The following is a 144,179-nucleotide window of genomic DNA, read 5'->3' on the forward strand; positions in this document are numbered from 1 at the left end:
TCCACTGACGGACACTTGGGCTGTTTCCAGATCTTGGCTATTATAAACAATGCCACCATAAACATGGGGGTGCATTTCTTCTTTTGAGTCAGTGATATGGTGTGTTCTTAGGATATATCCTAAAAGTGGGATGGCTGGGTCAAAAGGCAGTTCCATTTTTAATTTTTTGAAGAATCTCCATACTGTTTTCCACAGTGGCTGCACAAGTCTGCATTTCCACCAGCAGTGCAGGAGGGTTCCCTTTTCTCTACATCTTCGCCAGCACTATTATGTGTTGTTTTGTTGATGAGCTCCATTCTGACTGGTGTGAAGTGATATCTCATTGTGGTTTTAATTTGCATTTCTCTAATATTAGTGGTCTAGAACATTTTTTCATCTACCTATTGGCCATCTGTATGTCCTCTTTGGAGAAGTGTCTATTCATTTTTTTTTTTTTTTTTTCCCATTTTTTGATTGGTTTATCTTCCTGGTATTGAGTTTTACAAGTTCTTTTTAAATTTGGTTGTAGAATATGTTCTCCCATTGTGTAGTTTGTCTTTTTATTCTGTTCTTATTGTCTTTAGCTGTGCAAAACCTTTTTAGTTTGATATAGTCCCATTTGTTCATCCTGTCCTTTATTTCACTTGCCTGTGGAGATAAATCAGCAAATACATTGCTGCGATATACATAGAAAACCCTAACGTCTCAGTCAAAAAACTATTGGACCTGATAAATGAATTCAGCAAGGTGGCAGGATATAAAATTAATATTCAGAAATCAGAGGCATTTTTATACACTAACAATGAACTGTAAGAAAAAGAAATTAAGAAAACAATCCCCTTTACTATTGCAACACAAAAGTAAAGTACCTAGGAGTAAATTTAACCAAGGAGGTTAAAGACTTGTACTCAGAAAATTATAAAACATTGATAAAAGAAATCAAGGAAGATACAAACAAGTGGAAGCGTATACCGTGCTCATGGATAGGAAGAATAAGCATCATTAAAATGTCTATAATACCTAAAGCAATTTATAAATTCAGTGTAATTCCTATTAAAATACCAATGACATACTTCAAAGATATAGAACAAATATTCCAAAAATTTATAAGGAACCAAAAAAGAACACGAATAGCCTCAGCAATCTTGAAAAGGAAGAATAAAGTGGGAGGTATCACACTTCCTGATATCAAGTTATACTACAAGGTCATTGTACTCAAAACAGCTTGGTACTGGCATAAGAACAAGCACACAGATCGATGGAACAGAACAGAGAACCCAGAAATAAACCCACACCTTTATGGACAACTGATATTTGACAAAGGAGATAAGAGCATACAATGGAGTAAAGACAGTCTCTTTTACAAATGGTGTTGGGGAAATTGGTCAGCTACCTACAAAAAAATGAAACTAGACCACCAACTTACCCCATTCACAAAATAAACTCAAAATGGATAAAAGACTTAAACGTAAGTCGTGAAACCATAAGCATCTTAGAAGTAAACATAGAAGCTCTGTGATTGCTGTGTTGACTGTCTGAAAGGGGAATAATGGAAGCAGATCAGTACTTGTAGACTTTTGTAAAAGTCCAGGAGAGATGGAAGTGGCTTGTACCAGATGGGTAGCAGTAGACAAATTCTAGTATAATTTAAAGATAGAGCAAACTGCATTTGCTGACAAATGCGAGGTGTGAGAAAGAAAAAAAGAGATAAGGATTGTGAGTTGTCCCTAACTTAGATGGGAAGACTCTAGGAAGAATGACTTTTTTAAAGGGATAAGATCAGGATGTGTTAAAATTGAGATGTCCTTGAAGTGAAGATGTCACAAAGGTCCAATGTACAGGTCTGGCATTTAGGATAGAGGTCTGAGCTGGAGAAGTTGAGAGGTCAGGATATGGCAGTATTTAAAACTAGACTGGATGAAGCCACACAGAGAGTGAGCGTAGATAGGAAGGAAGAGCTCAAGGATTGGGTCGTCGGCACACTGACTTTAGGATGTCGGGGACATGGCCCAGCAAAGGAGACTGAGGAGTGGACAGTGAAGCAGGAGGCAGAATAAGAGTGCACGATACTGTGGAAGCCAAGTGGAGATGTTTTAAGCAGGGTGATGGGGAGGGGGTGATCAAATTATAAAGTGTTGCTTACGGGTCTAGGTAAAGTATGAAAAAAACTGATCTCTGTACTTAACTTTACAAGATCTGTGGAGAACTTAAGGAAGGCAGTTCCAGGGAAGTGGTAGGAGCAAGAGCGTGACTGGAGTGGGGTCGAGGGAGAATTCGGAGAGGGGTTGGTGACAGCCAGTTGGGGCTTCTCCTTTCTAAAGATGGAAATAAAAGCAAGTTTTATGCTGATAAGATCTTCGCTTTCCAGCAGGGACATTGCCTTTTCTTACCCACACTCTGTCCATTGGACTTCAAATTTGAATATTTGCTGTTTCTTGGAACCCTAACTTTGAGGAGTGTTAATAGGAAATCTGAACTCATGTGGAACTTAGGATTGTGAAAATAAACTTATTGCCTATGTGGAATTCTCTTCTCCCAAACTGTTGGTTCCCACTACTGCCACATTTTAGAAATGGCTGAGTCCTTCGGCTCAATGGAATAACATTTCTCTAATTTAATTATGATTTGGATGGCTCTGGATACTTATAATTTGGTGCTCTGCCCTATCCCCATAGATTGCTACCTTCCTCGGTTTCTGTATGACGATGGGTGGTTCCTCGCCGATTTTTTGGAACTCCCACTTCAAGGAAATGACAATCAACGACCAAGGAAGTCTGAAAAACTTAAATGTGAAGCCTGTGGTAGTCACTAGGTTGTTCGCAAATGTTTCTCCCATTCTAGGCAGATGATAGGAGTGTCACTCTCAGATACAGCCATGTGATTTGCCCTAGCCAATGAAATGTAAGCTAAATGATGTGTCATTTCCCAGCAGAAGCTTGTAGGACCAGTGAGCAGTCTGCCGCATTTTCTTGGCTGTCGGAAATTAGGAAGCGTGTGTTGAAGCCTCTACAAGCCAGGGCCCAAGTCAGCAATGAGCAGGGCCCCTTTGTGAACCCTGGATAGACATCTAGTTTGAAAAATGAACTTTCATTTTATAAGGTTTACTTGGAATAGCAAAACCCATGCTATCCTGACAATGCCTAAGGACAAAAATAAAACAAACAGTGGCTGTCCAGCTCCTTTATAATAGATAGATTACATTTCAGGACACAAAGGTTTTTACTTTCCCATACCAGGGGCAAAGAAAATTCAATAAATGACACAGGTAATAAAACTACCTCATTGTCAGTTCTCCATTAAATAAAAAACGATTGAACCTTTAAAATGTTAACATTAAAAACACCAAAAAAAATTTTTTTTCTCTCAACCACGCAAGGAACTTTCTTCTTTAGGAGGCTTATCTAGACTACTAAAAACAGTTTAGTGTGTTTCACACTTCGTTCTCTGGGCCATCTGCATTAGATCCTCCAGGGCTGCTCATTCTAAATGCAGATTCCCTGGTCTTGGCCTCATAGCAGAAAGCTGTGGTACCTAACTCCCAGGAAGCTCTGCATGCACCCACACTGGAATCCACCCGGCAAGCACCCTATAGGGCAGTGCTCTGCCCATCTGGCCCTTGCTCTGTTGCTTGGCAACCAAGCTATTTTAGCACTTGAGGCAGAGGCCACGGAGGCATCCTCAGTGTCCTCCCCCTCCCCCTCCCACCAACTCGTGAACCAATCGAGTCATGGCTGTGGGAGGGGGAGAGAGAAAGAAGGGGAAGGGAGGGGTTGGGAAGCATGAATTCATAGTTGCATCACTTAAGTTGTTCATTAATTGTCTCTCATATGTTCCTTGATGGGTGAGGGGAGGCAGTGACACTGCTCAAGCCAGTGACCTTGGGGCTCAAGCCAGCAATTACGGGTCATGTCAATAATCTGACACTCAGGCTGGTGACTCTGGGTTTTGAACCTGAGTCCTCAGTGTCCAGGTCAATGGTCTATCCATTGCACTACCACCTGCTTAGGCTTGGAATTTCTTGATAAGAGTGTATTTTATTCATAATAAGCCCATGCTTATGCTAATAAAGAGGGTGGGGCTCCTAGCTAGCCTGAGGATGCCGCTGGTCAACAGAAAGGCCAAGTGATTAGACCTGACCAACCTCCAGAAAGGGGGTCTGAGAGTGTTGGAGATTGAGACCTATGAACTATTGAACAGTGAGATTCAGAGAGCTTCTGGGTCAGTGAATACATCAAAATGTTGGGAGGATGGCCTGCCCCTGAGTGCCTCCCCACCCTCCCATGCCCTATTCATCTCCTCCATTTGGTTGTTCTCTAGTTATACCTTTATAATAAATAGGCAAACGGCAGTAAAGTGTTCTTTAGTTCTGTGAGCCATTCTAGCAAATTATCAACAGTGAAGGGAGTGGTGGGAACTCCCTAATTTGATAACCAAGTGTGGGTAACCTGGAACTCAATACTTGTATCTGGCATCTGAAGTGAGAGTGGTCTTATGGGACCTCCTTAAACCTGTGGGGTCTGACAGCAACCCCGGGTACTTAGTGTCAGAATTGAAGTGAATTGTAGTTGGGTGTCCAACAGATCAGAATTGGTTGTTACTGCTGGAAAACACAGCATACTGTCTTACAGAATTTACACGTGCTTCAATATTAAGGATATTAGAGTAGGAGACAAATCACAACTCTGCATAAAAGAATTTTATTTAGTGGTCAGATCCCAATGAATAATGCCAGTCATTGCTTGATTCTGCTAACATGTGCTATCATAAGATATGCTCTTAAGAAAGTGTACAGTGCATCACCAAAAGCTGTTTAATTTGGATCATATAGAGTAACAGAGAACTTCATAAATCTTTGTTCTCTGATCGAAATTTTAAAATATAAAAATGAAAAAACCCCAAAAACAGTATTCCAAGATAATAAATGTCACCTTGGACTATTTACAGTAAGATACCTTTTTAACAGAATAGTCTCTGCTTGATTATTTTCTTCACAAATTGACTTCTAACTATTCTCACTTCCCCACGGGACCTTCATTCATGATTTCTTCCATTCATGTCTTAAAACAGTCATCTTCCATTCTCTGTCTCTCTCTCTCTCTCTCTCTCTTTTTTTTGAGTCTTTCTCTGATGCTCCTTTTCCTACTCTCCAATGACCAATAATTCTACTCAACAGACATTTGTTGAGCACCTATTATGTGCCAGGCACAGCGTAGGAGGTGGAGATAACTACAGAGATTTCCCCCTTAAGAAGCTGACTTTGGGTTGAATAAAAGAGCAGTGTTTTCCACATTGTATACTATGAATCCCAGTTTCCTACAAAATAGATTTGGGGATTTCTTGAAACAAACTGCACTCATGGAGGGTCTGTCAGCGTGGCCTACGTACGCCAGCACGTTGGATTTAGGATTCGGCTCCTCTATGAAGCACAACCTCAAAAGCCCAGGCCTATAGCTTGAGTTCTATACTCTTAGCCAGTGGGACTGTAGGCAGGAGGGGACAGCTGTGTCATTTTGGTTTGGGGGGATGGTAATCTTTTAATTGGCTTCTACAAATTCCAAATATGAAAAGCCCTTAAGCCATCGCCTCCCCCCCCCAATATTAAATTTGAGCTATCAATACATAGTAAGAAACTCTCCCCTGACTTGAACTTGCAGCAAGATCTTGCTTGAAATCTCCTATCTTTAATAAATGTCCCGCAGGGGCTCTTTTTATTACCTCCACACGTTTCTTTGTGCTTTTCTGTGAACATTTTCTTAACTTCAAACATAAAAGCAAATTAAGCCTGCAGGTCACCTTTTTTTTTTATCATAGTTGAACCCAAAACAAGCTGATCTCTTGTATTTGGCCTCCATCTTTGTCCTTGAAGCCTCCAGAGACCCTTGCTACTTTTAAAAAAGAAGGCAAGCCATGAAATATAAAACAAAAACTATATATTGCCTACTAAAAAGCAACAATGAAACCACACCCTCACTGCCCCCATCTTGTTCCATGCCTAGCAGATCACAAATATTCACATTTGGAAGTATTTCTGTCACAGTAAAGTCCAAATCCTGGTGGTGGGCTTCACTTTCCCAGTCTGTAGCGTATTCCACTGAATCCTTACAGCCAACCACTGAGCAGTGTAGTGATAGGAGTATTGTGCAAAAGTTCTCTCCTTGATCCCGTGCCTTTCCACGGGTCACATCTACACAGTTTCCATCCAATTAGATGATAGGCTATACATTCAAGAGTATCAGTGCTAGATTCAGAACTTCCTTGTGAGCTGGTTCCAAGCCCTTTGGATCTGAAGGCAACTTCGGGAGTTGGCATTATTCCCATGTCACACTTGGCCTGCTCTACCGTATGGCAGGGTCATCGCAATGTCTGGAATATGTGAAGAGAATGAGAAGAGCAGGGAGTGTTGGGGGAGAGGGAAAAGAGAGGTGATCATGCACAAGCTTCTTGCTTTGTCGTGCATATATTTTCAGTGTAACAGCGTGTATTTTGACACATAGGGCTTGTGCTTTTTTGTTAAATAACTCGCCCTGGAAAGCTCATTTGGCAAATGTGGCCGTGAACATGTGTGTAGACTGTGTCATGAGGTTATGTGTCAAGTCCAGTGGGTGTGTCCTTCTGGCCCCTCCCCCACTGCCACACCCATGTCACCAGCAAGGAAAATCTGATAGGTTACACCTGGTCAGTTTGATATTCAGAAGCTTCAGACAGGCTCTCTGAGAAGCTGAGGAAATTCTCCTGGTACTCAGAACAAACAATCTCGTAACGGTAATGCCGGAACTCCACAGCAAAGGTGCCAAAGTAAGACAGGAAGCACATGACCAGGCCCCACTGGACCCTGGCTGCATACATGTGGATGCCTTGGGCCATGAGGATGAAGTCTGGAGAGGAGCAGTCAAGGAAAGTACCCCTGTCAGCCTCATGAAAACTGGGCAGAGACAGGTAACAGGAAAAGTCTGGCCCTGTTCCTCGCTAGCAAAAGTTAGCTTGATGGAGCTTGCTAAACTTGAACAGCTACATGAATATACTTGATAACATCATCGAGCTCTTACTTTGTGCCAGACATGCTTCCAGGTGCTTTCATGGAAAATATAACTTAATCCTCATGACAGTCCTATGATCATCATCAGTTCATTTTAAAATAGGGGAACAGGCCAAATGGGTAAGTAACTTGCCTGAGGTCACACAGGAGCTACCTGGTGGACCTGGGATTCAAGCGCTCCGACTCCCAGGCCTTGCACTCAACCACTAGACCCTATGGGTGCCTAATAAACTGTGAGATGAGCAAGAGTCACAATTCCAAAGTAAGGAGTTGGCCAGAAAAATAAGGTTGTCTTTTTAAAAATCACTGCCAATGACTGTGGATTCAGTCATCATTCTATCTGCAGAAACAATTTTGAACATAAGCAAACCACCTCCATATAAGCTGCCTTTGTCTCTGCAGTGCTACTAATAATGTCTAAGTGGGCCCTCTTTCTTTTCTGTCTAGTTTTCACTACCGTGGTTCAGACAATAAGATAGGTTAGTTTCATTCCTGGTGTTACATTTAAACTTGTGCCTCAGTGAAAGTATGAAATTAAAAAAAAAAAAAAAAAAAACTCCTTAGCCAGAATATGTATGGAGTGTGTATGTTGAGAAAGGTTCATAGCATGCTTTAGTGAAAGGACAAGAGGTCAAGGATATATTTATTTAGGAAAATCTGAAATGCCCCCTTAAAATTAGTTCTATCTTCAGAACTGAGCCCTAATATTTTGGGAAATTTTCAGAGAGTATGTGAAACTACTTCAGCCAGACTTTGCTCTCCAGATTAGACTTATCCATTCATCTGGGAACCAAGGAGTGGTTCCAAGTATTCAGAAATAATATGGATCACAATTGCTTGGAATAAGCTCAAAACTCAGAATAATTTGAAGTCTGCACATACTCTTCTAACTGAGGGTTCAAAATATTGCCAAAGTAATATTATTACTTATGGTAATGGGGAAGGGATGAATCTTCAAACCTCATACTGGCAGAGTTCTGACCTTTTCACTCAAAATATTTTATCAGGTTACTAGCAATAGTTTTTTGGCTCAATGTTCAAGTCCTTAAATGTTCTCTAATACAACTACAGAACTTTATAAAAAACAAACAAAAAAATGATTTAATGGCAGTTTGTGCAGGAAGAAGAACTATGAGACTGCAAATATTCCATTCACTAGAAAACATCACTAAATGCTTAATCTTTTTGTATTTTAAAGCCATGTTCTCTAATGTAAGATCATGTACTGATGAAGAGTGCAAGAACTGAGCTGACTATAAATCAAGATCTCTACATACTGTGTGTGTGATCCTTGGTAAATTAACCTCTGTGCTTCACTAGTCTTGCCTGTAAAATGAAGATGAAGGGAGTTGATATGTCTAAAGAGCTTAGGATAACACGTAGCACATTATAAGTGCCCAATAAATACTGGCTATTACATGATTGAAGATGTCTAGTGTTACCTATGCAGTCTATCATCTAGGAACCTGATGCTTCTTCTCTGGTTTCCTTAGGGAGACTTATGGAGGTGAACATTTATGATCACTCCGCCCCATGGGATGAGTGAGCAATCTGGTGGGATTGGAACTGTCCAGCTTTCATTGACCACGCCACCAGTAGGCGAAGTTACTGTGCTCTATCCTAGGAGCCTCTCTCTCTGGGATCTGTTTGGGGTTAAGCTGAGTGAAGCCCTGATCTCTTCCTTTCCCTGATTTCTCTTGTTACTGGGTGGATAAGTTGAATTCCATGGTGTGAGATAGGAGGCCTCTGGGCATTTTCCTTTCCAAATTTACCAGGAATAAAGACTGATTTCTTTATCACCATCTGGCTCCTTGTGTCTATTCTCCATTGGTTTAAACTCTGAGGGAGGAGGTGAAATAAATAGCATTTCAAAACCTTAAAAAACTTTTAAGGAAAACTATACATGCTGTGGTAATCTAATTCTTGAATTTGTTTTCCAGAAAAGATGTTCCTAAAAGACATAAATGTATTTGTCCCTTGAAATTCATTAATTAGAATTAATAAGTAATAGGGCCATTAATAAAATCACAAATGAAAAATTAAAAAAAAATTTTAAGATGGAGGGGGAAAAATCACAATTCTGTTTTGGTTTTGCATTCTATATTTTTCATAAAGGAAAACTTTTACTTCATTAGTGATTGGGAGAATGCATGACACCATTTCTACAGATTGAAACCATCTTGAGAAGGCACACTTTTATTTTTAGATCTCCTCTTTGGCATGAAAAATAGTCTGAGAGTTTTTGTTTTATACGTATTTACTTTTGCATTTTATCGAAGATTCTGAAATGATCTATCTATATCTGAACCAATCCAGAATGGCAATTTTCTCATCTTCTACAATTAGACAAGTTCTTGGTGTTTTAATCTCATTGGCAAAAAACCTTTTCACATTCAAAGGATACAGAGGACCACACAGAGAGTGATCAATGCTGAGAGAACAACTCGTGGAATCCCAACTTTCCGTCCTTCATTCTTGATGTTGACTTTGAGTGTCAGTGCAGCCTGGATCCAACACGTCAATGTGCCAAATCCAAAGGTCATGAACGTTCCAACATTATGGATTTCTTCATCATTTGTGAGCTAAGAGATGAACATATAAGGGCACATGGAGGGACATTTAGAAAACACATAGAAGCCTATGGAATATGTGAGGGAGAAAAAAAAATAGGTAAAGTGATACCCCAATAATGAAATGATAAATTTTAACAAGATTAGGGAGTCCTTTGTCTCCACTGGCCCCTTGGATCAATTCTCAGTTGGTTTGAACTCTGAAGGGAGGAAGGGAAATAAATAATACCCCCAAGCCTCAAAACTTTTGTTTAGAAAAACTACAAGGCAATGGTAATCTATTTCTTGAATTTATTTTCCAGAAAAGATTTGTAAAAAAGTAAAAGAAAAAAGCATAAAAGTTACAAAGAGAGAGAGAGAAATGTCAAAGTTTCTACAAACATACACTTCAAAATTTGTTTTCTAAACTAAGAAATGAGCCTGACCTGTGGTGGCGCAGTGGATAAAGCGTCAACCTCGAACGCTGAGGAGACGGTTTGAAACCCTGGGCTTGCCTGGTCAAGGCACATATGGGGGTTGATGTTTCCTGCTCTTCCCCCCTTCTCTCTTCTCTCTCTCTCTCTCTCTCTCTCCTCTTTAAAATGAATAAATAAAATTAAATAAGAAATGAGACTTGGGATCTGGCTGTGTATTTACTGATTGAGGAGGACCAGTTCTAAATAGGTCAAAGTTCATTGGCATAGACAACTAATACTTGGACTGTTCATTACTCCTACAAAACTGGCCTGTCCATACCGTGTGACCAAGTCGTTGTTAATGGGATTTTGTTTTGTTCTCCTGTTATGATAAAACCACCACCAAGGGGCTTTTGCCAGAGCTGTAGACCCATTAAAGGACAACAGTGTTTGAAGATTCCTGGTCAGAGCCTTTTCACAGTTAATGGGTTAAAGGAGAGCCATTTGGGTTATTTCAATTGGGTGTTAGAGATGTAAATTCCTCAAATCATTACCCACTGGTTTAAAAAAGTTGTCACTTAAAGCACCGTTAGGAATTACATATATATTTTAAATACATATTCAAGAAAATAAAATCTATTTTGAAGACATAGCTTCTCAAACATAGTGGAATATTCTTTTGAATTGCCAGTGCTTTCAATGTTTTCTTTTTATTTATTTATTTATTTATTTATTTATTTATTTTACAGACAGAGAGAAAGGGATAGATGGGGACAGACAGACAGGAACGGAGAGAAATGAGAAGCATCAATCATCAGTTTTTCGTTGCAACATCTAAATTGTTCATTGATTGCTTTCTCATATGTGCCTTGACCGTGGGCCTTCAGCAGACCGAGCAACCCCTTGCTTGAGCCAGAGATCTCGAGTCCAAGCTGGTGAGCTTTTTTGCTCAAACCAGATGAGCCTGTGCTCAAACCAGCAACCTCGGGGTCTCGAACCTGGGTCCTCGGCATCCCAGTCCGATGCTCTATCCACTGCGCCACCACCTGGTCAGGCCAGATGTTTTATTCTTGACATTGCTATGAGTAATGCTCGTATCAAATCAATGTTACTTACTTTTTACGATCTTCTCCCCTCTTTGGAAAAGCTGCCTTTTTCTCTCATAGTTCAAAAGACATTTTGAAACATTTTCAATAAAGATTTCTCAAGACAAATTTTACTTCTAGGAAATTGGTGTCCTAAACTCTCTTTGTTTAATTATTTTTAACCTAATTTTTAAAATAGATAATATAGCCCTGGCAGGTTGGCTCAGCGGTAGAGCGTCGGCCTGGCGTGCAGGAGTCCCGGGTTCAATTCCCGGCCAGGGCACACAGGAGAAGCGCCCATCTGCTTCTCCACCCCTCCCCCTCTCCTTCCTCTCTGTCTCTCTTCCCCTCCCGCAGCCGAGGCTCCATTGGAGCAAAGATGGCCGGGGCGCCGAGGATGGCTCTGTGGCCTCTGCCTCAGGTGCTAGAATGGCTCTGGATGCGACAGAGCGACGCCCCAGATGGGCAGAGCATCGCCCCCTGCTGGGCATGCCGGGTGGATCCCGGTCGGGCGCATGCGGGAGTCTGACTGACTGCCTCCCCGTTTCCAGCTTTGGAAAAATGAAAAAAAAAAAAAAAGATAATATAGTTATATGGTTCAAACTTTAAAAATTATAAAAAGTATAGATTGAAAAGTCTGTCTCCCATCCCATATACTGGCCACCTGATTTCTCCATAGGCATCTCATTTGTTATTTGTTTCCTGTGTATTCTCTGCAGATCTTCCGGAAAGGGTTTTTTACAAGAAGTATCATCGTTCATGGCTTTGACTTCATGTAGTTCACAAAACAACCTAATCTCTGGGTTTCTTCTAGGACTTTAGTAAAGACAAACCATCTACTCATTAATCTCCATCCCAGTCCTGGTTGAGAGAAATGATGGTCACTGAGCACCTTACAACACGCCAGCGCCTTCAACACAGACAGGGAAGTGAGGGGAAGACTCCCACCAAAACTCAGTAAAAATGCTCTGGGCCCTAACATTTTGGAATTCAACAGGATAAACTCTCAGAATTTTTCCTGATAAGTCATTGTCATAGTCAACATGTTCTATGAATGCAGCTTTCTCGTCTTAACTTGATATGGGATGAGACTTAAAATAGAGGAATTGGTTGGACCGCCTATCTGTCAAATAACCCTGATTTAATGAATTCTCAGGACTGTGGGTTAAGAAAAGAGACACTCTGAGAATCTACTACCATATTTTCTTGAATGCCTATACTATTTGGACTTCACGCAACAGAAGGGAGAGAGGTGCTCAGGATCAGGTGTTTGATGACAAGAGGGAAGTTTCTGGCAGCCGTATACATCAGGCTGGAGGATGCTGGGGAGGGATGGAGGCAGGGAACCAGACAACCTACTGCTGCAGGGGTCTCCTGGTCTGGTGTACAGATGTCATTCAGATCAACAGCTGAGTGATGGTACTGGCAAGGGAAATTATTTGTAAATGCTGTGACCTTGAGTTTCTAAGTTTCTGGGAAGAAGACTGGGTGTATCTTTGCACAAGTCATAGGTATTCTAGAGAGATGCTGGCTTTTCAAACTTGAGCTTGCTAATCTGAAATGCAAGCTTTCATCCAAAAAGGATGTTCAGTGTTTAGTAATAGAAAGGCAATGATCCTATTAGTTTTCTAGAAAGGTACATTAGGACACAATTTGTTATGAAAAAAAAGCATTAAGCACTTTGAGACCCTTTGTAGAAAATACACAGTTATTTTCATAACTACTTTTCCCAGCAACCGTGCTGCTGCATTTCCAATGCATACTGTAGCGTGTGCAATGCAAACAGGCCGACCAGGCTGAGAGACCATAGGGCTGACTGCTGAAGAACCTGTACATATTAGAAGCCACCGTTAGCAATGTTTTTAAAGATCTGCGCAGAATTATATCAGCCATATAGTGACTGTCCCTCAGTGGCTATGATAATCCATTAGATGAAGTGTGAGACAAAGGTGAAAAAGGCCAAATGAAGTACCTGAAAATTACCAAGTAAGGTCATTCCAAAGGAAGCCAGACACAGCGCCACCAATCCACTGATATTCAGCCACGGATTTAACACCTTTGGTTTCAGTTGTATGAAGCGCAGAACAGCTACCACAAGAACTGGGGATAAGATAAAGCGTTAAAATGGGAACACTGAAATCATACACTCAGACTATGAAGCAGAGTTCTAAAACTACAATGTGCAAAATTAAACTTTTCACCATAGGACATTTAAAAATCTCTGAAATGACAATTTTTAAAAGAAACTTTTTATGTGATGTTTATTATTTAGAGGTTTTATGGTACCTAACCTGTGGGAAGCAGAGGAGTTGGAGCAGCAGTGTTATATGTTTCTTGGGTGATGCTAGGATGATGGAACTGTTAATAGTGTTCTCAGAGTTTTCAAAAACGAGGTCAGCACAGAACAGCCTGGCTTAGGAGAACACTGCGGAAGCTGGACACACGACAAACAAGATGGGGAAAGACAGCCCATGGCACAGACAGTCACCACTCAGTCATCCAGTAGTTTAGAACAGTGTTACAACAGACTGGGCAGGAAAACACGGGGAAGAAGACAAGTTTCCACATCCAGACAAACCTGTGGGTCCCTGGGCCAGAAATCACGCCTGGGGAAGGGAAGGAAGACAAAGGCAGTGTACACATCCCTTTATTGCTGGTTTACTCCTATTTCCCTGTGGTTCTACCTGGAGATGTTCATTGTCAAAGGAGAGCAGCTGTAGTAACCAAATTATTAAATAGGGATTTTCACATAACAGATTTTAGGGTCTGGTATGTACTAAAAATCACATTAATTATATTAGGAAAGTTCAGTTCTTCCAAATGATGTTAATTTTTTTATTTTTTTTTTTTGTATTTTTCTGAAGTTGGAAATGGGGAGGCAGTCAGACTCCTGAATGCGCCCGACCGGGATCCACCTGGCATGTCCACCAGGGGGCGATGCTCTGCCCATCTGGGGCATTGCTCTGTTGCAACTAGAGCCATTCTAGCGCCTGAGGCGGAGGCCATGGAGCCATCCTCAGCACCTGGGCCATCTTTTGCTCCAATGGAGCCTTGGCTGTGGGAGGGGAAGAGAGAGACAGAGAGGAAGGAGAGGGGGAGGGGTGGAGAAGCAGATGAGCGCTTCTCCTGTGTGCCCTGGCCGGGAATTGAACCTGGGACTCCTGCATGCCAGGCCGACGCTCTACCACTGAGCCAACTGGCCAGGGCCTTTATTTTATTTTTTATTTTTTAGGTGAGAGGTGGGGAGACAGTGACGCAGACTTTTGCATGTGCCTGACCAGGGTCCACCTGGCAGTTCCATCTGGGGCTAATGCTCCAGTACCAAGCTATTTTTAGCATCTGAGGCTGATGCGCTGGGACCAACCAAACTATCCTAAGCGCCCAGGGCCACGCCCAAACCAATGCATTGGCTGAGGGAGGGGAATAGGAAGAGAAAGAGGTGGAGAAGTAAATGGTCACTTTTCCTGTATGCCCTGACATGGGATCACACGTGGGATGTTTATATACCAGGCCGATGCTCTAGCCACTGAGCTGCCAGCCAGGGCCTGATGTTAATTACTTTAAAAGATTAGCCTTGCTAGTGGTGGAACAGTGGTTAGAGCATTGACCTGGGACGCTGAGGTCCCTGGTTTGAAGCCTCAAGGTCGCCAGCTTGAGTGCAGGTTCCTCCTGCCTGAGAACAGGCTCACCAGCTTGTGCATGGGGTCGCTGACTTGAGCGTGGGATCATCGACATGATCCTGTCGCTGGCTTGAACCCCAGGTCACTGGCTTGAGCAAGGGGTCACTGGCTCAGCTGGAGCACCCCCCCATCAAGGCACGTATAGGAAGCAATCAATTAACAACTAAAGTGACACAACTATGAGTTGATTTTTCTCTCTCTCCCTTCCTGTCCCTCTCTTGCAACAAACAAACAAACAAACAAAAACCCAACCTTTTATTAACTGCTTAGTTCAGGGAAAGTTATACAAAAAGCTGAGAGAGGTTAGTTTACAAGTGATAAAAAGACACTTGCAATTAATGTAAATTATATCCAAATGAAGGAAATGCACTTACTATTTCCCAAAACAATTTATTTTGACATTAAACTTTAGCAGGGAAGACATTTAGAAATTCAAGAACTACCTTATTTATATAGCAATTAAGTAGGTAATTATGTGCTAAAGATTTTATCTTGATCACAGGCCACTATTAGTAGCCATTAATAAAAAAAAAAAACCCTAAATTTGCATTTCCAAGTATGCTGAATGTCAGTTTCAAGCTACAAAGTTAAGCTCAGTGAGTTGATATTCACTTTCAAGTACCTCTGATCAGAGTGGTATACATCTGGTTAATACATATTTGGATTTTGGAAACAAAATAGAAACAAACCATAACTTATGCAATCTCAAATTTCTGTTCTGATTTAGCTTTTGGTATATTTATATGTCAGCTAATGCCCACTATTGATCAGAAAATTAGTAAATTATACTTGAATTGACAACAGTTTTCCAACCCACTTGTTTGAGGAACCTAGTTAGGAGTTATAATATATTAGCAATCTATCAATAATGACAATAACCATCTTAGAGGATGAAAAAGCAGCACAACTATTAGTTTTTCAAATGGGACTGGAGGAGGAAATGGGGACAGAAGAAATTCAACAGAAACACTCTGACACCAACCAAGTGATCCTGAGATACAGAAGCCATTAGGTTAAATCCAGAAACCCAAACAAACACAGGGCACCACGGGAGACACATGCTGACTGACTGTGCACATTATTCAGGGCGTATTGACAAAGACCAAGATGGTGCATTTCATTTCTTCTAAAAATGACTAGTGAATTACACTCTGGGGATTCTCTGATTGTCACATAGTTTGGAAGGAGAGGATGGCGCTGGAACTTTGGCCTAAGGGCTAAGCCACTGCTGGAGCAGTCACTGAACTGGCTCTGGACGTCGACCTGCCCACTCAGTTCCACGATGTTCAGAAGAAGAGAGGTGAATGCGGTCCTCTGCATTACCCACTTCTCTCCAATGAAAACCCGATGTGTATCAGTCTCTTGGTCCCAGCATTGCTAGCCTTCCCATTTGTAATGGGGATGATGAAAATCATTTTATCATGAACAGATGATGAAAGCAAGCAGGAAACAAACCTACTTGAAGACAGGAATTTAACCCAACACTCAAACTTCCATGTTGCATCTCAACCCACAGTTTGCCCTTTCAACCTATTCATTCATTAATCCACTCAGACTAGGCATATATATATATATATATATATATATATATATATATATACATACATATATATATATACATACATATATATATTCTAGTTGAATTTTTAGGGTGGTGGAAATAATAAGGATTCTGGCCTTTTAACAGTTTGTTAAGAATTAGGTGTAATTGGAAGGTGATTCAGACTGTTACAAAGTCCATTTTCAATCAAGCAGTGCTTTAATTATAGCTTCTTGAAAAAGACTTCTGGGCACTGGGGCAGTTTCACAGTCATCTTTAAATATGCTAACTGATTTTTAGTTTCATTAAAAATTTTAGATATTTTTATCAACAGTTTTAGACAAGATTTAAAAAAAACCCGCCATCCTGTTGTTTTTGCTGTTCAGACTAGTCCTTTGCTCTACAGGTGTCCCTATTTAATTTATCTATTTAGAAGAACACAAATATGTTTTACATTGCTTATTTTCTTTATTAAATTGTTTTTACTTTGAGGCTGATGGGGTTTTTTAAGTTCAGCTCAAGATAGCAGCTCTTCATTACAGTTCTAAACTGGTGCCTGGCCAAATTCTTTTTTGTTTTGTTTAGTTTTATTGTTTATGCATCAATAATTCCTACTTATGACTGCAGCAGAAGACGACAATCAATATGTTTTGGCTGAAGGAGGGAGCGTGGCTGCTTTTAGGTGACTGAAATCATTCAGCAATTTGCTTTATTCTTGCAACCTCTCCAGAAAAATAATATTCCCTTTAAGAAATTTGTCTTAGGTCTCCTCCACCTCAACTGACTGGGACAAAGAGCATAACTAATTCTGTAAAGAAAATAATTGAGCATTTGATCTTCGATTAGGCCATCAAAAAGATAAAAGACCTTTGGTAACTAATTTTAATCAAGGCTACACCAATTCCTTTGTAGACTGTAAATTATAATCTATACAGCGGCCAAAAAGCAGTGACTTATCGGCTGTGCAGGTTATTTCTAAAAGTCATTTATGTTGTCTGAAGTAACAGTCTCAGGTCAAACAGGGCAAATCTGGGGAGATGGGGACGTCCACAGTTCAGAGCGAGAATCATTAGTGAACTGACTTCTCACCCCCACAGTTGATAAATAAATCATTGTTGGTTCACTCCCACTGAATCCTAATCTGAATCAGTTTTGTGTCTACCAGATGGCACTCAAAATGATGAAAGATAATGAAGAATAAACACTGACTGCTGCAATACTTTAGAGCGGGAAAGCTAGTAAAAACTTAATGTCTTCTTGGTGGAACAGGGAAGGCCTGGCTGATGACGAGTGTCATCTGGAAGAGGGGGACTTGTTTTCATTACTTTGCTTTTGGAAATGCTTTTACAATTAGTTAATCATAAGCTTTATAACCAGATAACTATGTGAGCTGTGCAAATTGGTATTTTTTAAGTTATACAGTAAGGACTACTGGGAAATATCAATTTTTCTTTTTTTGTGTGTGGCAGAGTCAGGGAGAGGGACAGATAGGGACAGACAGACAGGAAGGGAGATGAGAAACATGAATTCTTCATTGCGGTTCCTTAGTTGTTCGTTGATTGATTTCTCATATGTGCCTCGATGGGGGGGGGGGGCTACAGCAGACCGAGTGACCCCTTGCTCGAGCCAGCGACCTTGGGCTCAAGCTGGTGAGCCTTGCTCAAAGCAGATGAGCCTGCATTCAAGCTGGAGACCTCGGGGTCTCGAACCTGGGTCCTCCACATCCCAGTCCAACACTCTATCCACTGTGCCACTGCCTGGTCAGGCTCAATTTTTCTTAAGAATGTGAAGGCAACAATATGTGGCTTCCAACATGGTCACTGGTTTCTTTAGAGCCCAATGGAGGACACAGTTTGTAGCAGTTTTTTTTATAAGGGCACTCTCTTCTGTATCAAGATTAGGTGAGGTAGCATTTGTAAAGCTCTTAGCATTATGCCTGGAATATAAATGACTCTCATTAATTATTGCTATTAATGCGCCCTGTGAGGATCATACGAGTAGGTACCAATCTGCAAGTGTATGTGGTGTGATAGCCAAGGGGTTGGGAAAGGTCTCCTGTGACTGAAGATTCAATCTCGGGGCTTTGTGCTCTGTTAAATGCAAATCTCTCCTTATCAGTCCTGTATGCCTTGGTATGACTAAGTTTATTAGATCTTCTCAGAAGAGTTGTGTCAAGAGTAGAAAAAAAAAAGGCAAGTATAAAGCCCCTGGCAGCTCTGAGGCGGCAGGCACTGAAGATAAAACCTGAGTGACAAGGATGGGCCCTGGTGGCCACGGGGGCACCAGCTGCTGAAAACACCGCCTCTTTCAGAGCTTGGGAATATCTGGGACATGAAAATACTGCCTGCTAAGGGCACGACGAGAAGAGCATCATTACAGATTCAGCAATGCCAGGGGCAGGATGTGTCCACCCTTGTCTGCCGCACTCGCGTGCAGTCCCTGCCTCCCAAACGTCCTCTGCGCAGGTGAGTGCAGGGTGCTCGGGAAGCCTGGGTAGTGAAGGTTAGCTCCAGGGACCAACCTTAGTAACCGCAGAGAAGCCCCCCAGAGTGCTCCTCTTTAAACCTTACAGGTTAGCGAGGCCTTGCGGGCCTTACAGGGAATGTTCACCATGCTTCCCACTTTTTGAACCCTCAGAACTAAGATTCTGCCTGTGTTGCATGTTGGACCAGCCATCTCCCTTGATTTTCCAATAATATCTACAGGTCATCCCTTTTCCTACAGCAAACATTAAAAAAGAACATGTTAAGAGTGAGTATAGGCCCTGGCCAGTTAGCTCAGAGGTAGAGCATTGGCCAGGCATGTGGATGTCCTAGGTTCAATTTCTGGTCAGGACACACAGTAAAGTGTCCATTTGCTTCTCCATCCCTCCCTCTCTTGCTTCTCTCGCTCTCTCTTCCCCTCCTGCAACCATGGCTTTACTGGAGCAAGTTGGCCCTAGGCACAGAGGATGGCTCCATGGCCTCCACCTCAGGTGTTAAGAAAAACTCGGTTGCTGAGCATCAGAGCAACACCCCAGATGGGTAGAGCATCGCCCCCTAGTGGGCAAGCCGAGTGAATCCTGATCAGGCGCATGTAGGAGTCTGTCTCTCTGACTCCCGTTCTCTCACTGACATTAAAAAGAGAGAGAGAGAGTAGAAATTTTGGTGGGGGGAGGGAATTATACACAATAGGGCACCTCTTGGGAAGACATGTTAAAAGGGCCAATACACCCTCCGGAATAAGATCATCTTTATTTCTTACTTGCAGTAAAAAGTCTCACCTTCCACAAGAACCATTTCCAGAAAACCAGTGTTGAAATATTTAGTTGTCATTGGCCCATCCCCCGCAGCATGCTACGATGATGCAGCTGGCTGACCCTTTGACAGACAGGGGAAGGCCTGGCCTTGAGCAGAAGGTATGTGAGGCTGGCTGGAAAAGGAAAGAGGGCGTGGCTGGTTCCCACACTCTCTGGGGGACCACCCGGCCATAGAAGCACTCACAGGACAAAGGGGACAGGATACTGACTGAGGGCTTGGGCCCTGAAAAAAAATTGGGGCATTGGGGCCAGACATGAGGATATAAGTTTTTTTTCTTCTTTTTTAACCTATGTCTCCACTTGGCAGCTTGATATGTGTACAGAATAGGCACCGGAAGGTGAACAGCACCTTCATATTTAAAAAACGGTATCTACACACGTGAATATTTATCACAGAGCCTAGCCATTTTTTTTTATCTTTGCCAGTGAAGAAATAAATAAGGCATTCTTTTTAAAGCAAACATATGGGCTGGCTTTAGCTCAGCAGTTCCTCTGAGTCAAGTTCACTTGCTAGAGCAAGCATATTATACAATATTATGTTCTCATGCGGCACTTTATGGTATGTGAAATACATTATTCCATGTAGCAAAAGAAATCAAGAATGCACTGAAATGATAAAGATGGTAAAGGGAAGAGAAAATGTAAGGTAAGCAGGGTGACTATAAAAGGATTTAAGAGGAAAAAGGCCCTCAAAACAAAAAATTAGCTTCACCATGATATCCCAAATTATCAACTAAGCCCACCATGCTTTGATATGGGTTTGGGAAAAGTGAAAATAAATAGAAATGTGCCAAAGCACGTAAAGCACTCTTTATTATCTTCTTACCTAAGAATGCTGCCATGTTCATAACTTGACTAAACACACAGCTTGCAGGAGGTTCAGTACCTGCAATACTTGAAAAATATAAAATGTTTCATTATTACTACATTAAAATCTATAACCCTCAGCAAAGGGCTGAATGTTTGTGTCTCCTCAAAATTCATATGTTGAAAATTCTAACCCCCAATATGACAGTATTAGGACATAGGACCTTTGGAGGTAATTAGATCATAAAGGTGGAGCCCTCATGAATGGGATTAGTGCCTTAATAAAGGGGACCTTGTCCTCTTTCCACCATGTAGTGATACAGTGAGAAGATGGCAGTCTGTAACCCAGAAGAGGGCTGTGATCAGAACCTTGACCGTGCTGGCACCCTCACTGTGGGCTTCTAGCTTCCAGACTGTGTGAAGTAAATTTCTGTTGTTTATAAGCCACCCAGTCTATGCTACTTCGTTATAGTAGCCTGACTGAAGGACCCCTTCCCAACTTTTTCTAAAATCCAGTAGATCAGAAGAGAATGATCACATGAACAACAGTGTGGTGACCGCCAAGGGGAGGTGGGTGGGGAAGGTGGAGGAGGACACAGTGGGAGGATAAATGGTGATGGAGGAGAGGACTTGGGTGGTGAGCACACAATGCAGTGTACAGATGATGTGCTGTAGAATCTGGCACCTGAAACCTGTATAGTTTTGTTAACCAGTGTCACCCCAATAAATTCAATAAAAATAAAATAAAATATTTTAAGGGAACATTACAAAAAAGAAAAGAATAATCAAATTACCTTATATATGGTGCACGCTTCACACCAGGTATCCTGGATAACAGAAAACACAGGTGCTGAGGTTAAAGCACAGTCACTTTTGCAGTTTAACCTCACCAGTGGCAAAGTTTTTGTTCGGTCTATTAATGAAAAACGAATTACCCAGAGGTCAACTTTACCTTTCATCTGAATTTAATGGGAAAATTTTGTCATCTTCCACAGCTATAAAGTATCTATGAAAAAAGAACAATAAAAGTTTATAAAACAAAGAATTTTTTTTAAAAAAGAACCATTTGTTTCTCAGTTTTATTAAACTAACCACATTAAGTCATATTCATTTTATTTCCTAAGAAAATATTCTTTTTCAACAGTAGATCATCTAACTCTTTGAAGCTCAACTGTCATTATTAATAGTATTTCTTTAATTTTCAAAATATCCCCAAATTAATGGAAATCATTATAATCTGAAAACTGGAAAACAAAGAAATAAGACCTTACTTACAACTTTAGGCAAACTAAAATTCAAATTTTCTAACTTCTTGGTCCACCTTTCTTAATGAACTGCAAGGAACGAAAATAATTTTCTACCAGTGAACAGTATTTGAAATAAGCAAGAATGGGGATGTTTTGTGATAAGCCAAGATTTCTAATGTAATCATGCCCATTTTATAAAGATACCAGACACAGTCACAGGAAAAAGAAAAACCCGTGGACTACGAACTATATTGTAGTGGAATCCTAAAGATGTTACAAGTGTCAAATCAACACATCTTGCAAATAATGAATCCATATCACCAGTTTAAAGAATGTTCATTATTGGAAGAACACAGGAACACAAAATAAGTCTAGTATTCTTCACTACCCGCTTTGCACAATTTATTACTCGCTCCTGTTATTTACTTTGGGTAATGAAGAAGGGAAGAGAAATGGTGACTTTAGTAAGGCTACATTCATAAACGTTGAAGTATTTATAAGTACATTCATATAGCCATGCCATATACTACCAAAACCACATTTTTATCTACGCTGCACCTCAGTCCTTAAATAAATAAGAGATACTCACACTATCCACAATCCAGCTGAAGTAAACAAAGTAAATACAAGAGGTAAAAACATCCATACGCTGCATTTCTTCCCATCCATGCCTGCACCACTGAAATCAAATGAACAGGTATTAATAACTAAGGCAAACATTTAATCTTCTTCTTTCAAGAGAAACAGGAAGTTGTCTTTAACTGTAAAAGAGTGCATTTTAAGAAACCATGGTTCAAATCAGTATCATTATGGCCACCTACCCATGCAGTAAATCCTTGAGCATATAACATAATGACTGGTAACTAGCATTAGCTCAGATATTCCAGTCTTAGTTGAGAACTGATGGAAATTTTCTCATAATGACATTTATCCTTATACAAGCATTGATGTATTTAAGATAGTACAAAAGGGTTTGCGTTAGGACATGAAGAAGGTTTTGGGTGAGGACTAGGCACCAATGGCAAATTTTAACCTACTGTTAGTGCTGTTAACATTTATGGATTTATGGATCCAACATGTCCATATGTCTCCAGCTTAGCTAACAGGAATGTCAGAAACAAATGGTTACTAAATAAATTAGCACTGCAGGAGGAAATAACAAATGCTTTATAAATCTGAATTTTTCTCACGATATGTTATTGAGCAACTATTTCAGAAGACTCTGAAATGAATGCTCTAAAAACCATGTTGTATATAAGTTTAAATTAGCTCCTACAAAACAATGGAAAAAAACAAACCAGATGCCAGGCATTTTTGATGTTATATTTTAAAACAAAAGTATATAGAAATGTACAACCTTCACTCTATTTCCCCAGTAGTAACATCTATATAACTATAGTACAGTCGATATCAACAACCAAGATCCTGACATTTGACATTGATTCAATCATTTGGATTCATTTAGATTTCACCAGTTTTACATGTACTCCTTTCTGTATGTGTGTGTTTAATCTTTTTTTAAATCTTTTTATTTATTTATTTATTTTTTTTTTTTTCTGAAGTAAGAAACAGGGAGGCAGAGACACAGACTCCCTCATGTGCCCAACAGGGATCCACCTGTCAAGTCCACGAGGGGGCGATGCTGTGCCCATCTGGGCCGTTGCTCCATTACGCTGGAGCCATTCTAGCACCTGAGGCAGAGGCCATGGAGCCATCCTTGGTGCCCGGGCCAACTTTGCTCCAATGGAGTCTTGGCTGTGGGAGGGAAGAGAGAGATAGGGAGAAAAGAGAGGGGGCAGGGTAGAGAAGCAGATGGGCGCCTCTCCTGTGTGTCTTGGCCAGGAGACAAACCTGGGACTTCCACACGCCAGGCCGACACTCTACCACTGAGCCAACCGGCCAGGGCCTTGTGTGTGTTTAGTTTTATACAATTTTACCATATGTGTAGATTTGTGTGATCACCAGCACAGTCAAGCCACAGACCATACAGACATTCCTGAAAGGGGAGCCAAACTTCTCTCATTGCCGTTTCATAACCACGCTACTTCCTTCCCCCAAACTCTCCTTTCTAATCTCTGACAACCGCTAATCCTTTCACCACTTCTATAATTTTATCATCTCAAAAATGTTACACAAATGAAATCGGAGCATGTAACGTTTGGGATTGACTTTTTTTTCACTGAGACTTCATCTATGAATTCCCTAGAGAATCATCTGAATTTGTGCTCATCAATAATTTGGTACCTTTTATTCTTCGGTAGTATTCCATGGTATGGATGTACCCAGTCTGATCCACTTTGAGTCCATTTTAATATACGGTACAGGGTAATTTTGCTTGCATGTTAATATCCAGAACCATTTGTTTAAAAGACTACCTTTCCCCCCTTTGAATGGTTTTGGTACTTAACAGGGTCTTTTGCAGAGCAAAAGTTTTAAACATTTTTAAAAATTGATTTTAGACAGAGAGGAAGGAATTGAGGGAGAGAAGAAGGAGGGCAGAGAGAGGGAAAGAGGGAGAGAGAGAGGAATTGACCTGTTCCTGTATATGCCCTGTCCAGGAAACAGCAGCCTCTGCTCTTCGGGACGATACTTCAATCAACTGAGCTATCAAGCCAGGACTAAGCGTTTGGTGTTTTTTTTTAACATGTAAGATTTTTAAATTTTTGATAAGATCCAATTTATCATGTTTTTCTTTTATGGACTGAGTTTTTTTATGTCAAGCCCAAGGACTTTTTGCCTAGCCTTTAATCTTGAAGAGTTTCTCCTATATTTTTTCTGACTTTACATTTAAACTCATGATCTAGTTATGTCTTTTTTTTTATTTTATTTTTTATTTTTTTATTTTTGGCAGAGACAGAGAGAGGGACAGACAGGGACAGACAGACAGGAAGGGAGAGAGATGAGAAACATCAATTCTTCGTTGCGGTTTCCCAGCCGCTCATTGACTGATTTCTCATATGTGCCTTGACCACTGACTGATTTCTCATATGTGCCTTGACCACGTGGGCTACAGCAGACCGAGCGACCCCTTGCTCGAGCCAGCGACCTTGGGCTCAAGCTGGTGAGCCTTGCTCAAACCAGATGAGCCCGTGTTCAAGCTGGCGACCTCGGGGTCTCGAACCTGGGTCCTCCACATCCCAGTCTGACGCTCTATCCACTGCGCCACCGCCTGGCCAGGCTAGTTATGTCTTTTTAAACTATGGGTCTGTATTATCTTATTGAACTGCGTTAGACCCTAAACAATTTGTAAATCATTTTGACAAGGATCAGGAAATGTGTGACACTCCAAGTCAGTCTTCTGAGGTAGTAAAGGAATATTGTTATAGTGAAGAATATATACTTTATCCATAATATATCCTAGCGTGTCAGGTTCTTTTGTCATCTGACCATTATGAGTCTAAAAGAACAATGAGGTGTGCGTGTGTGTAGACGGGAGAGCTCCCTTACCTACTTCACTTCCCCACCCCTCTCTGAATTATCATGAGGACCGGAAGAACGAAGTGTCTGGCTTGTTAACCTACCAATATCCCATCTGACATATCTTGGTCTTTTTGTATACTTTTTTCTCCCACCCTGATGGGACTATGTTAACCAAAGAAGGGGACTCTATTACATGTACTTTTCTTGTCTAAACTAATCTATTCATTCTTCTTTCACCCACACTATCTTTTAATGTGACAAAGAACCTGCAGCAGAGAAATGACACCCATGTGCTTCCTACTTTCTGTCCTAGAAGAGGACTCCTAGAGGCGCCAGGAGCTGACCATTTGATTAGGTTCATAAGCCTCTCTGAGTTTTCTGGCTTGAGAAGCTACTTGCTTGGAAATACCTCTGCAAAGAATAAATTAATAGAACTACTGAATTAACTCTCTTCACTGCCTCAGTGTTACCTGAGAATTAAAAATTAAAACCAAGAGATGGTTCTCTCTCTTCCATCCTTCCAGACACCATTAAAATAAACTGGTCCACTGGTTCCAGTCACATTAGAAAGTGTCACCCAAACTTGACTTACATTTCCTAACAAGGACAAGTTCTACACTTTCCCTGAGCTACATCAGTACGGTGCCTACCAGCTAGCAGAGTACATTTTTCCTTGCCTTTTTAAAGAAAGACGGGGAGAAGGAAGGAATACTCCATACTTCTAAGGTAGTTCTATCTTTGCATTCTAAGCTATACTTCCTTTTTATTCTGTGTAATATTTACTCCATTGACGTTAACCTTCAATAATATCTCACAGTGAAATACTTAGGGTAATTGTTCCCACGTCCCAAATAGTAAATTATATCTGGAACAATGTCACCCAATGAGTTTCTGACAAAAGAAGGAAAAGAGCCAGAATTGCATAAACCTTCTCGATAGGATTCTGGCATTTAGATGTGGTTTGGAAGACTCTCCTCCAAATGGTATCATTTATCCAAATGACTTGCAAAACTGTTATCCAGATGGTCAAATCCGCCCACAGAGCCAATACTGCTAACTCTTTGTACAATCCTATCGCATGTTCTTTTCTTCTAATAAATATCACACTTTGAGTGATTTTCACTCTTTCGCCCAACTTTGTAGGAGTGTGACTGCATAGTGTGAACTCAACATGGAGTCAGAGCCTGAAAACCCCCGTGTGTTCGCTGCTCCCTTTGTGACCTGCATCCCTGAGGCTCTCGTTCTTTTTCAGAGAGAAAATGGACCATATCAAGGGTTTGTGGTGGCCCCCACTGTTGGCATTTTGTTCCTCTGGAAGTCTTCTAGCTGCAAATTCCCAAGAGAATACCTAGTCACTTAAAAACTTACAATCTCATGAACGCAAACGAAGTATTACTATGATATAAACTCACATTAGCTCAGCACCTACGACTCCAATTACTTTAACTGATTGGAAAAAGGGCCTGTGATCAAGTTAAGGTCATACAATTAGTCATAATTTTATCATCAAGTTCCAAACAGTTCTTCCAGGACAGGCTACTGAAGTCTAAGACTATAGCATATCATTACCAATGATAATCCTTACAGACAAACTCTCAATTCTTACTAGGCAATGGTTAAACCTCCTCCAACTTACAAATGGAAAAGTAAGCCCCATTGATCATCTTCTTTTACATCTTTTATAACTTTATTAGTGAGGAACCACTTATAATAATGACTGTGAAACATCATGCAAGTTAAGATAATATTTTGTAGGGCTGGAAAGAATTTGCTCGTTAGGAATTAGAAGGAGTTTGTACTCATGGTGAGAGAAAGCAATAGTTCATGGACTCCGGAGCCAGATTACCAGGGATCGGAACACCAGCTTTGCCACTTACTAGGTATGTGTCCTGGGTTAAGTTCCTGAGCTTCAGTTTCTTCACCAGTAAAGTGGGAATAATAATGGTACCTACCTCACAGGATTTTTATAAGAGTTAAAAATATATACATCTAAAGCACTGGTAGTGTTTAACATTTGATGGCTTTTCAATAAATGCTAACTATATTCCACTGCAAGTGATGTTTGGGGTCTTGAGATACCTTTTGTTCATTTTGTAATTTATCAGGAAATGAGCTCCCAGCACAGCCGCCCTTCACGCTGCTGTCAGGGCCAGCTGGAATGGAGCGGGAAGATGGACGAGCCGCTCACTAATGACTGACTGTGACAGTGTCTGCGAACCAACTGCAGCCAGCCTTTTTCTTTTTTTTAACCTCTGGGAATCTTAAGTTATTTTCCATGTGTGTCATGGGCAAATATGAAGGGCTTGTATTATTTTGTAATTCATTTACAATTATAAGTGGTAATGACAAGGACTATTTGTTTTGTTCCTAAAATGTTTACAGACTCTCAGATATAAATCAGCATGGAGAGAGCTGCACAAAACCACTCATTATGTTGCTAGTTAGCATTTTGCTTTCACTGAACCCCAAGCATGGGAGAGCATGATAGTTTGAGTGACCCGGTGTTACACTTAGACTATCTGACTTCCTCTAACCAGACAGATATACATAATACTATTTAATCTCAGAGGTCAATTTTGCCCCAGAATAATTATTGTGAGCACTGGCAAGAACCAATATATTAATTAATAAAAATTTTCTGTACAACATTACCATTTTAAAAAGAATTTGAAGATTTTTAGAAAATATTTTTTATTTAGACAATTAAATTTGACAGGGTGACAATGGTCAAATATGAAGATTTTTAAGAGCCGATGGCGACTGGGTTTTCCCCAAAGTCTTTTTGTTTTTTTTAAGATTTTTATTCAGCCTTACAGTGGTGGCGCAGTAGATAAAGTGGTGACCTGGAATGCTGAGATCACTGGTCAAGGTACATACGGGAAGCAACTATTACAACTTAATGCTTCCCGCTTTCCCCCCTTCTTTCTCTCTCTCTCTCTCTCTTTCCTCTAGCTAAGAATCAATAAATAATAATAATAAAAAGATTTTTATTTATTCATTTTAGAGAGGGGGAAGAGAGAGAGAGAGACAGAAGAACAGAAGGGGGAGGAGCAGGAAGCATCAACTCCCATATGTGCCTTGACCAGGCAAGCCCAGGGTTTTGAACCGGCGACCTCAGCGTTCCAGGTCGACGCTTTATCCACTGCGCCACCACAGGTCAGGCTCCCCAGTGTTTTCTTGATTTCTAAACTCAATCACCTTCAACTGACAGATGATTTATAGGGATACTTTCAGCTAATGGCCTAAAGGATTCTTTTTCTTTTTAAAAAAAATTATTTTAGCCTGACCAGGTGGTGGTGCAGTGGATAGAGCGTCGGACTGGGATGCAGAGGACCCAGGTTGGAGACCCCGAGGTCGCCAACTTGAGCGCGGGCTCATCTGGTTTGAGCAAAAGCTCACCAACTTGAGCCCAAGGTCACTGGCTCCAGCAAGGGGTTACTCGGTCTGCTGAAGGCCCGCGGTCAAGGCACATATGAGAAAGCAATCAATGAACAACTAAGGTATTACAGTGCACAATGTAAAGCTAATGATTGATGCTTCTCATCTCTCTCCGTTCCTGTCTGTCCCTGTCTATCCCTCTCTCTGACTCACTGTCTCTGTAAAAAATAAATAAATAAAAAATAAAAAATTTAAGATTAAAAAAAAAAAAATTATTTTAGGCCCTGGCGGTTTGGCTCAGCGGTAGAGCGTCGGCCTGGCGTGCGGGGGACCCGGGTTCGATTCCCGGCCAGGACACATAGGAGAAGCGCCCATTTGCTTCTCCACCCCCCCTTCCTTCCTTTCTGTCTCTCTCTTCCCCTCCCGCAGCCAAGGCTCCATTGGAGCAAAGATGGCCTGGGCGCTGGGGATGGCTCCTTGACCTCTGCCCCAGGCGCTAGAGTGGCTCTGGTCGCGGCAGAGCGTTGCCCCCTGGTGGGCAGAGCGTCGCCCCCTGGTGGGCAGAGCTTCGCCCCTGGTGGGCCTGCCGGATGGATCCCGGTCGGGCGCATGCGGGAGTCTGTCTGACTGTCTCTCCCTGTTTCCAGCTTCAGAAAAATACAAAAATAAATAAAAAATAAAAAAATTATTTTATCTTTTTAAACTTGATTGATTTAGAGAGAAAGAGGAAGAGAGAGAGAGAGAAACATCGATTTGTTGTTCCACTTATTTATGTACTCACTGGTTGATTCTTGTATGTGCCCAAACCAACGATCAAACCTGCAACCGTGGTGTATCAGGACAACGCTCTAACCAACTGAACTACCCAGCCAGGGCCCAAAGGATTCTTTTTCTCAGAAATAGATGAAATATACTGTCCTCACCCATTCACGGATTATCCCAAGAAAAAGTCCCTTCTATCAGTACTTCAATTTGATAATATCTTCTTAGAGTTGTTATGCCAAGATCCTCCTCAGAGTCTATTTATATCTCAAGAATAATAAAAAATATTCCCTATATTTGTGGCAGATATAATTGCCAATCCAACAGTCATTTTTCCTCTTCTTCTTAGCTAACAGAATATAGTTTCATTCAGAACAGCAATGTATTTAGCACAAGGATATATGGCACGGTTGTTTTAAACCAATCATGGCTCTTTCATTTTCCTTTGTTGAGTATCTTTCCAGACTCGTTTGCGCCTGGCCAGTGAGATGCATGGGGAAGTCTACTGGGTCACAAGAGAAGGGTTTACATCCCTGATAATGGAAAACCTCATGTCTTCCCACTCTCCTCCTTTTCCACTTGGGATGCTGTTCTGAAAATACGATACCTAGTATTTTTTATGGCAGCCATTGTATAACCATGGGACAGCAAATGCCAAGATTCAAAACCAACATACTGAGGATGGCATAGCTGGAGGAGGAAAGAACTGACTCCTTGATAACACTGAGAAACTATACTAACCTCCCAATATCACGAGCCCCAAACTTCTTGTAATGTGAGTCAATTAAGTCTTTATTGCTTTATTACTGTAGGTGAGTATAGCATCAAACTCCATTTTATATTCTTCTATTACAGCTGAGCAAGTGGCTACGCAACTCCACCATAATTAGCAGCCTCCCTTTCAGGTAAATGAGGCACCGTAAGTTTTCTCCAATAAAATGTGAGTGGAGGCTCATATGGTAATACTACTGTATATTATATAGGGCAAGGTCTCTATTTTCTAGAGATGCATACTGAAGCATTTAGGGATCAACTGTCACAATGTCTAAAATTTACTTTTAAAAACTTCATCAGTGGGGTGGAGAGTGGTGATGATTGCACAACATTGTGAATACAATTAATGCTAGTGAACTGTACATTTAAAATGGTTAAAATGGCAATTTTTATGTTATACGTATTTTACCATAATAAAAAAAGTAATTAAAAAATCAACATGTCATCAAAAAAGAAGTATTGCATCACATCCATTAGGATGTCTGTTATCAAAAACAAAAATAATGAAACCCACACCTGACCAAGCAGTGGTGCAGTGGATAGAGCGCTGGCCTGGGACGGTAAAGACTCAGGTTCAAAACCTTGAGGTCACCGACTTAAGCATGAGCTCATCTGGCTTAAGCGCAGGCTCACCAGCTTGAGTGCGGGGTTGCCAGCTTGAGCTCAAGGTTGCCAGCTTGAGTGTGGGGTCACAGACATGTCCCCGTGGTCGCTAACTTGAGCCGCCCAGAGGTCTCTGGTTTGAGCAAGGGGTCACTGGCTTGGCTGGAGCCCCCCAGTCAAGGCACATATGAGAAAGCAATCAACAAACAACCAAAGTGCCACAACTATGAGTTGAAGCTTCTCATCTTCCTTCTTGTCTTTTTGTCCCTATTTCTTTCTCTCTCTCTAAAAAAAAGATATTAAAAAAAACCCACAATAAAACCCAGAAAATAACAAGTTGGCAAGGATGTAGAGAAATTGGAACTCTTGTACTCTGTGGCTGAGAATGTAAAATGGTGCAGTTGCTGTGGAAAACAGTATGGTGTTTCCAAAAAAAATAAATTAAACACAGAATTACCATATGGTCCAGTAATTCAATTTTGGATATATACCCATAAAGATTAACAGCAGAGACTCATAGAGATAGTTGTACATCCATGTTCATAACAGCATTTTTTTTCTTTTTTTTTTTGTGGCAGAGACAGAGACAGTCAAAGAGAGGAACAGATAGGGACAGACAGACAGGAAGGGAGAAAGATGAGAAACAGCAATTCTTCATTGCAGCTCCTTAGTTGTTCATTGATTGATTTTTCATATGTGCCTTGACCGGGGGGCTACAGCAGACTGAGTGACCCCTAGCTTGAGCCAGCGACCTTGGGCTCAAGCTGCTGAGCCCTGCTCTAACCAGATGAGCCCGCATTCAAGCTGGCGACCTTGGGGTCTCGAACCTGGGTCCAGCGCATCCCAGTCTGACGCTCTATCCACTGCGCCACCGCCTGGTCAGACCATAACAGCATTTTTCACAATAGCCAAAAGGTGGAAGCAACCCCAAGTGTCCACTGATGGATGAAAGGATAAAGAAAATGTGGGATCTACATACAAAAAATATTGTTCAGCCTTAAAAAGGAAGGACATTCTGACACATGACACAACATAATTATTTTTGAGATGTTATGATAGATGAAGTAAGCCAGTCACCAAGAACAAATACTATAGGGTTCCACTTACATGAGGAACTTAGAGTAGTCAAATTCATAGAGACAGGAGCTGAGGGGTGGGTGAATGTGGAGTTCTATTTAACGGATACAGAGTTCCAGTTTTGCAAAATGAAGAGTTCTGGATATGTCTGGTGCTGGTGGTTGCAGATTATGTGAATGTACTTAATGCCGCTGAATTACTCACTTAAAATAATTAAACGGGTAAAAGTTATGTTATATTTTACCACAATTTAAAAAATAATAAACACAAGGAAAATGTCTTATAAAAATCTGATTTGTGCCCAGAAAGTCTCTTCATTATTTTAGAAAAACAAACAGAAACCAAAACAGTCACCTGATATGTCTGACTTAGAAGACCACATTCAAACTGAGCATATAACTATATAAATGATTTAAGAGAGACTGCATATTAGTGTGAATTAGCTGTTCTTTGCTGTTTTTACTACGTTGTTGTAAGAAAGAGACTAGCTCAGGTCAGAATAGACTGATTTGCAAAGAGAGATGCAAAAGAAGAGAGAGGGTTTAGAAATTTGGGGGCCTCGAAGGGTTGGAAAAGCCAGGGCTTCTACACCTCAAACAGCATGGGATTAGAGATGAGAAAAAGCACGTGGCCTTTCTTCCAAAGTCGGTGCTCTCCGAGGCCTCCACACAGCAGCCATTACACTGAGAAAGAGAAGCATGGAGTGCACGAGAGCAAAGAAACACAGCAGGCTCGAGACTCACATCTTGGAAAGAATTTTGGGAGAGACTATTGGCATGCGAGCTGTTCAGATGGTAACAGATCAGAAGCCAGCTGAGTTTCTGAGGGAATTGTATTAGCAAAGCCAAGCCAACAGAACCTCATGACTGCTGCAGTCTCAGATTTTCAAACCTGCACTAGTAGGCAGTGGGCTGCAAAAGCTGCCCAACCACTGAGGAGGGCACCCACCCCAGATGAGGCTAAAGAGGACACAATAGGAAAAACCAGCAACCCCCAAGGGCAAGTCCAAGGACCACACAGGCACTGGCAAGGGGGGTCCTTCTAAAGAGCAGACCCAGGGTCTAATCGGGGCACCCCCTCCTCTGCCAGGGCAGCTGGCCTTCCCATTCCCCTAGGACCCTAGCACTGCTATAGGCCCGGAGCTGCTGTGTGCATTTCTTTCTCTTTTCTGAATGGGAGTTTTAAACGCGGTTTTTTAGTTCCTGTTCCACCACTGTATATTGAGTGTGCGTGTGAGCACAGAAGGAGAGATAAATTGTTTTTTGGTTCACAGACTACCAGACCATTAGGAACCACATCCAAGCCGGATAGAGAGCGCTGTGCATTACCCAGAGACCACAGACTTGCAGGTGGTGCATTTACAGGATGGGCTTTTGTCTGTCTCCCTTGGGATGAAGTGAGTGTGCTCTGTGTGTTGAAAATAGGGAATTCACTGACTTTTTGTAGCCAGAAGGACCAACTGTGGCAAGACTGTTATCAGTTTATGAAGACCTGCTCTCCCCTTCTTCCATCGTGGTAGACATACAGCTCGGCCTTTGGCTGCCCAGCCTCTTCCGCCCTACGAAGTAGCCGTCAGTTCCTGCCAATGAAGTGTGAGCAGAAGAGATGTGTGCCGCCTCCTGGTCTGGCACACACACCTCTCAAGCACTCACTTCCTATGGGCTGAGACAGCAGTGACTAGAAGGAAGGAGCTACGCTGAGCATGGCTGGCTGCCATGAGCCCCTCCTCCCACACTAAGACTGGACACCCACCCTGGGCTGTTACATGAGGGAAAAAATAAACTTCATCTGTGAGCCCATTACTGTTGGGTTTCTTGATGCAGCAGCTGAACCTTCTATTCTTACTAATAGATTCAGATACTTTAAGCTGCAGCCCAAACATCTGATACATCACATTACTTCCTATAAAAATGACAAATGACCAAGAGGTATACAGATTCCTTTAAAAAAAATTTTTTTCAATTATAGTTTACGGTCAGTATTATTTTATAATAGTTTCAGGTGTACAGCGTAGTGGTTAGACTTTATATAATTTTTGAAGTGATTCCCCCCAGTAAATCTAGTACCCACACCTGGCACCATACACAGTTATTACAGTATTATTGGCTATATTTCCTATGCTGTCCTTTACATCCCTGTGACTACTTTGTAAATACCAACTGTTCTTAATCCTGTCATCTTTTTCACCCAGCCCCCCAAACCCCTTGTCATCTGGCAATCATCACTCTGTTCTCAGTATCAATAGGCAATAATTTACAGAATCTTGGCCTGGTGAATCAGACAATACCCAGGATTGACAGTGAGAAGGTGGCTTCTCCAAGTGCGCGGAAGAAGTAAGTCCAGGAAGTGGTTTCCTCACTTAGCAGTGACCAATCTTTTACATATAATTTTCACAAAGGTCTTATAAATATGTATACATAACTTTCCCCTAAAGAGCTAGCTGTATTTTATAGATATGAAACCAAATGAATACTCACAGAAAAAACAAAAAACAAACAAACACTCAACAGCATCCTAGGTGGTATAAAAATGTCGGGCAGCACGACCGATTTTATTTATAGATGACAGCGATGTGATTATTCTCAACAGGCCTGATTCAGCAGTTCTAAAGAATTTTTTCTAGACCTTTTGCTTTATGCAATTATTTCATGTGCTTTTCTATCCTAAGGCAAAGAACAAACACACAAAGAAACCGGTAAAGCAGCCTGACCACAAGCTAATTGAAAATGAAATCCTTGTGCCTGGAAGTCCCTTGTCCGCAGCTTGGAAATCAAATCACAGCAACCTTCCCTGGCCCAGAGTCCCGACTCTACGTGCCAAAACAAACAATGACTCACAGTGATGCTGGCGGTCTCTTGCTAGACTCTGCCACCAACACCTCAGGCCTCATTCCATGAAGGTAAACAACCCAACATGAAACCAACTAGAGCCAACTAGAAATCCCCAAGGCCAGATCAAACCAGTAAGTTCTGAGGAGGAAGTTCAGGAAGAATTGTATGTGGCTAATGGTAGGGCACTCAGGCTGAGGAACGCTGGGCTAATGACATAACCATCAAACACCAAGCCCTCACCTGGGATCTCCTCATCCAACACACTGGCAGCTGCTCAGTGGGCGCGTTAGACCCGAGGGGATGGCCACAATGGTCATTTCTTCACTCTCCATCATTGCAGAAACACAGACAGAGCTGGAATCATGAGCACATGTCCTGGATCCACAGTCTCTGGTTTCAGATCCAGGCTCTGCCACTTAGTTGCTGGATGACACTGTGCAAATTGCTTAACGTCACCAAGCCTCAATTTCCCCATCTACCACAGGGGGGTCATAATAGTACCTACTTCACAGGGCTTCCGTGAGGATCACAAAAGACCCTTTGAGAAACATATGGCAAGTGCTCAATAAGTGGAAGCCTATTATTATAAATGACTGTCTTTTTACTTTAAGTTTCAGATATTTATTCATCAGTATAAACCCCAGCACAATACACCAACATGATTTCATGCATTGGGAGGGGAAATATTTCCTGGTTAAGTGGAAAATTGTGCAGACGGCTTCTGGAAGTCTTTCATTCTAAGCAGCTTTATAATGAAATACAGTATTTCAATTTGCAGTCTGTACCTTCTTCCTCCAGTTTGTTGTAATCTACATGCATTGAGTAGAAACTATATTGATCATTGGGACTAGTTTGTTCCAGGGTTCTGGATTATTCTTTCTGTCCCAGCAGACATCAGGATTGAACAATGCCAGGCGCCAGATCCACAGCACTGCCCCCGTACCTCTGGTTCCAATAAATACAAAGAGGGGGGTCGAGAGTGGGTGCTGATTGGATTGATGAGTTAAATGATAGATGACAAAGATAAAGAGATGCTCTAGGTTTCTTTGGGGCACATAAAAAGTCTGGCATCCTACTCCATGAAACCAGAATATGGACTGTCCTGAGAGGCATCACATAGACAGCTGTAAGATCCTGAACATTCTACATAGTTTTAAAGAATAATAAGAAAGAATGGCTTGGGTCAAAATTACCTACTTTATTAAAAACACAGCTAAAACATAACCATAATTCAAAAGTAGGTTGCAGAAGCTAAAGTTATCTCAGAAGCACCATTTTATTCTTTGATGTGTGTGTGTGTGTGTGTGTGTGTTTTGTTTTGTTTTCTTTTTGCAAAAAGAAAATCTGGGTTTGCTTTCTCCAAAGACATTCCCTGTACATTTAGGTAGACACTGTACATTTCTAAAAAGAGAGAAATGTGTTTTGGGAGCTCTACACTTCATCCTTTAGCTATGAATGAATAGCCCATTTCTTTTAAATTGCACACAAGTTACTTGTAGCTTTCTCTTGGAATTTCTTCAGAAAAATATCCAAGTAATTGTCTTTGTTATTATATCTTTCCTTATTTACATGCCCTCTAAAAAAACTGTACTTCCATTCCCTCAGCAAGTATTTATCAAGTGCCTCCCTTGGTCAGGTACTGTACTGGGTACTGGGGAAGGCACCGTTACTAAGAAGGCAAGGATTCTGCCCTCAGGTGTCTAGAGGAGGAGACGGACACAATGAAATAATTACAAATGCCAGTGTAGTGACTTTCACAATACAAACAAGCTCTATCCAGCAGGCCAAAGGAAGGCATGCGTAATCCCACCCAAGGAATCTGGGAAGAGCTTACTGGAGGAGGTGACATTTAACACGGTCTCGAAGGAATTCACCAGGCAGACAAAGTAAAAGGGCATTCTGGGCAGAGGGACAGTTTGAACAAAGCCATGGAAACATGATTCAATGACGAACCTACGTCCCAGTGAAGAGCATTTCAGTATGGCGGTGGTTTTGGAAGGAGTGGGAAGCTATATGGTGTCCCTAGAGATAGATACTGCTATGTAGCAGTTGGGACATCATAGAGAAGATGAACTCAAGGGATATTATGAGGGTGGAAGGTGAAAGCAGAAAGAATTCTTGATACACGTCATTCTTTTTTTTTTTTTTTGTATTTTTTTTCCGAAGTGAGAAGCAGAAGGCAGTCAGACTCCCACATGCACCCGACCGGGATCCACCCAGCATGCCCACTACGGAGCAATGCTCTGCCCATTGGGGGCATTGCTCCATTACGCTGGAACCATTCTAGCACCTGAGGCGGAGGCCATGGAGCCATCCTCAGCACTCGGGCCAACTTTGCTCCAGTGGAGCCTTGGCTGCGGGAGGGGAAGAGAGAGATAGTAAGGAAAGAGAGGGGGAAGGATGGAGAAGCAGATGGGCGCTTCTCCTGTGTGCCCTGACTGGGAATCGAAAACGGGACTTCCACACGCCAGGCTGACGCTCTAGCGCTGAGTCAACCGGCCAGGGCCACATTTCACTCTTGAAACAGCTAATGTGAGGCTTGCAGTATGTACCTTTCAACAAATAGAAACCCTTCAATGTTTTCCAATGAGTAAATTATTGTATTTGAAGTAATGTCAGTTTGGGCTTGGTAAAGGAGAAAAAAAATCATTGCATTGGTAAGATACATAGATTTTGTTTTAAAAGAAGGTTATGCCAATGAAAGTACATTCTGGAGATCCAATCAATACTGAAATTGAGTAATAAAACCAGAAGGGACTGTATTATTTCTAAGTTCTAGTTCAGTGATTTTTCTCCGGTTAAAGTGGCGATAACCCAGAAAACCTAATTACAGACAGAGAAAATGAGATTGGAGATTTAGAGATAAAGATTCATGAAAACTCAAAGATAATCAGGATAAAGAAAATGATTAGAATGGCTCTTTAATGAAAGGATAACAATATTCTTTGTTTTTTCATTGTTTAACAAAAATAAAGAGATATCTAGTTCTTTCTCTCAGGCAATAAATGTTTTACAACTTTGGATTATAGTTATAAAATGACACCCGTACTGTGCGTCAACATCAGTCTGTTTTTTTCATGGCCCCATAAAACAAGTCCCTAAACTCTGTTACAGGAAAGCCACATATTCACTTTAACCTCAGCCCATTCCTTCCTGCTGGGACCTGAGAGCGGGCCAGGCGATCACCTTGCAAATGGGCAAGGAGGCTGGGTCTTCAGCTGCTGCACCCTGGGCTTTAAAACCATCTTTGCTCGCCCTGGCCGGTTGGCTCAGCGGTAGAGCGTCGGCCTGGTGTGCGGGGGACCCGGGTTCGATTCCTGGCCAGGGCACATAGGAGAAGCGCCCATTTGCTTCTCCACCCCCCCCTCCTTCCTCTCTGTCTCCCTCTTCCCCTCCCGCAGCCAAGGCTCCATCGGAGCAAAGATGGCCCAGGCGCTAGGGATGGCTCCTTGGCCTCTGCCCCAGGCGCTGGAGTGGCTCTGGTCGTGGCAGAGCGACGCCCCGGAGGGACAGAGCATCGCCCCCTGGTGGGCGTGCCGGGTGGATCCCGGTCGGGCGCATGCGGGAGTCTGTCTGACTGTCTCTCCCCGTTTCCAGCTTCAGAAAAATACAAAAAAACAACAACAAAAAAAAAACCCATCTTTGCTCAAGGTCTGTGGGGCAGGTAGTGGGAAAAAGCCGCAGAGCCCATATTTTAGATGAATGAAAGACAACTTTTACAGGAAAGTGCAGGAATGCATTTGGGGTTGGGGTTGAGAAGACAAAGGCAACTACGTTTTAATCCAAAGAAAGCATCAAAATAAGTAGAGCGAAGTTCTTCTGACAATCGATGCTGGATGCTATATGATGAATTATCTGGAGTGAGCAAAGGTATTATTGAGCCTTTGGAATTAACCTTCCTGGAAAGTATTTCCTAGAGAAATAATGGCAATAACAGAAAGAACAATAATGATAATGAGATATTGGCCGCAGTTAATATATTATGTACCCAATATTCTGCCAAGTCTTTTACATGAATTCTCTTATTAAGTCCTTACAACAACTCTATCAGATAAAGACTACTATTATTACCAATTTATAAATGAGAATACAAAGGCTTACAGATTTAATACTTTGCTCAAGGTCACATAGCTAGCAAGTGGTTGAGTCTAAGCTCTTGCCCACTACACTTTTCTAAACTCTATTCTTCTTTATTACACACTTACAAAAACACCCTCAATTAGTTATAATGCATGGACGATGCTCTAGTTAATTAAATGTAGATAGCTTTACTTTAAATTATGAATAATCTTTCTAAAATCTACCTTACCTCAGTAAAGACAATATATTCAGCATAATTATGCCTTTCACTGGTGACTGAGGGTCTTCTGTTGAGAATTGTGATTTTTTCTCCCCTGGGATATCCTAGTCTCCCCTGTGTAACTCTTATCCATCTTTCTCAAATCAATTCCATTGCCAGCCAACCCAGGAGAGGTGTTCCTTTATGTTTTGTGGCTCCCACACATGCTTGCTACGTGCTGGCTCCCACCTTGGTGTGGGGCAGCCACGGGCCTGAGCTACTCCCCCTTTCCCGGGTCCTCCTTCCGGTGCCCTGACTGCTGGGTCAGGGGTGTGTTTAGCTCCATGATGGAGGCACCTGCTTGACTGGTGGTGCACTACGTCATCCAGGTTGGAGACAGGAAAACTGACTCAGTTCTAGTCTGTCCCCATGGGTTCCAGTTGATGCTTGTGAGTTCCACTCTGTGCTTGTGGATCCAGTTTTCCTCTGCTCACCGCTCTCACCCCCTTTTCCTCTGCCTTTCTTCCCAAATGTCTGCCCACTGGAGTTTAAGCACCAGCATAAAAGTGAAAGCAATAGCTTTGCACAGAGAGTTTAACTAGTTCTATAACCACGTAAGTTCAAATCCTTGTAGTCAATCGTATATATGTATTTATACACCTATACATCTCCACTTATGGTTCCTTTTCTGTCTTTGAACCCTGAGTGATACATATGAAGAGGATGAAAGCTTGAATCCAGTGAAAACACGGCTTGAGGATGGTGAGATCTCATTTTGATGACTTATTCATACCCAGAAGCCAAGTTCAAGGAAGAAAAAGAAAGGGTAAGTAGGTAGTGAAAAGGGGTCATGGGAGCAGAAAAATAAAAGTAATTTGTGATAATGTAACATATGTCTACTTCATGCCAGGCACTGGTAATATCAAGATCAATAATAACTCTAGACCTTTATAATCTATGGGGGAAGAAGGACTCTTAAAGAGCCAACTATAATAGAATAAGTGCTATATAATTGGCATGAATAAAGCAGAAGAGGAAGTCATTAATTTTGTCTGAGGGTTTGGGGAGGGCTCTACAGATGAGATAATATTGTCCCTGGTTCATGGAGGAAATTGACTCGTGCAGGCATTCTCAAACTTCAGCAGACTTAGAATCACCTGGAGGGATTATTAAAACACAGATTGCTGGGCCCACCCCTGAGTTTCTGACTCAGTAGATCTGAGAATGTGTATTCCTAACATGTTCCAAGGCGATGCTGATGTTACTGGTTTGGGCACCACACTCTGAGAACCACAGCTTTAGTGAAGAAAAGTGGGGATAAGAGTGGTGAGTGCCCTAGACACAGCTGGGGAAAAGCGAGAGGCACACAAATTCATTTACAATTGTTTTTTTCCATTCCCACAGCCCTCCCTGTTATTCTCCTCTCTCTCTTACTATTTCTGCTTCCTTTGCCCTCTTTGTCCATCATCTTGAATGAATCAAAGTCTGTCGTGATTTGGGAGGACACAATTTAGGACTGGAGTTCAGGAAAACCATGAGGCTAGACATATTGATTTGTGAGTCTAAGCAAACTGGTGATAGAGGGAGCCATGGGAGTGCAGGGGAGACATCACTTAAGAAGAACCACAAAGAGAGGAGAGGAGTGAACAGGAGGGAAGGGGAACAGAGCAGAGCAGAAGAGAGCTCAGCAGGAAGAGGATGAGGAATACCAGAAGCGGGAAGACGAAGGAAATGATGCAAAGGACAGTGAGTGGGAATAACCAGCCAGGCAGGAGAAGAACAAGAGAGTCTTGTTGTGGAAGCCAGGGAAGGTTTTTGAGAAAAAGAGAGTGTTCAACCATCTCTAAGGCTGCAGGGAGGTCATGCTGAGGGCTGAAGAGAGGCTGGGGTTTTTCCCAATTAACAGATCAGTGGTCGCCTTTAGCAGAACCGTTTTAGTGGAATTGTGGAGGGAGAGTTCTCACTGCCGTGATGTAGAATGAAAGGATGATGTAGAATGAGGAAGTAGCTAAAATGAATATGGACCACTTTCAAGAAGGTCAACTCTGAAAGAAAAATATGCAATCATAAGTAAAGGAAGATCTAGATAAAGGTCAAGAGAGAAGTTCATTTTTCACAAAAATGGAAATTCGAGCATATGTCATAGCCAAAGAGAAAGAGGGGAGAGCTGGAAAACACAGATAGAGGGAGGGCGTCCAAATGGTGCCAGATCCTGCAAGAGGAAGGGAAATGGCTCTAGAGTGCAGGGAGGATTATTCGTCATAGGAGGGAAGAGGCAAAGTCAGGAGAGTGAAAATCTCCATCAGTTCCTGCCTGATAATCCCTATTTCTCCTGTGAAAGCAAGCAAGGGCAGAGAGAGTGACAGAGAGATAGAGACAGAGACACAGATAGAGACATAGATGGAGATAGAGATCATATATCCTATATAATCTCATGTTTAGGAAGCAAGGGAGGGAAGGGAGCTGAAAAAGTGGTCATGTAGGCCAAGTAATGGAGGAAAGAATATTGTCACAAAAGCCAAGAAAAGAAAAAGCTTCAAGATGAAAGAGATGGTCAACATCAAATGTTCTGAGAGCTCAGCAAAGACCAGCAGGATGAGATCATTGGATCTGGCATTTCAGAGGTCATTACCAACACTGGTGATGAACGCTGGTTTTCAGTCCTGGGCCAGAAGCCAGAGTCAACTGGGTTGAGAAAGGAATGGGAGGTACTCTTTTAAGAGGTTTAGCTGTAAACAGACAGGAAGCAGTAGTTCCAAGAAGTGTCAGAATGAAAAAAAAAGACCTTTTGGTTGGAAATGATAGCAAAATTGAGCATAATAATTTATACCAGCTGATGATAAGAAGCCAGTGGAGAATCTTCAAAAGAGTATGAAGAAAACAATAACATGTTTGCTTATCAAGTCAGCAAAATTTTTACTAAAAATGACAATACTCTGCAGGTAATATTGCACATCAGTGTAATCTTTTTGGATTTTTCAGATAGGTAGGAAGGTGCAACCTAGGCTATAAATTGGCCTTCTTAAAAAATTTCATTACAATAAAGACAGGAAGGAAGGAATTTTTAAAAAGAACTTTCTTCATGAATTTAGGGGAAAAAACAAACATAAGAAAACTAAGACAGAAGAAATAATAAAGTTAAAAATGAATTTTTTTATTTTATTTATTTATTTTTGTATTTTTCTGAAGTGAGAAGCGGGGAGGCAGAGAGACATCACATACGGCTGACCGGGATCCACCCGGCATGCCCACTAGGAGGTGATGCTCTGCCCATCTGAGGCGTTGCTCCACTGTAACCGGAGTCATTCTAGCACCTGAGGCAGAGGCCATGGAGCCATCCTCAGTGCCCAGGCCAACTTTGCTCCAATGGAGCCTTGACTGCGAGAGGGAGAGAGATAGAGAGAAAGGAGAGGGAGAAGGGTGAAGAAGCAGATGGGTGTTTCTCCTGTGTGCCCCTGACTGGGAATTGAACCCAGGACATCCACACACCGGGCCGATGCTCTACCACTGAGCCCACTGGCCAGGGCATGAAAAGTAACAATGAATTTTTAAAAAGAGCAAATTAACATAAAGAAATTTAAAATCTGGTTTCCAAACCACTTCCACTGCAAAAAATTTGACAAATCAAACATCTAAAAAATAAAAATATGCAAATATGCTGTTACAAAATATCCATATGTAATTACACTGATTGGTGTATATATGTGTGTGTGTGTGTGTGTGTGTGTGTGTGTGTGTGTGTGTGTGTATAGAGAAAGAAACACATAAAATAATATAGATGGCTATATGTGTGTGCACACATATAACTAAAACTGATAGTAGTTACTTGTTGGGAGAAGTTAGAATTAGATGAAGAAAAGTAAGATATATATTTATATATATATTTCACTAAATAACTTATAATTTTTGATATTTTAATCATATGAATTCAAAAGAAAGTTCCAGAAAATAAAAAAGGTTTTTTAAAAATTATAACAGAATATTATAATTGAATAATACATTTGAAAAGCAACATAATTAAAATGGCCATATTACCCAAAACAATACACAGATTTAATGCAATCCCCATCAAAATCCCACTGTCATTTTTTAAAGAACTAGAACCAAAAACATCAGATTTGTATAGAACCACAAAAGACCCCCAAATAGCCAAAGCAATGCTGAGAAAAAAGAATGAAGCTAGAGCTATCACACTACCTGACTTCAAATTGTACTACAGAGCTGCAATAATCAAAACAGCATGGTATTGACAGAAAAACAGACATACAGACAAATGGAACAGAATTGAGAGCCCAGAAATAAAACCATATGTATATGGGCAAATAATTTTTGACAAAGGAGCCAAAAATACACAACAGAGAAAGGAAAGCCTTTTCTATAAATGGTGCTGGGAAAGTTGGAAAACCACATGCAAAAGAATGAAACTAGATTACAGTTTGTCCCATTGTATAAAAATTAATTCAAAATGGATCAAAGACCTAAATATAAGATCTGAAACAAATTATGTAGGAGAAAACATAGGTACTAAGCGTATGAACCATTGTCTTAGAGAACATTTTATAAATTTGACCCCAAAGGCAGGGAAAGTAAAGGCAAAAATAAATGAATGGGACTATATCAAACTGAAAAGCTTATGCACAGCAAAAGAAACGAACAATAAAACAAAAAGACAATCACCCAAAAGGAAGATGATACAGTATATGCAAACAATAGCTCTAACAAGGTATTAATATCCAAAATATATAAAGAATCCATATGACTCAACACCAAACAAACAATCTAATTAACAAATGGGCAGAGGGCATGATCAGGTGGTAGAGCTGTGGAGAGAGCGTTGGACTGGGACGCAGAGGACCCAGGTTCAAAACCCCGGGGTCACAGGCTTGAGTGCGGGTTCATCCAGCTTGAGTGCGAGGTTGCTGGCTTGAGCGTGGAATCATAGACATGACCCCGTGGTCACTGGTTTGAAACCAAAGGTCGCTGGCTTGAAGCTCAAGGTCACTGGCTTGAGCCCAATGTCACTGGCTTGAGCAAAGTGTCACTTGCTCTGCTGTAGCTCCCCCCTCCCGTCAATGTACATAAGAGAAAGCAATCAATGAACAACTAAGGAGACTAAGGAGCTGCAATGAAGAATTAATGCTTCTAGTGCATAACCAGGCGGTGGCGCAGTGGATAGAGCGTCGGACTGGGATGCAGAGGACCCAGGTTCCAGACCCCGAGGTCGCCAGCTTGAGTGCAGGCTCATCTGGTTTGAGCAAAAAGCCCACCAGCTTGAACCCAAGGTCGCTGCTGCCAGCAAGGAGTTACTCAGTCTGCTGAAGGCCCGCGGTCAAGGCACATATGAGAAAGCAATCAATGAACAACTAAGGTGTCGCAACATGCAATGAAAAAAAAACTAATGATTGATGCTTCTCATCTCTCTCCGTTCCTGTCTGTGCCTGACTATCCCTCTCTCTGACTCACTCTCTCTGTAAAAAATAAATAAATAAAAAAATTAAAAAAAAAAAAAAAGAATTAATGCTTCTCAACTCTCTCCTTTCCTGTCTGTCCCTATCTGTCCCTCTCTTTGTCTGTCTCACACACACACACACACACACACACACACACACACACACACACAAATGGAAAGAAGACCTGAACAGAAACCTCTCCCAAGAAGACATAAAAATGGCCAACAGCTATATAAAAAGATGTTCAACTTCCCTAGCTATTAGGGAAATGCAAGTCAAAACTACAATGAGATACCACCTCACACCTGTTAGAATGGCTGTTATCAACATGACAGGTAATAACAAGTGTTGGAGAGGCTGTGGAGAAAAAGGAACCCTCATTTACTGCTGGTGGGAATGTAAACTGGCATAGCCACTATAGAAAACAGTATGGGTGGTTCTTCAAAAAAATTATAGAGTTATCATATGACCCAGCAATCCCTCTTCTGACTATCTACTCAAAAAATTTGAAAACATTTATTGCAAGGATATATGCACCTTTATGTTCATTGAAGCATTACAGCTAGTGCTCGACTTACAACCACGATTGGTTCTGACAGACCAGTCGTAACACAATTTGGTCGTAAGTTGAGTAGGCTATATGTATAGTACTGTGAAATGATGTTATAAAAATCTTTAAGTCAAAGACAAGACAATTTCCTCTTGGTAGACATCTTGGGAGGGGTTTGATGAAAAATATCCAAGATACAAAACATAAATTGCTGTACTGAGTCTGGGATAACAGTTGAAATGTTGCACACAGAGATGGTAGTCCTGCCCGAAGCTGGTCCGCACTGTCATATGCCCAGCTGGGCAACACTTGCACTGCCAGATTCGGAGCAGTCGTGGCTAGCGATTGTGGTCGTAAAGTCAAATGGTCGTAAGTTGCATAGGTCGTAAGTCGATCAATACCTGTACTTACAGTGGCCAAGACATAGAAACAACCAAAGCGTCCCTCAATAGAGGATTAGATAAAGAAGATGTAGTACATACATACTATGGAATACTACTCAGCTCAGCCATAAGAAAAGATGAAATACTGCCATTTTCGACAACATAGATGGACCTTGAGAATACTATGCTAAGCAAAATAAATCAGACAGGAAAAGCTAAGAACCATACGATTTCAAAACTAATATGCAGTCCTGACCAGTGGTGGTGCAGGTTCAAGCTTGAGCTTGGGGTCACTGGCTTGAGCAAGGGGTCACTGGCTCGGCTGGAGCCCAGGATCAAGGTACATATGGGATGCAATCAATGAACAACTAAAGTGCTGCTACTACAAGTTGATGCTTCTTTTCTCTCTCCATTCCTGTCTCTGTCTGTTTGTCTCTCTCTTGCTAAAAAAAACAAAGCAAACAAACAGAACACTCATATGCAGGATATAAAACTAAAACTCACAGACACAGACAATAATAGGGTGGTTACCAGAGGGAAGGAGACAAGGGGTAGAAAAGGATAAGAGGGGCCAAATATACGGTGACAGAAGACAGCTTGACTGTGGGTGGTGGGCACACAATGCAATATGCAGATCATGCATCATAGAAATGTGCTCTTGAAACCTATATGATCTCATTAACCAATGGCACTCCAATAAATTTAATAAAAGAAAAAGAAAATCTCAAAGAAATAGAGTGTATTCTGGAAAAATGTGAACATCCAAAACTGACTGTAAATGCAGGCATCCAAAAGGATCAGACTCAGGAAGACATTGAAAATTACTTGGCACTGAACAGAAATTCAAATGTTCATCACATGAATGAATGATTGCGTTAGCTTTCCTAATGTGTGATTTTGTAGAAAAAGGTTCTGCTCAATGGAAAACTATGTGTCATCTAAAGCAGTGGTCTCCAACCCCCGGGCCGCAGACCGGTACCGGTCCGTGGGCCATTTGGTACCAGGCTGCAGAGAAAGAATAAATAACTTACATTATTTCCATTTTATTTACATTTAAGTCTGAACGATGTTTTCTTTTTAAAAAATGACCAGATTCCCTCTGTTACATTCGTCTAAGACTCACTCTTGACGCTTGTCTTGGTCACGTGATACATTTATCCGTCCCACCCTAAAGGCCAGTCCGTGAAAATATTTTCTGACATTAAACCAGTCCGTGGCCCAAAAAAGGTTGGGAACCACTGGTCTAGAGAACAGCCTTCCAGGTTACCTGATTCTAGGGGAGCTACTGTATTTCATAACCGTAAGTTATAGGTAACTGAGAGCAATGCAAAATAACTCTTCTCCATAGACATGTAAATTTGGTGGAAGTTCAATTGATTTCCCCCTTCTTCCCTGAGAAAAAAACACCTTGCTTCAATTTGCCCATTTATTATTCATTTCAGTACTGCCTAACCATAATTCAATATTATTGATCTATGAATTTGTCCATTTAAAAATTTTTTCTCTTTGAATTGGTTATAACACCTGCCTGGTGCCTTCTCACTGATTAATGACTACAATAAAGTCTATAATACATGTTCATTTTTATATCTGTATGAGTCATAAATTTATTTTCTGAATATTATCCTTTAACAATTGCAAACTTTTAAGGAAAAACTAATTTTAAAGATAGCTATATTATACCAGAACATGGGGAAATATAGGAGTGCCCAAATTTTTTTGAAAATGAAATATTGATGCTACCAAAAACTCATAAGCATGTTTCCAAAAAAGAAACTCTAGACTAATTGTATTTCTGAATAAAAATAAAAGAGGTAAACTCTTGCAGTTTTGGATTGATGAAGTTTTATAATTCCTTACCAAAATATTATAAATTCTTGGTTTTAAATTTTTTGTATATCCACAGTCTGTGCCTTTAAACAAAACAAATAGATAAATAAAAAGACAACAATGATTGCTGTCCTTAATCTTCAGGGTAGACATTGAGTGGCTCAGAATGACCTCTCGCAGCTCCACCTTTTCAATACATGGATCGATCATCAGGCAGCCTCCCAACACATTGCAGTGAGTACTCTGATCATAAATGACCACAGTAGGTAGCCAAATTTGTAAATTAAACAAGGGAGGTTTCAAGTCCAAAGCACATTCAGTCTCTCAATGAATTATAAAAACAAAGAAATGTTTTCTGATAAATTAAAGAATGTGAATCCGGAAAAAGTTACCTATCAGCATGAAAGTTTTGTTTTTTTATTGATTTTACAGAGAAAGAGAGAGAGAAACATTGATTTGTTGTTCCATTTATATATGCATTCATTGGCTGATTCTTGTACGTGCCCTGATTGGGGATCAAACCTGCAACCTCGGTGTATTGGAATGACATTCTAACTGACTGAGCTACCCAGCCAGGGCAAGCACAGGTTTGTTTGTTGTTTGTTTGTTTTTGTATTTTTCCGAAGCAAGAAGCCGGGAGGGGGTGGAGGGCGGCAGACAGACTCCCACATGCGCCCGACCAGGATCCACCCAGCATGCCCACCAGGGGGCAATGCTCTGCTGCAACTGGAGCCATTCTAGCACCTGGGGCAGAGGCCATGGAGCCATCTTCAGCAACCGGGCCAACTTTGCTTCAATGGAGCCTTGGCTCCAAGAGGGGAAGAGGGAGAGAGAGAGAAAGGAGAGGGGAAACATGGAGAAGGAGATGGGCGCTTCTCCTATGTGCCCTGGCCGGGAATCAAACCCAGGACTTCCACATGCTGGACCAACACTCTACTGCTGAGCCAACCGTCCAGGACAGCACAGGCTTTTTGTTTTGTTTTTTTAATAAACATGGGCATTTTTATTTTTTATTTATTTATTTTTTTACAGAGACAGAGAGAGTCAGAGAGAGGGATAGATAGGGACAGACAGACAGGAATGGTGAGAGATGAGAAGCATCAATCATTAGTTTTTTGTTGTGACACCTAAGTTGTTTATTGATTGCTTTCTCATATGTGCCTTGACCGAGGAGCTTCAGCAGACCAAGTAACCCTTGCTCAAGCCAGTGACCTTGAGTCCAAGATGGTGAGCTTTGCTCAAACCAGATGAGCCCGCGCTCAAGCTGGCGACCTCGGGGTCTTGAATCTGGGCCCTCCGCATCCCAGTCCGATGCTCTATCCACTGCGCCACTGCCTGGTCAGGCAGGGCAGCACAGGTTTTAATATCAACAGATCCAGTTTGTTTCGGAAAATGTTAGAACCACCTAACTTTCCTGTTACTGAATTTAGTTACATATTCAAAACTGAAGTTGGTGACTTACCCAATCTCTTTTAAAAATCTTGGTTTTGACACCTGTTACTTTTGCCAGGTAAGCAACTTTTTAGAACTAAACCTCTCACAGTTGGAGACAGATTACTATTATAGGGAATAAAATTCACAGCACAACAAAAGAATAATCCATGACTAAGTACATATGAGTTATTTCAGAAGGGCGAGGATGCGTTAAAAATTTTATTAATAGGTTTTATTTTTGAATAGGAAAGTATCACTTCTTCTGTAGACAGTGAAAAGGCATTGAATATGATTGGAAGGAGATAAGGATATGCCACCCCAAAATATGCCTCTTTGACATAAGAATTATAAAAGTATAAAAATTATGTTAAGAAAAGAGTTCTCAGTCATGGCCAGTTGGTTCAGTGGATAGAATGTTGGCCCAGCGTTCGGATGTCCTTGGTTTGATCCCTGGGTTCCATCCCCGGTCAGGGCACACATTAGAACTGACCATCTACTTCTCTTCCCCTCCCTCTCTCCCTTCTCTCTTCCTCTCTTGCAGCCAGTGGCTCGATTGCTTTAAGTGTTGGCCTCAGGTGCTGAGGATGTCTTGGCTGATTTGAGCATTGGCCCCAGATGGGGTTGCCAGGTGGATCCTGGTTGGGGCACATGTGGGAGTCTGTCTTTCCCCCTCTCACTTAAAAAAAATAATAATAATAGAAGAAAAAAATAAGAGTTCTCTATTCCTAGTGTTAATATGATTTGAAGGAAATAAGGATATGCCACCCCAAAATATGCCTCTTTGACATAAGAATTATTTGGAGGTGAAGGCATTGGAGTTCCTGAAATCCCTTATGTGTCTAAAAGAAAAGCCTCCCAAAAGAACGCAATTGTCATAATTTCCTCCCCAGGAGCAACTCTAATTAAATTCTCAGAGAATTCAGCGTCACACCGCAACAGCCGTCACACACTAGCATACCCCCCTCTATTTTCCCAAGGGCCCGTTAATCTTTCCAAAAAGTCTTTTGCTTCTCTATTAGGGCCCCTTCTCCCCTTCCCCTAGGAAGTTGGGTACACAGACCCCAAATTCTTTCTTTTTAAAATCAAGATATAACTAACATACCACATTGTATCAGTCCCAAATTCTAACCACCATTTTGAGTTTCTCATCTTTGGATGCTCCCAAGTGCAAGTGGGATACACATGCCAATAAACTTGTCTTCTCTGGTTCATCTGTCTTGTGTCAGTCCAATTTACAGGGCCCGGTGGAGAATGTAGGAGGGGAGAGGGAAGGGAATTTTCCTCCCTACACAGCCCATATCCATTCCTATTTAAATTAAAAAAAAACAACAAGGCTCTAGCTGGTTGGCTCAGTGGTAGAGCGTCGGCCTGGCGTGTAGAAGTCCCGGGTTCGATTCCCGGCCAGGGCACACAGGAGAAGCGCCCATCTGCTTCTCCACCCCTCCCCCTTTCCTTCCTCTCTGTCTCTCTCTTCCCCTCCCGCAGCCAAGGCTCCATTGGAGCAAAGATGGCCCGGGCGCTGGGGATGGCTCCTTGGCCTCTGCCCCAGGCGCTAGAGTGGCTCTGGTGCAACAGAGCATCGCCCCCTGGTGGGCAGAGCGTCGCCCCCTGGTGGGCGTGCCTGACTGTCTGGAGTCTGTCTGACTGTCTCTCCCCGTTTCCAGCTTCAGAAAAATACAAAAAAAAAAACAAAAACAAAAAACAAAACACCTTTTTTTAAGCAGCTTTAACACTAGGAATAGAGAACTCTTTTATTTTTTCTTCTATTATTTTGTTTTTTTTAAGTGAGGGGGAAAGATAGACTCCCGCATGTGCCCCAACCAGGATCCACCTGGCAACCCCATCTGGGGCCAACGCTTGAATCAATCGAGCCATCCTCAGCACCTGAGGCCAACACTTAAACCAATCAAGCCACTGGCTGCAAGAGAGGAAGAGAGAAGGGAGAGAGGGAGGGGAAGAGAAGTAGATGGTCAGTTCTAATGTGTGCCCTGACCGGGGATGGAACCCAGGGATCAAACCAAGGACATCCGAACGCAGGGCCAACATTCTATCCACTGAACCAACTGGCCACAACTGGGAACTCTTTTCTTAACATAATTTTTAAAATCTCTATTTAAAATACAACAACTGGAACCATTCTTAACCATGAAGGCTTAATAAAGGCATTCACTTTAAAATCAGGAACAAATGAAGGGTGGACCCTATGACTTTATTTAGCAATGTCCTGGAAGTTTTGGACAATGTAGTGACACATAAACTAGATATAAACGTATAAAAGGGGTAATGTAAAGGAGGAGGCAAAAATCAAGTGCTCCCATTGCTGGGCTGGTTTGATCAGTCTCTCTCCCATCTCACCCTTGCAAAAGGTTTATTTAAATGAAAAACTAATAGGTTTAACAAGGGAACTCAGCCAAGTGGCTGGATACAAAACAAACATCTAAAAATTAACAGCTTTCTTGTGTACTAGCAAAAACAATTAGGATATAATAGGGGGGAAATGCATTCACAATGTGCAAGATGTAACATCTGGAAGGAAGAAGACCTAAATAAATGGAAAGACAATAACAAGATGTCAACTCTGTGAAAATTACTCACAGCATGAATCTCTAAATGGGGTCTAGAGATTACTGCCTTAAAATCCCTTGGATGCTTATTAAAATGCACATTCCTGGGCTGGGCCTGAATTTAACAGTATCACAAGAGGGATAGGGTAGGTTTTAAGAAAACTGTCTTCTTACCACACTCCCCACGTGATTTTTAACAGATACGCATTAAAGTTTGCAACCACAGCTTTATGTAGGGTTCATAAAACTTCAGTAAGGTTCCAAGTCCATCTGGAATGAGAGCCAAGAAGGGGGCTACCCTAACATATGTTAAAAAATATAATAAACTTAAAGTATATGCATAAGATATACATAAACTTTCATGATAAAAATCATGTGGTCTTTTACCAAAACCAACAAATTAATCAACTGAACAGAACAGTCCCAAGAAAACTCCCACATTAAGTTACAGAAGTAAAACTGTTTTTGTGTGTCCATTATTGCATCACCAGAAAACTGCTGCATCTTTCTTCCCCTGACTGGGAGGGACGGTTCGGAAAGATCGGATGCTGTATGCTATTGAAGCAGTTTGGCTGGGGAGGCCACAGGTCACAGGGACCTGTGCTGTAAGGAGTCATTCTGTTGCCTATTTTTTCTCTTTTTTAGATGATCAGTCCAGTGAGAACGTGGACTGACACCACAGAGAGGCATATGAACGTGAGAGACTGATCTCAATCCCAGGTCCTAGAAGAAAGAGGCACGGCACACCTCTCGGGAGTCACAGGGGAGCAGGCCCAGGGGGTGGGCTCGACCAAGCGGGTGGGGGACACAGAGCGAGGAGAGAGAGAAAAGCCACATGCAAGTGCCTTTATTAGGGGACAGGGAGAGTACAAACAAAAGGTGCAAGGGGATTTCAGGGTGCTCACAGCCCGTCTGCGGGGATCCTGAGGCAGCAGAAAAACATGTTTTTAAAAAATGAATAACACAATCAACCCGGTGATGCCTCAACATCAGTAACAATACTAATTGGGACCTTGCCACTTGGGTTCTGGAGACGTGAAAGGTGAGCGGGACAGCTTGACTTAGTCACTGGAAAGCAAATGTTGAGAAAGGTGACCGCTAGGAAGAGTCCTAGTAGGACTATGACGAGAATATGAACAACCAGGCATTGTACTTTGTGGGCAATAGCCAAGAGAACAAGCCAGGCACCTCTGATGTTAAGGGAACCTGTGGGTTATGTTATGAGAGATCTTTACCTCTTGGCCCATTCCTCAGAGTCTGGCCTGTACCTGTGCAGAATTGAAAATGTCATACAGCAGGAGGGACCCTGTATGGACAAACCCCTCCCTCTCTGGCTTGTAAGTTGTCAAAAGCCAGTCTGTTGTCCATTTTGGGCTAAAGACTCATGGGCTGACTGCATACGGGACAGTGTTTTGTGCAGCTTCTGAATAATCTTTAAGGGCCAGAAAAAAGTGCTGGTTGGCAGTTATGATTTAATTTTGTTGGAAAAAGGACACCATACTGGTGCCAATGCTGGCTGCTGCAGCACTTATGGCAAGTTCTATTACGATAGCATTAAACACTGCCTGTTTTGCTGGCATCCTTGGGTTGGTGGAAACAGGGAAGTACCCAGCAGATAAAGTACAGTACTACAGGAATCCCCAGTATAACCACTGCACACTGGGTTATGGTTTCATTAGGGAAAACCTGTCAGGGAGTCAACAAGAACTACAGTGTGTCCGTAAAGTCATGGCGCACTTTTGACCGGTCACAGGAAAGCAACAAAAGACGATAGAAATGTGAAATCTGCACCAAATAAAAGGAAAACTCTCCCAGTTTCATACCTATTCAGTGCAGTTCGATGTGGGCTCATGCACAGATTTTTTAGGCTCCTTAGGTAGCTATCCCGTATAGCCTCTAGCAGGGGTCCCCAAACTTTTTACACAGGGGGCCAGTTCACTGTCCCTCAGGCCGTTGGAGGGCTGCCACATACAATGCTCCTCTCACTGACCACCAATGAAAGAGGTGCCCCTCTGGAAGTGCGGCAGGGGGCTAGATAAATGGCCTCAGGGGGCCGCATGCGGCCCGCTGGGGCCGTAGTTTGGGGATACCTGCTACAGACTCGTCACTGACTGATGGCCTACCAGAACAGGGTTTCTCCACCAAACTGCCGGTTTCCTTCAACTGCTTATCCCACCGAGTAATGTTATTCCTATGTGGTGGCGCTTCATTATGAACGCACCAATATTCACGTTGCACTTTGGTCACGGATTCGAATTTAGCGAGCCACAGAACACACTGAACTTTCCTCTGTACCGTCCACATCTCGACTGGCATGGCCGTGGGCTGCTCCGCTGTATACACGGTGTTACATCATCATCTGTGCATGCGCACATGCTGCCACACCATCCTACAGAAACTGGGAGGGTTTTCCTTTTATTTGGTGCAGATTTCACATTTCTATCATCTTTTGTTGCTTTCCTGTGACCGGTCAAAAGTGCACCATGACTTTACGGACACACTGTATATAAGGTGATGTGCCTATGAGTCTGGGTCACAACAGCTCCAGAAGGTGCCTTTGAGCATAATGAATTTGTGAGAAAGTGGCGTTGCATTTAGCCAAGGGCAAAGAGTGGTAATAGTGGTCATGGTAAAAGACACAAAGCAAGAGACAGTGGTGGAAAACTGGGGTGGGGAGGTGTTAAGAAAAGACACCAGGGAGTGGGTGGGTCTCTCTTCAGGGAGTCAAGGGGTTGACTGATAGAAGTCAGACACCCCCAGGGGAAAGCAATAATCTCCATTAATTTTGGTAACTTCTACCAGATTTACCTTTGGGCATGAAAGTGCAGGGTATACCTTTTAGCAGAGAACGAGGAGTAAACTGGAATTATGGGCTAAGCAGATAGCAAACTCAGATATAAAAGTGAAAATGTGCCTGACCAGTGGGTGCGCAGTGGAAAGAGCACGGACTGGGATGCTGAAGTCCTGGGATCAAAACCTCGCAGTCGCCAGCTTGAGTACAGGCTCATCTGCTTTGAGTGCAGGCTCACCAGTTCAAACACGGGGCCGCCAGTTTGAGCGTGGGATCATCAACAGGATCCCATGGTGCAGACTTGAGCCCAAAGGTAGCTGGTTGAGCAAGGGGTCACTGGCTTGGCTGGAGCCCCGCCCCCACCCAGTTTAAGGCACTAATGAGAACCAATCAATAAACAACTAAAGTGCCACAACTATGAGTTGATACTTCTCATCTCTCTCCCTTCCTCTCTCTCCCTAAAAAAGAAAAAGAAAGAAAGAAAGAAAGAAAGAGAGAGAGAGAGAAAGAAAGAGAAATAAAGAAAGGAAAGAAGTGAAAATGTCCTGTGTCCACTTTGTGCCACAGGAGAGGTGGTCCCTGGGTGTCCCTGGGGTGGAGATTGTAGTGTAAGGGGTGGTCATTTCCAATGGCGAGGTCTTGGGTTGAATGATGTCATCTGAGACAATGTCATCTCCAACCATGAGATTCTGAGTCAGGGCAATGTTGTCTGGAATGTGGGGTTGGTGTATCCTTTCCAAGAGGGTACTCCGTTGCTGTGAGTTTCCAGATTGTACACCAATGAAAGCACCCAGACCAGTAGTACTAAGAACAACAGTCAACAGAATGGTGTGCACTTTTGTTTTAAATGGGAAGTTGAGGTTCAAATGGGTCGCATATCAGTTGAGCAGTTGCCTGGCCTATGGAACAACCCAAGTTTAAATGAGTCTTCGGAGAGTATGTGCTCTTTTTTTTTCCTTTTTTTTATTTTATTAACTGATAGGTGGAGAGGCAGAGAGACAGACTCTGCATGCATCCTGACCGGGATCCACCAGGCAATCTTACTAGGGTACAATACTCTGCCCATCTAGGGGCCATTGCTTCATTGCTCAGCAACCAAGCCATTTTTTTAGCTCCTTAGGTGGAGGCCATGGAGCCATCCTTAGCACCCGAGGCCAACGTGCTAGAGCCAATCGAGCCATGGCTACAGGAGGAGAAGAGAGGGGAAGAGAGAGAAAGAGAAAGAGAGAGAGAAGAAGAGGAGGAAGGGTGGAGAAGCAGATAGTCGCTTCTCCTGTGTGCCCTGACTGGGAATCGAACCTGGGACTTCCACACGCCGGGCCAACGCTCTACCACTGAGCCAACTGGCCAGGGCCAGTATGTCCTCTTGGTCTGGCCTCCGGCTCTATGGCATGGGGGCAAGATTGAAAAGTTATAAAAGTAAATTAAGACCTGGGGCAAGCAGAGAACTTTATAGAGTTTGTTGTACTAGAATTTGAAAAAGAGCTGCTTGAGAAGAACATATACATCTCAATCAAATGAGTTATGTGGGACTTATCAGGGACATGAAAGTGAAAATGTGTGTCTTGGTTACCACCCATAATGTCTGTAACTCTGAAGGGAATAAGGAGTGTCCTTGCAAAATCTTGTATTGTAGCCTTAGTATATATATGCAGAGGCACGTGTGATTTTTATGTGGATGTTTGGTATCTGTGAGGCAAGAGATTTCTAAAATATTTTACCCTGAAGGGATCATTTTTAGGAAACATCCCAACCATTTATAATAAATGTGCAGATGGGGCCATTGTTGACCAGGGTACCCAGGCACTAAATGACTGCCTGAAGTTTGGCCAAGTATGTCGTTTCTTGGGTCCCGTCTTTTACCAGAGACATTTTAACCAGGCTAAGGGATGAAAAGCAGCAACGCTTCGTGGAGCTCCATCACATATGATGGTTGGTAATGCCACTCCCATTGTTGTTCAATAAACCCCAGGGAGGCAGGTGTCTGAGGGACTGGTGATTTCCTTGGTTCCTTGCCAGATGCAGGGACAAGGAAAGCTACCCCCTCCTACAGATGGAGTATGCCAGAAGGCCAAGGTTTGGCCCCAGCCTGCCTTCAGGAGGCCTTGGTAGCTGTGTTGAGCTGTGTTGAGGTTGTGGGGGATTGTTTTCACGATTCAAAGAATAAGGGGCAGTGGATATGAAGGGCCACAGGCTCAGGGTCTATGAGAGCCTCTTTTTCCAGGACAGACAGCCCCGTAGGTAGTTAGTCACTGTTACTTTAGTGGTGAGACCAACAGGCACAGGGTCTCCTATCAGAAGCCCTGGGTTTCAGAAGCCATCAGAAGTGGTTCTGAGACTCCAGGAGAAGAGGTGGCCAAAAGCTCACAGTGAAGGAATTTTTGAAGGTATTAATAGGAGTGCTGGTTCATTTTAATTTGTAAGTAAAATCATAAATGAGAACTATATTGCCAGCAGAACTCAAAAAGGACTAAATGATGTTGGAGTTATGTGTCATTAACAAATGTGTCATATGAATCACCAATGTAATGTCATATGTGTGCTCCTGGAGAGAGATGGATGTAGTCAAGGCCATGTCTGCAAAGAATGTGTGATAACAAAGCTGCTAAGGTATCCCGTGGGTGGCCTGGGAAGGTATATTGCGTCCCTTCAAAGGTGGAGGTAAACTGCAGCTGATTGTTGAAATAAGCACTGGATTGAAACAGGGAGACAAACCAATAAGAGCCAAGTATTTACTCATTGTTCTTTAAATAGAATCGTAATTTCAATAATATTGGTATTGAGTATGGTGGCCTTGACGTATGGGGCCATATAGCATTAAGGTTGTAGTAATCCATCTGAGGTGCCATTTATTTATTTGCTTTTCAGATTTAAGAACAGGCAAAACTAGACTGTCAAACGGAGAAGCAGTGGGGATAATCACTCTTTTACTTATTAGGTTTTATATAATAAGTTTTAATCTTTGAAAGTTCTATTTTAATCTTTTTGGGTCATATGAACTATGTTAACTGGGGTCCATGAGGTTCCATTTATCAAGCCAAAAATTTACATTCGCTTAAATTTATGACCCATTATTTTAGAGCATCTGTGGCAAGCACAGAATATTACAAAGCAGTGAGTACTATGACTATGGGAAATTTAGGCAAATCAAAGTGAGGCATTTCTATTTTTTTCTCTAGATAATATTTAATTACCTTTCTAAGATTATAGAGAGCACAATGTTTAAATTTAGTGGGATGCCCACTACAGCTCTAATCTGAGCCCCAGGAAGTTTTATATAAATATATGAAGAACGTTAACTTTTTTTCATATTGCTTGTAAATATTTTCACAATTTGTCACTTACCTTTTAATTTTATTGAAGTTTAGCGAGGTCAAAGCTATAAGTAGTTACTTTTGTTATTTCTTCCTTTGTTTCTAAACTTCAGGAAATGCTTCCCTATCCAGACATTAGCTAAATATTTACTTAAATTTCCTAGGCATGTCATAGTTTCAACTTTTACATTTTACTCTTTGTTAACCTGGAATTTATGTGTATGATTTAAGATAAGGATCTAAATAGATGGTTTTTTCCTCCATTTTAAATTTGATATTCCAGCACATTTATTAAATAATTTCTGTATTCCTCACAGATTCCTTTAAAACAGTGGTCTTAACTGAAAGTGATTTTTGCCACCTGGGAACATTTGACAATGTTAAGAGCCCTTTTTGGTTGTCATCACAGGGATGGGCATCTAAGGGGTATCTAGCAGGTAGAGGCAGGGATGATGCTAAACATCTTACATCTAAGTATCAGTCAGCCCCCACAACAAAGCTCAAAGTGTCCACAGTGAGCCACTGTGGAGCAACCTTATTTTAAAATTTATGTTAGACTAGCAGATCTTCCCCATATTAGATATTAGATGTTGTTAAAATATATAACCCACTGCTGCTAGTCACTCTAGAAGCTACCACCTAGAATATCAGTGCCCACAGTTCCTCCCCCACGCCCACGCCCCAAGTTAGAGACCCTTTTTGATGCTTTATGACATTTTTATATCTGGAGTGCACCTCCTGAATGGAAATGGCATGGCCCCACCTTGTTCTTGTTTTTATGGTACATCTGGGCTGTACTGCATTATAAAATTTTAAATATCCCCACAAACAGGCTGTTAGCAGCTTGCCCACGCAACCAGGTTAGTGTGATGAGGCTGCTCCCTGCCACAAGTTGCCCCTCTCACCCTCCTGACTATGACTTAGTGGCACTCAAATGCAGCACTGAAATCTCCTACCTTTTGCTTGGGACCCACCCTCTGGCCCCCACTAAAAGCACTTGCCCAGGGTTCTCACTCTCTGCTCCCACCTGCTTGGTTGAACCACTCTCTGGGTGTGCCTCCTCTGTGGCCCCTGCGTGTAGTGAGACCCTTCCTGTTAGAAGACCTGACCATTAATCAGTCGCTTTCACTTTCTTTTCTTTTCTTTTTTTACAGAGACAGAGAGAGAGAGAGTCAGAGAGAGAGAGATAGATAAGGACAGACAGGAACGGAGAGAGATGAGAAGCATCAATCATTAGTTTTTCGTTGCGACACCTTAGTTGTTCATTGATTGCTTTCTCATATGTGCCTTGACCGAGGGGCTACAGCAGACCAAGTAACCCCTTGCTCAAGCCAGCGACCTTGGGTCCAAGCTGGTGAGCTTTGCTCAAACCAGATGAGCCCGCGCTCAAGCTGGCGACCTCGGGGTCTCGACCTGGGTCCCCCACATCCCAGTCCGACACTCTATCCACTGCACCACTGCCTGGTCAGGCTCTTTCACTTTCATATGTCTCTTTGCGGTATTATTCCATGTCCACACACCTGACTGATCATCCAAAAAAACACCCCAAAAACCAACGACCTATTTGCAGTAATAATTACTCTTTACAACACAGTTGGCGAGGAGAACGGGATGATCTAAGTCACAGACGGAAAACCCCACGGAGACGCCCTTGGCTCGCCCATGACTGACGGCTGGCAGTGGGACTGAGCTCCGCCGTCCAGAAGGCTCTGTCTGGCTGACCGGCACCTGTGCTGCCCGTGTTGTCCCTTCCTGCCACCCACACTCCCATTTTAAAGTGAGGGCCCTGCCCTAACCCCAGGACAATGTCTCAGGATCCCACTCTCCAGCTGTGAGTCTGGGAACAGGGGAAAGTCATTTTGCGGCTTCTTGAAGCACAAAGCCGAGGAGCCGCTGAGCTGTCATTCCACACGCAGTTCCAGTGCCGCGCTGGGACTCTCGGAGGAGGAACCCTGCCGGTGACTTGGTGAAGGCACTGCAGAGTGCTGCCCAGGCCTGAGTGTCAGCCTGGGAAAACAGTGCACGTGGCCTAGAGTACTGGCTGCTGACCCGTCACCACACTCTGTGTCTGTGAGTGACGCTCATGAAGGCAAAGCACTGCTGCGTCCCATTCGGTGTCAGGTGATCTGCTCCGCAGAGAGCCTCTGGTGGGGGGCGGGGGCTGAGCTATCAGGGCCCGTGCTGCTGGGCTGGCGCTCCTTTCTGCTGTCCCTCTTCTGAGATTGCTACTCCCTAACCCCAGGGGGATCAGGGATTCCATTCATACAGACTGGTGGCTCAATGTAAAAAAAAAAAAAAAAAGTGAGGGTGGAGGTGAGAGGGAAGGAGCATTTTGATCCTGTTTCCCTAAAATACCCGAGGAGGTTTTTCAGCGCATTTGAGAGTCCACGTGATTGGGCACTTTCAGTGCTGCTCCCTATTGACATGCTAAGAGTCTCCTTAGAATCTAATTGTCACAAAACAAAGAATTTAAATCAAGTTGAAGCCACTATTGATTGCTCTCCTACTTGTCGATCCCCTTGAGGAGCCACTGAGCCATTTCACCCGCAGGTGTTGTAAAGTACCAAAGGCTACAGAATTAATATTAATATTTTAGGAGGCTTGGAGGACATTTTATTAATTTGGGTTAAGGTGTGAAGAGAAATTGTGAGAATAGTCTCTGTACTGTGTGATTGGCATAACCAGGATGGATCTTGCCATTGTATTGTAAATGAAAAGGGAAGGAAAGCATAGATTCCCTGACATTCCACCACACCTGTGGGGAAAGGAGTGAATGGCTAGCCAGGTGCAGGAAGGGAAAAGCCAAAATAAACCTTTTCTTATAACTATGAGCCATTTGCGGGCATTTGTCCCCACGGAAACTACCTCTCTTATGTAAATGCATGTAGTTAATACCTCTGACTCTGGACAGAGAGATGGCGGATGAACACTAGAAAATATAGGAAGGCCTTTTAATATGTAAAGAGATATCTTTTCTACCATTGTGTTGACTTGTAAATTTTGTTTTCTCCAAAATGATGTATGGTTTGCAAATTGAATGTGGTCCTATCATGTTAAAGGACATATGACTATAACCAATAGCGGTAAGGGGCTCCTAATTGCAATTTTTGCTTCTGTACTTCCCACTTACAAAACTATAAAAACTAAGTAGAACAAAGGGCCAGCGCACTCTCCGTCAGATTTCTGTCGGAGTTCCCGCCGCTTGGCCAAGCTAGACAATAAAACTTTAATGTGTAAACGACGGATTTTGCTCCTGTCTTCCATATTTCGGGTTCCTCCGAATTTGGATTAACACCCTCAAAGGTTGATTGGGGCCCCTTAGAAAGAGATCCCTCCCCACATCTCTCTCTCTCTGTCTCTCTGTCTCTCTCTGTCTCTCTCTCTCTCACACACACACACACACACACACACACACACACAGAGCAAGGGTCACCTAGGACCACCAGGAACTTGTCAGGTTGATATCCGAAGAGAGAGGGAAACAATTAGCTCCCCAGATATAAAACACCCTAAAAGATTTTGTTTAATAAGAAGGAGGAGACTGTTGGCGTGGTTGGTGGGGGGCTGTCCGGGAGAGAGGCCACAGCCTGGAGACGCCCGGTGCCTTCCTCTTTTCCCCTGTTCTCTTATCAACCAGAGACAGAAACTAACGTTCTGTTCTGGTGTCTAAAAGCCTAAGAGAAAAACCCGAGGGAGCAGGGTGGATACTGCCCCTGGAGGCATTGACAAGCCCAAGCCGAAAAAAGGAAAGAAAGGAACTTTGCACCTTGCATATGTAACAAACTCAGGTCCAGCAAACATAATGCTAGTCCTGGATTACTTATTGATTAAATAAACAAGAACAACAAAAAACCCTATGTATAGGAAAAAGTAAATAAAGATAATTAATTATACTATGTGTGTATATATATAACTCTGTTAAAGCAAAGATCCATAATTTGATCCAATTGGAAACCTGAAATGTATATACAATTTTTATATACTGAAGAACTTCTATAACAAAAAAGATTAAAAGAGTGCCGATTGGCTTTTGTGCCCTACAACCTGGGTTTTGCAGTAACTGTAACAAATGCTAAATTGTACCAATATATTTATATAAATATAATGGCATCAGCAATGAGACAACTAATGCATCAAAAGAAAAATGGGCAAAAGACGTGAACCGAGTTTTTACAATAATTACAAATGTCCATATTAAGTACATACATTTTTGTTAATGTCACCAACAATTAATGAAATTAAAATTTTTAAATGATCAGTTTTTATATTTGCCCTATTTCAGAGGCAAAGACTTATTTTAAATGGTAATACTTACTGCAGATGAAGACATGCATAATGGGTACTCTCTACACCAGTGGTTTCCAACCTTTTTTGGGCCACGGACCGGTTTAATGTCAAAAAATATTTTCACGGACCTGCCTTTAGGGTGGGAAGGATAAATGCACAAAATAAAATTATGTGACCAGCGTAAAAACTGTGGTATTTTAAAATATAATTGTTGAACTTACGAGACAAGTGTCAAGAGTGAGTCTTAGACGGATGTAACAGAAGGAATCTGGTCATTTTTTAAAAATAAAACATCATTCAGACTTAAATATAAATAAAACGGAAATAATGTAAGTTATTTATTCTTTCTCTGCGGACTGGTACCAAATGGCCCACGGACCGGTACCGGTTCGCGGCCCAGGGGTTGGGGACCACTGCTCTATACCACTGGTGATAAATGAGCCAGGCCCTCTTACACATTTTGGAAAGCAATTTAGTATTAAGTGTCAAGAGGCTTAAGAGGTTTTCTATCCTTTCACTTTGTATTTTTAGTTGTAGAACATAAGAGTTAAACTGTGTCCCCCTTCAAAAAAGAAACGTTCAAGTCCTAATCCTCCTATTGTGAATGTGACCTTATTTAGAAATAGGTCTTTGCAGATATATTTATAATTAGTTAAGTATCTGGAGAAGAATTATCATAGATTTAGGGTAGGCCCTAAATCCAATGATTGGTGCCCTTCAAAGGAAAGGACAGGGCCCCGACCGATTAGCTCTGGGGTAGTGTTGGCCCGGCCTATGAAAGTCCCGGGTTCCATTCCCAGTCAGGGCGCACAGGAGAAGCCACCTTCTGTTTCTCTACCTCTCCCTTGGCTTCCCCTCCTGCAGCCATGGCTCAAATGAGCAAGTTGGTCCTGGGCACTGAGGACGGCTCCATGGCCTCACCTCAGGTGTTAAAATAGCTTGGTTGCCGAGCAATAAAGCAGCAGCCCCAGATGGGCAGAACATCAGTCCCAGATGGGGGTTTCCGGGTAGATCCTGGTCGGAGTGCATGTGGGAGTCTGTCTCTCTGCCTCCCTACTTCTCACTTAATTAAAAAACAAACAAACGAAGAGGACACAGAAAGACATGTATCGAGAAGAAGGTCATGTGAACATGGGGGAGAGATTAGAATTACACTGCCATAACCTGAAGGATGGTGGTGCAGTGGATAAATAGACTGAGTATCGACCTGGGATGCTGAGGTCTCAGGTTTGAAACCTCAAGGTTGCTGGCTTGAGCGTGGACTCACTAGCTTGAGCACAGTGTTGCTGGCTTGAATGTGGAATCATCAATGTGAGCCCATGGTCGCTGGCTTAAGCCCAAGGTCTCTGGCTTAAGCAAGGGGTCACTGGCTCGGCTGGAGCTCCCCCCCTCCCCACCCTGCCGTTAAAGCACATATGAGAAGCAGTCAATGAACAACTAAAGTGACACAACTACAAATTGATGCTTCTCATCTCCCTTTCTGTCTCTCGCGCTAAAAAGAAAGAAAGAAGAAAGAAAGAAAGAAAGAAAGAAAGAAAGAAAGAAAGAAAGAAAGAAAGAAAGAAAGATTACACTGCCATAAACCACAGAATTCCAGCAGCCACCAGAACACCAGAATCTGGAAGCAGCAAGCAAAGATTCTCTTCCTAGAGCCTTCAAAGAAAACACAGCCCTGCCAACACCTTAGTTTTGGATTTCTGATCTCTAGAACAATGAGAGAGCAACTTTCTGCTGTTTTAAGCCATTAAGTGTGTGGTAATTCATGGCAATTAAGGCTGCGGTGGCCCTTGGAAACTACTACACTATAGAAGCAATCAGTGACAGAAATAAAAACTATATAAAGATATTCACCTTTGCATTATTTGTGACAGCTAAAAATTAGGAAAATTTAAAAGCAACAAAAATTAGAAGGATTAAGTTATAATGTGTACATAGTATATTATGCAGCCATTAAAATATGCTTTGAATATAATGCCATAGGAAAGGAAAATGCTTAATGGTACAGAGAACAGAAAATTCAGTATACAAATACAGTGTGTCCGTAAAGTCATGGTGCATTTTTTACTGGTCACAGGAAAGCAACAAAAGACGATAGAAATGTGTAATCTGCACCAAATAAAAGGAAAACCCTCCCCTTTTTCTGTAGGATGATGTGGCAGCATGTGCACGTGCGCAGATGATGATGTAACACCGTGTATACAGCAGAGCAGCCCACGGTCATGCCAGTCAAGATGTGGACAGTACAGAGGAAAGTTCAGTGTGTTCTGTGGCTCGCTAAATTTGAATCCGTGACCAAAGTGCAACGTGAATATTGGCGCGTTCATAATGAAGCACCACCACATAGGAATAACATTACTGGGTGGGATAAGCAGTTGAAGGAAACCGGCAGTTTGGTGGAGAAACCCCGTTCTGGTAGGCCATCAGTCAGTGACGAGTCTGTAGAGGCTATACGGGATGCTACCTAAGGAGCCCTAAAAAATCTGTGCATGAGCCCACATCGAACTGCACTGAATAGGTATGGAACTGGGAGATTTTTCCTTTTATTTGGTGCAGATTTCACATTTTTACCGTCTTTTGTTGCTTTCCTGTGACCAGTCAAAAGTGTACCATGACTTTACGGACACACTGTATATGTACAATGTGATCCCCAAGTGCAACTACATGGAATGCACATAGTTGTTGCCCTGATGGATGACATGAGTACAAAGTCTTAAGTAGGAACTACCTCATGAAGTCAACAGTAAACTAAAGGAAAAATAGCCTTGACATAGGAGAGTTTGTCCCAGAAAATACGTAATTATTATGAATATAACACTGTACATTAGTAAGTAACATAAGAGAAACTAAGAGGATGTTGAAAAGACATGTTATGCCTGACCAGGTGGTGACGCAGTGGATAGAGCGTTGGACTGGGATGTGCAGGACCCAGGTTTGAGACCCATAGGTCGCCAGCTTGAGCGCGGGCTCATCTGGCTTGAGAAAAAAAAAAAAAAAGCTCACCAGCTTGGACCCAAGGTCACTGGCTCAAGCAAGGGGTTACTCAGTCTGCTGTAGTCCCACGGTCAAGGCACATATGAGAAAGCAATCAATGAACAAATAAGGTGTCACAACAAAAAACTGATGATGCTTCTTATCTCTCTCCGTTCCTGTCTGTCTGTCCCTGTCTATCCCTCTCTCTGACTCTCTCTCTGTAAAAAAAATAAATATATAAAATAAAAAACTTTTTAAAAAAATAAAAGAAAAGACATGTCATAAAATTCAGTGCTCAGGGCCCTGGCCGGTTGGCTCAGCGGTAGAGCGTTGGCCTGGCGTGCGGGGGACCCGGGTTCGATTCCCGGCCAGGGCACATAGGAGAAGCGCCCATTTGCTTCTCCACCCCCACCCCCTCCTTCCTCTCTGTCTCTCTCTCTTCCCCTCCCGCAGCCGAGGCTCCATTGGAGCAAAGATGGCCCGGGCGCTGGGGATGGCTCCTTGGCCTCTGCCCCAGGTGCTAGAGTGGCTCTGGTCGTTGCAGAGCGACGGCCCCGGAGGGGCTGAGCATCGCCCCCTGGTGGGCAGAGCATCGCCCCTGGTGGGCGTGCCTGATGGATCCCGGTCGGGCGCATGCGGGAGTCTGTCTGACTGTCTCTCCCCGTTTCCAGCTTCAGAAAAATACAAAAAAATTCAGTGCTCAGCCCTTACAAAATACCTGGGAAAGCTAGCAATAGAAGGATTCTATGAGTGTATCCTGTAAACCATAAGCCAATATCACATTTTTCTGTGAAAAGACAGGTTTCCAATTAAATTAAACTAGGATGAATGAATAAATACTATGACCATGATTAACACTGTTCTGGCAGCCTTTACCAATTCCATAGGCAAGAAACAGAAATAAGAGGTCTAGTTACAAGAAACCAGAAGCAGAATTATTATCTGCATCAATAAGATCAGAAAATTGATGAAAATATTATTGAAATTAATAAGTGTTCATACAAAGGGTTAGATGAAAGATGAAAATTTAGTTTTTAATAATGCAGAAAAATGGAAACATAAGAGATTTACAATAGCAACCAAAAACATAAAATATCTAGGATTATCTGTAATACAAAATGCACATGAAAAAACTCCAGAAAGCTCTGAGAGATACAAAAACTTGAATCAATATTCCTGGAGGGTTAATTAAAATATTGTGAAAAACATTCCTCTTACAAAATTAATTTACAGATATCAATGAATTCAATAAAAAATACCTTAAGAGGATTAATTTGGGATTTGACAGTGTTTCTAACATTCATCAGGAGTTAACTGTTGACACATACAACTACATATAAAAATTTATGTCTAGGGCCCTGGCCTGTTGGCTTAGTGGTAGAGTGTCAGCCTGGTGGGCAGGAGTACCGGGTTCGATTCCCAGCCAAGGCACACAGGAGAAGCGCCCACCTGCTTCTCCACCCCTCCCCCTCTCCTTCCTCTCTGTCTCTCTCTTCCTTTCCCACAGCCAAGACTCCATTGGAGTAAAGTTGGCCCGGGCACTGAGGATGGCTCCATGGCCTTTGCCTCAGGTGCTAGAATGGCTCTGGTCACAACAGAGTGATGCCCCAGATGGGCAGAGCATCGCCCCCTGGTGGGCATGCCAGGTGGATCCTGGTCAGGCACATGCGGGAGTCTGTCTGACTGTCTCCCCGTTTCCAACTTAAGAAAAAAAAAATTGTGCCTATTTCTCTCTTTACAATCCACTTAACTCTGAAGAAAGTTAGTTTTATTGGAAATTCACAAGTCATTCAATGTCTCTACCTGTTCTTTTAGCAGTTAATAAAAGATTAGCATTCGTTACTTGGGAGGCTTCAAAACTGATGTGCATTTTCTTAAAAAGTTTATTTTCCCCAGTGCAGTATTACTTTTGTATTTCATTACTTTTTATCTTGACTCATTTCCTCTAGGGACATGTGAACTCCTGCAAAGCTCTGTGGTTATCTAAAAGTGCTCACTGAAACATTTTATTTACATTTAAAATTTTATTTTTATATTGGCATAAAGACAGATTGGTATAATAAAAGAGTGGTCCAGAGTTGAATCCCAGCTCTGCCTCTTTCTCAGTGTGTTCCAATTTCCTTTTTTTAAAAGTAGATCAATATGTCTACCTCAAATATTTGTTGAGAATACAGTCATATTATTATTACCTAGCACAGAGCTTGGCTCATATTATAAGTCAAGTATAGGCCCTGGCCGGTTGGCTCAGCGGTAGAGCGTCGGCCTGGTGTGCAGGGGACCCGGGTTCGATTCCCGGCCAGGGCACATAGGAGAAGCGCCCATTTGCTTCTCCACCCCCCCCCCCCCCTTCCTCTCTGTCTCTCTCTTCCCCTCCTGCAGCCAAGGCTCCATTGGAGCAAAGATGGCCCGGGCACTGGGGATGGCTCCTTGGCCTCTGCCCCAGGCGCTAGAGTGGCTCTGGTCACGGCAGAGCGACCCCCCGGAGGGGCAGAGCATCGCCCCCTGGTGGGCAGAGCATCACCCCTGGTGGGTGTGCCGGGTGGATCCCGGTCGGGCGCATGCGGGAGTCTGTCTGACTTTCTCTCCCCGTTTCCAGCTTAAGAAAAAGAAAAAAAAAAAAGAAGTCAAGTATAATTTGTTATAATTATATATTTTTCTAAGTTTGTTTTTCTTTCTTTTTATTTTCCCAATTTACTTATGTAACTACTACCCTGTTTTAATTCACTCTTGTGGTTAGAACATGGTGAGTTTGTTCACATGAGTGTCTCCTGTGCTAGGCTGTGATTCCTCGGAGAGAGAAGGAAATGTTTTGCTCATCTGCAAGTCCACACAGCCCCTCGTCTAATGCTTCCCACATTTTGAATGCCCCTCAGTGTGAAAGAAAAGAAGAAAAAGGAAGAGAAGGAGGAAGAAAGGAAAAGATGGTGTTGATTCTCATGATACATGTAAACATTTGTACTCTTGCAATAAAATTGTATTTCATTACGTGTTAAGTTTAATAAAATCTTAGTATTTCAGAAGATGTACTAAATTAGTGCAGAGAGGTGAATGGACATGTACAAATCTGATTAATTCAGTGAGGAGCCAAAAATAAACTAGAAACCAATCTGTCCACAACATTTATTGAATCCCCACTATGTACTTAAACGATTTCAGTGTCTGGCTCTTAATTCTACAGTCTATCCACGGTTTAATGGTGAAGAAATGTTGATATACTGAAGCAGTCAAAGTCTTATGTATTATAAAAATCAGAAAACAAAGACTGATGAGTCCCATAATAGCAACAGCAGCCCTGCCTAGCTCTGCAATACTATTTGGTTTTACCACATATGGGCTGGATGCCAGGGCTCTGTTTATGTGCATGGGGTGAAATTACAGCTGCCAAGAAGACAATGTTATTATTATTATTTTTTTTACTTATACATATAAAACCAGTACAATTTCCCTGAATGCCTAACTGGTAAGCTTAAAATAATACCAATAATGCCTGACCAGGCGATGGCGCAGTGGATAGAGCGTCAGACTGGGATGCAGAGGACCCAGGTTCGAGACCCCGAGCTTGCCAGCTTGAGCGTGGGCTCATCTGGTTTGAGCAAAAAAGCCCACCAACTTGAACCCAAGGTCTCTGACTCCAGCAAGGTGTTAGTCTGCTGAAGGCCTGCAGTCAAGGCACATATGAGAAAGCAATCAATGAACAACTAGGGTGTTGCAACGCGCAATGAAAAACTAATGATTGATGCTTCTCATCTCTCTCTGTTCCTGTCTGTCTGTCCCTATTTATCCTTCTCTCTGACTTACTCTCTGTCTCTGTAAAAAATAAATAAAATTAAACAATTCAACCTTTAAAATAATACCAATACTGTATTACCAAGTTAACAATCTGAGTCTTTCATAAGAAGATACTAATTTTAAAAAAGGGTACCTAATAAAGCTCGAAATTAAATATAATCACATGCAAACATATAGGCAGAAGCCAATCAATGTTCACAAAGAGATAGGGTTTATGAAAAGGTAGGCCAGCCCTGGCCAGTTGGCTCAATGAATAGAGCATACGCTCAGTGTATGGATGCCCTGGGTTTGATTCGTGGTCAGGGCACACAGGAGAAGCAACCATCTGCTTCTCTACCCCTCCCTCCCTCTTCCCCTCCCTCAGCCAGTGGCTAGATTGGTTTAAGCTTTGGCCGGCGTGCTGAGGATGGCTCCATTCGGCCAAGCATCGATCTCAAGGTGTTAAAAATAGCTCATTAAAAACGGCTCAGTTGATTCACACATCAGCCAGGTGGATTCCAGTCAGGGCACATGTGGGATTCTGTCTTACCATCTCCCCTCCTCTCAAAACAAAAAAGAGAGAAAGGAAGGAAGGAAGGAAGGAAGGAAGGAAGGAAGGGAGGGAGGGAGGGAGGGAGGGAGGGAGGGAGGGAGGGAGGGAGGGAGGGAGGGAGGAAGGAAGGAAGGAAGGAAGGAAGGGCATTTCAGTGTGGGAGACTGGATCCAGGTGAGTGGGCAATAAAAGTCCACATAAGAGCCTGACCAGGCGGTGGCGCAGTGAATGGAGCGTCAGACTGGGATGCAGAGGACCCAGGTTCGAGACCTCGAGGTCGCCAGCTTGAGCACAGGCTTATCTGGTTTGAGCAAAGCTCACCAGCTTGGACCCAAGGTCGCTGGCTCAAGCAAGGGGTTACTCGGTCTGCTGAAGCCCCTCGGTCAAGGCACATATGAAAAAGCAATCAATGAACAACTAAGGTGTCCCAACAAAAAACTAATGATTGATGCTTCTCATCTCTCTCCATTCCTGTCTGTCTGTCCCTATTTATCTGACTCTGTCTCTACTCTGTAAAAAAAAAAAAAAAAAGTCCACATAAGAGAGGAACTGGAAGGAAAACATGGATAGATAAAATGGGTTCAGATTTGTAAGGCCTTGAAAGCCAACACCAATACCTTGGATTTGGTCCTTAAATAAGACACTGTGTCAGGAGTGTTCCTGTTTCGGGAACACTTACAGAAGCAAAACACTGGAGATGGGCAGACACCACTGTGCACTCAAGTGGCCAAGAGGCAGGAGGCAAGAAAACTAGTGTGGAAACTACCACAGAGTTTTCATATATGAAATCATTATTATTAAACATAATCTTAAAATTTTGTAAAGTCTAGGAATTGACCAGTGCGCCCCATGCAAACAGTGGAGAAAGAAAGTAAGCTGCAATTCTAGGCCGGGGCAGCCCAAGGTCAGCTGTTCTCTGAACTTACACTTTGCTTCATGGTGACCATGGGTATCATTAAAAGGGTCCAGGTGAAAGACACCCTACCTGGGCTTTAGAAATTGTGGAATGGAATGGAATTACCACTGATTAAGATAGGGAAACACAGAGTCCTGAAAGTATTTCAGAGTCTGTCCAGGGCATAGCCAAACTAGCACCAGGCAAAGACCTTCCACATATTGTATTAACAACTGGTATGTATACCAGGCAGTTCTAATACTCACAACCCTAGGAGGCAGAGACAGTCGTCCACTTTCACAGATGTGCAGAGGACAGTAACTTGTCCAATATCACATTGCTGGGAACTGGAGTCAGGATTAGGACCCAGGGGGCTAACTCCAAGGCCTGTAGTCTGAACACTAGACTATGTGGCTGCTTTTCAAAATAACCTATCAACTATTAAGATGAATCAGATTTGTTCAACAAATATTTACTGTTTTCTTATTTGCCAGGCCTCATCCCATGTATTGTGTTTTCAGTGATGGATGAGTTACAACTTCTACTCTAAAGAAGTCTAGTGAACAAGACAGACAATCCAGATTTTACTGATGAATAACAGAAACTCTAAGCTTCTGAATATTAAATAACTCATCCAAGCACACAGCCAGCTTAGAGGGTGATTAGACCAGGACTTAAATGCTGACATTACCTCTCCAGGTCTAATGCTTATTCCAAGTAATTTTGGTACTTCCCCTTTCGGCCTACTGGGCAAAACCAAAAGAAAACAAAACAATATCATAACTAGGACTATCTAGTCTAGTCAAACTTCTACAAAAAGATTCTGATCTTGGTAAGAAGGAACATTAAATTAAGCCATTGTGGTTAGGAAGCAAACAGCGCAGGCTGTCTCTATACCAATATACCACACGTTGGTTCAACAGTTGAAAAATGTATCATTTTAAACATTAACTGTTCTACTATCAATCATTTTTTTCTTTTTCTTTTTTTGTGACAGAGACAGAGAGAGGGACAGATAGGGACAGACAGCCAGGAAGGGAGAGAAATGAGCAGCATCAATTCTTTGTTGCGGCTCTTAGTTGTTCATTGATTGCTTTCTCATATGTGCCCTGACTGGGGGGCTGCAGCAGACCAAGAGACCCCTTGCTCAGCCAGCGACCTTGGGCTCAAGCCAGCGACCATGGGGTCATATCTATGATCCCACGCTCAAGCAAGGGACCCCACGCTCAAGCTGGTGAGCTGATGCTCCAGCCGGATGAACCTGCGCTCAAGCTGGCGACCTCGGGGTTTCGAACCTGAGTCCTCTGCGTCCCAGTCCAATGCTGTATCTACTGAGCCACCGCCTGGTCAAGCAATCATTTTTTTTCTAAAACTATTTCAGGTGCTTTGGGTGAATCACTCACATTGAGCCACTTTACTCAAGGAAAACCAAGATATATCCTTGTGGACTGAGAAGCTAAAGATGGCCCCAACCACAGTAATTAAAACTATTTTTCATTTTTTCCTCCTGCCCTTCTAATGCCCGCTGAAGGAGGCCTAGAATCCTCCTTCTATAACGTTAAAAAATTGTCCCAAACTATCTAATCATACCAGGTTATGAAATTTTGATTGACCAAGTCTGCATGGCCCCTCCAGTTTTTCAGGGTGAGCGACAATCGCTCACGTCACTCAACCCCTGTCCGTACTGGCAGTATCAAGGGCAGCGGGGATTCATCAGCTGTCTTTGCACACCAGGTGCTTCGACACAGCGCTCAAGGCCATGTCAGTAGATCTTTTTACTCCTTTTTTACTTCTCAAAAGATGCTGATTGGAATCAAATCATACATGTAGTACAGGCAGCCAGTCACTATCTTATGATGTGAAGAGTGGTAATAAAGGTCTCCAGTGCCCCTAAATAAATCCTGACCCGGCCTGTCAAAGTACAGTAGTTGAATTTAAGGAAGAGAGATTGGATCATACAGTGTCACTAGCAATATTAAGCAGGCTAACAGTTATTTAACAAACATGCATTATGAGCCCGACCCGGCAGGAGACCAGGCATGGCCCACGTGACCAAAGACAGGGGTCAGAGCTCATCAGTCTCGTTAAGATAAAAATGTACTGTTTTTAATAAATTCTTAATTGAGTTTTATTGAGGTGACACGGGTTAAAATGATATACTGGTGCTACAGGTTTCAGGTGCCCAATTCTACAACAGTTTGCAACGATTTTAATATCTAATTTATTTTTGGTAAAAGGTAAAGTATTTTTAAATCTTTCCATGGTGCATACAAGAGGTACAGTGGAATGCAGGGTGTGGGGCAAGTCTTCCACCTCCTTTTCCAGCTTCCTTTCAGGGCAGCCCCGGCCCCGCCCCGCGGAAGGACCAGTGGCTCCCCTCGCTGCCCACACTGTGTGCTCGGCTCTGCTCGATGTGCAGCAAACACAAAGATGGCGGACTAGTCCCTATCCCCAAGCAGCTCACAGGTAATGAGGAGATAAGTACAGCAGCAGAGATCGGTACCGGGAATCGGGAGCTCCAAAGGGAGGATATATGATGTTTAGGACGCTCACTCCATAAAAACTTAAAAAAATGGAGAGTGAGTATTTCAGCTTACACCATTAGTATCATACTCATGGACTATGTGGGCAAACTAGTTTGGTTGCGCGTGGCAGAATACGCAGTAAGGCAGTGTAAAAGTGAAGGAGTTGGCATCCCCCAGCACGCTTACTTATTCCATTTTGGACTGTTAAAAGTACAAGTGTGGCCCTGGCCGGTTGGCTCAGTGGTGGAGCGTCGGCCTGGCGTGCAGGAGTCCCGGGTTCGATTCCCGGCCAGGGCACATAGGAGAAGCACCCATCTGCTTCTCCACCCCTCCCCCTCTCCTTCCTCTCTGTCTCTCTCTTCCCCTCCTGCAGCCAAGGCTCCATTGGAGCAAAGTTGGCCCGGGGGCTGAGGATGGCTCTGTGGCCTCTGCCTCAGGCGCTAGAATGGCTCTGATTGCGGCAGAGCGACGCCCCAAGATGGGCAGAGCATCGCCCCCTGGTGGGCGTGCCGGGTGGATCCCGGTTGGGCGCATGTCTGTCTGACTGCCTCCCTATTTCTGGCTTTGGAAAAGTACAAAATAATAATAATAATAATAATAATAATAATAATAATATATAAAAGAAAGAAAAAAAAAAGCACAAGTGTTCCGTTTGTGTTGCTTTGGCAGCTTTTTGGCCCTTATCATGACTCCTAAATGAAAGGCAGAGTCTTTAGATAGTAATGTTTAGAAGAAGAGGAAAGCCATTACGATGGAAGTTAGACATTGTAAAGATATCAGAAAAAGGAGAATCAGCGACAAACATCAGCCATGTGCTTGGCCTTAGCTGCTCTACTGTAGCAATAAAACTCAGCTACTGGCATCACATGGAGAGGAGCTGTCTGCTGAGGGCCTCATTCAGCTGGAGAAGCAGCTGATTGAAGAGGAAGAGTTAGAAACCCCAGAACCCAAGAGATTAACTACCAAGGGCTTGGCAGAAGGTTTTTCTATGGCAGAGGATGGGTTGGCAAAATTTGAGACTAAGGACCCCAGAGACGACAGATTCAGTAAGGTCTACAGAGTTATTATGGATGGCTTGCAATGCTATAGGCAGATTTTGTAAGAGAAGAAGACATCAACCTTCCACATTAGCCTGGAACAATTCTTTAAGAAGGTAGAGAGGCCTGCAACCGATCCTGTACCCTCTACATCAGCTGCTTCTCAAGATGAAACACCTGTAGTACAGGTAGAATCATCTCTAGTGTCTCCTGCATGTTCCTTAGGCAATCCTGATTCACCTGACCCAATGTCTCCAGCACCTTCTGCAGGTTCTCCTGCCTCTCCAGCTTCCTACTACCCATAGGTCACTCTCTCCCACCTTGCAATGCCCCTTCCAGTGTGCAAGCCAACCACAGGAATAAAGGTAAGGAATTTTTTTTACACTCATTTTTTGTCATTTTTTTCTGTTACTACAGTACAGTGTACAGTACAGTATATTTATGTCCTTTTCCTTTTTCTGTGGCTTAGTTGTGTTTTTATATTCTAGATTATGATTTTACAACTGTGTTAGGATAGGTAAGTGACTTAGGCTAGGGTGTGTTTCGACTTACACCAAAATTCGGGTTTTGTCACTGTTGTAAGGAACAGACCTGTGTTGTAACCCAAGGACTCCCCTGTATTTTCAAAAATGAAATCATTCAAAATGTGGTATACATATACAATTGAATATTATTCAACCTCACAAAAGGAAGTAAATTCTGACACATACTACAACATGGAGAAATCTTCAGGACATTGTGCTAGGCAAAGTATATGAATCATAAAAAGATAAGTACCAGGTGATGCCACTTATATGGGGTACCTAGAATAGTTAAGTGCATAGAGAAAGTAGAATGGTGGTTGGGGGAAGAGGGAGAAGTGGGGAGCTGTTCTTTAAAGGATATAGAACTTCAATTTTGCAAGATGGTAAGAGTTTTGGAAATTGAATGCACAACAATCTCAATATATTTAACAGCACTGAGCTGTAGGCTTAAAAATGGTTAAGATAGTGAATTTTATATGTATTTCACCACAATTAAAAATAAAAAATATATCTAAATTAATAAAATTTTGAAATAACTAATAGAGCTGTTTTAATACTCTTTTCACTTACTTCTGTGATCACCTTTCTATGTGAGACATATATATCTCCATCAATATTGCAGATGACTGCATAGTATGCTATTGTAGAGATCTACTTTAATTTATTTAACCAAGGAGAATTCTTTTTTAGGATGGAAGAAAATTATAAGCGCTTAGCGATAAGAAGGAGCCAGTAAAGAACAGAGAGATAGGAGATCACAGAAGAGAGAGGGATATTTATTAATAGAGCAATAGTTCTGAAGAAGGCACGAAAAGATGGTATTTAGGGTTAAAGTAACTGGCCAGCCTTAAACATGGGGAAACATGGGTACCACATCCTCTGAGGAAAGGAGATGAAGATGGGTATGAATATATTTGCATGTGTAAGGGAGAGTTCAGGTAGTTGAAGGAAGTCGAGAGACTGGGCATCGCAGTGAAGGTAAAGAAGTAGAGGAAGTGGGGTATGAAAGAGCTGGAAGGACCCACAGCTTTGTTCAGAAAATGGGATACGGGGGTTAAGATTTCTACGGTGAAAAAGTACCATCTGGATAAGAATTTGGGTAGAAGGTTGGGAGTGAGTAGCTGTGGTTTAGTGAAGGTGAACTCATTAAGAAGATCCAATGCCAATGAGTGCACAATTAAGTAGAAAGACAAATGAATGCTTCCCTCTCTCTCTCACTCTTCCTCTCTGTGAGAAAGGAGGAAGAAGAGGAGGAGGAGGAGGAAGAGGAAGAGGCTGAGGGGAAGAAGAGGAGGAGGAGGAAAAGGAGGAGGAGAAGAAGAAGGTGGTATAATGGCCCTGGCCAGATAGCGCCGTTGGTTAAGTGTTGTCCCGATAGACAACCAGAGGTTGCCAGTTCAATCCCAGGTCAGGGTACATACAGAAACGGATTGATGCTTCCATCTGTCTCTTCCTTCCTCTCTCTCTCAAATCAATAAAGATTTTAAAACATTAAAAAATACCGGTCCAATGGATTTTGAGACCAGATTCATGGTCACATCATTCAGGATGGTGCCACCGCCAAGGATTACAGCAAGAACCGGGGAGGAAAGGGAGATGTGAGAAGACATGCAGCCAGGTCTTCAGTTCCTCAAAAGATGAACAGAAGTGACTGTGAGCTAGATGACGAGCAGTGTGAGAAAAGGAGACAGGTAATTCACCACATTTAGCCTCAAGGTCAGGGATGAGAAGCCTTTCATAAAGTTACCCACAAAGGAGTTGAGAGAGCAACCAGCCAAAAGGCTGAGAACTTTAACCACAGATTCCCTGGGGTGAAGAAGAGAATGGGGGAAATCAACAGAGGACAAGAAGTAAATAAGAGGGAGTTAAAGTACAAGATATTATATAGGGAGTAGGGAGGTAGGTACGAGAGGCCGTGCTGGCACAAGTTACGGTCCTGTAGGAGGTAGGAGGACATGGGGTTATGGACACAGGTGGATGGCCAGGCTTGACCAAAGGAAAGAAAATGGCTGCACGACACAGGTCTAGTCTCAGAAAAGTGGTAAAAATCATTATTAAGTTTGCAAGAGATAGCAAGGAGACTTCTAGTTTTCACAGCACATTCTCTAGTACCCCCAAATTCTTTACCATGATTTCTCTCCATAGCACATTAGCCATATACTATACTAGTTTCTTTTTTTTTTTCTTAGTGAGAGGATGAGGAGGCAGAGACAGATTTCCACATGCGCTCCAATCAGGATCCACCCAGCCAGCCCACTAGGGGGCGATGCTCTGCCCATCTGGGCTGTTGCTCCGTTGCTCAGCAATGGAGCCAATTTTTAGCTCCTGAGGTGGAGGCCCCAGAGCCATGCTCAGGGCCTGAGGCCAACTCGCTCGAACTAATTGAGCCATGGCTGTAGGAGAGGAAAAAAGAGAGAGAGAGAGAGAGAGGGAGAGGGAGAGGGAGAGAGGGAGAGAGAGAGAGAGAGAGAGAGAAGGAGAGGGGGAGGGGTGGAGAAGCAAAAGGGTGCTTCTCCTGTGTGCCCTGACCAGGAATCAAGCCCGGGACATTCACACATCAGGCTGACACTCTACCACTGAGCCAACCAGCCAGGGCTGTATACTATACTAGTTTCTTGTTTATTTTTGATCAGTCTTCCCTGCTGGAATATAAAAGTCCCTGAGGGCGGGAACACCATCTGTTTTGTTCACTGCTCTGTCACCAGGATCTAGATCATATCTACACACAATGATGCCTCAATAAATCACACTTGTTGAATGAATAAATGAGTGGATGAGTAAATGATAAAAGCCAGTTAGAATAAGGATATCCCATGAGGTTTACTAAAATAACGCATAGGGTCTTCCCCAAGAGGAAGCTATCTTAGGATGTTCAGTCTTTTTTTTTTTTTTTACAGAGACAGAGAGAGAGAGTCAGAGAGAGGGATAGATAGGGACAGATAGATAGGGACAGAGAGAGATGAGAAGCATCAATCATCAGTTTTTCATTGTGACACCTTAGTTGTTCATTGATTGCTTTCTCATATGTGCCTTGACCGTGGGGCTACAGCAGACTGAGTAACCCCTTGCTCAAGCCAGTGACCTTGGGTCCAAGCTGGTGAGCTTTTGCTCAAACCAGATGAGCCGGCGCTCAAGCTGGCAACCTCAGGGTCTCGAACCTGGGTCTTCTGCATCCCAGTCCGATGCTCTATCCACTGCGCCACCACCTGGTCAGGCTTAGGGTGTTCAGTCTTTTTATTTTTAGGTGAAGTTTAAACATACTTTTTTATTTAATGAGTGATTTCTTTTAAAATAACATCTCTTGGTCTATTTTTCTAATTATAAAAGCAAAAACATTCACTGTGAAATATTTTAAAAACATTAAATACTTATAAAAAAAGTAAACATAATATCAATAGAAAGATAAAATCACCAGCAAACATAATTACATCTATAAACAGGCATTATTTATATGTACATACTTGTAACCATATTATATATCAATTTTATGTCTTGTTTTTTAACCTGGGTGTTCAGTCTTAAAGGGACAGAAAATGTCAGCCATGGCCTCCTCCCAGGTATCTGCTCTTCACGTGACTACTCCTTCTGATCCTCTAAGATTCAGCCTGAGTGTCACCACTTCTGGGAAGCCCCTCTTGATGTCTCTCCTCTATCCAGGACAGCTGTCCTGTCTTAGGTGCTCTCAAGGTACCCTATGATTCTTTTTCTTTTTTCAAAATTTTTTTCTCTTTTTTTTGTATTTCTCTGAAGTTGGAAACAGGGAGGCAGTCAGACAGACTCCCACATGCACCCAACTGGGATCCACCCGGCATGCCCACCAGGGGGCGATGCTCTGCCCATCTGGGGCGTTGCTCTGTTGCAACCAGAGCCATTCTAGCACCTGAGGCAGAAGCCATGGAGCCATCCTCAGCGCCCGGACCAATCTCGCTCCAATGAAGCCTTGGCTGCGGGAGGGGAAGAGAGAGACAGAGAGGAAGGAGAGGGGGAAGAGTGGAGAAGCAGATGGGTGCTTCTCCTGTGTGCCCTGGCCGGGAATCGAACCTGGGACTCCCGCACACCAGGCTGACATTCTACCACTGAGCCAACTGGCCAGGGCCATGATTCTTTTATTATTATGCTTGCCCTACTGTATTGTGGATGAAAAAAGGGTTCTATAAAAAGTAACCTCACAGGGTGATCTGATGAGACATTCCTAACTGGGCAGGTCATGGTGAGTAGCAATACCCCAGGAATATAACTTTTTAATAAAAGGGTTATCGTTGCCTTAAGCAAGCCCTGTTCATTGTTTCTGTGCATCTAGGTTAACACACCCATTTCCTCTTGGCTGTGGCACTGTCCAAACTCTCGTCCAGCACTTCTACACTTCAGTGTCTGCCAAAGCCAGCCATGGGTGAGGGTCAACGGTTGTTCAAACGACCCATGAAAAGATGCTGCTCCTTAGGACAGTCCCAGAAGCCAAACCATACAGTTAATTGTACTGAAGGAAACTATACCTTTGAGTTCAACCTAAAACTGTACTGGCCAATAGCCACAAAGAATACTGAAGTTCCAAGTAATCCAATTTAAAAAAAATTTAATTAAAATTTCAGTTCCTCAGTTGTACACTCAAGTGTTCAATAGCTAGTGACTAGTGTGTTGGACAGCGCAAAAACAGAACATTTTCATCACCATACATAGTTTTACTGGATAGTGCTAATATAAAAATAATCTTTCTTCAGAAGATAACCTGGCTATATTCATTTCCTGCTAATCATGGACTAAACGAGCCATGATGTATGCAGAGGAAACGGAATCTCTGGTCTTCTCTTCTCGGCAGCCACAACTGCATGAGTGACGGTGTTTCTTTATTCCTCTTTGTGGGAATGAGAACTAAGAAAAGAACAAAAGTTTTTCTGGACAGTTCCATATACATATTAGGGCAGCAGTGCCTTTCCAACTTTTTTGACTGTGACCAACAGTAAAAAATATCTATTTCATCACAATCCAGTATACAGATCTATATGTATATAACTGAAGCTAAAAGTTTTATAAATCAATGTTATCCTTATTACATATTTTGGACTTGATTTTTATTTATTATTCTATTATATTGTTTCCTGTCTCATTAAAAAATAAAAGTACTTGCCTGACCAGGAAGTGCACAGTGGATAGAGCATCAGACTGGGATGCAAAGGACCCAAGTTTGAAACCCCAAGGTCACCGGCTTGAGTGTGGGCTCATCAGCTTGAGTGCAGGCTCACCAGCTTGAGTGCAGGGTCGCTGGCTTGAGCATGGGATCATAGACATGACCCCATGGCCGATGGCTTGAGCCCAAAAGTCACTGGCTTAAAGCCCAAGGTCATTGACTTGAGCCCAAGGTCTCTGCCTTGAGCAAGGGGTCACACTCTGCTGTAGCCCCCCAATTAAGGCACATAGAAGAAAGCAATTAATGAATAACTACGGAGCCTCAACGAAGAATTGATGCTTCTCATCTCTCTCCCTTCCTGTCTGTCCCTATCTGTCCCTCCCTCTGTCTCTCCCTCTCTGTCTCTGTCTCACACACACAAAGAAAATAAATATAAAAATAAAATAAAATAAACCTACTTAACTGTTTTCATAGCCCTAGTGATCTACAGTTGGAAAAAAATCACTGTCTGAAAACGTTTCCACATAAAACTGGAACTCAACTTCACACTACAGGGTTAACAGAAAGCTAGATAATAATTAATAGCTAACAGTTTTGGGGTGTTTACTATATGCCAGCCTATGTTAAATGTTTCATATTCATTACCTTATTCCAGTCTCATAATAACCCCATACAATAGGTGTCCAAGAACTATGAAAGGGCTGAGATTTTGTGATATTTGCACAAGTTAGCCTGCCACAATTTTAGGGACACTAACAGAAAACACAAGACTCCTAGGTCAGAGGCAAAGGACTTTTTTTTTTTTTTACAGAGACAGAGAGAGAGTCAGAGTGAGGGATAGACAGGGACAGACAGACAGGAATGGAGAGATGAGAAGCATCAATCATTAGTTTTTCATTGCGCATTGGGACACCTTAGTTGTTCATTGATTGCTTTCTCATATGTGCCTTGACCATGGGCCTTCAGTGGACCGAGTAACCCCTTGCTTGAGCCAGTGACCTTGGGTCCAAGCTGGTGAATTTTTGCTCAAACCAGATGAGCCCGCGCTGAAGCTGGCGACCTCGGGGTCTCGAACCTGGGTCTTCCGCATTCCAGTCTGACGCTCTATCCACTGCGCCACTGCCTGGTCAGGCGACAAAGGACTTTATTACTCACAGAAACAGTGCTAACATTCATATCAGTATTTCTTTGCAGTTCCCCCAGCTCCAGTTCCCATAGGTGTCACAAAGAGCACCATGTGACACCTGCACACACAATGAGTAGTTAACTTACTGCAGAGGAAGTCTGACCCGGGGTAACACAAATCTACCGGATATAAGAGTACCTGCCCTTTGCTTCTGAGTGTGACACTATCTCTATCATCCAAGACTGTTCACTACAAACACCATTGAAAAGACAGCCCAGAACAAAAAGGCAGTGAGTGCCTCTCTTTGTAAGACCTGTGAAAACACACAGGACACGTGGAGAACTGTCTCCCGACAGTAGCTACCATACTAATCCTCATTCTGTACATGAGAAAACATAGCTTTAAAGGGATTAAGTAACATATTCAAAGTTACACAGACAATAACCCAGGTCTGTATGACACCTGAGCCTATGCTGATTACACCTTCTTTCACAGCCAATGGACGTGCAGAAACAGGAAGAGAGAAGATTCTTCTCATTCAGTCAGTCATGCAGATGTGAAATCTGACCCTACAGAAAGTGGTTAACTAGATATAATTTATAATAGGCTATTTTTTCAAGGACCCTATAAGAAGAGAATCATATAAGAAGAGAACCTATAGAAAGGTCTACAGACCCTTCCTATGAAAGGCCAGAGAGAGCTTTTCAGCTTTATGGACCAGGTGCACTCTGTTTTAACACTCACCTGTGGTAGTAGTGCAGGCAATAGTAACAAACGTGCACAGCTGTATGCCAATAAAACTTTATTTACAAAATAGTTTGTTCAGTGCTGTCCTCAGATAACTCAGTGGGATACAAAAATTATGTAATATAATTTCCACGCACAAACCAACAATGATTTAATTGGAAAGACAAGGTAAATAAATATCCAGTAAATAAGCAAACCAGGAGATATATGAAGCTGAAGTGAGCCTAGGTTTAACTTCAGAACTGTTAAGTCAGTTTGGATAAATAGTATGAAAGAATTAATGTTGCAGGAGGGAAAGAGGGTGGGGGAGGTGGAAAAAAGTAGAGGGGAGATAAGTGGTGATGGAAGGAGACTTGACTTGGGGGGGGTGAACACACAATACAGTGTACAGATGGTGTATTATAGAACTTCACACCTGAAACTTGTATAATTTTATTAACCAATGTCACCCCAACAAATTCAATAAACATTTTTTAAAAGAATGATTTTAAAAAAACTAGTGTAATATATCCATAGACTAAAAATAGAATGGAGTCTCTCTGTGATGAGTGTGGTCACGCCAAAGCTTTAAGAAATAAATGATGTGCCTTGCAAAGGCTTTAGATGATCAAAAGGGGAGCAGTTATTATTCAGAAAACCCTCTTTAATTTCTTATGTGATAAAATGAGTTAAAACCTGTGTTATAAATAAGGAAAAAGTAACAGTGGGGGAAAAAAAGTTACTCTGGCCTGGGATCATGCTAGAGATTTCACAAATATTGTCCAATAGCTAATTAAGAACCATTTCTAAATTATCAAATGTGTGGCTCTGTAATTGAACATTCATTTGGTTCGATGGCTTGGTTATAAAAAAGCACAATGTGTCCTTATTTGATCCCAATGGTATCCTTTAGTCAAATAAGTTAATGAAAAAATTTTGTCTTTATTTTTATACCATATACATAATTCAAAATTCTGGTAAACAAATGGCAACCCACTCCTTTTCATATAAATCAATTTTTATGCCACATAAAAGCTCAAATTAAAGTGGAAAAACATTAATCAAAATGTCGGAAAAGATAATCAGCTTTCTCAAGAAAAATTCTTTTAGCTGCTAAAATTACAGGGAGATAAATTTGAACATTGCGCTTTTATTGACAGACTAGAAAAAATTTCAAATTGACACATTTTTGAAGTCTAGGATATGAGGAAAGATAACATTGCAAGGAAGAAATACTGTCACCTCTAAATTAATATTCCTGCTATTGCATGTAGATATATTTTAGATGCTAGTGCTTCCATGCAAATATATGTTAAGTTTTAGTGAAAAGTAGAATTTAGAAAGTCCAGGACAATTACTTTACAGAATTCTAATTCTATTCATACACTCCAAGTTCAGTAAAATCTTTCTATTTTGACTGCTTTACAATGATCAACATCTATTAATACCTTTTAATTCATGGATCAATAGAATGAACAATAATTTGAAAGAGTATTTCATTAAGCAGCCTAGTTAAAAATATATATAACACCTTTTTAGTCATGTTCAGTTTTCATTTATGCTTTAAAACTTCCAATTATTACCATTGAAAAATATTTCCCTGGCAGGGCCCTGGCTGGTTGGCTCAGCAGTACAGCGTCAGCCCAGTGTGTAGAAGTCCCGGGTTTAATTCCCAGCCAGGGCACACAGGAGAAGTGCTCATCTGCTTCTCCACCCTTCCCCCTCTCCTTTCTCTCTGTCTCTCTCTTCCCCTCCTGCATTCAAGGCTCCATTGGAGCAAAGTTGGCCCGGGCGCTGAGGATGGCTCCATGGCCTCCGCCTCAGGCTCTATGGCTCTGGTTGCAACAAAGCAACGGCCCAGATGGGCAGATCATCGCCCCCTAGTGGGCATGCTGGGTGGATCCCTGTCGGGCGCATGCGGGAGTCTGTCTCCCTCCCCGCTTCTCACTTTGGAAAAATACAAAAATAAAATTTCCTTGCAGTTAAATTACATACGTGTAAAAAAATTAGGAAGAAGGCCCTGGCCGGTTGGCTCAGCAGTAGAGCGTCGGCCTGGTGTGCGGGGGACCCGGGTTCGATTCCTGGCCAGGGCACATAGGAGAGGCGCCCATTTGCTTCTCCACCCCCCCCCCTCCTTCCTCTCTGTTTCTCTCTTCCCCTCCCGCAGCTGGGGCTCCATTGGAGCAAAGATGGCCCCGGCGCTGGGGGTGGCTCCTTGGCCTCTGCCCTGGGCGCTGGGGTGGCTCTGGTCGCGGCGGAGCATCGCCCCCTGGTGGGCAGAGGTCGCCCCTGGTGGGCGTGCCGGGTGGATCCCGGTGGGGCGCATGCGGGAGTCTAACTGTCTCCCCCCGTTTCCAGCTTCAGAAAAGTACAAAAAAAAAAAAAATTAGGAAGAAGTCTACTTTATTAATAAATGAAATGTCTGATAAACAGTAAGGCTATGCCATTTTTGGAGACATTTATGTTTACATTCAGTTGAAAACCATTATAACTCATTATAATTACTTTTGAGCTAAATAACACCGTTTACACTAAAAGCTAATTTCCTCTACTGCCATAGTTAATCACAATTACTTCTTCAGCTTTGGCTACACTTGTCTAAAAGTATTACACGACTTTCAACGTTTTTTCAAAGACGCTTCATGTCACTTGGTATTCCACAGTCTGTCTCACCGTCCCCAGAGATGGACGATTCTGCAGCCTTGACCCAGAATCTGAATATCTTAAGGATTTTTAGTATGTCAGACACAGCCTCTGTACTTTTTAAAGAAAAGTAACCATGAGCCCTGGCCGGTTGGCTCAGCGGTAGAGCGTCAGCCTGGTGTGCAGGGGACCCGGGTTCGATTCCCGGCCAGGGCACATAGGAGAAGCGCCCATCTGCTTCTCCACCCCCCCCCCTTCCTCTCTGTCTCTCTCTTCCCCTCCCGCAGCCAAGGCTCCATTGGAGCAAAGATGGCCTGGGCGCTGGGGATGGCTCCTTGGCCTCTGCCCCAGGTGCTAGAGTGGCTCTGGTTGCGGCAGAGCCACGCCCCCTGGTGGGCAGAGCATCGCCCCTTGTGGGCATGCCGGGTGGATCCCGGTCGGGCGCATGCGGGAGTCTGTCTGACTGTCTCTTCCCGTTTCCAGCTTCAGAAAAATACAAAAAAAAAAAAAAGAAAAGTAACCATGATAAGCTGTTGCCTCTTCTATTCTACATTGCATAGACTTTATGAACAAGTGATTGCTTATATTTAGTTCGATCTCTTATATTTAGTTTGACATTGGAAATCTGAAATCTACTTCCAAAATGAAATTAGTTTTACTTTCTAGGTTGCACTGGAAAAAAATAAGATTTTCAGCCTTGATTTAAAGTCATAGCCTTTTATATGAAATTCTTAAAACAATATTGGTTTCCACTTATTATATTAAAAATTAAATCAATAACTTCCCATTATAAAATAAATAAGACCTGGGGATGTAATGTATGGTATGGTGACTACAATTAATAATATTGTATCGTATATTTAAAAGTTGCTAAAAGAATAGATCTTGAAAGTTTTCATGACAAGAAAAAATTATTGTAACTGTGGTGAGGGACTTATTGTGGTGATCATTTTACAATATGTTAAAATATCAAATCTTTGTAATGTATACCTGAAACTAATATAATGCCATAGTGTCAAAAAGTTCATATATATACATATATATAAAATGAAGCACTACCAGGCAAACAGTAGCTTTGAAGAAAACACATAATCTAGAATGTAGTAAAAAGTGGAGAATTTATAGATGGGATGTACATACCTATTTAGACCATTTGTCACTATTTGCTACAAACCAGTGTGCAGACATTAGGAAGGGCTAGGAGAGAAAGACTGAGTTCTGGAGACACAATTTGTTGGGACATTCGGGTTTCTTTAGCACCAGGCTGCCTGTCCAAGGGCATTAACCTTCAGAGGCCACAGGCTGGCAGCAGTGAGGTCTCTTCCAGCCTACATGTGCATGGACTCTCCTCGCACCCATCAAGCCTTGTCTTACACAGAAAACAATTGTTGTCAGCTCATTTCTGCACTTGTGCAATGCTGTACAACATTTGAGTCTCACAGGTCTGCAGATGTCCATCTATGTTTCAACATCGCATTGCAATATGGGAAGTGATGTGGCCGAACTCATGGGCTCTGTCACCAGACTGACTAGGGTTCAGATTCTGCCTCTGTGACTTACTAGGATGTAGGTACTGTGGGATTATGGCAGTGCCTGCATCAAAGGACTGCTGTGAGAAACAGGACAATACATGTAAAGCATTCAGCATCGAGCCTTTGGTAACTATTTGATAATGCCACATGTTATTACCATCTATTACGTATGTCATAGATCAGTACTTCCCAAAGTGGGTCCCAAGATTGGTTTCAAAGGCAGTAGTTTACATCATGATCCAGTATATACACATACATTTTACAATAATAATATAAATAATGACCATGCTAATATAGTGCTTATAAGACACTTCAGTTGTTTCCATGTCTTGGCCACCATGAATAATGCTACAATGAACACAGGGATGCATATATATCTTTGCAAATAAATGTTTCAAAATTTTCAGGTTGATACCCAGAACAGGGATTGCTGGGTCACATGATAACTCTACTCTTGATTTTTAAAGGAGCCTCCATACTGTTTTCCATTGTAGCTGTACCAGTTTACATTTCAACCAGCAGTGAATGAGGGTTCCTTTTTCTCTGTAACCTTTCCAACATTGTTATTACCTGTCTTGTTGAAAATAGCCATCCTAACGGGTATTGAGGTGGTATCTCATTGTAGTTTTGATTTGCATTTCTCTAATAGCTAGGGAAGTTTACCATCTTTTCATATATCTGTTGCCATTTGTGGTACGTATATACAATGGACTATATTACTCAGCCATAAGAAAATATGGAATACTGCCATTTGTGACAACATGGATATATCTTAAGATTATTATGCTAAGCAAAATAATTCAGACAGAAAAAGTCACGAACCGTATGATTTCACGCATATGTGGAATATAAAACTGAAAGAAATGAACAAACAAGGAAACCAACAGAAAACCACAGACACAGACAACAATATGTTGATGACCAGAGGGAGGGGCAGTAAAGGGCAAAGGGGACCAAATATTTGGTGACAGAAGATGATCTGACTTTGGGTGGTGGGCACACAATGCAATGTACAGATGATGCATCACAGAATTGTACTCTTAAAACCTATATAATTTTTTTAACCAATGTCACTCCAATAAACTTAATCTAAAAAAATGCTGATACCAACCTGTTAAATTTATTTCATGACCCAAGATATGCAGTTTGAAAAGTACTATAAGTGTTGTATAAATATTTTTTGAAAACATTAATGATAAAAAAGTTCAATAAGTCTATGTACCTAATCTTACTGTGCTATTGTGCACTGTAAATCTACACACACACGAAAGGATTATATAGAGCAGTTTCCAAATTTATTCAAGCATCTCTATCCCCCTGTGGGATGAACACGAATTTGGAGGATGTCATCTTAGTGTGTTAACACCTTTAAGGCAGAGACAATCTGGGGGTAAATTCAATATATACTTTAGTTAGTATACACAAACACCTTTGAAAAACTTCTAAGTGAGCGACTAAGGAAAAGGGACTCTTCAGTGGGAGGGGTCCCACTGAAGCAGGACCACCAGGATCCTGAGCACTAGCCTACAGAGAGCTACCCCCGGTGCCAAGGCTAAGTGAGGGACGGTTAGCCGTTCACAAGAAATATGAGAGGCAGTGTTTTGTGAAAAGTCTAATAAAAAATATAGGCCCTGGCCAGTTGGCTCAGTGGTAGAGCGTCGGCCTGGTGTGCGGAAGTCCTGGGTTCGATTCCCAGCCAGGGCACACAGGAGAGGTGCCCATCTGCTTCTCCACCCCTCCCCCTCTCCTTCCTCTCTGTCTCTCTCTTCCCCTCCCACAGCCAAGGCTCCATTGGAGCAAAGATGGCCCTGGTGCTGGGGATGGCTCCATGGCCTCTGCCTCAGGCGCTAGAGTGGCTCTGGTCGCAACAGAGTGACGCCCCGGATGGGCAGAGCATCGCCCCCTGGAGGGGCAGAGCATCGCCCCCTGGTGGGCGTGCCGGGTGGATTCCGGTCGGGCGCATGCGGGAGTCTGTCTGACTGCTTCCCTGTTTCCAGCTTCAGAAAAATACAAAAAAAAAAAAACAACAACAAAAAAAAAACAAACAAACAAAAATATATATCCCTCTAAATGGTCAAAATTATGGCTTTCATCAGAACAAATTAGTCTGGAAACTGAAACAATATGGTAAATGCTAAATAAATCCCATTTTAATGATTTTACCAAAAATAATGGGCCCTGGCTGGTTGGCTCAGTGGTAGAGCATCAGCCCAGTGTGCGGATGTCCCAGGCTGGATTTCCAGTCAGGACACACAGGAGAAGCGCCCATCTGCTTCTTCACCCACCCCCCTTCTCTTTTCTTTTTTTTTTTTTTTAATTTTTTTTTGCATTTTTCTGAAGCTGGAAACAGGGAGAGACAGTCAGACAGACTCCCGCATGCACCCGACCGGGATCCACCCGGCACGCCCACCATGGGGCAATGCTCTGCCCACCAGGGGGCGATGCTCTGCCCCTCTGGGGCAACCCCCTGCTGGAGCCAGCAACTTTGGCTGAGTGAGATGACCTGGGTTTGAAACCCAAGGGACAGAAACCAGGCAAGAAGGACGTAGAGGAGCCTGACCAGGCAGTGGCGCATTGGATAGAGCGTCGGACTGGGATGCAGAGGACCCGGGTTCGAGACCCCAAGGTCGCCAGCTTGAGTGCGGGCTCATCTGGTTTGAGGAAAAGCCCACCAGCTTGAACCCAAAGTTGCTGGCTCCAGCAGGGGGTTGCTCAGTCTGCTGAAGGCCCACGGTCAAGGCACATATGAGAAAGCAATCAATGAACAACTAAGGTGTTGCAACATGCAATGAAAAACTAATGATTGATGCTTCTCATCTCTCTCCGTTCCTGTCTGTCTGTCCCTGTCTGTCCCTCTCTCTGACTCACTCTCTGTCTCTGTAAAAAATAAATAAATAAAAAATTAAAAATAAATAAATAAATAAATTTTAAAATAAATAAATTAATTAATTAAAAAAATAAATAAAAAAGAAGGACCTACAGGAGACAGAGCCTTCAGCCATTCCTTGATGTAGGGGAATCATATGTTGGACATGTCCCAGCATCTCTGTGACTGCAGGGGGTGCAGTCTCCACCCCATTGAAAAATTTAAAAAGTGAAGAAACCAACTGTCAGAATAAATGGTTCTGTAATGCTCAAGAGTGCAAATTCAAGCAAGTTCCAAGAACACAGACACATAGGGCCAAGCATCTAAACAACTCTGGGTGATGCTTAATTTTGTGTGAGCAAACATATGGAATTTAAAAGGTAAGCTTTATTTTTAGAGTTGAACTTCAGCATAAAACATATTCTTCAGAGTAAATACAAATGGTATTTTTTAGTAACAACAGGATTACAGAGTCAACTCTTCCTCATTCCTGGTCAATTAATGTCAACTTCCACTTTCTTCTAATTAAAGGAATATTGCCATCAAATGTTATCTCTGCACTGTCTAGCATGGTAGCCACTAGCCCCAGTGGCTATTTAAGTTAATTAAAATTAGATAAAAACAAAAATTCAGTTATTCAATTACACTGGATATTTTTTTCAAGTGCTTAATAGCCACATGAGGCTCTTGGCTATCATACTAAGCAGATTATACAACATTTCCATCACTGCAGAAAGTTTTATTGGACAGCACTGACCTAGAGCAGTGGTTCTCAAAGTGTGCACCAAGGCGTACTGGTGCACCCTAGATTTCCAGGTGCACCCTATGGTATTCCAGAAAAATATGTGCCTGTTGGGGACCAAAAAACCAACAGGGCCTGGCCAAGCGGTAGCACAGTGGATAGAGTGTCGGACTGGGATATGGAAGGACCCAGGTTCGAGACCCCAAGGTCGCCAGCTTGAGCGCAGGCTCATGTGATTTGAGCAAAGCTCATCAGCTTGGACCCAAGGTCACCAGCTCAAGCAAGGGTTACTCAGTCTGCTGTAGCCCCCTGGTCAAGGCACATATGAGAAAGCAATCAATGAACAACTAAGGTGTCACAAAAAAAACTGATGATTGATGCTTCTCATCTCTCTTTGTTCCTGTCTGTCTGTCCCTCTCTCTAACTCTCTCTCTGTCTCTGAAAAAAAAAAAAACCCAACAGGATTTTTGGAGTTTAGATTTTTGGGGGACAGAGGTGTGGGCAATCGGCTGTAAGCTTACAGTCTGCCCAAACCCCACCTCACTTGCCTGATTAGGTTGCAAAAGGCTGTTAAGCTGTGGTGCTGGATTGTTTACACTACCCCCCATGCTCCCCAGAAAGACTGGAGGCAAGTTTCTTCTATCCTTTGTTTGGTGTAAAGTTACGATGATATGTATGGTGGAGGTTTTCTGCACTCAACACAGAGTAAAAAGAGAGGAATTCTTCAATGTATTGACAAGGAAATGAGAGTTTGCCTTTCAAATATATGCCCAAACATTAAAGAAATCACACATCAGGCTCACGTTTCTCATAAACACAAAAATGAAAAAACACATTTGTGCTGGAACCTGCTGAACTTACTAAATCTTACTAAAAATATATATATAAAAAGATAACTTTTTTGTCATTTTTTTTATTTTTTAACCCGTTTTTTATGAATTCTCAAAATCAGCATAACTCAAAAAATGTAACATAAAAATGTTTTTTAATGTCAGAATAAATTTAATTTTGTCATTTTTATTTCATTTAGTTACTATAAAAGTACGCTTCGACTTTATATTGTTTTTCTTTAGTATTTGACTTAATTATTATAACATATTTCTCAGAAATTTGTATATAGTGCGCCTACAATTATTTGTAGGATTTTAAAAACGCCCCAACTTCAAAAAGTTTGAGAGCCACTGGCCTAGAAAAAGGCCGTTTTGGAGATGCTAAAGAAAATTGTTCATTTCTCATTTGGTAAAAGAGTTCCAAGCCTCAGGCAGCAGAACTGGGCTTGACTTTGAATACTGTGAAGATAAATTTAAAGGAAGGATTGAACAAAAATGACAAAAAAAAAAAAAGAGAGAGAGAGAAAATTCATGGACACGGACAACAACATGGTGATTGCTGGGAGGGAAGAGGGCAGTGGGGGAGGGCAGAAGGGTAGACGGGGAATGAATGGTGATGGACTTGACTTGGCAGGTGAACACACCACACAGTGCGGAAATGTGTTGTAGAATTGTGCACCTAAAACCTGGATAATTTTGGCCCTGGCCGGTTGGCTCAGTGGTAGAGTGTCGGCCTGGCATGCAGAAGTCCCGGTTCGATTCCCGGCCAGGGCACACAGGAGAAGCGCCCATCTGCTTCTCCACCCCTCCCCCTCTTCTTCCTCTCTGTCTCTCTTCCCCTCCCACAGCCAAGGCTCCACTGGAGCAAAGATGGCCCGGGCGCTGGGGATGGCTCCTCGGCCTCTGCCCCAGGCGCTAGAGTGGCTCTGGTCGCAACAGAGCGACGCCCCGGAGGGGCAGAGCATCGCCCCCTGGTGGGTGTGCCAGGTGGATCCCGGTCAGGCACATGTGAGAGTCTGTCTGACTGTCTCTCCCCGTTTCCAGCTTCAGAAAAATACAGGAAAAACAAACAAAAAAACCTGTTAAGTAGTGTTACCCCAATAAATTCAAAAGGCTACTGCCAAAGATTCCATTTTTCCCTCAAACATCATTTCAACCAGCCTACAATTTCTTCGCATTGACTTTCCATTGCCACAACTTGCCTTTCGAAATCCAAACATGCAAGAAATGATTATTAGATGATCACAATAACTTGTTAAAGTTCCACTAACTCAGTTTAAAAGCACTGAGAGCAATTTATCAAAAACCAACAATACATGGTACCATTAGCTCTAGGAATAAAAGTTTATGGTTAAAATAAGTAGGGACCCAATTCTGTTACCATCAGGATAAGGAAACTATTTCTTATACATCTGGCTATGTCCCTAGCCTTTTCATGAATTTGGACTCAGCTCCAACAACACCTGGTCCTTGTGTCACATTTTGAGAACGTTAGCACATATCTCATTTGAGCTGCACAGAACCTGAGCACCACTTAGTAGTGGATTCTGAGCACTGTAGATCCTTCTCATAAAGGGGAAGACTGAGAGGGAATACATTATCCTGTCTGTTTTGCTTAATTGGATACTGAACTGATCCCAAGCGACCAGATTATAGAGAAACCAAGAGGTTAAGATTGCAGGGCCAACTAGTTTTCCCTGTCATGATTCCAGGTGCCCTGCTAATCTGGCCACTGTACTGGTGTGCCTCCGTCACAAAGGAAACAAAGCAGACAGACGAGAGTGTAAAGCAAAGTGATCTCAAAGCAGGTAAAGTGAGCACAACAAAAATAATCCTGCAAAGTCACTGGAAGCATGACTGTTGATAGTTATAACAGCGATTTTCAATCTTTTTCATCTCATAACACACTTAAACTAATTGCTAAAATTCTGTGGCACACCAAAAAATATATATATTTTGCCAAGCTGACAAATGAAAGTAGGTATAATTTTGATTCATTCACACCAGATGGCTATTGTTGTGTTGGCTGTTGTCATTTTTTTATTTGACAATTTAAGAGGAAAGAGGTCAAATAGGTATTGCATGTTTTAAAAATTCTTGCAGCAGGCCCTGTCCAGCTGGTTCAGTGGCAGAGCGTTCAACCAGTATGTGGGTGTCCCTGTTCGATTCCCAGCCAGGGCACACAGTAGAAGCAACCATCTGCTTCTTCCCCTCTCCCCCTCTCGCTTCTCTCTCTCTCTCTCTCTCTCTCTCTCTCTCTCCTCTCTCTCTTCTCTCTTCTCCTTCCCTCCTGAAGCCAGGGCTCCATTGGAGCTAGTTGGTCTCAGGAGCTGAGGATGGCTCCATGGCCTCCACCTCAGGCGCTAAAAAAAATGGCTCCTGTTGCAACAGAGCAATGGCCCCAGATGGGCAGAGCATCGCCCTCTAGTGGGTTTGCTGGGTGTATCCCTATCGAGGTGCATGTGGGAGTCTGTCTCTGCCTCCCCTCCTCTCACTAAAGAATAAATAAATAAATAAATAAATAAATAAATAAATAAATAAATCTTGCAGCATACTGGTTGAAAATTGCTGTTCTATAACAGAGTCTAAACACCACGCAATATTACATTCATACAAAAAAAATTATGCCACGGAGCAAAGCAACCTGTGAAAGGCATTTGATGTGAATGAAATACATGAATTAAGCAATTGTTATAAAAACACTTTAATGTTGATCTAAACCCAAACAGATTGCCTTTGTCTAATGGGAGATATAATAAACATGAATTTTCCAAATACTTTGTTTTCTCAGTGTCATAACATCTGCCATCTAGTCATTATTGTTAGCAAAACTTCTCCATCTTTTTATTTATTTATTTATTTATTTATTTTTAATTTTTTTTAAACGGAGAGAGACAGTCAGACTCCCGCATGTGCCGACCGGGATCCACCCAGCACGCCCACCAGGGGCGATGCTCTGCCCCCTCCGGGGCGTAGCTCTGCCGCGACCAGAGCCACTCTAGCGCCTGGGGCAGAGGCCACGGAGCCATCCCCAGCGCCCGGGCCATCTTTGCTCCAATGGAGCCTCAGCTGCAGGAGGGGAAGAGAGAGACAGAGAGGAAGGAGAGGGGGAGGGGTGGAGAAGCAAATGGGCGCTTCTCCTATGTGCCCTGGCCGGGAATCGAACCCGGGTCCCCCCCGCACGCCAGGCCGACGCTCTACCGCTGAGCCAACCGGCCAGGGTCTTAAAATATTTTATTTATTGATTTTTTAGAGAGAGAGGAGAGAGAGAGAAGGGGGGGGAACAGGAAGCATCAACTCCCATATGTGCCTTGATCAGGCAAGCCCAAGGTTTCCAACCGGCAACCTCTTTTTATTTACCATACCCAGTTTTTGAGCCTCCAACTTGAGGAGTTTGCAAGGCAGTTATTAAATGTGTATAACTAAAGGACACACCATTAAGATTCCTATGCTTCTGCCCTGAAGATTAAACTCACATTTCTAGTTCATTAAGAGATGACAGCTATAGTTACTCTTGGAAACATGGTGTCTCTAGGACACATAGAAGAAAAAGTTTGGGACTTAGATTCTAAAATTCTTTGATCTGCAAATATCACATATATGAGCCAAGCAATTTTTCTTTGAATACTTTATGTAGGTCAACTCATTAACTGCTACCATTGAGTTTATATATCCACATTCGTCTATCCTTTTGAGGAACTGCAGCCTAGAATGGAAGTACAGCCTTACATTATTGAAAATCTGCCTTTGATTCAAGCAGAGAAATGAAGGAGCAGAAACTAACATTAATGCTTAGGCTTTGTTATTATAATAGATCCAAGAACTTTTTTTTCTTTTTGAAGCACTGACGATTTATTATCAGTGGAATAATAAGCAGCCATTCAAAGAGTTAGGAAACTCTTTAAGTATTAACATGGAAAATTCCCCAACGTATACTGAAAGTGAAAAGTGAGGTGCAAGATAGAACTGTAAAAAACAACAACAACAACACCATTCAGTATATTTGGTTTCCTAACAGGACCTCACATGTAGGAAGTTGGAGCGGGTTCAACTCAAGAAGATGGGTTTCCATTCCAACCGGGTTATATTTTCACACTCATTGTCACGATCCTGGCTCAGCCATGAAAGAAGGTCTGGCCAGAATAAACCTGACCACAAATATTAGTGGAGTGTTCAGTGTATATATAATAAAGTATAGTGTAGGTAAATGTGGCCAGAGGAGAAGGATGAGTACAGAAAAAAGAAATATGAATTAAAAACGGGATAACCCTCTCATCCTCTATTTGATTTATGTAAAAAAGAGAAAGCCACTACACAAGGGCTCTCCCCATAACCTAAGCAATCACTATGTATTGTAACAAATGCCCCCAAACCACCTCGGTAACCCCCCACCTCCGTCTCCCCAGAGAAACCGAAAAGCCCATTTCTTCCCCAGTGTGCGCTCAGGAACAGCAAGACTGTGCGCTTAGAGGGCAGTGCACCGGGCAAGGCAAGTTCTGCCTCGTCCCCGGATCCCAGCCTGACCTGGCTAACGGTAAAGTGAATCGCGAATGGCAGAGAGGCTGGGATGCCAAACTTGGGGTCGCTTCCGACCCGGGTCCACCCCACAACAAAAGGCCTGGGTTAAAAAAAAGAAAGAAAGAAAGAACCCCAAAAACAGGCCTGGGTAAACGGCTGGGGCGGCGGATGAGGACACCTGTCAAAGGACGGGACCCACAGCCGCAGCCGGCGGGCCGCGCAGGGGCTCAGCGGCCGGCACTGCGGCCGCGGCGGCTGGAGCCTGGGCGCTGGCTCGGCGCTTGGTCTGCGGGGCAGCGTCCGCGGGGATTCCGGGCCGCCGCCCGGCACCTGCGCCGCGCTCGGGGCGGGCGGTGGCGGGGACTCGGGGCGGGCGGCCGGCCCCGCGTGCGGGGCGCGCCGGGAAGGAGCGGGGCCAGAGCAGGGCCCCGCCGCCGAGAGGGCTCCGCCGCCCGATCCCCGCTGCAGCGCCCGCCGCCCCGAGTCCCCGCCTCCGGGCTGGGCGCGGAGCCGGGCCCGACGTCCCCTGGCTGCCCGGCGGGCCCGAGCGGAGGACCGGCGCCGCGCTGTGCGCCTACCTGCTCCGGGGCGGCGGGGCTGCGACCTGCGGCGGCGGCGGCGGCGGCTGCAGTCGCGGCGACGAGCGTGCTTCTTTCAGGAAGGGGTGGGATCCGCCCGCCCGCCCGCCGAGCCGCGGCCCGCCCCCGACTTATTCTGGGGCGCCTGCTGCGAGGCCTCCCAGCGAGAGCTGAACCCCCCGGGCGACCACTTCCACCACCCCTCGGGGTCCCTAATATCACCGGGGGCTGGAGCCGAGCGTGGACGGTCCGTCGCACCGCTTCTTTCCAAAGCCTTTGTGGACGCGCTTGCCCGGCGCTCCTCTCCCAACAAAAGGAAGGACGGAATCAGAGGGATCCTCCGCCTGCTGGTTATTTATTCCTGACCTGTTGTAACCTTCTGGCTGGCTCCCTCTGTCCACGCACCTAGGGTTTTTTCACAAAGCAGCTAAAATTCATTTTTATGCCCATTGGCTGAATGTAGCTCTCCGCCACTCGCCGCTCTCCGCGGTTTTCTTTCATCGTAAAGAACAAACACAGGGCCAACTTCTGACCCTGGCAATGAATAGCGGACTCCAGGGCCGCCCCCCAGCGCCTGCTTGCTCTTTTCCTCCCAGAGTCTCCTCCGGGTCTGTTGCAAAACTGTATTCATCAGCATTTAATAGCTTCTCCCACTCCAGACCCCAACCTACCAGTGGCACCCCGTAAATGACCCTACAGCAGCAGCTAGATTAGTGCCATTTTTATCACACACCCAGCATTAACTTCTATTCCGAACGGCCATAGAAGACTCCCACACCTGCTAGGTCCTCCTTTATCAACCAGGTTTAGTCAGACTGACCTCCGTTCTTTTGGAAGACCGCTGTACCACACTTGTCTCGTTAGCCTGTTGCCTCTCAAAGTACAGTATTCAAATTCTTAATTTAACATTCCAGAACTCTCCCTTCCCCCACACTCCTGCGAGTATTGCCTAGGTAAGTATACATTGATTTGTTGTTACTGTTTTCTCCTGGCTATTAGACTCTGAGCTTCTTGAGGCAAAGAACATGGCCTCTTCTGTTTTCTTTGCCTTAACAAATGAGACTGTTAACCATTTAGTTAAAATAGCAGAAACAAACAAACAAAAATGTTAATCCAGTCTTCCCTGAAAGTATGTACTACATTTTGTGGGAGTTAGCCTAATAGGCTAAAATACATTGTATTTTTCTGAGGAGATTAACTATAGCTTCCATCAGCTTCTCAAAGTGATCTGTGACTTTCTCAAAGTTAAGAATTGCTTGAGGCCCACCTGTGAATGAAGCCCAGCTCTGTTGTGACACCCCTCCCATCCCCACCACCTCATCTTCTCCATGTATAATTAATGTATCTCTGAAAGGAGCCCTCTAGTCAGACCTTCCAATCCATTCTTTTAAAACTTCTGGACCTGTCCAATTAGGGGTCCCTCTCAAATGTCTGCACATTAGAGTCACCAGAGTGGGGGGTTAAAGCAGTGCAAATGCCTGGGTCCACCTCAGACCCCCGAGTGAGAACCAGCAGTGGGGAGGCAAGGTGAGGCTGACACCTGGGTATTTCTGGAGAGAGCCCCAGGTATTCCGACATGCCCGTGACAAAGACACTGCCTTTCTGGAAATAGGGTCCCTGCTTGGTAAAATGCCCTTCTTTTTCCCTTTCTCTGTGGAAGGACTGAGAATCCCTTGTACTATGTTCAATTTGTTTGAACATTTTCATTTTCACTTAGAACCAGGCTTACTTTTACTTAAGAAGCCAACTTGAATTTGTGAGGAGAGCAAGCTCAGTGCCATTTGTCAGCAGCACTGAGTCACTGCCACCTTCATCTCCAAAATGTCTTTCTAAATAAACCTAAAGAGTGAAATAGAGTACATTTGTGACAGTGGTAGTGACAGCTGAAATATTCTGTTAGAACGCAGGCCATGAAGGGGAGGTGGTTTGCTGTACGCAGATTCTGTTCATGCCATAGGAGTTTTAGGGAAGCTTCAAGAAAACTGAACACAAAACATAAATTTGTGGCCCTGGCCAGTTGGCTCAGCAGTAGAGCGTCAGCCAGGGTGTGGAAGTCCTGGGTTTGATTCCTGGCCAGGGCACACAGGAGAAGTGCCCATCTGCTTCTCCACCCTTCCCCCTCTCCTTTCTTTCTGTCTCTCTCTTCCCCTCCTGCAGCCAAGGCTCCACTGGAACAAAGTTGGCCCCAGGCCCTGAGGATGGCTCCACAGCCTCTGCCTCAGGCACTAGAATGGCTCCAGTTGCAGAGCAGAGGAGCCAAGCAGGGGAGCCAAGCCCCCCTGGTGGGCATGCCAAGTGAATTCTGGTTGGGTGGATGCGGGAGTCTATCTGCCAACCCCCTTCTCACTTCAGAAAAATACAAAAAAAAAACCCAAACCCCATAAATTTGTGCTTTTATCTTTCTTTTATTGGTCTTGGTATCCCACCCTTTAAAATGTGTCCACCATATACTCAATATTACCTTAGATATTTTAAATCACATACGATGTAAAATTAAAATACCATCCCAGAGTTGGATCTCGGTTTTTTTAATTTATAGAAAGATTCATCCTATATTCTTAAATGACCTATTGACAATGTCCCAAAATGCTTCAGGCTTTGAGCATAGAACAAACTGGGTTTAAGGCCTGAAGATTAATATCAGCTACAAACTTACTGGGGTAGGGATGGAGATCAATACACAGGTCACAGGACCCCAATGAGGTACCATGATCTTGACACCATGTTATTCTACCACCTGACCTGTGGCGAGCTAACTCTGGTGAACATCCGAGGCATCCATCCATCCATCTGAGTAGGGGTGATAGTTTTCTGGTATAAGTGAGCATATCTAACTGAAACAACTACAGACCATTTAGAATTACAAAGAAATTCTATATTCTTTTTCATTTCCTTTCCCTTGGGCAGCCAATGCGTTGTTCTTGATTCAAATCACTTCTCTATTCTGTTGGAAAAACAGACTTGAGAGGCATAACTTATAAATAACTCTCCCAGGATTCTGAGAGCCCCTGCTGCTAGTCAGATTGCAATGAATCTAGTTATAATAAAGATCTCAGTATAACAAAGTTATTGCCAACCCTTCCCCAACCACTGATAATTCAAGTCTTCTCTGATAAACAGCAAAACCATACAAAGTTCATTGAAATGGCATTTGATCTCTACTAACATCTACCTATTAAAGATAACCTTGTAAGGGTAATTGGAAAGAGAACAAGACTACATTTGGTAACAAGATATTCCATGGGAGCTATTATTTTATTTCATTGTATCAGAGGCTCCACATAAAAGTTGTCCACCACTCTTACAGTCCAGGCAGGTGTAGGACTTGCAAAGGAGTAATTTCCTTAAACCCGCGCTTGCCTTGAAGGTACAAGGGTTTGAAGCGGAGGCTGGGAGACTGCTATGGAATAGAGAATGGTTTCTGTAGAGGAGTTGTAGGTATCCTAAGGGGTCCCCCCTACATTCTTCCCCCACCCATGGTGGGGCAGAGGGCAGAGGGGGCTTTACTCTCACTTTAAATTTAGTGAGAGGTGTGTCAGGCAGACCTTTCAGAGAGCTCTGCAGTTTGGGGGACACCGTGGACTGGTGTCTACCTCATGCCTGAGAAATCTAAAGGGCCAGAGTTGGCAATGTGGCCTAAATACAGGATAGGAACTATGGTGAGGAAGTCATTTACTCCCACGGAAGACAATCCTGATAGGGTGAGAGAAACAGTGTGGGCTTGACTTTGATCCTACCCAAGGGGACTGCTTAGTAAGTAAGGAAACCTCAGCAGAAAGAAGCCGGAGGTTTGCCTCCAGATGCCCAGGGCCCGGGGGAATCTAAGGCAACCAGTCAGAGGCAAAATGAACTCGCTTGCCTGTACCGTGCCTGTGCCGCAGAAATGGTGGCGAGAGATTCCCCAGCAGCAGTTTTGACAAACCTCTAAACGTGCCCATGAGAGAAAGTGTCAACTGGAAACATTTGCAGTGGCCAGAGGAAGCCATGCCAGCTGGAGCAGCCCAGGCTCTGTGCTTCCTCTTTCCCACTCCAGTCCCGGAGGAGTGGGGCAGCCTGGTGCGTGCGGAAGCAGGGGCAAGCTCCAGGCTGGGGAAACACAGAGGAAGCCTGCTGTGGCCCCTCTTTGCCGGGAAGGAAGGAGTGTTTTATTATTACACTGCTCTAGATGTATTAATTACTGACACAAGACTATTTTTTACTAAAAGTAACCAGGCCTTTATATTAATTAAGAGTGACCCAGAGAGTTATAGGGCCTATGCATTAATTCATCCAAAAGGCAGGAGAACAAGTAGCCCCACAGAGCAGGTTTGAAGAGGCAGGATAGAAGAGAATAAAGCCATGTTTTGATATGCCAGGAGTCCCACTGGATTGGTATATCAGCTGTACATTCAAATATAATGCATTCTATATCATATCTTACAACTTTGGAGGATGTCTCAACCTGTCATATTACCTGATTCGAAATAAGCGATATGTAGCAAGAAACCTCCTTCATGTGTATATAAACTATAACTTAAGCTTTCCAATAAGAAAGTTAGTGAATTCAGCAAGGTGGCAGGATATAAAATTAATACTCAGAAATCAGAGGCATTTTTATATACCAACAATGAACTGTCTGAAAGAGAAATTAAGAAAACAATCCCCTTCACTATTATAACAACAACAACAAAAATAAAGTACCTAGGAGTAAATTTAACCAAGGAGGTGAAATTTTCTTGTACTCAGAAAATTGTAAAACACTGATAAAAGTAATCAAGGAAGATACAAACAAGTAGAAGCATATACCATGTTCATGGTTAGGAAGAATAAACATCATTAAAATGTCTATATTACCTAAAGCATTTATAAATTCAATGCAATACCAATTAAAATACCAATGACATACTTCAAAGATATAGAACACATATTCCAAAAATTTATATGAAACCAAAAAAGAACACGAATAGCCTCAGCAATCTTGAAAAAGAAGAATAAAGTGGGAGGTATCACACTTTCTGATATCAAGTTATTCTACAAGGCCATTGTACTCAAAACAGCCTGGTAGTGGCATAAGAACGGGCATACAGATCAATGGAACAAAACAGAGAACCCAGAAATAAACCCACACCTTTATGGACAATAGATATTTGACAAAGGAGGTAAGAGCATATAATGGAGTAAAGACAGCCTCTTTAACAAATGGTGTCGGGAAAATTGGTCAGCTACCTGCAAAAAAATGAAACTAGACCACCAACTTATACCATTCACAAAAATAAACTCAAAATGGATAAAAGATTTAAATGTAAGTTGTGAAACCATAAGCATCTTAGAAGAAAACATAGTAAACTCTCCAACATCTCTCTCAGCAATATATTTGCTGATTTATCTCCACAGGCAAGTGAAATAAAGGACAGGATGAGAAAATGGGACTATATCAAACTAAAAAGGTTTTGCACAGCTAAAGACAATATGAACAAAATAAAAAGACAAACCACACAATGGGAGAATATATTTGACAATACGTCTGATAAGGGGTTAATAACCAAAAATTATAAAGAACTTGTAAAACTCAACACCAGAAAGATAAACAATCTAATCAAAAAATGGGCTAAAGAAACGAATAGACACTTCTCCAAAGAGGACACACAGATGGCCAATAAGCATATGAAAAAAATGCTCAACATCACTAATCATTAGAGAAATGCAAATTAAAACCACAATGAGATATCACCTCACACCAGTTAGAATGACGCTCGCTCATCAACAAATCAACACAGAATAAGGGCTGGCGAGGATGTGGAGAAAAGGAACCTTCCTGCACTGCTGGTGGGAATGCAGACTTGTGTAGCCACTGTGGAAAACAGTATGGATATTCCTCAAAAAATTAAAAATCAAACTGCCTTTTGACCCAGCCATCCCACTTTTAGGAATATATCCTAAGAACACCAAATCACTGATTCAAAAGAAGAAATGCATCCCCATGTTCACAGCAGTATTGTTTACAATAGCCAAGATCTGGAAACAGCCCAAGTGTTTGTCAGTGGACGAGTGGATTAAAAGCAGTGGTACAGGCCCTGGCCGGTTGGCTCAGTGGTAGAGCATCGGCCTGGTGTGCAGAAGTCCCGGGTTCGATTCCTGGCCAGGGCACACAGGAGAGGCGCCCATCTGATTCTCCACCCCTCCCCCTCTCCTTCCTCTCTGTCTTTCTCTTCCCCTCCCGCAGCTGAGGCTCCATTGGAGCAAAGATGGCCCGGGCGCTGGGGATGGCTCTATGGCCTTTGCCTCAGGCGCTAGAGTGGCTCTGGTCGCAACAGAGCAACGACCCAGATGGGCAGAGCATCGCCCCCTGGTGGGCGTGCCGGGTGGATCCCGGTCAGGTACATGCGGGAGTCTGTCTGACTGCCTCCCCATTTCCAGCTTCAGAAAAATACAAAAAAAAAAAAAAAAAAGCAGTGGTACATATATACAATGGAACACTATGCAGCCATGAAAAAGAAGGCAATCTTACCTTTTGTGACAACATGGATGGACCTGGAAACTATTATGTTAAGTGAAATAAGCCAGGTAGAGTAAGAAAAATATCATATGACCTCATTCATTTGAGGAATCCAATGAACAGTGTGAACTGAGAAACAGAACAGAGGCAGAGGAGGAATCAAAGGGACCAAAGGGAAAGCGGACAGAGGGAAAAGGGATGAGAGGATGGGATCAGAGAAGGAAAAGAGATTGGTGAAATTATATATACATAATACCGCGTTATAGAGAGCAGAAAAGCAAATCCTGGAGGGAAAGGGGGAGGGGAACAAGGGGGATGTTGAGGGGAACACGGGAGTAGGGGGGATGTATTTGGTGGGACACTTGAATCTATATAAACACAATAAATTTAAATCAATAAAAAAAAGAAAGTTGGAAGTGGCCCTGGCCAGTTGTCTCAGTGGATAGAGCATTGGCCCTATGTATGGATGTTCCAGGTTCAATTCCCAGTCAGGGCACACAGGAAAAGCAACCATCTACTTCTCCCCCTTTTCTCCCTCTTTCCCTTCCGATTTGTCCAAGCATGGGCCTTAGGCACTGAGGATAGTTCAGTTGGTCCCAACATGTCAGCCTTAGGTGCTAAAAGTAGCTCAGTTGACTGTGCATTGGACCCAGGCAGAGGTTGCTGGGTGAATCCTGGTTGGGGCACATGAGGAAGTCTGTCTCAATATCTACCCTCCTCTCATTTAAAAATAAAAAATTGGAAGTAAGCGTTCTGGATCCCGTAATGAAGATGATAGCAGCATCCCTATCTTCAGGTGATGTCACTGGGGAGAACAGAAAACAACTATATAGAGTGTTTGAGAACATTAATTACGATAATATTTGAAATCCTTAGCACAGAACCTGATACTTACACATGCTAAATAGGATTACTATTAATATGAAAAAATATATATAATAAAAGAAAAGATCCAAATGGATCTAAACATTGGTTTAACCTTCTATTAAATAGCTGCCACAGTTTCCTCATCTCTAAAAGGCTAGGATTAGATAAAAGATCTCTTTTAGTCAGAAAATTCTGTTTTGAAAATGCTACAGCCACATATAGCATGTTATAGATCAAGGACCTATTAATCCTTCAGAGTCTGCTCCACCAGGCCAGCAGCCCTCAGACCAGCATATCTCATGCTAGAGTACTGCAGTGCTTTGCAGTGATGAGGGAGAAATACGTATTACCAAAACACTGACTGACGAGGACAGTTGCCTTTCTTTGGAGGCCGACACGCGGCTGAGGTGGATACCATCACTTGGGTGACGGTTTCCATATTATGCACTTGGCAGTTGTGATCTGGACATCCCCAAGCACTTTCCTTATTCTCTTGAGGGCTAGGTGTGATCTGCTCTCCCTCCTCCTCCAGTGAGTGAGTAGAGTTCCAAAGAGGTTTGTGACTGGGGCTCAGAGGGAGAACCTCAAATAAACACCAGATTCCATGTTCTGAAATTCACTGGAACCCCATTTTCCCTACTTGAACTATGAGACTGTTGTTTGTTGCAAGAGAGTCAGCCAAAAAAGTGTGAACAGTTTTGATCTCAATCAATTTCCTCTCTTTGGACATTTTTCCAACTTGCATTAAGTTTATGGAAGACATTTATTATTTATTTGACTAAAAAAGAATTTTCTATATCAGAGAGCTGAAGAAGAATCATTTTATAGTATCATTCTTTTTTGTTACAAATAACAGTTGTGAGGAGTTTAGATCATTCCTAATCAGTCTTTTAAAGTTCCAGCTTCAGCCTTATAGTTTTCTAGCCCCACTCTGCAGTCTGCCCCCTCAGCTCCTGAGACATAGGCTGGTGCCCTCTGTTTGCTGGTTGTTAAGTATTTTAAATATCACCCTAAATAGAAGCTTAACTTCTCTCCACCAAAATATCTTTTTTATCTTTTGTAATTCGTATACACTTTGCTCTCTCTCCCTCTCCTCCAACCCCACCCTTACAAGATGAAGGTCCTCATTTTATTTCTAAGCCTCCTAACTCTACCAGTTGTCATTCTTCTCTCTGTCCTTTCCCAAGACTCTCTCTCTTAGAGTATCCAATCTCTCCCTCTCAAGTGGGTCTTCCCCTTACCCTGTAAACGTGGGCATATTTCCTCCATCCTTGTAAGGCCAGTAGCCACGGCCACCATCACAGCCGCCTGGCCCATGCAGGTTCGCATTGGATTCGGGTAGATGGTAATGAAACAGTGGAGCCAATAACTGGTGGGCCATTAGCTTTAATCCTAGCTTGCAACCGGCGAGCAAGCAATACACACAGTGGGAAAACACTTTCCTTTCCATTCAGGGCTCCTAAAGCCACTGACTTATCGAGTTTCCTAGAATCAAAGGTGTTGGTCAACTAAGTTTGTAAATATGATACATATGTTTGCTCGCTTATAGTTTGCATTGGGTGTGGAGACAGGCTGTAAGCAGGCAGGGTGGTTATAGCCTAAGATGGGTCGGAAACCTAATGGCTCGTGAGCCAGATGTGGCTCTTTGATGGCTGCATCTGGATCGCAGACAAATCTTTAATAAAAAAAATAATAACGTTAAAAATATAAAACATTCTCATGTATTACAATCCATTCATTTCCTACTGCTCTAGTTCATGGTTACGGGTGGCTGGAGCAAATCACAGCTGTCCTCTGGGACAGCACCAAATTTTTATTGGATAATGCGTAACGTACATGGGTTGTTGTATGTCTCTCATGGAATTACATTTTAAAATATGTGGCATTCATGGATCTGTCAGCCAAAAAGGTTCCCAACCCCTGACTTAAGACTTAGTTGGGTTTTTTTGTATTTTTCTGAAGTTGGAAACGGGGAGGCAGTCAGACAGACTCCCACATGTGCCCTACTGGGATCCACCTGACATACCCATCAGGGGGCGATGCTCTGCCCATCTAGGGCATTGCTCTGTTGCAACCAGAGCCATTCTAGCGCCTGAGGCAGAGGCCATGGAGCCACCCCCAGCGCCCGGGCCAACTTTGCTCCAATGAAGCCTTGGCTGCAGGAGGGGAAGAGAGAGACAGAGAGGAAGGAGAGGGGGAGGGGTGGAGAAGCAGATGGGTGCTTCTCCTGTGTGCCCTGGCCGGGAATCAAACCCGGGACTCCAGCACACCAGACCAACGCTCTACCACTGAGCCAACCGGCCAGAGCCAAGACTTAGTTTTAAGATTAAGCTTTTCCCCACACCCTTGACTGATTGCATGATGTGGGGTGGTACACTCTCATGAGGAATCCCATTATGCCTCAGATAAGTGACTTTGTATCAGAGACTTCCTTGTTTGTATATTGGATTAAAGGTTTTGATTTCTGCCTGACCAGGCAGTGGCACAGTGGATAGAGCGTCGGACTGGGATGCGAAAGGACCCAGGTTCGAGACCCTGAGGTTGCCAGCTTGAGCGTGGGCTTATTTGGTTTGAGCAAAAAGCTCACCAGCTTGGACCCAAGGTCACTGGCTTGAGCGGGGGGTTACTCAGTCTGCTGAAGGCCCGCGGTCATGGCACATATGAGAAAGCAATCAATGAACAACTATGGTGTCGCAACGAAAAACTGATGATTGATGCTTCTCATCTCTCTCCATTCCTGTCTGTCTGTCCCTGTCTATCCCTCTATCTGACTCTCTCTGTCCCTATAAAAGAATAAAAAATAAAAAAAAAAGGTTTTGATTTCTACACTATAAAGTGGGGTAGACCGGGATTTTGCTCTCTCTCGGTTCCTGAGGTTAGCATTAGAGGAGAGAGCAGAGAAAAGGCCACGTGGAGGAGGCCAGGAGGAGCAGCCAAGATGGTGGAGTGCTGAGTGAGAAGCCAGTTTATGCAGAGTTTGTGCAGGGAGAAGGAAGGAGATGGGGAACAGAGGTGAATAAGTCTGGTGAGCTAGAAACCTTTGATTCTAGGAAACTTGGATAAGTCAGTAGCTTTGTGAGCACTGAATGAGTGGGTTTTGAAGACCAGTGTGTGTTTTTACTTCCCCGCTGGGTGCAAGCTAGGATTAAAGATGATAGCCCACCACCTGGCCAGGCGGTGGCACAGTGGATAGAGCATCAGACTGGGATGTGGAAGACCCAGGTTCGAGACCCCAAGGTCACCAGCTTGAGTGTGGGCTCATCTGGTTTGAGCAAAAATTCACCAGCTTAGACCCAAGGTCGCTGGCTCAAGCAAGGGGTTACTTGGTCTGCTGAAGGCCCACGGTCAAGGCACATATGAGAAAGCAATCAATGAACAACTAAGGTGTCGCAATGCGCAATGAAAAACTAATGATTGATGCTTCTCATCTCTCTGTTCCTGTCTGTCTGTCCCTGTCTATCCCTCACTCTGACCCTCTCTCTGTCTCTTGTAAAAATAAATAAATAAATAAAAATAAAAAAAGATGATAGCCCACCAGTTCTTGCTCCATTGTTTCTTTACCGTCTGTCCGAACCTAATGCGAACCTGCATGGGCCAGGCTGCTGTGATGGTGGCCGTGGCTACTGGCTTTACAAAAGATTTCTAGTTCACCAGCCCCATTCACCTCTGTTCCCCATCTTCTTCTCTCTCCCTGCACAAACTGCACAAACTGGCTTCTCACTCAGCACTCCACCAACTTGACTGCTTCTCCTAGCCTCCTCCACATGGCCTTTTCTCTGCTCTCCTTTCTCTGCTCTCTCCTCTATTGCTGATCTCAGGAAACGAGCTAGAATAAGCTCCCAGTCTGTCCCACTTTATAGTATAGAAACCAAAACCCCCAATTCAATATACAAACAAGGAAGTCTCTGATACAAAGTCACTTATCTGAGGCATAATGGGAGTCCTCATGAGGTGCACCACCCTACATCAAAAAGAGTGGGAAAGGAGCCTGACCAAGCGGTGGCACAGTGGATAGAGCGTCAGACTGGGATGCAGAAGACCCAGGTTCGAGACCCCGAGGTTGCCAGCTTGAGCACAGGCTCATCTGGTTTGTGCAAAAAAGCTCACCAGCTTGAGCCCAAAGTTACTGGCGCAAGCAAGGGGTTACTTGGCCCGCAGTCAAGGCACATATGAGAAAGCAATCAATGAACAACTAAGGTGTTGCAATGCGCAAGGAAAAACTAATGATTGATGCTTCTCATCTCTCTGTTCCTGTCTGTCCCTGTCTATCCCTCTCTCTGACTCTCTCTCTGTCTCTGTAAAGAAAAAAAAAAAAAAAAAAAAAGAGTGAGAAAGGCTTAGTCTTAAAACTAAGCCTCAGGCTATAACGACCGGGCCTGCTTACAGCCTGTTCCCCACACACAATGCAACCTATAAGCAAGCAAACATATATATCAATTTACAAACTTATTTGACAAACAATCCTAAAAACATCTTTCATAGAACCTGCTTTCTCAGGCAAGCTCCTGTTTCATTACTTCCCTTCCCTTTGATGAGAAATTCCTCAAAAACATAGTTTCCATTTGTTACCTCCTCCTTACCTGGTCTTTGATTTGTTCTCAACTCCCAGCAGTCTGGATTCTGCACCTACTCTGTGGAAAATACTCCCTTGGAGACCGACAAGGAATGACCTGGGCACCAAGTTCCACTGACTGCTCTATGAACTCCTATTCCACCTCCCTCTCCTCCTTGAAACCTGATGACCTCTCCCTTCTTGGGATGTCATCACAATCTCCTGGATTTCCTTCTCCCTCTCTATTTCCTCATAGCAACCTTCACAGGAATGCCCCATAGAGGGGTGTGGTCCTCAGTATCTTGCTCTTGGTCCGCTCTCTTCTAACACAGGTCTCTCCTTCTGTGTAATGTTCTCTCTTTCCAGATGACTCCCCAGACCATGCATCCATCATGAGTCTCTTTCTAATGAGCCAGGCAGTACCCCCAACTCAAAACCAAATTCTAAGAATACCTTATTTGTAGATCAGCTTGAAATCTTGAATTAGTAGCAACTTTTTTTCTCTTCAAGTGATCTTATCTTCACTCAGTAACTAAGTTCTATTTCTTCCTCTTACTTTGATAGTATCTTAGGAATGGTCTCTCTCTCTCTCTCTCCCTTTGTTCCTGCTGCTTTAGGGCAAGTCCTTGTCACGTCCTGCAAGCCTGATTATCATATTTCTTTTTCTCTGCCTCTACTCTCTCCCCTGTTCCAATTTTCTTTCTCACTGTCACCCAGCCTCTTTTTAAATGATTTTACTTTCTTCTTTTTTTTAATTCCACAGGTCCTATATACACAATTAAAAAGTAAAAAATAAATCCAAATATGTATAAATAAAGTTAATAGTCTCCCATTTTCTCTAACTGCTTTCTTCCTACCTCTTATTGTTAACAGCCTGGTTTACATCCTTTGGAATATTTTTCATGCTCAAACACAGATTTATATTTAAAACATAAAAATGAAGTCATAGTGCATATATTACTTTAGAACTTGCACTTCTCACTTAAAAGTATATCATGGACACCTCTTCAAGCCAGTAGACATAAAGCTAACTCACTTCCTAAAAGAATCACAGCTTTATTGCAATATAATCTCATAACATACCAGTCATCCATTTAAAGTATACAATTCAGTGATTTGTAGTATATTCACCGAGTTGTGTAACCATCACCATAATCAATGTTAGAACATTTTCATCACTTTAAAAAGAAGTCTCATAGGCCCTGGCTGGTTGGCTCAGCGGTAGAGCGTCGGCCTGGCGTGCGGGGGACCCGGGTTCGATTCCCGGCCAGGGCACATAGGAGAAGCGCCCATTTGCTTTTCCACCCCCCCTCCTTCCTCTCTGTCTCTCTTTTCCCCTCCCGCAGCCAAGGCTCCATTGGAGCAAAGATGGCCCGGGCGCTGGGGATGGCTCCTTGGCCTCTGCCCCAGGTGCTGGAGTGGCTCTGGTCGTGGCAGAGCGACACCCCGGAGGGGCAGAGCATCGCCCCCTGGTGGGCAGAGTGTCGCCCCTCGTGGGCGTGCCGGGTGGATCCCGGTCGGGCGCATGCGGGAGTCTGTCTGACTGTCTCTCCCCATTTCCAGCTTCAGAAAAAATACAAAAAACAAAACAAAAAACAAAAGAAGTCTCATACCCATTATCAGCTATTCCCACGTTCTCCCACACCTCCTTTGCCCCTTGCAAACACTAATCTACTTTCTTTCTCCATGAATTTGTCCATTCTGGATATTTCATGTAAATGGAATTATATAATATGTGGTCTTTTGTGTCTGGATTCTTTCACTTAGCATGTTCTCAAGGTTCATCCATGTTGCATGTATTAGTACTTGTAAAGCCAGTAGCTGCAGCCACCATGACAGTCGCCTGGCCAATGCAGGTTTGCATTAGATTCGGACAGATGGTAATGAAACAATGGAGCCAAGAACTGGTGGGCTATTAGCTTTAATCCTAGCTTGCACCTGGCGGGCAAATAAAAACACACACTGGGCTCCAAAACCCACTCATTCAGTGCTCACAAAGCTACTGACTTATCCAAGTTTCCTAGAATCAAAGGTTTTTAGCTCACCAGATTTATTCACCTCTCTTCCACATCTCCTTCTCTCTACACAAACTCTGCACAAACTGGCTTCTCCTTCAGCACTCCGCCATCTTGGCTGCTTCTCCTGGCCTCCTCCACGTGGCCTTTCTCTGCTCTCTTACAGCATGGGCTCCTCCTAGAACGTAATCATTCTTCTCCCAGAACAATGTGATCTCTCTTTTTTAAAAAACCTTTTGGCACGAAAGCCCTCCCCCAACACATATTAACATAATCACACCCATTCCAAGCAGGAAGGGCAACTAATATCATCACCTGGGAGATGGGCTTCCATGTGGGCAGTGCCATCTTTAACAAAGTGAGCATAATATAGATATTTTATCTGCCCAACAGTACTTAATCCTCTTTTTGGCTAAATAATATTCCGTTAAATGAATGTTATCATATTTTATTTATCCATTTATCTGTTGATAGACATTTGGATTGTTGCCACCTTTTGTTTAATATGAATAATGCTGATATGAACATTTGTGTAAAAGTTATTATATAGACATATTTTTTTATTTCTCTTGGATAAATGGCTAGGAGTGAGATGTTTGGGTCATGGTAACTCTGTATTTAGCTTTTTGAGGAACTACCAGACTGTTTCCCAGAATGTACCATTTTGCATCACCACCAGCAGTGTGTGAGGGTTTCAGTTTCCCTACATCCCTGGTGTGCTGTTATTGTCTGGGGTTTTTAAAAGTGCTTTTAAAATTATAACAATCCTATTGAGTAAAGTGAATTGTTATCTCATGGTTTTGATTTGTATTGCCCTGACAACTAATGATGTTCAACATCTTTTTACGTGCTTATGGGCTATTTGTATATCTTCTTTAAAGAAATATCTACTCAGCTCCTTTGTCCATTTTTAAATAGGGTTGTCTTTTAACTATTGACTTGCAAGAGTTCTTTACATGGTCTATATATAAGTCCCTTAGCAGATATATGATTTGCAGATACTTTCTCTCAATCCATTAGTAGTTGTCTTATCACTTTCATGATGGTATATTTTAAAGAAAAAGTTTTAAATTTTGATAAAATCCAAAGTATCTATTTTTTTTCTTTTGTTCCTAGTGCTTTTGGTGTCATATAAAAGACTTTGCTTAACCAAGCCCACAAGATTTACTCCTATATTTTCTTCCAAAAGTTTTATAGTTTCTAGTACTATATTTAGGTCTTTAATCCATTTTGAGTTACTTTTTGTGTATGTTATAAAAAAGAAGTCCAACTTTATTTTTTTGCATGTACATAGCTAGTTGACCCAGATCATTTGTTAAAAAGACTATTCTTAGCCCTGGCCAGTTAGCTCAGTGGTAGAGCATTGACCTGGTATGTGGAAGTCCCAAATTCAATTCCCAGTCAAGGCACACAGGAGAAGCGAGCAGCTGCTTCTCCATCCCTTCCCCTTATTTCTCTCTCTCCCTCTCCCCCTCTCTCAGTCATGACTCATTTGAGCAAGTTGGCCCTGGATGCTGAGGATGGCACCATGACCTATCCTCAGGCGCTAAAATAACTTGGTTGCCATGCAACAGAGTAATGGCCCCAGATGGGCAGAGCATCACCCGCTAGTGGGCTTACCAGGTGGATCCTATTCGAGGAGCACGCTGAAGTCTGTCTCTCTGCCTCCCCACCTCTCGCTTAATAATAATAATAATAATAATAATAATAATAATAATAAAAAAGACAGTTCTTTTTTCATTGAATTCTCTTGGCATCCTCGATTGACTATAAATGTGTGGATTTATTTATGGACTTTCAATTCTATTCCATTGATCTGTCCTTATACCAGTGCCATAGTTTTATGCTTCCTTGAGTAAATTTTGAAATCAGGATGTGTGAGTCCTCCAACTTTTTCTTTCAGGATTGTTTTTGGATATTCTGAGTTCCTGCTATTCCCATATGAAATTTTGGACCAACTTGTCAGGTCCTGTAAAGAAGCCAGCTGTTATTATAATTGACATTACATTGAATATATAGATCAATTTGGGGAACAATCGTTATATTAATAATATTTTGTCTTCCAATCCATGACCATAAGATGTTTTTACATTTTTGTTCATTTACCTAAGTCTTCTTTAATTTCTTTCCAACAATGCTTTGTAGTTTTCAGAGTATAAGTGATAGATATATGAAATTCCAACTGCTCTTTTGTTGTTCCACCTGGATGCCTGCCTGACCTCACCCTTACTTACTGGATAATCGCCCCTGAGGCAGAAGAGTTCCAGGAAGCTGGTCAACTTGCCCCAAGAAAGAGCATTCCAGAAAGCTGAAATCCTAAAACCGTAAAAGGGAACATACCAGAACTTTTGTCTCAGTAGCTCCTCAAGTTCTCCCAAACGGTATAAAATTCACCCCTAGTCTGTAACTGGTGCTCTTCTCCCTGGGAGAATTGCCCAGCAGGGTTCCTTTCTTCCTTTCAATAAAGCCTGTTACTCTAGTCTTCTTCGGACTCCCATGGATTCCAACATTTGGTGCTTAAACCCGGGACAGGGTACTAACCGCCTACTTACAACCAGGGAAGCAATGGGCAGTGGCAGCTCATCCCAGGCTTACTCCCTGATTCTGTTTGGATGTGTAATTGTAGGTTGATTGGCTGGCAGTCTAACCCTGTCCTGAATCCCTGCTGGACCAGAAAGGTAAGGAGTTTCTTCCTTCCTCTTCCCTGGTCGGCTTCTCTTTTCCACAAAATTTTCTCTGGTCGGACGGTTTCCTCTGACATGCCTCACATCTTGAGGGTTTGACTTTCAGTCTCAGTAGACTGCATGAAAGACTAGGCGCCTAGTCAAACCTCTCCACTCTCTCTCTCGGACTTTTTGTCCTCGGAGCTTCCTGACAGGTGGTGACGACCTCTATCAGGGATGACTCCCCCACACGGAGATTTTCTTCTCTTGGGATAGTGACAAAAGGTAGGGACACCCCCTCTTGCTCTCCTGTCTCCACTATGGGCTCCTCAGAGTCTAAGCCTTCTGACCAGATGCCTCTAGGATGTTTCATAAAAAACCTAAGTTGGGCCTCTCTGACCTTAAGCCAAAAAAACTCATTTTCTTCTGTAACACAGCATGGCCCCAATCCAATTAGACAATGACTCCCATTGGCCTGAAAAGGGGACATTCAATTACAATATCCTAAGAGATCTAGACAATTTTTGCCACCGGACTGGGAAGGCATCAGAAATTCCTTCTGTGGAGGCTTCCTTCTACTTTTGCTCCTGTCCTTAAATTCTGTACCACTTGTTCTACACACAGGCCATTTTTTGGCCAAAGAAGCCTCACTTAAAACCTCCACTCCTAATCTTTCCTTCTCCATGGACTCCTAACTCTCTCTTTCTCCTGCCTGACCCCCAGAAGCACCCCTTTCTCGAGACTCCTCTCTGGTCCCTCTGCAAATCTCTCTCACTTGAGTCTCTTCCCTCCAGAAAGCCCCTCCCTTCGCAGAATCCTGTTTCTCATTCACCTGCAAATACTATCCTCTCTTTATCCTCCCCTGCTGGCCAGGGGTCCCTCCCTTCTCCAATGTGTTCTTAAATGTCTCCTCCCTCTTTACAAAATGCAGGCTCTGCCTTTCTTCTCCTCACCCCAACCACCCCCCTCCTCACAGGCTACAGCTATGCCTGTCTCCCCTTCATCCTCTCCCCTCTCTTCAGAGCTCTAAATCTTTTTGACTCCTTCTGAAGCCAGTAGGGCCAGTAGCCATGGCCATCATGACAGCCGCCTGGCCCATGCAGGTTTGTATTAGATTCGGACAGATGGTAATGAAACAATGGGGCCAAAAACTGGTGGGCTATCATCTTTAATCCTAGCTTGCACCTGTTGGGCAAATTAAAACACACACTGGGCTCCAAAACCCACTCATTCAGTGCTCACAAAGCTACTGACTTATCCGAGTTTCCTAGAATCAAAGGTTTCTAGCTCACCAGACTTATTCACCTCTGTTCCCCATCTCCTTCCTTCTCCCTACACAAACTCTGCACAAACTGGCTTCTCACTCAGCACTCCACCATCTTGGCTGCTTCTCCTGGCCTCCTCCACGTGGTCTTTCTCTGCTCTCCCTTCTCTGCTCTCTCCTCTGCCAGTCTGCCCCACTTTATAGTGTAGAAATCAAAATCTTTAATCAAATATACAAACAAGGAAGTCTCTGATACAAAGTCACTTATCTGAGGCATAATAGGATTCCTCATGAGAGTGCACTACCCTACATCAAAAAGGGTGGAAAAGCCTTAGTCTTAAAACTAAGCCTTAGGCTATAAGAATCCTGCCTGTTTACAGCCTGTCCCCCCACATCCAATGCAAACTATAAATATAAGTGAGCAAACATATATATCATTATTTACAAACTTATTTGACCAACACTCTTCTAACCACGTGGCACCACCACTAATACCTCAACCTCCTCCTCCTCCTGCAGATTCTGACCCTCCTTCTTTCCATCCAGCTGTTCACACTGTCCATCTGTCTGCTTCCTCTCTTCCTCCCCTCTATGTTGGCAACTCCCTGCCATCTCGAAAAGCTTAAAAAAGCAGAGTTGTCTATTAAGCTGTGTGAGTAATCTGTTTTGTCTCTTTGTTTGTCAGAAAGTATCTCTAGTATAATTTTAATTGAAACAAGTAAAGCATGCTTGTGTGGCCAGTAGGCATGGCCACCATCACAGCCGCCTGGCCCATGCAGGTTCGCATTGAATTCAGACAGTCGGTAAAGAAACAATGGAGCCAAAAGCTAATAGACCATCATCTTTAATCCTAGCTTGCACCCGGCGGGCAAGTAAAAACACACACTGGGCTCCAAAACCCACTCATTCAGTGCTCACAAAGCTACTGACTTATCCGAGTTTCCTAGAATCAAAGGTTTCTAGCTCACCAGACTTATTCACCTCTGTTCCCCATCTCCTTCCTTCTCCCTGCACAAACTCTGCACAAACTGGCTTCTCCCTCAGCACTCCTCCATCTTGGCTGCTTCTCCTGGTCTCCTCCACGTGGCCTTTCTCTGCTCTGCTCTCTAATGCTAATCTCAGGAACCGATAGAGCAAGCTCCCGTTCTGCCCCCATTTTAAAGTGTAGAAATCAAAACCTTTAATCCAATATACAAAATAAGAAAGTCTCTGATACAAAGTCACTTATCTGAAGCATAATTGGATTGTACCACCCCACATCAAAAAGGTGGGAAAGGCTTAGTCCTAAAACCAAACCCCAGGCTACAAGGATCCTGCTTGCCCACAGCCCGCCCCCAACACACATTAATATCACTTGGGTGACAGGCTTCCATGTGGGCAGCACCATCTTTAACAAAGTGAGCATAATATATTTTATCTGCCCAACAATGATCATTTAAATTTCTTGTATGTGAAGTCCTTGTTTAATGTGTAACTGTGTCTGTTTTTAAGGCCTTAAACCAATAATTACCCGCCTCTTAAACCAGGCTTACTCATCCCCATGGACTCTCCCTGCAATACCCCTATCCTTCTTGTTTGAAAACCTTCAAGGGTTTATCGCCTCATGTAAGCCTTACACCAATCAATGAGGCAGTAGTTCCCCTCCATCCAGTAGTTCCTAATCTCTACAGCAGGGGTCCCCAAACTACGGCCCGCGGGCCACAGCGGCCCCCTGAGGCCATTTATCTGGCCCCTGTGGCACTTCTGGAAGGGTACCTCTTTCACTGGTGGTCAGTGAGAGGAGCATAGTTCCCATTGAAATATTGGTCAGTTTGTTGATTTAAATTTACTTGTTCTTTATTTTAAATATTGTATTTGTTCCCGTTTTGTTTTTTTACTTTAAAATAAGATATGTGCAGTGTGCATAGAAATTTGTTCATAGTTCTTTTTATAGTCCGGCCCTCCAACGGTCTGAGAGACAGTGAACTGGCCCCCTGTGTAAAAAGTTTGGGGACCCCTGCTCTACAGGTTACTGTCACACACTCCCTCAAACACCAATCATTTCAAAGTCCTAGACCTCAAGAATGCCTTCTTTACCATTCCTCTACACCCTGACTTTTACTTTCTGTTTGCCTTTATCCGGACACTAATGCAGCCCAGCAACTTACTGGACTGTCTTACCCCAGGGGATCAAAAACAGCCCATACCTGTTTGGGCAGGCACTAGCTCAGGATTTAGCAGCATGCAATCTCAAAACTAGTACTCTCTTACAATATGTAGATAACCTACTCCTCTGCAGCCCCTCCCTGCCTGCCTCAAGGAGACACGCCTTCTTAACTTCCTCGCTGTAAAGGGATATCGTGTCTTCCCTGCTAAAGCTCAACTTCACTCCTAGTCCATAGCCTATATGGGCATTGCCTTAACCCCCACCACCTGAGGTCTCACCCTAGATCAAACTCAGACCTTCCGCAGTCTCCAATCACCTACCACCGCAAATCAAATTCTTTCATTCCTTGATCTGATAGGTTTCTTTAAACACTGAATTCCCAAATTTGCTCTCTTAGTCAAGCCCCTCAGTGAGCTCTTCTGAGCATGGCTTTTAAAGTCTATAATAGCCAAAGAAGTAACAGAAAAGGCAAGTAAGGCCCCAAAAGAAATCAGGATATACCAGCATTTGGCATATGCTCTTAAAGGTTCCAGCGCTCTAAAGAACTTCATAGGATTCCATCAGGGCCCTGCTCCAGAGTGGAAAGAAAGATCATTGAACTGAAGCCTGCCAGGCTTCCCAGCCCCATCAAGAGACACATCATTGCTGTGAAAAGAGGGACACGAGAAGGTAAGCTGCCCCCTTGCTCCATGGAGGGAGAGTTCAGTCTCTTCTAGCCCTGCTCCAGCTACCTGTGACCTGACCTTGCTCAGCATGCTGGAAATTGCCACTGAAGGCCCAAGGACATCGTTCAGGAGCCTAAGGTGTTTCTTCCAAGTAGCAGATAAGCTGATCTCATTTTCTGTAAACAAAAGGGCCATCTACTATGCCTTGCCTGAATATTTGAGTTTTATTTATCCCTCAAAGATGTCTACAGTGGGTATTGACAGTCTGATTTTGTTGCTTTGTTTAATGTATAGTATCTCCTTTATTCCTCTTGTCTCAATGCCCCATGCCTATTGTAGGCTGGGACCTGCTGCTAATTCCAGCTAGAAGCAGTGGTCACTAGGACTTAAACTCTAAATGCAAAGTGTAGAAATGTAACTTCCCTTTCCCTAAGTACTTACAGGATTTACAGGTTACTCAGCAAACTGTTCAAAGACTGTCCAAGAGGTGCTTCCAGCAGTACATCACCCAAGGACTGACTTTCACGTGGACAGGTCCACACACTGTGATCCTGACAACTCCCACTGCTGCTAAGCGTGACTCTTTCACTCCACCCTGACCATCTGGAGCTCAAAAACAGAGAAACAAAACCGACCCCTTGTCCTTCTATTTTCTATTCACCTCTCAACCTGCCTTACCCAATCAGGGGCTTTCTACTTGTATGGGACCAACACCTATATATATCTCCCGACTAATTGGACAGAAACTTGTACCCTAATCTATCTCCCCCAAATACCAACCTAATCCCACCCCATGAGCCTCTTCCAGTTCCTAGTACACATCCATCTAAAAACCAAATGAGCTGTACAGGTAATCCCTCTTCTTGTTGCTTTAGAAATCTCTACAAATTAGGTCTAGGGGCAGGAGGACTGGCCACTTCCCTGTCTTATTACTACTCTCTCTCTCTCTCTCTCTCTCTCTCTCTGAAGCCCAGTGAATTCGTAAACATGGAATCAGTGGTTTTACACAAACTGGGTATCTTAAATATTGCCTTTTATTGGTCCACTCACTCTCCTATTTATGTTTCTAACTGTTGAACCCTGCCTCTTACGTTTGTTCACTAGTTTCTTACAGAACTGCATGCAGACCTTTGCCAATCAGAAAATTGGAAAAAAACCCTATTCTTGATGCTAGCACCAATTATAGGACCAATCCTAATTTTGTACCTAATTTTAATGCTTGATTCTTTCTTTATCAAGTTCCTATAGGCTCGAGTAAGAGAAATCTCCAGGATTACCTACAATCCAATGCTTTTACAACCCCTACTCCAACTAACCCAGGGAGGGATTCATGAAGGAGGCCCCCAATAGGGATAACAGCAGAAAGTAGCTCCAGAAGATGGCCACTCTGAGAAAAACCTCCTCCCTAAACCCCATACCCTCTCCTCCCCCCCCCACCTCTTTTCCTTTTTTATCATACTATAGAGTTGAGAAATGATAGATGTATGAAATTCCAACTGCCCTTTTGTTGTCCCCCCTGGCTGCCTGACCTCACCCTTACTTACTGGATAATCGCCCCTGAGGCAGAAGAGTTCCAGGAAGCTGGTCAACTTGCCCCAAGAAAGAACATTTGAGAAAGCTGAAATCCTAAAACCGTAAAAGGGAACATACCAGAACTTTTGACTCAGTACCTCCTCAGGCTCTCCCAAATAGTAAAACATTCGCCCCTAATCTGTAACCGGTGCTCTTCTCCTGGGAGAAGGGCCCAGCAGGGTTCCTTTCTTCCTTTCAATAAAGCCTGTTACTCTAGTCTTTTTGGACTCCCATGGATTCCAACAATAAGTTTTACATTTCTTTTAAGTTTGTTTCTAAGTATTTTATTATTTTGATACATTATAAATGAATTGTTTTTTTAATTTTATTTCTCTTTCATCTGTTTTCTTACAAATCTTATTACTGCCACCAACCTATAAAAGAAAAACACACCCCTCCTGTTTGTCTCCTCTACTTCCAATACTCCACTACAACACTATCTCACTCTGACACCAGATGTGCAGGTTTTGCACAATCAAGCAATTCTCTGACATCAGCTGGGTGTCCTAAAATTTAATTTGATTCTGACAGGTTGATATGTCTGGAGATAGTGTCAGATTCCAGAGGTTAAAGGTCTAATCCTGTAAAACCGCCACCGATCTTCACTTCGGCTGCCAATCACAGGTCCAGGTTGTTACCCATACTTTTGGCCAAACAAAAAGTATGGGTAACATACTTTTGTTGTAGATTGGAGCTTCCAATAATTCTTTCCTCAAATTTAGTTAAGCTGCTAGAGCAGCTCACAGACCTCAGGAAAAGAGTTTAGTTACTAGATTATTGGTTTATTATAAAAAGATATAACATGGGAACAGCCAAATAGAAGACAAGCATAGAGCAAGTTATGTGGGAAGGAGCATGGAGCTTCCATGCCCTCTCTAGGCACCCTGTTCTCCCAGCATCTTTATTTGATTGCCAACCTGGAAACCCTCCAATCCCTGTCCTTTTGGTTTTGTATGGAGGCTACATTACATAAGCACATTGATTATATCATTGGCCATTGGTGACTGATTCAACCTCCAGCCCCTCTCCTCTATTCAGAGGTCAGGGAGGTGGGACTGAAAGTTTCAACCCTTTATTCACTTGCTCTGATGGCAGTTGTGTCCTAAGGGGTCTGGAAAAGAAGATTATGTGGACATTTTAAAGGTATGTTATCTTAGATACACAAAGATAATAAACAGTCTCATTTGAGGTAAAGATTGACCTTTTCAGGGGAGCTACAGACCTAGGACATGACTACTCACCATGACCTGCTTTTAGTTAGGAATTTTTATGTTTAGAACGTCCTATGTGGTTACTTTCGGTCTCTGAGTTTGTAAGGCCACCGTGCAGGCATCCCCTGAGCTTGTCAGGTTTAGTATGTGGCCCCTTTCCCTTCTACAGGATGTATGACAATTTATTGCACCATAGACTTATTGATAAACATTTAGTTTGTTTCCATTTTTGCCACTATTAACAATATATTGAACATAAATATTTATGTATTGATAAGTTTATTTCTGAAGGAAATAAGGTGAGACTTCTAACTCAAAAAAGTTCACATATTTTAGTTTTTGTGGAAATTTCCAGACACCATTTTTAAAAAATTGTAACAGTTTGAATCCCTGCCACTTAGGTATGAGAATATCAGCTTCTCTACTTTCCATCAGACAGAATGGGATTATTGTTTGAAATATTTTAAAGTTGCTCATTTGATGCTTTCTTTTTATTTCTCTGACTACTATTTTTCTACTGGGTAACTTTAAGGAGGTCTTCATATATTAGAGATAATAATCCTTTCTCTGTTACACACTTCTAACACATTCCCCCCCCCCCCAGTTTATTACTTTTCTTTTCAGTTTGATCTTTATGTTTTAGACAATAAAATATATTTAAAATTTTTAAGGCTGAATATTTCTTTTCTTTGTTGTTGTTGTTTTTTTTATAGCTTTTTGGTTTTCAGTCTTACATGGAAAGGTTTGTTCCAATGCAGAGTTTTACAGATAGTCTACTAATTTTCTTCTACTGTTTTAATTGTTTTTCACTTTTAATTCTCTGATGCATTTGGACTTTATTTTTATGTCACAAGATAGGGTTATAACTTAGTCTTCTCCCGGTTTGATCGATAATTTTGCCAGCTTAAACCATCATCAAATTGCCACTATTACCAGAGCAAACTGGGTCGAATTAGTAGTCGCCAGCTACAAGACAACTCCAAGAAGTTTTTATGAGAAGACATGTACAGTGGTACATTGAGATACAAATTTAATTCGTTCTGTAACTGAGCTCATAAGTCAGTCGACTCGTATATCAAACTGCCCATACTGAACCCGTGCGCCAGCGCGCCAACTAGCGGCAGCTTCTCGAATCACAACTCGTATCTCGAAATTTCACTTGGATCTCTAACAAAAATACGGGAGTCATGGCTCGTATCTAAAAAATAATTTGTATGTTGGTCTGTTCGTATCTCAAGGTACCACTGTACTTTATTGCATGCTGGCAGCAAGGATACATGAGAAGGGGAAGGATCACTTCCCCAAAACCAAATATCCCTCATCAAAAGATCAGACGCGTCTTTATTCAGGGCAATCATGCCATAAACGTCAAGGTGAACTCCCTTATCGCATAGGTGGTGACATTCCTCTGTACCACGCAATTAGAAAACATAGCTACATATACATCGTATGTTCAAAAATAGTGGAAAATCTTTACCCTGGGGAGGAGACTTTGGTATTATAATGAGGGTGTAATGAGAAGAGTATAAAGAGGTCAGTAGAGGGTCCTCTAGCTGGATTCAGCTAATCCTGGGTGGTTTGAGCTGGATTAACTACTCACAACCCCACCCTGGTTCTGCAAATTATTCCTGAAAAGACAGATCTGGCATTTATCAATGTCAGGGATGGCATATATATGGAAGAAAGTTTAACTAATAAAATCTCAGCCCTTCTATTAAACTCAACAAATTACTGTGTATGGTTACGCAAACCTAGTAACATTTAGGGTGATCTAAGTGGATTTACAGTTAATATAAGCAAGTTCTATATTCTAAATCAAAGTTAGTCTATGCAAGGCTACTTGCAAGACTGTATCTATATCTATATTTGTGTTAAATTACACTACCTTTGTCATCAACTAATTTTAATATCAACTTGAATTTATTTCTGGGTACTCTGTGCTAATACCATTCTATTTTGATAATTTTAATAAAGTAAGGCAAATTCTCTCTTGCTGTTCTTTTTCTTTTTTTTTAATTTTTTTTAATTTATTCATTTTAGAGAGGAGAGAGAGAAAGAGAGAGAGAGAGAGAAAGGGAGGAGGAACAGGAAGCATCAACTTCCATATGTGCCTTGACCAGACAAGTGCAGGGTTTTGAACCAGCAACCTCAGCATTCCAGGTTGATGCTTTATCCACTGTGCCACAACAGGTCAAGCCTTGCTGTTGTTTTTCATAAATTTCTTTCTTATCTTTAGACCTTTGTTCTGTCATATTGTAATAAATATTGTTGACTGACTTCTCAGCCTTCCAAACACCCTTGTACCAGGTAGTAATCATGAAGTTTCAGTGGACTGATCCACTCTTGGCTATAGGGGTACCCTCAGTTGACCCAAGCCAACTTAACACTATTTCTCTGACTACATTAATTTGTTCATGGGCAAATGAACCTAAAGTGGTCTAATCAGAATGAAATTTAGGACTTTTCATTAATGGTTGGGGGGGCAGTAGCAAATAGTCTTGGTCTGCTGCCAGCAATCTTGCAACCATGAGAGAAACCAGTTTGAGAATGATGCCAACACACAAAGGAGGGCAAAGCCAAGACTGTCATAGAGAAATGAAGGTGGAGTCTTGATTACATGGTGCCTGAAGTCCACCCTATCTCAGGTCTTCTCGCTTCTACAAACCACTAACTTCCCTTAAGTTCACTGGAGTTAGCTTTTCTATTACTTGCAATGGAAGACTCCCTAACTTATACCTGTGAGGACATTACAAAAATTTTCTTTCTAAAAGCCATTATGAAAATGATATTTCATTACCCCCAAACCCTTCAGTCTCCCCATTCAATAAAAAATTAGGTTCCAGCTCTTCAGCATGGCCTTTAAGACTCTCAATGGTCTGATTCTGCCTCATTTCCCATTACTATTGTTCTTCCCTGTCCCACACCTACATCCACCTCAAATTTATCTCCCACCCACTCTTCCATTGTTACTCTCTATGTCCAGCCTTATATTAAAGTTGTTTACACAATTCGACATACAATTCCCAAACATGTATAAAATGCCTACTCCTATGGGAATGCTCTGTGCAAGGTGGTGGGGACACAGCTTGAGAGAGAGACATATGCTACCTTAGAGGAACCACTGTGTAGTCGGGGAGTGGGACTCACAAACAGATCCCTCGGGTGTGCTGTGATGAACGTTCTCATAGAGACCTGCGTGATGCTATGCATAGAGCAACAATGAATAAGTATTTGTTAAATGAAATGCAAATTAAAGCCATGTTAACACAAATCTGGATTCTAGATTCTTAATGTTATATATAAGCAAAATAAACCACTGCAAGGAAAGAGAAGTAAATAACAAATACAGTCATTAGCAGTTCACTGGTGGTATCTTTGTCTCCTTTTGGTCTCAGGGCTTCAAAAAAGGGGAGTTGAGCTCAATTATGTTTCACAGCTTTATAACTTTCCATAATTTGCCAGCACAACCTCCGCGCCTCTGCCTCTACCCTCCCACACACTTTGGGATGCGGTGGCCCCAAACTGTTGGAGCTCGAAGAGGGACGAGTAGAACGATTTGGCACTAAGATGAGTTTCAGATACACACACCCAGAGCAGAGAGTGGCCCGGTGAAAGGGGAGCCACTGCTTTGTTCACCTGAGTAACCCCAGTCACCGTAGATACCCTAGTTACATCTTAGCACAGTTGTCACACCAGGCAGGCACTAAAGTTTTGCTTACTTAGTTGTAAAAGCACTTGAAATGCTGGGGCTGCCTCCTTGCTAACAAAGCCCTGTCTTATTTCCATGCTCTGTGTTTTCTTTTCCAACACCTTCTCCTGCCCTTTCTCCTAAAAGGCTGCCTCCGCCTTCATTTGAACCACAGTGACTGATGAAAAAAGGCAAGCCGGTCAGCACAGGGTCAGATCCAATAGGGATTCCAAACTCACCTGGAGCCCATCTCCTAGGACAAAGTTACTAACAAACTTTGGGTTGTGCGTTTCTAAAGAACCAGGCCCTGCATCTCAGACCACAGCTGCCACTCACTGTGTGAGTCTATCAAATTTTTATATGTAGCTCAGCACTGCATAGACACACTGACTTATCTCCCTCACCTTTTGTTTCTCCAGATGCACTAATTGAAAGGTAAGCCTCCAACACTACCGTAGCCTGGTGATCTCTGCCTCCGGCCTCTGCAGGTCTTCTCTTCACAGTGCCAGCCCACCAGTCTCCCCTCAGGCAGCCCTTTCAAACCCACAGAGCCCTGAGCCCCGAAGTTGCAGGCTGGCCCAATCTTCTCTCTGAGGAGGCTGGCTGGACCTCTCCTTGGCTGTTCTCTGTTAACAGTTTTTGTCATTATAGATATATAGATACAGTATTTGAAAGTAACAGAACCACACATATTTAAGCTTTCTAGGATGCTTTCACTGGGTCCGTCTGCTCTCCCCACAATTGTGAGCTAGTGAGGCTAAGTTTAAGTTCAGGACTCCACAAGCACAACTTTACAAGAGGCCATTTTGCATTATAAACAGGCATGACAGGGCCCTACATATTGGGGGGGGGGGGGGGAAGGTCCCTGTGGTAGACAAGTCAAGCCAATTCAATTAAATTTCATCCAGCAACCTCCTGTGAGGGAACTGAGTTAGTCCAAGATGCTCCTTGGGCCATCAATCTGTTGTGTCATCTTGTGCCAGCCAAAGTCTCTGGGTCTCAGCTGTAAAATTAAAGTCTTGGACCTCAGATGGTCTCTTACCTTTTACAGACTGTGATTTTAGGTGCAGAGTGGAGCTGACACAAGTGAGCATGGGATCCCCTGTCATCTGTTAATTGGTTCACATTGATGAAACCTGATTGGAAATAACATCAAGAGCAGCTTTGGATGATTAATTAAAGCTTCTAACACTGAAAGGGGAGGGAGCATCATAATTGCAGACAAACATCACCAACATTTTGATAGAGCGGTAGGGTTGATTTGGATCTTTTTTAATCTGCAATTGGTGGGGTCATTCTGTGCTTTCTTCCCAACCATTGCATCTTGTGGAAGTCCACCCAAACCATCCACATGGGATTGTAAGAACAATCCCGCCCCCTCGCCATCCCCAAAGTTTTCAGCCTAGAGCAATAAAACCAGTGTCCTGTTCTATAAGAGCAGCTAGCTCTATCCATATTCCTAGTGGCAGCTTAATGTTTGAAAGTATTAATTAATGCAACATCTCCCGTCTTGTGGAATTCTCTCTCATTTGCTGCTGAGGACCTCCCATCACCTAGACAGACAGACAGAGTCATCCACCTCAGAAACAAAAAACCAAGATTGCAAATACTCAATTATTAAGTCTACTTGTAAAACAGAGATTAAGTGAATATTGTAGAGCAAGTCTCCCCTCACTGCTGTGGGGCTGGTAAAGAGAGGGCAGGGGCAATGAGGACGGGAAGATTTCGAGTTTGAGAGATGTCAGAGGAAGCCTCATTTCTCATCACCACCAATAGGCCTCCATGTCTGTGCCTAGTACTTGAGGTCCGTCAATGGGCAGTGGCCATCACATGCCTGACCATTGTTCACCCAGTGACACTTGCGTCTTCTATGACCTCCTCATGTGGACAACAGCCCTGGGCCAACCAGAAACACCACCTAGATGTGAAGGTGGATCTCTAGATACTTCAGGGAGTGGTGGTGGAATGAAACGGCAGCTTGTGCCCCTGACCAAGAAGACTTGGAACAGTTTGAAATCCCTCACTGAGCCTAGTGGTGGGGCACATGGTCCTTTTTAAACACACACACACACACACACACACGCACACACGCACACACGCACACACACACACACACGCACGTGCTCTTCCCTGGATTCCCCTCCATTTCCCTTGTACTGCTGTCATTCAGTCTACCATTATTTACAAATGGTCTCTAAACTACTCTTGTCTCCCTCAATCCACACAGCAGCCTGAGTGGTTAAAATAAGTGCACCTTACAGATCATTTCTTTCTTCCGTGGCTTCTCATTACACTGAGAAGAAAACCCCATCACCTTCCCACTGCCTACAGGTCACTATGTGGCCTGGGGTTTAGACATGTTCTCAGCTTTACCCAGGCTCCATCCTCCTCGCTCTCCTTGTTTCAGTGATACTGGTCTTCTGCACCCACCAGTCTATGACAGGCCAAACTCTTTCTCCCCTCCTTGGAAAGTTCTTTCCTTGGCTATTCATATGACTGCTCTTTTTCTTTTTTTTTTGTATTTTTCCAAAGTTGGAAACGGGGAGGCAGTCAGACAGATTCCCGCATGCACCCGACCGGGATCCACCCGGCATGCCCACCAGGGGGCGATGCTCTGCCCATCTGGGGCATTGCTCTGTTGCAACCAGAGCCATTCTAGTGCCTGAGGCAGAGGCCACAGAGCCATCCTCAGCGCCTGAGCCAACTTTGCTCCAATGGAGCTTTGGCTGCTGGAGGGGAAGAGAGAGACAGAGAGGAAGAAGAGGAGGAGGGGTGGAGAAGCAGATGGGCGCTTCCCCTGTGTGCCCTGGCCGGGAATCAAACCCAGAACTCCTGCACGCCAGGCTGACGCTCTACCACTGAGCCAACCGGCCAGGGTTGACTGCTCTTTTTCATTAGTCCAAACTCATCTTAATAGTTTCCTCCCACTCTATCTAAGACTGCTGCTGCTTTTATTCTCTATCTGATCACCCTGTCAATTGCCTTTGCAGCACTTATCACTAACTGTAATGATCTTATCTATATATTTGGTGACTTATTTATTGTTGGTTTCTCCCAACAGAATTCAAGCTCAGCGAGGTCAGGAGGCAGTTTATCTTGTTCACAGTTTTATTCAAATATCCAGCTCACTGCTTGGTACATATTAAATAGTCAGTAAATGTTTATGGACTAAAAGAATGATAATAAATAAAGGAGGTGCCACAATGACACCTTTGCATATACTCACACGTGTACATCACAGCATCACTCACACAGTGCTTACTGTATGCCTGGCATTGTTCTAAGCACTTTATTTATATGTGTTAATACATTTAGTGTTCACATATCTCTAGGAAATAAATAGGTGTTATTATTATCCCATTTACAGTGAAGGAAACAGAGTCACAGAGTAGTTAATTAACTCCCCTAAGGTCACACAGTGAGTTGGGTGGGGGTGGGATTGAATCTTAACAGTCTGCACAGTCTGTACTCTTAACAATTATGCTATAAAACTCTCTGAACAAATAAGAACACATTTAGCCTATTTTTAATTTCCTGGCATGGGAGACACGTTTAGCTGCCCACTCAATATCCATCTCTGCTCCTTCTCCCCTTTTTCTTGCCAGCAGAACCTCACTTTGTTTCAGGAAGGCAACATAGTCAGCCCTAGCACTAAGCCAGTCTTGATAATTCCACTCCAATTTGTTAATTGCTCATATTCTCACCCCTTTTTGCACATAGGGTGGCATGTGACCTGGTTCTACCCAATGAGAAACCAGAGAAGAATCAACTGGTGGACTTCTTATAAAGGAGACCGGCAGGAGCTAAGAACTCACTCACTGATACCACTTTTCTTCTTGTTGTGCATGTGGACCTGATCCTGGACCTGCAACAGCCATGTTGGGGTCGTGAGAGGGTGAGCGTGAGGACACAGGCCAACACGCTTAGGATGGTATAGACTGAAAACACAGTAAAACACAGAGTCTGATGGCATTGTGGAGCTGCTGGACTCAATTTGGAATCACCAACTTCAGATATCTTTTTATCATATAATTAAACATCTGTGTGCAATCATTTTTAAAACAACTTTATTGAAGTATAATTTAATTCAGGCATCATAAAATTCACCCATGTGAAGCATACAATTTTAGTAAGTTTAGGGGTGTGTAATCCTCACTACACCCTAGTTTTAGAACACTCCCATTACCTTCAAAAGATTCCTGTGTCAGTCTGCAGTTCATCCCCATTCTAATTTTTTCTGTTTGTATAGATTTGTGCTTTTTTGGACATTTCATAAAACACATTCTTTTTTTGGTAACTGAAAGTATTCCTAACTGCTTTTCATGGCACATGGATTCTCAGCTGGAAATGGACCTCACTCTTGGGTAACAGCAAAGAGAAGAGGAAAGGATGGTCAACAATATGGCATAGTGGGAAGAGCCTTCAGGACTCAGAGACCCCGCTCTGGTCTCAGCTCCTCTCCTAACCAGCTGTGCGCCTTGGTAAGTTTTTTTTGTTTGTTTGTTTGTTTTTTTAATTTTTCTGAAGCTGGAAACGGGGAGAGACAGTCAGACAGACTCCCGCATGCGCCCGACTGGGATCCACCCAGCACGCCCACCAGGGGCGAAGCTCTGCCCTCCAGGGGCGAAGCTCTGCCCACCAGGGGGCGATGCTCTGCCCCTCTAGGGCGTCACTGTGCCGCGACCAGAGCCACTCTAGTACCTGGGGCAGAGGCCAAGGAGCCATCCCCAGCGCCCGGGCCATCTTTGCTCCAATGGAGCCTTGGCTGCGGGAGGGGAAGAGAGAGACAGAGAGGAAGGAGGGGGGGTGAAGAAGCAAATGGGCACTTCTCCTATGTGCCCTGGCCGGGAATCGAACCCGGGTCCCCTGCACACCAGGCCAACGCTCTACCGCTGAGCCAACTGGCCAGGGCTGGTAAGTTTGTCTTTGTTTTTTTTTTAACTTCTCTGAGTTGATTTTTTTTCATCCATGAGATGAGAGGATGCAAGTAAATAGCTGTGAAGCTCCCTTCCAGATCTAAGATTCTAGACTATTTTCCTAAGACATAAAGGCAGCATTTGAGTTCTTTCAGATAAAACTCCATTGTTTAACTAAAACTGATTAAAATCACTCCACCATCTATAAATCTAAACGGTTAGTCATGGTAAGATGGATAATTCCACTTGGGAGAATTTAGGGTGTTATGAAATGTCTGTATCAAAGAAAGAGATTTGTATTGAGCAGGTAAGCTATTGTGTGTGGAAGAAAATGAACAATTGTTACACAGGGGTCATGTCTGTTTGGCCTTGTTGTCTGAAGAAAAGGGTAAGGAACGCTCACAACATGTTCTATTTATGGCACATCTGAATGTCTTGACATGAACATTTCTTTTGTAAAAGAGATACTATGTATGAACTGTAGTGTGTTGTCTCATATTATAGAGAAATAGAATCATATTTATCTTTAAAAGTCTATTTGTTATTGTCAATTTTTTAAAAAGTTATGATAATGATATTGTGGCTCTGAATTAAAAAAATAAAAAGAGGCTTCTGGGTTGGTGGGACTCTTCTGTATAATAATTGTGATGATGGTTACAAGAATCTATACATGTGTGAAAATCCATGGAACTATAGAAGCCACAAAAAGGCAGTTTTACTGCATATTATTGATAATTTAAAGATTAAAATTAGAAGAGTCTTTACTTTTTAGATACATGTAGAAATACTTGTAGATGAAATGGTACAATATCTAGTATTTGCTTCAAAATGCTGTGGGAAGAAAGGAAATGGTGGGATATAGATGAAATTAGATTTGGGGCCCCAGCTGGTGGCTCGGTGGTAGAGCATCAACCTGGCATATGGATGTCCTGGGTTTGATTTCCAGTCAGGGCACACAGGAGAAGTGACCATCTGCTTCACTCCCTTCCTTCTCTCACTTCTCTTTCTCTTCCCCTCCTGCAGCCAGTGGCTTGATTGGTTCAAGCATTGGCCCAGGGTGCTGAGGATGGTTGTGTTGGTCTGAATGTGTCAGCGTCTGGTGCGAAAAATAGCTCAATACTCAAGCATTGGCTCCAGATGGGAGTTGCCAGTTGAATCCCAGTCAGGGCGTGTGTGGGAGTCCGCCTCATTATCACCCCTCCTCACACCTAGGAAAAAAAAAAAAGATTTGGTTATGAGTTTATAATTGTTGAAACTGGGTTTGTTATTCTCTCCATGGGTCCATTATGCTCTCTTCTCTCTGTATATGTTTAAAGATTTTCCTTATTAAAAAGTTAAAAATAAAATGCATTGGTGAGCAAGAATAAAAGTTTTTTGCTCACATGCTTAAAAGAAGCTTATTTCTGATGGCTGTCTCTAAGGGAAGAGTTGTCTACACAGGTGAAGTGATAGAAAAAATATATCATCTCCTTATATAACATGCATATTTCATGATACAAAGAAGGATTTTGATGTATATGATCAAACTGGGTTAAGTACATTTAAAAATTTTCTTTATATCAAATTACAAGTAATAGCTATCATTTATTGAGCACATGCTTATCATAGTCATAAAAACAACCTTTCAAATGAAATATCTTAAATCTTTACATCTCCCTCAGAAGATTATTTCCATTTTTCTGTGTTTGTTTGTTTGTTTTTTTGTTTTTATTAAGTGAGAGGAGGGGAGGCCGAGAGATAGACTCCTGCATGTGCCCCAACCAAGATCCACCCACCAAGCCCCCTACCAGGGGATGCTCTGCCCATCTGGGGCTGCTGGTTTTTTGCTCGACAACTGAGTTATTTTAGGGCCTGAGGTGAGGCCACAGAGCCATCCTTAGTGCCTGGGGCCAACCTGCTTGAACCATTTGAGCCATGGCTGCAGGAGGGGAAGAGAGAGAGAAAGGGAGGGGGAGGGGTAGAGAAGTAGATGGTCACTTCTGTTGTGCCCTGACCAGGAATGGAACCCAGGACTTCCACACACCGGGCCAATGCTCTACCATGGAACAAACTGGCCAGGGCCAATTATTCCCAGTATACGTGGAGAAAAACCAAGGCTTGCAGAGGACAGGCTACATACTTAGCATACTGATGTCAGAATGCAACCAGATATACTTCTAGAGCAGTGGTTCTCAACCTTTCTAATGTCGTGACCCCGCAATACAGTTCCTCATGTTGCGGTGACCCCAAACCAAAAAATAATTTTGGTGGCTACTTCATAACTGTAATTTTGTTACCGTTATGATTTGGAATGTAAGTACCTGATATGCATTATGTATTTTCCGATGGCTTTAGGCGACCCTGCCGGGGTCGTGACCCACAGGTTGAGAACTGCTGTTCTAGAGACTCTGATCTTACCCACTGGGCAGGAGGAGTTTTGGAACCAACACTGTTCTGAGCAGGATGCTTTGTATAGGTGCTTTGTGCCTATGCCCCACTTCTACCTGTTTTCCTCCAGTGTCTCACTGGAGGAAAATTCCCCAGGGCTACTGAATCAGCTTTGCCCAAGTCCAGAGAGCCCAAACTACCCAGGGTTAGCATCCTCATTAACTGGTCCAAAGCCAGCAATTCAACTTCCTGTCTTTGACCAAGACAAATTCGGAGGTGTAATTAATGCTCTAGAGCGCTGCTGTGGATCAGGCAGACGCAGACATTTCACCTGAAATGCACCCTTTCTCAGCGTGTCTCCCACTTCCTCCACTCCCTCACCGACTTCTTCTGGGAGTATTACCAGTTATTTCATTGCAATGAAGACACAATAGATGATTTTTTTAAATTTAGTTTTCCATTAGTATTACTACAATATTTGTGTATGTGTGAAGTTAATGTTTTTAAATAAGAGAAAGTGGCCAATCTTTCACTACAGAACTATCTCCAGTTTCCTTCCAGCCCAGGCGTTCAATGTTTTCCACCTCCTAGTACAGCATTCTGAGGCTCCCAGAGCAGCCCAGAACAGTCACTTGTGTGTAAAATCTATGCTGTCAAAACCTAGTGGAAAAATTGAGTTGCAATAAAGGCAGAATCAATACAGTTTGTGAAAGGGTTGACCCCTCACTTTTAAAGTACTTTCTAAAAATTTTCTGCTTATCTGCTATATGCCAGTCACTCTCCTAAGTGCTGGGAATGTAAAGGATGAACAGGGCAAAGTTCTTGCTCCCAAAGGAGTTCAAATCCCAACAAGGGAGGGAAACGGCAAATTTACAGTATAATATGGTAAGTGCTAAGTCAGAGTACAAAGTAGGCGCTGTGGATAAGGGCATGTTTGGGGCAAAGAATAGAAATGATTTCAAACTGGTTGAAATTATGGGAGGCTCATTACAATGATGTAGGGAAATGTCACGGAACACAAGGAGGAAGTGTGTCCTAGTTCTTAGATCTAAAATACATTAGGAACCAGAGTAGCTAGTAGTCTCTCTCTCATTCCTTCTGGGGAAATGGGGTCTCTAGTCTGCTCTTCGGTTGGCTCATACATTCCTTCTCTCCAGATAAGTTCATTGCTTTGTTTACATGGTTCACTATGGCTTCTCTCAAAAGGAGCCAGGCTGCAGAGTCTACATAATCTTCAGATTCAACACTTACAGCTAATTAGAGTCATTGAATCCCAATTCCAAATTCCTGGGAAAGAGCATGATAGGTAGGTCTTGAGTCAGGTCCAAAGCGGTGGAGGGCAGGGTAAGGCTTGCTCTCTGTCTAATACGGAAGGGCCGTGGGGACACACTTGCTGGAAACGGGGCAGTATGAAAACAGACATATTGACTGACAGATCCCTTTTTTGGAAAAGCAAGAGAGCTAACTCCGACTAAGGCCACCATGATCAGATAGTGGTTTTGAGTTGAGTTTTGAGGTGACAATGAGGTGTTAGACTAGAATAAGGTATACATTTCAAATATAATTAAGAGAGAGAATTAATAAACTTGATTGGATGATAAAAGGAAGGTTGTAAATCGAATCTCAGTCTATCACATAATTGCCGTAGCTTATCCTATTTATTAAGGAACTTTTTAAACTTCCCTGTCCTGGGAACTATCAGAGTTTTTTCCATAGACACACCCCGTGTAGTATTTCATCATCAACTCCAGCTGCAAGAATAGCTGTGGGAAACAGTCGGACTCTTCAGAGGAATTTCAGAACTCTAACTAGGGCTTAAGCTTTTTGCTGCATACTGCATTCCAAGTCTACACATGTATGTACACACACAGACACATACACATTCACACTTTCAAGGAATGATGCATACTATTTTTGCGTGGTTGTATTTATTTTATTTTGCATGCTGTGTGAAACAAATTCCTCACTCTATTAGTTGGAGAAAATTACAGCCAGCATATATGATGTGTTCTATATGCAAATGCAGCCCATTTATAAACAGTGATTGGGTGCATATGACATGTGTAAATACTTTTTAACAGAGTTACTTTCACTTTATAACTCCTTTTTTTTTTTTTTTTTGCAACAGAGACAGAGAGAAAGACAGACAGAAAGGAAGAGAGATGAGAAACATTAAGTCTGTTGCGGCACCTTAGTTGTTCGTTGATTGCTTTCTCACATGTGCCTTGATCCCGGGGCTCCAGCAGAGCGAGTGATCCCCTGCTCAAGCCAGGGAGCAACCTTGGGCTCAAGCCAGTGACCATGGGGTCATATCTATGATCCCACACTCAAGCAGCGATCCTGCTGCTCAAGCTGATGAGCTGTGCTCAAACTGACAACCTCGAGGCTTAGAACCTGAGTCCTATGCACCCCAGGCTGATGCTGTATCCACTGCGCCACTGCCTGGCCAGGCTACAACTCCTTATTTATGTTTTGCACATTGGTCCTTTCTACTCCCTCCAACATCAGTCTAATTCAGGACATTAACATCTCATCCTAAGTCACTGCAGCAACCTCCTAACTGTCCATAGTCACCTGTAAAGCCAGTATCCACGGCCACCATCACAGCCACCTGGCCCGTGCAGGTTCGCATTAGATTTGGACAGACGGTAATGAAACAATGGAGCCAAGAACTGGTGGGCCATTAGCTTTAATCCTAGCTTGCACCCGGCGGGCAACTAAAACACACACTGGGCTCCAAAACATACTCATTCAGGGCTCACAAAGCGACTGACTTATCCAAGTTTCCTAGATTCAAAGGTTTCTATCTCATTAGCCTTATTCACCTCTGTTCCTCATCTCCTTCTCTCTACACAAACTCTGCACTAACTGGCTTCTCCTTCAACATTCTGCCATCTTGGCTGCTTCTCCTGGCCTCCTCCACATGGCCTCTCTGCTCTCCTCTCTAATGCTAATCTTAGGAACCCAGAGAGCAAGCTCCCGGTCTGCCCCACTTTATAGTGTAGAAACCAAAACCTTTAATCCAATATACAAAAATAGGGAAGTCTCTGATACAAAGTCACTCATCTGAGGCATAATGGGAATCCTCATGAGAGTGCACCACCCCACATCAAAAAGGGTGGGAAAGGCTTAGTCCCAAAACCAAGCACCAGGCTACAAGGATCCTGCCTGCCCACAGCCCACCCCCAACACACATTAATATAGTCACGCCCATTCCAAGCAAGAAGGGCAACCAATACCATCACCTGGGCGACGGGCTTCCACATGGGCAGCACCATCCTTAACAAAGTGAGCATAACATATCTTATCTGCCCAACATCACCAAAGTAGTGTCATAAAGCATCACTTGCATGATGAAACCCCCTGTTCAGAAACCTGTGTTTCTCTCTTACTTACCAAATAAGATCCAAAGTCTATGTCTGTTGGGCAGATAAAATATATTAGGCTCACTTTGTTAAAGATGGTGCTGCCCACGTGGAGGCCGTTGCCCAGGTGATATTAATGTGTGTTGGGGGCGGACTATGGGCAGGCAGAATCCTTGTAGCCTGGGGCTTGGTTTTGGGATTAAGCATTTCCTACCCTTTTTGATGTGGGGTGGTGCAATCCCATCATGCCCCAGATAAGTGACTTTGTATTAGAGACTTCCCTATTTTGTATATTGGATTAAAGGTTTGGATTTCTACACTATAAAATAGGGCAGAACGGGAGCTTGCGCTCTTGGTTCCTGAGATTAATATTAGAGAGTAGAGAGCAGAGAAAGGCCATGTGGAAGAGGCCAGGAGATACAGCCAAGATGGCAGAGTGTTGAGTGAGAAGCCAGTTAGTGCAGAGTTTGTGCAGGGAGAAGAAAGGAGATGGGGAACAGAGGTGAATAAGTCTGGTGAGCTAGAAACCTTTGATTCTAGGAGAACTCGGATTAAGTCAGTAGTTTTGTGAGCACTGAATGTGAGTGGGTTTTGGAGCCCAGTGTGTGTGTTTACTTGCCTGCCGGGTGCAAGCTAGGATTAAAGATGTTGGCCCATCAGTTTTTGGCTCCGTTGTTTCTTTACCGACTGTCCGAATCCAATGTGAGCCTGCATGTGCCAGGCTGCTGTGATAGTGGCTGTGCCTACTGGCTTTACAATGTCCTATCATGAAACACCAGTAGAAATTAGTACCTACCAACCTTCCAAGCTCCTTTGCTACTTTTCCACATTGTAGCTATTTTGAACTACTTTGCTAATATCAATAGATTTTTAAACACACATGGATTAATCAGTATATATTTTTCCTTCCACCTAGAATAATTACCCTTGTTCTTTCCTCTTCTCCAATTATTAAACTGATTTCCATTTCTTCCACTGCATCTTTGCTAACCCAGCAGAAAGTAATTGTGCCTTCTTCTGCACCCCCAAAGTATTTAGCATGTAATTTTCCCCTACCAAATGTTATAAAGTACTGCTCCCCAGATTCTGAAAGGCACTGTACCTCACTTCATTGAGTCCACGTAGAGACACCCAGTCCAGATAAATTTTGAAGAGTTTTATTAAAGGAGGAAATTTTAATATGCCGGCCGCATATGGCTGACACTGGGTTTAAAGCCAGTATCTAAGGCCAGGGCCACTATCACAGCAGCCTTCTGGCCTATGCAGGTTCGCATTGGATTCGGACAGTCGGTAAAGAAACAACGGAGCCAAAAACTGATGGGCCATAGTCTTTAATTCTAGCTTGCACCCGGCGGGCAAGTAAAAATACACACTGGGCTCCAAAACCCAGTCACATTCAGTGCTCACAAAGCCACTGACTTATCCGAGTTTCCTAGAATCAAAGGTTTCTAGCTTACCAGACTTATTCACTTCTGTTCCCCATCTCCTTCCTTATCCCAAATACAAACTCTACACAAACTGGCATCTCACTCAGCACTCCACCATCTTGGCTGCTTCTCCTGGCCTCCTCCACATGGCCTTTTTCCGCTCTCCTCTGTTCTCTCTTCTAATGATAATCTCAGGAACCAAGAGCCCAAACTCCCGCTCCGTACCCATTTTATATTGTAGCTTCACAACCTCTAATCCAATATACAAAATACGGAAGTCTCTAATACAAAGTCACTTCTCTGAGGCATGATTGGATTGTACCACCCCACATCAAAAAGGGTGGGAAAGGCTTAATCCCAAAACCAAGCCCCAGGCTATAAGGATTCTCAACACACATTAATATCACCTGGGCGAGAGCCTCCATCTTTAACAAAGTGAGCATAATACATTTTATCTGCCCAACACTGGGCATCTGCAGGCCCAAATCATGCAGCCCCAAAAATAGTTCAGGGACTGTTTATATACTCTTGATCACACGCGGGCGGGGGAGAGCATGACATTATGGCACAATCATTAATAAGATTATAACATTTGTCTAGGGCAGAGGTCCCCAAACTTTTTACACAGGGGCCAGTTCACTGTCCCTCAGACCATTGGAGGGCCGGACTATAAAAAAAACTATGAACAAATCCCTATGCACACTGCACATATCTTATTTTAAAGTAAAAAAACAAAATGGGAACAAATATAACATTTAAAATAAAGAACAAGTAAATTTAAATCAACAAACTGACCAGTATTTCAATGGGAACTATGCTCCTCTCACTGACCACCAATGAAAGAGGTGCCCCTTCCGGAAGTGCGGTGTGGGCCGAATAAATGGCCTGGGGGGGGGGCGCATGTGGCCCGCGGGACCGTAGTTTGAGGACCCCTGGTCTAGGGGATACATAGAAACATTAAGACTTTCAAGGTAACACAAACAAAGACATTTACAAATCTTTCAGGGTTCCTCTTCCCTCACTAGCCTAGAGGTATTTTACTCTCAAGATTCCAGGAAAGGGAGGAACTATAATCAATGCAAGGTGGTATGTAAATTCTGCCTCCTATTAAAAGAGAAGATGTTTCTCAGTTAACCTTAATCCTTTCAGAGAACTTAAAACCAAATGACCCTAGTCATCCTTGTAAGTCAGGAGACTTTTACATTCCTTTTTCTCCATTTTCCAAGGAAAGAACAGGAAAGCCTGACCTTTTCTTCCTAGAATATCAATATTAATTTGCAGATTTTGGTACCTTACAACATTCCTCACTGGCTTTATGTCCCAAGTCAAATCTTTGACTTAATTTACTGAAAAGCATGAGGATGTGGTGTAGGGATATTAACTTATAACATGTAATAGATATTTAACAGACAGCATTAATATCAATACAGTTCACTAAAGAAACAAATATTACTGATTGATTTCTTATAACACAAATCTTTTGCAACTTACATCAAATTAATTGGCTTTTATAAAAATTTACTTTTAGTCAAAATTCTTAATTTAAAAATTTTTAACCTTTAGTGACAATTAAGTTGACTTTTGTTTTATCCTAGTTTCCCTTTTCCCAAAGTCTGATTAAAAGAGAGTCCTTAGTGAGTTTCTTCATAAATTCGCCATACGTAGTTTCCGATTTGTGGTTGGCTCGCCATTTTTCTACCTTAGCAGCAGTGGGAGTTGTCAGGATCACGGTGTGTAGACCCGTCCACGTGAGAGTCAGTCCTTGGGTGATGTACTGGATCTCCTGGTAATGTTGGAAGCATCTCTTGGACAGTCCTTTGAACAGTTTGCTGAGTAACCTTTAAATCCTGCAAGTACTTAAAGAATAGGTGGTTACATTTCTTTTACTATTTGATTCAGGCATTTTATTTGCCCTGAACCTTTTGGTACCTGTGGGTACAATGTAACTTCAAATTAGCTTCTAATTAATATTGGGTTCCTTTCCTACTAGTTTTGAGACTTTGGATACAAATGCAGGTGGATACAAATACTAGAATGGGCAAGCTAAATCTGGGAAGAACCATATATAGCAATTTCCTAACAATTATCAATTATTTTATTAAAGTCTATTGTTGGGCAGATAAAATATATTATGCTCACTTTCTTAAAGATGGCGCTGCCCACATGGAAGTCCATCACCCAGGTGATATTAATGTATGTATGGGGTGGGCTGTGGGCAGGCAGAATTTTTGTAGCCTAGGGCTTGGTTTTAGGACTAAGCCTTTCCCACCCTTTTTGATGTGGGGTGGTGCAATCCCATCATGCCCCAGATAAGTGACTTTGTATTAGAGCAGGGATCCCCAAACATTTTACACAAGGGGCCAGTTCACTGTCCCTCAGACCGTTGGAGGGCCAGACTACAAAAAAACTATGAACAAATCCCTATGCACACTGCACATATCTTATTTTAATGTAAAAAAAACAAAAAGGGAACGAATACAATATTTAAAATAAAGAACAAGTAAATTTAAATCAACAAACTGGCCAGTATTTCAATAGGAACTATGCTCCTCTCACGGACCACCAATGAAAGAGGTGCCCCTTCAGGAAGTGCGGCGGGGGTGGATAAATGGCCTCAGGGGGCCGCATGCGGCCCGCGGGCCGTAGTTTGGGGATCCTTGTATTAGAGACTTCCCTATTCTGTATATTAGATTAAAGGTTTTGATTTCTATACTATATAATGGGGGCAAAACGGGAGCTTGCCCTCTCGGTTCCTGGGATTATTAGCATTAGACAGGAGAGAGCAGAGAAAGGCCACATGGAGGAGGCCAGAAGAAGCAGCCAAGATGGCAGAGTGTTGAGTGAGAAGCCAGTTTGTGCAGAGTTTATGCAGGGAGAAGGAAAGAGATGGGGAACAGAGGTGAATAAGGCTGGTGAGCTAGAAACCTTTGATCCTAGGAAACTCGGATAAGTCAGTAGCTTTGTGAGCACTGAATGTGAGTGGGGTTTGGAGCCCAGTGTGTGGTTTACTTGCCCGCCAGGTGCAAGCTAGGATTAAAGATGATGACCCATCAGTTTTTGGCTCCATTGTTTCTTTACCGACTGTCCGAATCCAATGCGAACCTTCATGGGCCAGGCTGCTGTGATGGTGGCCGCGGCAACTGGCTTTACATCTATTTCTAAATGTTTACCTGGGAAAGCCTTTTTATGTTGGTAAAATCTTTTTTTTTAATTATTTTTATTTATTTATTCATTATAGAGATGAGAGAGAGGGAGAGAGAGAGAGAGAGAGAGAGAGAGAGAGACAGAAGAGGGGGAGGAGCAGGAAGCATCAACTCCCATATGTGCCTTGACCAGGCAAGCCCAGGGTTTTGAACCAGCGACCTCAGCATTCCAGGTCGATGCTTGATCCACTGCGCCACCATCAGTCAGGCTAAAATCTTTTTTTAAATTGGTTTTCAATAAACCTTTGGCAATAAGGGTCCCAAAACCCCACTGGCTCTGGGTGGCATCTTTCTATCTATTTGAATTCCTATGTCCCAATTTTGAGGCAGACTGAAAAACTATGCAATTAACAATAAAATTCAAATAGCTAATGTTAACAAATACTATAACAAGCGTTTTAATACAATAAAGTGACTAAAGCCTACTAGATTATTAAACAAAAACCAAGTTCTAACCAATATAACAGGATTCAAAATAAAATCTTACATTCACAAATGTTCTTACATGTTAACGTAATTTTCACTAAATCTATGTTGACATCATTGCTGCTTTATATTATTTACAAATGTAACCTAATTTCTACTTCAGTCTGAGAAATGTCCTAAAGAGCATGAGTCATGCATATTTAGGAAAAGTCCACAAGGCTCTGGATGGAGTTGTGGTCACATTCCACACTCTACAGCTAGAGTCCAAGTCCTAATGATCACTGCTTCTAGCTGGAAATGATTCAGGTAGATTGGAAAAGCCGTCTGCAGCATGTATGGAGATGGAGCTTTCATTTTTTTTAAACTGGAGAGATGAACCCAAGAAGGCTTTCCCTTGAGGTTCTACAGCCATGGCATGGTAAAGAGAACCTTGGGATACACTATGCTGGGGTGCCAGAGGTAGATTTATCTAAATTAGGAGCAGGTCCCAGCCTATAATAGGCATGGGGCATTGAGACAAGAGGAATAAAGGAGACACTATACATTAAATAAAGCAACAAAAATCAGACTGTCATTACAGTAGAGATCTTTGAGGGATTCATAAAACTTAAATATTCAGGCAAGGCATAGTAAATGGCCCTCGTGTTTACAAGAAATGAGATCAGTTTTACCTGTTACTTGGAAGAAATATCTTAGGCTCGTAAACAGTGTTGTAAGATGAGGCCAACGGCCTCATCTTTTAGCCTTCAGTGGCAAATCCCAGCAAGCTGGGCAAGGTCAGGTCACAGGTAGCTGGATTAGGGCTGGAAGAGACTGAACCCTCCCTCCATGGAGCAAAGAGGCTGCTTACCTTCTCATGTCCCTTTTACCACAGCAAAGTCAAGTCCCCCGGTGGAGCTGAGAAGCCTGGCAGGCTTTTGCTCAATGACCTTCTTTTCCACTCTTGTAGCAGGGGCCTGATGGAATCCTATGAAGCCCCTTTGGGGTGCTGGAGCCTTTAAGGGTATATGCCAAGAACTGGTATTTTCCTGATCTCTTTTGGGCTCTAATTGCCTTTTCTGTTACTATCCTGGTCATTATAGACCTTAAAAGCCATGCTCAGAAGATCTCACTGAGTGGCTTGAGAGCCCTATTCTATCTATATAAACTCTTGGAAAAAGACAAAAACAGCGTTATTAGCTAGATTAAATCAAGAAAAACAGGTTTTGGTGTCTACTTTAGAATTCCCGAGTCTCTCTGCTGCTGAATAATTCAGTACATTAGTATTCAAAAGAAATTTTAACAAAAGCATGATGAAATAAATTTGCAAGAGTTCTAGGATATGACTTTTTTTCTTATATTACTTAGCATTCAACAATATTGTCTCAAAATGATAATAAACTAATCATTACATAAAAAGACATTATTAAAACTCCAAATATTTAAACTAAGATTTCAATATTACAGGGCTATAAAACAGTAAATAAAAGAATTAACAAAAGGCCTTTGAAACAAGACATACATTTTAACATGGAAAATACTTTTTTTGACACAATATGGGAGAAACAATAAGTCACCATTCTTAACCCAGTGGTCGGAAAACCCATTAGTTAATAGAGCCAATTATTAACAGTACAATAACTGGATTTTCTTTTAAGAGCCAATTTTAAATTTAAACTATATATGTAGGCACCTTCCCTATTGAGGTAGCGCCCACACTTGGCACTCTGTCGGAGAGCTATACCGAAGAGGGCAAAAAGGCCTTATGTGGCCCACGAGCTGTTTGCGAATGGCAGTTTGCCGACCAGAGTTCTTAGGAAAAGGGGAAAGAGGAAGAGCACCTGACGTGCCTGCCCCCTTTGCACAACCCGAGGGCTGACTGAACCCTAGCTTGGCCAAGCGCAGGATGGCAGCAGCGATGAGGCTCCGGGCTCAGTCCCAAAGCAGCGCCCGTCTTTCTCAGGGCTCCCACTCCCTTCTCCTTTGCTGCCAGGTTAGGGACACAGTTGCCATGCGAGAGGTGGCGCGAACCGGCGGGCGTTTGGACCCAGCATTTCCAAAAACCACGCCGACTTTCATTCCCTCCCCCCAGCAGCTGTTTAGCTTTATTTCTTACAATAAAAGCAGCAAATTAAAATACATTTTTTATAAATTTACCTTCCTAACAGTGGGCTGCTTTAGCCTATATGAGGTTTCCAATTTTTCCCGCAATTCCCTGAAAATTCTTTTTTTTTTTTTTTTACAGAGACAGAGAGAGAGAGAGAGAGTCAGAGAGAGGGATAGAAAGGGACAGACAGACAGGAACGGAGAGAGATGAGAAGCATCAATCATCAGTTTTTCACTGCAACACTTTAGTTGTTCATTGATTGCTTTTCATATGTGCCTTGACCGTGGGCCTTCAGCAGATGAGTAACCCCTTGCTGAAGCCAGCGACCTTGGGTCCACGCTGGTGAGCTTTGCTCAAACCAGATGAGCCTGCGCTCAAGCTGGCGACCTCGGGGTCTCAAACCTGGGTCCTTCGCATCCCAGTCTGACACTCTATCGCATCCCAGTCTGACACTCTATCCACTGTGCCACCGCCTGGTCAGGATGAAAATTATTTTTATAATTTTTACTATTTTTGGCTAATGCAGTGGGTCTTCCCCATGAATTTCATGCCTCCCACATCAGATAGCAACCATGCCACATGAAGGAACTGGGGAAGTGTTAGGCAGATAAAATATATTTTGCTCACTTTGTTAAAGATGGTGCTGCCCACCTGGAAGCCCGTCGCCCAGGTGATAGTATTGGTTGCCCTTCTTGCTTAGGAAGGGTATGATTATATTAATGTCTGCTGGGGGCGGGCTGTGGGCAGGCAGGATCTTCATAGCCTGGGTTTTAGTTTTGGGACTAAGCCTTTCCCACCCTTTTTGATGTGGGGTGGTGCACTCTCATGAGGAATCCCATTATGCCTCAGATAAGTGACTTTGTATCAGAGACTTCCTTGTTTGTACATTTTGATTTCTACAATATAAAGTGGGGCAGACCGGGAGCTTGCTCTCTAGGTTCCTGAGATTAGCACTAGAGAGGAGGGCAGATAAAGCCATGTGGACGCAAAGAGAGGCAGCCAAGATGGCGGAGTGCTGGAAGAGAAGCCAGTTAGTTCAGAGTTTGTGCAAAGAAAGGAGATGGGCAATAAAAGAGAATGAAGCTAATGAGCTAGAAATCATTGATTCTAGGAAACTCAGATAAGTCAGTAGCTTTGTGAGCACTGAATGAGTGGGTTTTGGAGCCCAGTGTGTGTTCTTACTTGCCCACCAGATGCAAGCTAGGATTAAAGGTAATAGCCCACCAGTTCTTGGCTCCGTTGTTTCATTACCATCTGTCCAAATCTAATGAGAACCTGCACCAGCCAGGTGGCTGTGATGGTGCCTGTACCTACTGGCCATACAGGAAGCGTAGGGGAAACTTAGAGGGGACCCTACATCCACTTTGGCCCCGTAGGAGAGAGAGTCGGAACCCTCTCCTAGTGCTAGTTTTGTACATTTTACACTGATTTTTCCTTCTATAATTTCCTATACACTAGTGGAGGGCAAAGAGCCATTAATCCCAACCCATGGAGGGCCTATTTGACCCCTATTTCCTAGGGAGGAAAAGGGAGAGGCAGCTGGAGGGCCTCTCTCTGATAATCCCATTCCCTATAATCCTGTTACTCACGATCCCATCACTTATTCTGGACTGTTCTGATAATCCCATTCCCCATAATCCTGTTACTCACGATCCCATCACTTATTCTGGACTGTTCTGATAATCCCATTCCCTATAATCCTGTTACTCACGATCCCATCACTTATTCTGGACTGTTCTGATAATTCCATTTTCTATAATCCTATTACTCATGATTTCATCACTTCTTCTGGAATTGCAATTCATTTCAAAGAACTGATAGCTAGCAAGGTCCACACCTATGGTTTGTTAATTTCCAAATCTTTTTACCTAATCTTGTTCTTTTTCCTTTTCTAAAATTTTTCTAAAGCAAGTTTTTAATCTTTACTGCTATTCCTACACTGTATTTTCCAAATAGGTAAAACTTCTTTTGGTCAGTAGGTGGATATCTGAAACTAGTTTCTATTCTATCCTTTCTCTAGTCACTTCACCCTTAGTTGTCCCTGCCAATTTACTCTAGTACCCTTCCCCCGCTGCTCCACCCACAGCTATGGTGATAGCAGGAACTGAGAGAGAGCAAGCTCCTGGTCTGCCCCACTTTATAGTATAGAAATCAAAACCTTTAATCCAATATACAAACAAGAAAGTATCTGATACAAAATCACTTATCTGAGGCATAATGAGATTCCTCATAAGAGTGCATCACCTCACATCATGAAACAGTCAGGGGTGTGAGGAAAAGCTTAGTCCTAAGACTAAGCCTCAGGCTATAATGACCCAGCCTGCTTACAGCCTGTCCCCCACACACAATGCAAACTATAAGCAAGCAAACATATATATCATATTTACAAACTTATTTGACCAACATTCCAGCCCTTTCGCTCGCTTCACAATCTAAACCACAGGTATCTTCCATAATGGTCACTGTGCAAGGAGTGAGGTACATTACATAAACAGAAACAGTAACAATTACAGCAATAGGATTAACAAATCAAAAGCTATGGGCGAAATGAGAGAGCTGTCAGTGGCACCAAGAGAGGGAAATCTTTTCCGTCTGGCAGAATACAGGCCAGAGTTTTGTCTGCAGACAGCACTGTAGCTGGTATCAGAGGCCGCCCTGAGTGGGCACACCAAAACTTACTGGCCAATACACCAGCATCTGCTGGTTCTATGTGTAGTAAAATAGGAGAACTCATTATTTGCCATAAAGAAATTACGAAGGTGCTCTTCATAATGCTGTCCCCCTGAGCACTCAAGGAATAATACACTTCTACCTTAGGTGGCCAGGTGCTGGTTGCCCAAGGAGTTAACCGGAGGTCCATCTCTAGCCGCTTTCCCCATGGTGCCAACAAGGCCACTGTTGGGCAGATAAAATATATTATGCTTACTTTGCTAAAGATGGCGCTGCCCACATGGAAGCCTATCACCCAGGTGATATTTGTTGCCCTTCTTGCTTGGAATGGGCATGATTATATTAATGTGTGTTGGGGTGGGCTGTGGGCAGGCAGGATCCTTGTAGCCTGGGGCTTGGTTTTAGGACTAAGCCTTTCCCACCCTTTTTGATGTGGGGTGGTGCAATCCCATCATGCCTCAGATAAGTGACTTTGTATTAGAGACTTCCCTATTTTGTATATTGGATTAAAGGTTTTGATTTCTGCACTATAAAGTGGGGCAGACTGGGAGCTTGCTCTCTCAGTTCCTGATTAGCATTAGAGAGGAGAGCAGATAAAGGCCACGTGGAGGAGACCAGGAGAAGCAGCCAAGATGGTGGAGTGCTGAGGGAGAAGCCAGTTTGTACAGAGTGCTGAGGGAAAGAGAAGGAGATGGGGAACAGAGGTGAATAAGTCTGGTGAGCTAGAAACCTTTGATTCTAGGAAAGTCGGATAAGTCAGTAGCTTTGTGGGCACTGATGGGAGTGGGTTTTGAAGCCCAGTGTGTGTTTTTACTTTCCCGCTGGGTGCAAGCTAGGATTAAAGGTAATGGCCCATCAGTTCTTGGCTCCGTTGGCTCCGTTGTTTCATTACCATCTGTCCGAATCCTATCCGAACCTGCATGGACCAGGTGACTGTGATGGTGGCTGGGCTGTGGCTACTGGCCATACAAAGATCAAGACCAGAAAATGCAGCTGTTTTTTTACAGGATTCTGTCACCACTGTCACTGGGCACTGCTGCCATTAGCTACCCCTTCACCACAGTGTACCCCATCTATGTCTGCTACAGATGAATTCTAGCCATCCTGTCTCTGTGCCTCTCACCTCAGAGTCAGTACCTGGGCAGGGAGTCTGACCGGCTGGAATCAGGTCCTGTGCCCGTCTCCTGGCTTCCAGGAAGAACGAAATGGAGTCTCTAATCTCTCTGACTTCCCTTGAGGAGACAAAGCTCTCCAGACCCAACAGGACCACCCACAATAAAGAATTTCCCCCAGATAAGAGAGTTTGGTCCTCCCAAAAGACAATTATCAACCACAGTTTCTAGTCACCCTTCAAGCCATGACTTTGATGTAATCTCTTCTGAGTGGCTGATGTGAACATTTCTCCCCTCCTTCCAGTAGGACCTAGGGAGCCTCATTCAGCTTTCAGAACATCCCACACATTTCTTTTTTAAAACACTATATTGCACTTAAAAATAATATGTATTTTTATATTAAAAGTAATTCATTTTTGAAAATATTCAAATATAAGGAAGAAAACAAAAGCCCAACCCATAACCCCATCATTAACATTTTGAATTGTATATTTTTATTATTTTCTTCTGTTACATACATATATCATTTATCATCTACAGCAGTGGTCCCCAACCTTTTTTGGGCCATGGACCGGTTTAATGTCAGAAAATATTTTCATGGACCAGCCTTTAGTGTGGGACAGATAAATGTATCACGTGACTGAGAGAAGCGTCAAGAGTGAGTCTTAGACAGATGTAACAGAGGGAATCTGGTCATTTTAAAAAAATAAAACATCGTTCAGACTTAAATATAAATAAAACGAAAATAATATAAGTTATTTATTCTTTCTCTGCAGACCAGTACCAAATGGTCCACGGACCGGTACCGGTCTGCAGCCCGGGGGTTGGGAATCACTAATCTACAGAGCTTGGGTCAAACATATCACATACATTATAATACTTATGCCCATCTCTCTCCTTTACTAGATTATGAAGCCAGTAAAGGCAGAGGCAGTGCTGTTCCTTGTCTTGGCATCCCCTGGGGGGTAGAACCGAGCAGGGTTTGGTACAAGCCTGGCTAATGCTTGCTAAAGCAGCTGAAAATCTCCTTCAAAACAGAAGCCACGTTTTATAAAATTTAATAATAAATATAAGACCCACTCTACTGTCTTGTACATAATAAATAGTTTAACTTAACATTGTTGAATTAAATAATTTGTCACATAACAATCTTAAATTTTGAAGTTT

At 42.8% G+C, this 144,179-nt stretch overlaps 1 protein-coding gene and 1 non-coding gene across 3 annotated transcripts; one reads left to right on the top strand and one right to left on the bottom strand.

Annotated features, from left to right (window-relative positions):
* Positions 1-3,687: 3,687 nt before the first annotated feature.
* TMEM150C (transmembrane protein 150C) lies at positions 3,688-94,678 on the bottom strand. Of its 2 annotated transcripts, none has more exons than XM_066385487.1 (8): positions 94,545-94,678; positions 22,227-22,316; positions 21,343-21,396; positions 21,185-21,217; positions 20,410-20,477; positions 13,038-13,165; positions 9,420-9,597; positions 3,688-6,854 (listed from the first exon to the last, which is right to left on the bottom strand). In XM_066385487.1, exons 2-8 carry the CDS (start codon positions 22,304-22,306, stop codon positions 6,646-6,648), a joined length of 750 nt encoding a protein of 249 aa, XP_066241584.1. In that variant the 5' UTR covers positions 22,307-22,316; positions 94,545-94,678; the 3' UTR covers positions 3,688-6,645. The 2 variants fall into 2 exon arrangements, with proteins under 2 accessions (XP_066241584.1, XP_066241585.1); XM_066385488.1 differs by lacking the exon at positions 94,545-94,678 and adding an exon at positions 94,323-94,393.
* On the top strand, positions 86,417-86,492 carry TRNAT-GGU (transfer RNA threonine (anticodon GGU)). Its single transcript has one exon. It is a non-coding gene; the product is annotated as a tRNA-Thr (tRNA).
* Positions 94,679-144,179: the final 49,501 nt, after the last annotated feature.

The sequence above is a fragment of the Saccopteryx leptura genome, chromosome 5 (assembly GCF_036850995.1).
Source record: "Saccopteryx leptura isolate mSacLep1 chromosome 5, mSacLep1_pri_phased_curated, whole genome shotgun sequence".
Lineage (NCBI taxonomy): Eukaryota > Metazoa > Chordata > Mammalia > Chiroptera > Emballonuridae > Saccopteryx > Saccopteryx leptura.

What these genes read in the sequence shown, in the direction of transcription:
- TMEM150C (XM_066385487.1), bottom strand. Translation starts at nt 22,306, where the DNA reads ATGGATGGGAAGAAATGCAGCGTATGGATGTTTTTACCTCTTGTATTT. An exon ending in CCTTACTTGGTAATTTTCAG is followed by an intron (nt 9,598 to 13,037) that starts GTACTTCATTTG and finishes TTCATCTCTTAG; the next exon opens with CTCACAAATGATGAAGAAAT. An exon ending in CACTCTCTGTGTGGTCCTCT is followed by an intron (nt 6,855 to 9,419) that starts GTATCCTTTGAA and finishes GCTCCTCTCCAG; the next exon opens with ACTTCATCCTCATGGCCCAA.